The 144,179-nt window shown below is 43.2% G+C and overlaps 4 protein-coding genes across 6 annotated transcripts in view; 2 read left to right on the top strand and 2 right to left on the bottom strand.

Moving 5' to 3' along the window:
• Mtmr10 (myotubularin related protein 10) overlaps nucleotides 1–41,610 on the top strand; it is a 52,446-nt gene extending 10,836 nt beyond the window's left edge. Inside the window, exons 4-17 of one of the 2 annotated variants that reach the window (XM_052161435.1) lie at nucleotides 1,892–1,964; nucleotides 2,547–2,689; nucleotides 11,236–11,326; nucleotides 16,992–17,172; nucleotides 21,682–21,769; nucleotides 21,850–21,938; nucleotides 22,999–23,129; nucleotides 24,499–24,568; nucleotides 25,119–25,189; nucleotides 30,535–30,704; nucleotides 34,955–35,125; nucleotides 37,658–37,744; nucleotides 37,851–38,033; nucleotides 38,606–41,610. In XM_052161435.1, coding sequence (XP_052017395.1) covers nucleotides 1,892–1,964; nucleotides 2,547–2,689; nucleotides 11,236–11,326; nucleotides 16,992–17,172; nucleotides 21,682–21,769; nucleotides 21,850–21,938; nucleotides 22,999–23,129; nucleotides 24,499–24,568; nucleotides 25,119–25,189; nucleotides 30,535–30,704; nucleotides 34,955–35,125; nucleotides 37,658–37,744; nucleotides 37,851–38,033; nucleotides 38,606–39,211 — 2,154 coding nt within the window. In that variant the 3' untranslated portion in view covers nucleotides 39,212–41,610. The remainder of the gene's footprint in view (nucleotides 1–1,891; nucleotides 1,965–2,546; nucleotides 2,690–11,235; nucleotides 11,327–16,991; nucleotides 17,173–21,681; nucleotides 21,770–21,849; nucleotides 21,939–22,998; nucleotides 23,130–24,498; nucleotides 24,569–25,118; nucleotides 25,190–30,534; nucleotides 30,705–34,954; nucleotides 35,126–37,657; nucleotides 37,745–37,850; nucleotides 38,034–38,605) is intronic. The other variant, XM_052161444.1, reaches the window with a different exon arrangement.
• Nucleotides 41,611–47,758: 6,148 nt separating this feature from the next.
• Nucleotides 47,759–77,032, bottom strand: Fan1 (FANCD2 and FANCI associated nuclease 1). Its single transcript, XM_052161423.1, has 14 exons — nucleotides 76,892–77,032; nucleotides 75,249–76,711; nucleotides 74,606–74,746; nucleotides 72,211–72,412; nucleotides 70,006–70,239; nucleotides 69,651–69,782; nucleotides 68,321–68,429; nucleotides 66,715–66,834; nucleotides 58,006–58,170; nucleotides 57,201–57,351; nucleotides 53,598–53,701; nucleotides 52,913–53,107; nucleotides 51,860–51,988; nucleotides 47,759–49,461 (listed from the first exon to the last, which is right to left on the bottom strand). The coding sequence occupies exons 2-14, from the start codon at nucleotides 76,474–76,476 to the stop codon at nucleotides 49,324–49,326; spliced, it is 3,048 nt and encodes a 1,015-aa protein (XP_052017383.1). The 5' UTR covers nucleotides 76,477–76,711; nucleotides 76,892–77,032; the 3' UTR covers nucleotides 47,759–49,323.
• Nucleotides 77,033–80,232: 3,200 nt separating this feature from the next.
• On the bottom strand, nucleotides 80,233–95,674 carry Mphosph10 (M-phase phosphoprotein 10). Its single transcript, XM_052161413.1, has 11 exons — nucleotides 95,508–95,674; nucleotides 93,579–94,272; nucleotides 93,026–93,171; nucleotides 91,600–91,768; nucleotides 89,852–89,993; nucleotides 87,506–87,573; nucleotides 86,163–86,300; nucleotides 84,084–84,194; nucleotides 82,342–82,449; nucleotides 80,812–81,039; nucleotides 80,233–80,459 (listed from the first exon to the last, which is right to left on the bottom strand). The coding sequence occupies exons 1-11, from the start codon at nucleotides 95,594–95,596 to the stop codon at nucleotides 80,310–80,312; spliced, it is 2,043 nt and encodes a 680-aa protein (XP_052017373.1). The 5' UTR covers nucleotides 95,597–95,674; the 3' UTR covers nucleotides 80,233–80,309.
• Nucleotides 95,675–96,134: 460 nt separating this feature from the next.
• Mcee (methylmalonyl-CoA epimerase) lies at nucleotides 96,135–116,317 on the top strand. Of its 2 annotated transcripts, none has more exons than XM_052161399.1 (3): nucleotides 96,135–96,258; nucleotides 102,365–102,540; nucleotides 116,037–116,317. In XM_052161399.1, the coding sequence occupies exons 1-3, from the start codon at nucleotides 96,213–96,215 to the stop codon at nucleotides 116,187–116,189; spliced, it is 375 nt and encodes a 124-aa protein (XP_052017359.1). In that variant the 5' UTR covers nucleotides 96,135–96,212; the 3' UTR covers nucleotides 116,190–116,317. The 2 variants fall into 2 exon arrangements, with proteins under 2 accessions (XP_052017359.1, XP_052017353.1); XM_052161393.1 differs by having other exon boundaries at nucleotides 102,365–102,702.
• The last annotated feature ends 27,862 nt before the right edge of the window (nucleotides 116,318–144,179 follow it).

Genomic DNA, 144,179 nt, shown 5'->3' with positions numbered 1-144,179 from the left:
CCAACTTTGCCTGAAGACTCGAGTGTGTGGGTTTGTGATTGCTGGCTTGCTTTCCTTTGGTGTAACAGTAGAGTTCAGGTGAGGGTCTTTGTACATGCTCTGCTGTTGGGTGCTGCCCACTCTGCAGAATCTCCCTGCATAGTTCATGCTGCCTTTGAACTCCTGCCTCTGCCGCCCAAGGACTTGGTTACCCCTCACAGCAAGCTTAGTAAGATGACTTTACGTCACCTTGCTTTATTTACCCTTGGGGATTACTGGGTATATATCTTTTTCAGTAGGGGAGTTACTTTTTCCTTCATCTTTAGAAATGTATTTAAAAAATATTCTTTTTGACTAACCATGAGAAAAACTTAGTTAATTGGCATATGATATTATAAATGGTGAACATTTTACTGATTTGTTTGCTTGTTTTTTTTAACTAACTGCTCATTTTTCCCAGAAACTTAATTGAAAAATGTTTCTTTAATAACACAAGCATTTATTTGAGTGATCTGTATGTATTTTTTTATTCGACATATTTTTTATTTACATTTCAAATGATTTCCCCTTTTCTAGCCCCCCACTCCCCAAAAGTCCCATAAGCCCCCTTCTCTCCCCCTGTCCTCCCACCCACCTCTTCCCACTTCCCCGTTCTGGTTTTGCCCTATACTGCTTCACTGAGTCTTTCCAGAACAAGGTATCTCATGTGGTCATTCACTAATTTTTCAATATTTTCTGTATATTCATGTATGTGTTAATCTCTTGAATTATATTTAGACCAAACTTAAGGCATTAACAATGCTTGGTATGCAGGGATACTAGCTCATCTGATGTGGATGTGAGTTTTCCCTTTGCTTTTGGCTTCATTGAAAGATCTCTAGCTGCAGACTTCATTCAGTGAGCAGGGGAACCCTATACCTGCAGTAGCTTAGAGCCAGGACCAGTGATCAACCAGTGCTCTACTGACAGCTGTTAAGGTTTCAGTTTGAAAGTGATAGGAAGTATTTGCTAGGAGGTGAGCTGCCACTTTCTCTCTGTCTGCTTCTCACTTTTTACAGGCTCTCATGTACCCCAGGCTAGCCTCACACTCCATGTGTAGTTGAGAATGACGTTGAACTTCTGATTCTTTTGCCCCTGCCTCCTGAATCCTGGGATTACAAATATGTTCCACTTTGCCAGAATATTGTTACTGAGAATCCAACCCAGGACTTCTACCTATATCTCCAGCCCCAAAGCTTTTCCTAAGGTTATTGTACTTGGAAACTGAGGCAGAAGAATCACAGTTTTAAGGTGAACCCAAGCAAGATCCGCTGTCTCAAAACAGACACGTCTTTTTTAAAAAAAAATTAGTGGTCATTATGTTCTCAAAAGTCACTTCCCACACTAACTCTGTATCATAAAACTCTAATATGATTTTACTCCTTAAAATCTGATGACCTAAGAGCCCTCATTCTTTCATTATTTTGTGACAGATTCATCTAAAACTAGGTATGCACTTGTTTGCCTATAAACTAATGATCACATTACATCTCTTAGATATTATAGTAGCATTGTGGTAGACATTTTAATTTCCTTCGTTGGAATAAGAGTGTGGGAGCGAGGTGTGGTAACCTGTGCCTATAATCCTAGTACTCAGGCAGCTGAGTTCTCAGGAGTTAAAAACCATCCTGGGATACCTGGTGAAACCCTATCTCAAAAATCACAGCATGGGTCCTTTACCTCTGCTTCCTGCTGACCTGGGCCATCAGATGCCATTTCCTTTGGATGGCCCTTGCTGCACAGCAAAGGTTTTTGTGCTCCTTGGAAATGGTATACTGAATTTCTTATCACATTAAACAGAAGACATGTTATTACCAATTTAATGCCATTGAGAAAAGAATTCATAGGATTAACATTTTTTTTTTTATTTCAGAAATTCCATTACAGAAACCTTCTTCTTGGAGAACATGATGTTCCTTTGACATGTATTGAACAGATTGTCACAGGTATGTAGTATTCTGCATGTGCTCACTCTAAAAGTTGCACCTGCATGTGATAGCTACACATATAGGATATCTGGGAGCCACTTGAGAGGCTGAGGCAAGAGGGTCACTTGAGTTCCAAAGCTCAAGGCTGGCCTGGAAAGCACAGGGAGATCAATTCATAAAATGGAATGCGCCTCTAAAAGTTGATTGAAATCCAGAAGTATTCCTTAAAGGGCCAAAGTCTCAAATATTTGAGTTGGATTTTTATTTCTGTAGACTTACTTTTGCATTTAGTCCTTTTTAAGTCCGAAGAACTCAACTGAGAAGTCAAGAAATGCTTGTAAAATGGAGATAGGATTTTTTTTTTTTAGTTTATAAATTGTGTTCTATTTTTAATTACAAATTGCATCATTAAGTGTATCAGTGTATCTCCAAAATCAAAGTTAGAGCTGACCTTCCAAAGTTCTAGGAGCCACAGGCAGGACCCCAGCAATGGGGTCTGCTCCAGCAGTGGCGGCTTGGTACTCTCAGCTGCGGAGAGGCTGCTTAGAAATGCTAAAGAGCACTAGGAAAGAACTTTGTTGCTTTTTTCTTCTTCTTCAGTGAATGACCACAAGAGGAAACAGAAAGTCCTAGGTCCCAACCAGAAGCTGAAATTCAATCCAACAGAATTAATTATTTATTGTAAAGACTTCCGAATTGTCAGATTTCGCTTTGATGAGTCGGGTCCTGAAAGTGCCAAGAAGGTAATGTTGTTAAGCTTTGTCAGTTTTGAATTCTATATTTTGCCATTTTTAATCAGTGAAAATTGCCTTTTAAATATAAGTGTTTTTAATTTCATTTATTTATTATATATATATACATACATGCACACATGTGGTTGTCCAAGGGCCAATTACTGTAGGCAGGCTTTATTTCTACTATGTGAGTCCTAAGGAGAGAACTGTAGTCCTGAGGTGTAGCTGGAAGCACCCTTACCTGTGCAAGCCTCTCCTGGCCATGTGTGCATGTCTTAATTGCTTAGGCTTTTTAGGAGAAATTATTATTAGCTATCTCTTTAAGTAAAAAACTGAAGTCAAACATATTGAAGGAACTATTTTCTTGTATAAGTTCATAGATACTTTAAAGTAATCTGGGTATTTTTCAGCTACTAAAATATTAAAGACATATATATGTGTGTGTGTGTGTGTGTGTGTGTGTGTGTGTGTGTGTGTGTATTTATGTATATATGAAGAAATGAGTATATTTTCTCCTTTATGACTACTACTGGCCAGTTCTTTTCTTGGCTAAAAAAAAGTTGGAGATCTACTATTATTGTGATTAGTGAGGCTTTAATTTTAGGATCAGAGAACTTTGTGAATCAAGTAAAAAGTAGATTCTGGCTTTGTACGAATTGGGTAAATGGGTAGTTGTAGGAGGGACCTAGTGATAAGTAGTAGTTTAAAGAAGCCTTATCGAATTCATTTGGAACACAGGGGCAACTCAAAGCCAGATACTTTTTAATTGACCAATTTCCCCCTTGGCTTCTGGGGAATGTCTCATTTACTCGTGGAGTAAAAGTTAAGAGCAGAAACCATTTCTCTGGTTCTTTGTTTTAGCTTTGCCAGTAGAATGAAGCTGGTAGGCCACCTACACCTCTGTTTAGTTTGATGAAGAAGACATATAAAGTTAAGAGAATTCCAGGGAGAAAGTCTGCTCCCCTGTAGCAGGCAGTGTCCTTCCTGATGGGCTAGAACTGAAGCTATCTTACCATGGGTGCATTTGTTTTCCATGTTCAGTAGACTGCAGGAAAATTCCTGTTGTTGCCAGTTAAGGCTGTCAGAAATATCTCAAGGCAGCTGGATGTCTTCACATCCTCTGATGAGGAGGTGGTAGATATGTGGAACGGAAGCATGAGATAGCTATCTAAGACTGTGTGGCTGCTGGTACTGTGACCTGAGTGTCAGCAGGGTTTCTGAGCAAATGTCCTTACCCACAGTTGACATAACCATCTATCATGAACATTCAACTTGGTAACTTTAAGGGCCTTCTCAGTGGTTGGATTCTGCTGTTTGTGATTTTGGCATTTTGCATTCAGTGTGCCTGTTCTTGTGTAGAAAGACTTTAGGACTGATTAAATAGAACACTGCATGTAAAATATTTAGCCAAATCATTTTCTCAAACTTAAATATGTGCTTATAATTTCATTGACCACAGAAGCTAGAAGCAATGAAAACTTCGTTACCAAGATGTGCAGCTTGTTGAGAGTAGGGTTACCACAGACTCATGAGGTCAGGTTAGAGTATTTTACCTTGAAATCCAGAGTTGGCCTAAATTTCTTTCAGGAAGTTTGAAGCTCTCCCACTCTTACTATATTTTTCAGATGACAAATTTAGTGAATGGATGTCATAATTATTTGGGTTGTTCTAGACTACTTGCTGCTTATGTTTTGGTGTGCGTTCTATGAGGAAGTTTTTATTTTTCAGTAGTTACACGCTTCTGGGGTGTCATGGTTAGAGTTCCTATGTGATGAAACACCATATACAAAGCAAGTTGGGAGCAAAGGGTTCACTCGGCTTATACTCCTCATGGTAGTCCATCATTGAAGGAAGTTGGACAGGAGCTCAAGCCGGGTAGGAACCTGGAGGCAGGAGCTAATGCAGAAGCCATGGGAGGGTGCTGCTTACTGGATTGCTCCTCAAGACTTGCTCATTCTGCTTTCTTCTTCTTTTTTTAAAATTAGCTATTTTCTTTATTTACATTTCAAATGGTATCCCTTTCCCTGGTTTCCCCTCTGAAAACGCCCTATCCCCTCCCAGTTCCTCTGCTTACCAACCTGCATACTCCTTCTTCCATCTTGGCATTCCCTACACTCAACCATTGAGCCTTCACAGGACCAAGGACCTCTGCTCCCATTGATGTCTGATAAGGCCCTCCTATATATGTGGCTAGAGCCATGGGTCCTACATAGCCTACATATGTGGCTAGAGCCATGGGTCCCTCTATGTGTAGTCTTTGGTTGGTGGTTTAGTCCCTGGGAGCTCTGGGGGTACTGGTTGGTTCAAATTGTTGTTCCTCCTGTGGGGCTGCAAACTCCTTCAGCTCCTTGGGTCCTTTCTCTAGCTCCTCCATTGGGGACACTGTGCTCAATCTAATGGTTGTCTGTGAGCATCCCCCTCTGTATTTGTCAGACATTGGCAGAGGCTGTCTCAGGAGACAACTATATCAGGCTCTTCCCAGCAAGCATTTGTTGGCATCCACAGTAGTTTCTGGGTTTGGTAACTGTATATGAGATGGATTCCCTAGGTGGGGCAGTCTGTGGATGGCCTTTCCTCCAGTCTCTGCTCCACACTTTGTCTCTATATCTCCTCCCATGGGTATTTTGTACCCCCTTTTAACCCGAAGTATCTACACTTTGTTCTTCCTTCTTCTTGAGCTTCATGTGGTCTGTAGATTGTGTCTTGGGCATTCTGAGCTTCTGGGCTAATATCCACTTATCAGTGAGTGCATACCAGTGAGTGTGTTCTTTTGTGATTGGGTTAACTCACTCAGGATGATATTTTCTAGTTCTATCCATTTGCCTAAGAATTTCATGAATTCATTGTTAGGGTTAGGGTTATTGTTTTTTTTTTTTATTAGATATTTGCTTTATTTACATTTCAAATGTTACCCCCTATCCTCATTATCCATCCAAAAACCTCCTATCCCCTCCCCCCTCCCCTTGTTTACCAACCCCCTCTCCCACTTTCCTGACCTAGCATTCCTCTACACTGGGACTTTGAGCCCTCACAGGACCAATGGCCTCTCCTCTCATAGATGTCTGAAAAGGCCATCCTCTGCTACATATGTAGCTGGAGCCATGGGTCCCTCCCTCCTTTTGTACTCTTTGGTTGGTGGTTGAACATTTCTTTAGGTGCTTCTTGGCCATTTGAGTTTCCTCAGTTGAGAATTCTTTGTTTAGCTCTGTTCCCTATTTTTTTGATAGGGTTATTTGGTTCTCTGGAGTCTAACTTCTTGAGTTCTTTATACATATTGGATATTAGCCCCCCCAACGGATGTAGGACTGGTAAAGATCTTTTCCCATTCTGTTGGTTGCCATTTTGTCCTATTGACAGTGTCATTTGCCTTACAGAAGCTTTTTAATTTTATGAGGTCCCATTTATTGATTCTTGATCTTAGAGCATAAGCCATTGGTGTTCTGTTCAGGAAATTTTTCCCCTGTGCCCATGTGCTTGAGGCTCTTCCCCACTTTCTTTTCTATTAGTTTCAGTGTATCTGGTTTTATGTAAAGGCCCTTGATCTACTTGGACTTGAGCTTTGTACAAGGAAATAAGAATGGATCGATTTGCATTCTTCTGCATGCTGACCACCAGTTGAACCAACACCATTTGTTGAAAATGCTGTCTTATTTCCACTGGATGGATGACCTCCAGTTGAACCAACATCCTTGATCCACTTGGACTTGAGCTTTGTACAAGGAAATAAGAATGGATTGATTGCATCCTTCTACATGCTGATCTCCAGTTGAACCAACACCATTTGTTGAAAATGCTGTCTTTTTTCCACTGGATGGTTTTAGTTCCTTTGTCAAAGATCAAGTGGCCATAGATGAGTGGGTTCATTTCTGGGTATTCAGTTCTATTCCATTTATCTACCTGCCCTTCACTGTACCAATACCATATTTTTATCACAATTGCTCTGTAGTATAGCTTGAGATCAGGGATGGTGATTCTGCCAGAAGTTCTTTTATTGTTGAGAATAGTTTTAGCTATCCTGGGTTTTTTGTTATTCCAGATGAATTTGCAAACTGCTCTTTCTAACTGTATGAAGAATTGAGTTGGAATTTTGATGGGGATAGCATTGAATCTGTAAATTGTTTTCGGCAACATTATGAAGCCATAGTTACTCTGATACCTAAACCACACAAAGACCCAACAAAGAAGGAGAACTTCAGGCCAATTTCTCTTATGAACATCGATGCAAAAATACTAAATAAAATTCTTACCAACCGAATCCAAGAACACATCCAAACAATCACAGCCCACGATCAAGTAGGCTTCATCCCAAGGATGCAGGGATGGTTCAATATATGGAAATCCATCAATGTAATCCACTACATAAACAAACTCAAAGAAAAAAACAGCATGATCATTTCTTTAGATGCTGAGAAAGCATTTGACAAGATCTAATGTCCCTTCATGATAAAAGTCTTGGAAAGATCAGGAAGTCAAGACCCATACCTAAACATAGTAAAAGTGATATATAGCAAACCAGTAGCCAACATCAAACTAAAGAAAAAATTGAAGCAATCCCAGTAGCTGTCCACTCTCTCCCTATCTGTTCAATATAGTACTCAAAGTCCTAGCCAGAGCAATTAGACAACAAAAGGAGATCAAAGGGATATAAATTGGAAAGGAAGAAGTTAAAATATCACTATTTGCAGATGATATGATAGTATACTTAAGTGACCCCAAAAACTCCACCAGAGAACTACAGCTGATAAACAGCTTCAGCAAAGTGGATATAAAATTAACTCAAACAAATCAGTAGCCTTCCTCTACTCAAAGGATAAACAGGCTAAGAAAGAAATTAGGGGAACAACACCCTTCACAATAGTCACAAATAATGTAAAATACCTTGGTGTGACTCTAACCAAGCAAGTGAAAGATCTGTGTGACAAGCCCTTCAGGTCTCTAGAGAAAGAAATCAAAGACCTCAGAAAATGGAAAGATCTCCAGTGCTCATGGATCGGCAGGATCACCTCACTTTCTTATGCAGCACAGACCACCAGCTGGGGTTACCCTACCCACAATGGGCTGGGCCCTCCCCTATCAAACACTAATTAAGAAAATATCCTACAGGCTTTCCTACACGATGATTTTTATGGAAACATTATCTTAATTGAGGCTCTGTCCTCTCAGATGTTAACTTGTGTCAAGTTGACATAAAAGTATCCAACACTGGGCATGTGTGGGGTGGGGATGGGATATAGGTCCTTCATAGTGTGCTAGGCTTTCAAGCTGGGAAAGAAGGGCAGGCTGTAGCTTCTTTGCCTACAGAGTGGGAATCTAGGCAGGACAGGAGTGGATGAGTGTGGAGGGACAGTCACAGCATGAAAAATTACTGTGCCCATGGACAGTCACTTGGTGAGCAAGCACGGGAAGTTCTTGTCAGGTTAGGACATCCATTCCATGTCTGTGGTCACTGAACTGTCCACCCAAACAGTCCAGGCCTTCATATGTCCTTTCTCAAAGCCTAGCTTCTAACAAAAATATTTTACCAGTGTCTTAAAAAGAAAAGTATTACCTGTGGCTGGAAAGATACATTCCTTGTCATTCGTGCAGTGATGAGAGAAATGAAGGGAAGCAGGGAAGCAGGGAATGAAGTTGAAGAATTTTTTCTGGTTTACATGTTTTGAATATAGAGTTTGTATGGGTATCAGAGCTTACTGGGTTTTCTAAATTTATTTTTAGCTGTAGAGTGTTTTTTCTGCATATTTGTCTGTGTACCCCATGTGTTTCTGGTATCTTCAGAGGGCAGAAGAGAGCATTGGATCCCCTGAAACTGGAGTTATAGACAGTTGTGAACTTCCATGTGGGTGCTGGGAATCAAACCTGGATCCTCTGGGAGAGCAGCAAGTGCTTCTCACCACAGAGCACCTGAGTGCATTTCTGAGTTCAGTTTTGAGGACCCATGTGAGGAAAGCCTGTGACTGTCTATGATTTCAGCTCTCGAGGATCTCATGCTGTCTCCTGAACTCTGTGGACATGGCAGGCATACACACATACAATTAAAAACAAAAACACCAAAGGAGAACAAAGTTGGAGAGGCAGCCAGTCATGGTTACATATGCCAGCATTTGGGAGGCTCAGAAGGAAAGTACAGAGTCTAAAGGCAGCGTGAGCTACATAATAAAACTCTTCAAAAACAAAAATCAAAACAAAAGACCAAACCAGTCAGTATTGCCCTGTGTCTGTGTAGGCCAAAGGTCAACCTCAGGAGCTATCTACCTTTTTTTTGAGACTGGCCTAGAATTTGCCAAATAGCAGACTGGGCTGGCTGGCCAGTGAGCCTTGAGTTCTGCCTGTCTTCCTCCCCCACCTCTGGATGACGAGTGGCCTCCATTCTTGCTGTGGTTTGGGAGATCAAACTCTGGGCTTTATGTCCGAGCAGCAAGCATTGTATGAACTAGCCTGCCCCACTGGCCCAGTTTTCCCGAGTCAGTCTCACTCTGTAGCCTTGACTGGAAGTGGTAATGCTGTCCCAGTCTTCAAAATGCTGATGGGATTGCAGGTGTGAGCACACCCTGCTGGATGTCATTTGTCCTGAAACCTGACACTCCTTCTTGGCATTAAGCCATGGGTATAAATATAGGGAACTTTGTTTGCTAATGTGATAGAGCTGGGGCTGATTTTTCCAGCGCTGTGCTTTCAATTGAAGATAAACCAACTGTGGGTTTTTGCCTTTAAAAATTATTAATTAGGGAATATTTATATAATAAGAATAATTTTACATGCAACGAGATCTTATGAAGCCTTTCAAAGTCCCTTACAAGTAGAAGCTAGAAATTGGGGCATAGGTTTTTAAAACATTGTGTTGAGAAAAGTGCAAAACAACGTACATCTGGCTTTCTTCTTTGCAACCTGACTATCCTCTGGATAGGCAAGTGTATATATGTACCTGTGCCAAACAATAACCTATGCATGCTTGTAATCACACTTCTGAACAGTAAATGCAGTTTCCTCTATAAGCTCCCTTTCTTATCAGAAAAGCAGCTGACATAGAAGTCACTGAGCCAAGTTCCAATTTCACAATATTATTTATTGTCTTTAAGTGTGCATGCCATTTGACATACCTGCTTCCTAAGCTAGTGTGCCACTGTGTAATTTTAAAGGAGCCTTAGAAATAGGCTGTGTTGGGTTTTGCTTTGCACACAGGCTCTATGCTCTTGTGCTTCATAAACATACGTCAGACCACTAGTGATCTGTGAATTTCATCTGTGCAACGGTTCTGCCACAGTTAAGATGGACCTTCCCACATCTATTAGCCTATGAGGGCATGTCCAGAGTCTCATCTTCCAGTTAGGGTAGGTTCTGTTGAGGTGATGGCTAAGATAAACAATATACAGGTTGTCGTATGTACGGAATAGGCATTGCGAAGAGGAATATAGGTGGTCTATAAAGTTGTAAGTGGGACCCTTACAGGATGCTCTGTGCTTAGGTACAGAGAGATCAAGGCCATAAATGCTTTAGGGAGCTTTCCTTTAGTTAAAAATCTAATGATAAGTTCTGTCTCCTTGGTTATATGTTTTAACTTTTTATGATAGGAAATGCTATTATCTGGAAGATGATTTAAAATATAGTTTAAGCAACAAGCCGACAGATACTTAATGGTTAATAGAATCTGCATGAACTCATTCCAGACACCACTACTATGAAATGAGGTGATGGTTAACTTTTCTTGCTTGAAAAGTATTTCATTCTTCTTTAGTGCCTAACATCTAAGTCATAACCACCCTAAGAAAGGCCATCTACCCTTATTGCTCTGTTCATGTTTCAGATTTCTTTTCCCTCTTTATTCACTTGGGGATGGTTTCTTTCTCATTCATGGCTTTAAGTGTGGGCACTGTCTTTCATTCTATGCAGTAGTTTTTGAGAATAATAGCGTTTCTGTATACAGAGTTCCTTTGAGGCCAGGCATGCTCAGTTGTTATTGTTAAAACAGCACAGGTGTTTCCATCATTTTAGATGAGGAGACCGAGGCTAAGAAAGCAAACAATTCCCACAAGTCCTAGCAAATGCTTGATAGAGTGATGACTTACACTGCGACTTGTCGGTTTGCTGGCCCACTTTTTTTCCATTTCACTTTCTAAATGTGTGTCTCTGGGCTGCCATATCTTTCATCTCTATCTAAATATAGATACTGCTAATTGTAGACTTTTACAATCCTCTGAAATTGAAACTTGGGGTTCTGTCGTTGAGTGGATATTATGTTTTTGTCATTTTGGAAATGCTTCTTTAGCCTTCAAGTTTTATTTACTGGATAAAGTTATTCCACTTAAAAATTGAACTCAGCAAATCCTGAATACTTAATAGCATACTAATTTAAGTTTAAGCATTGTTGTGGGGACAGGACAATGAATGAGATACTTGGCTTTAGGTAGTTCATTCATATTCTAGGTCAACAGAAAGATATGTAAACAGTATCCGTAGTCACTGCCCCAGGATAACTCTCCCAGTGACCAAGGCCTTGTTGTACATTTCATTTAAGTAAGTGTGTTAAATTCAAATTCTAAATGTAGAATTTTTCCTAGGTATGCCTTGCAATAGCTCATTATTCCCAGCCAACAGACCTCCAGCTTCTCTTTGCATTTGAATATGTTGGGAAAAAATACCACAATTCAGGTAAATATGAAAACACTAAGTATTGTGACTAACTTTACATGTGTCCATTTTATTCGTATGTTTGTTAGTGTTTTAATGAGTGTAGGGTTATTAGCTTTGTAGCTGCTAAGAAATAAACACAGTGCATAAAAGAGCTGTTGTTGGAATTTCTTGAGAAATGACCAGACAGTCATGAGCACCAGTTTGTAGGAGTCAAAGCACCTATTTACCTATAGGCACTCATTTGTATTTTATGCTCAGTATATCTCCAGCTGTTTTTATTCTATAGTTGAATTTTAAAACTGGCAAAAAAACAAAAAATAGTTGAAAACCACAAAATTTCTGGCAAAATATGATTTTCATAAAAAAGCTAAAATGATTAAACCCTTTTAGAGAACTTTGTTAAGATTTCCAAAATTTTGACTTTTTGTTCTGAATAAGACCAATGGAAAGAATATGAGCATTTGTCAAAAACTAGATACATTTAAGGCAATTTGGAGGTAACTAAATGATTTTCTTCACATATCTATATTAGCTATGACATCATCAAGAAAACTTAGATTCGGTCATGTAATTCCATTTTAAATAGTAGGTTCTAGATAATGTAATTCCTAACAGAGACCATGTATCTCCAATTGGTCTCCTGCACAGTGACAGCTGCCTGAAGTATGCATCCCACCACTGTTCAAGGAAGAAAAATTAATGAAAGGCTTTTTTACCCTACCATGGCCTAAGGCAGTGGTTCTCAACCTGTGGGCCACAACCTCTGTGGTAAACTTCTATCTCCAAAAGAAGATATACAGAAGATATACTGTTATATTCATAACAGTAGCTAATTTCAGTTATGAAGTGGCAATGAAAATAGTTTTATGGTTGGGGTCACCACAACCTGAGGAATTGTAGTAATGGGTCATAGTAATTGGAAGGTTGAGAACCACTGGTCTATCTGGGGTTGATAGATTATTAATTGTACTGAACTTTTGCTTTTCTTACCTTATAACATAAGGTAGTCATTTAAATAACTTATGATACAAGTATATTCCAGTTTCACTGTGGTGCTGTTACATTAAAATGTGGTGCTAGTACTTGGGACGTGGATGCTTTAAGTACATCTTCTTTACTTTGAAAGGTACTTATCACACTCTGGAGAGGGTACATGAAATAATGTCTCAGAACAGCTTTCATTTTGTACTTCACAGAAATTGGATACCACAAGTATTTGTGGCTTAAATTTTCTTATCCATATGCACAGTAATTATAATTTAGGCTTGAACAACAGTTATTTTTTGAAGTTGATATTTTTATGTAAATTCACTTCCTATATAAACTCCAAACAAAAATCCTTGACAGTCAGCCACAGAGCAGTGATCACCAAGCTCATTATGACATACCCTTCAAGAGAGCAGCTAGTGTGAAAACTCCCAGTCAGTCTTGAAAGATTGCTTCAGTTTGTGGCACAGCCCATTTCTTCTCACTACTTTTTCTGTCAGGAATGACTTGGTGACTAGGTTATGATTTTTGCAAAAATATGATAGCTTGGGCTGTTGACGTCCAGCCAGGCAGCTGACAACCTGTCACTACATAAGTTACTTTTTGAGTCCTACCTCCTTCATTTCTCGTGGGCATCTCCAGTCTATAAAATTTGAAGTACTTTATGTTTTCTTATAAACTAGTCCCTCTTCTTTTCTTATAACTGATTAAAAATTACTTAAATTATTAAGGAACACTTTTAATAGTACATCCTTTCTAACTTCTCCTTCAGCAAATCCTTCATAAGCATAGTTCTGGCCAAAGTTTGATTCAGTTTCCTCGTAGGGTAACATCCTTTACTATCCTTCCGTGCTGTTACAGAAGCATAGACTGCATCCCTAAGATCAGAAGGAGCCTGAAACTTGCATACACTACAGTCACAGTTCACTAATTTGTGAGTGAAAGATGCTCAGTTATCCTCTCTTGAACCTCTGGATGGCACCTTGACTCACTGACTGGATTAAAGAAGCCCCTTTTTCAGGCAGGTAGGTGACAAAGGTGTTTCCATCAATAGGATCTGAAGTCGGAGAGTGTCCTCTGCAGTTATGTGGAGAAGAGTCTCCTACTCTCTTAGGTAGTGTGAGGTTTTCTCTTGTGTCCGGCATCAGATGAGTAAGAACCATTTCTGAAAGGATCAGTAGCCATCTACACACACACAGTGAGTGTCCTGAGGTACAGGGTACAGGGCAGTGTGCAGCACCACGCACGTCAGAACAGTTGCTGCGCACAAACACTGCAGCAGGTTAGCACACAGGAGAAGACCCAGCCGTCATCAGTCAGATTGTTATTAGGCAGACAGTGTTCTAAAAAGTACAGATTCACCTTTGTTCCAAAGCTGGCAAGAGGTCAGATTCTGGACTAGGAGACTAGAAAACCTCATGAAGTTATGTCAGCAGCTTTCCATTACAACAGACAGCTAAAAATGTACTGCAATCCAAAGCCGCCCATTAAAACACGTACATTTTTAGTGAACTTCATGAAATTTATTGTTTCTAGCAGTAGAATTTTAGTATTTAGTATTTAGAATTTTAAATGTTTATTTGAAAAAAAAAACATAGTGTGCAACTATTTAAAACAGTGTAGGAATTGTCAGTTGCTTGGGAACTAGAGTTCTCAGTGTGACTATAAATGATGTGATCAATCTTGTCTCTTGAATGCTAGCTGTCAAAGCAGCAGAATGGCTGAAGAAGCCTGTAGACACAGAGGCATGTTGGGTCCATCGCAGGCCCTCAGGGTCAGAGCCTGTAGACACAGCCATGTTGGCTAGCTCGTAGGCCCTCTGCTACCAACAGCCTCAGAGGCTCCCTCCTCTCTTCTTTGTGACTTCTAGTTCCCACTGTACCTCATACTGGTAGGCTTTCTTTTCATATACTGTTCATTTTTACTATCTTTCTTGTTATATAAGGGCAGTCTGAGTGCCAGTGGGTCAATTACATACAAGCTGTAAAATAATGTCACCATTCTAGGGCTAGGTTTCTAAAATACCGTAGAAAATGCCAGCATCAAGAATGCCTAGTGCCTAGGTTTGTTTAATCTGTTGAAGAGCTGTGTTGTAAAACATCAGTCAGGTAGCCATCAGGAACTCCAAGTCTCCTAAAATGACTCTGCTGGACCAGCCTGCTGCCGGGACTGCATGGCTAGAGCAGGCCCTTGGGGCGTTTTAGGAAGCACTAGAATTTGCTGTCTGTGCCATCCTATTATTATCACCCACTGCACAATGAACTCTCTCCAGAGTCGCAGAGCCACTGACAGTGTAGTTGCAGCTGCTGGGAATCCTGCAAAATAGCATAGATACAGAGGATCCCAAAGAGCTTTCACTTTATGTTCAAAAAAGTCTGTCTATTCATAAATAGACCTAAAGATCTAATCTCATAAATGGTAGAGCATCCTCAATATGGTTTCAGGAGTTCAGAAAACTAAACAAGGGCTCAGCTGCGGATTTGCTGCTGAAGTTCTCCCCACCCCACCCAGAGGAGTGCACTCTTTATATCTGTGCTTTGGTTTTGTGGTGGCTGTCCTGGTAAGTGGCCAAAGTCTGTGCTATAGTGCTAACAGCAGAGCTGGGGGCAGGAGGTGGGCAGCACCACTTCTGTCCTTGGTTTTAATGTTAATGCTGTTTGCCACAGGTTCTAAATAAACTTGATAACTCTCCTTCAAGATGGAAAAGATGTCTTTTTTAAAAAAAAAAGAAAAAAATGAGCCCTACCAAAAGTTTTTCTGCACTTACTGAGCTATATGGATTTCTCCTTTACAGTTATAAGTTACTTGGTTCCCTGGAACATTGTATCAATTAGTCACCTGGAAAGCCTGTGGGTCAGCCAGCACAGTTTCTAGGTGATATGTTTCATAGAGAAAGTACTGAGGTACAGTGGGATGTGAGGATACAGGCATTGTCATCTTTGTCAGATCATCTTAAAGTCAGACTCACTAAGTCTAAAGTGGAGCCATGGAGCCGGTAGAGTTCAGACTTCTTAGCACAGCCCATAAGACCCTTGGTGCTCTAGACTAGTGGTCCAAGTATTTCTTCTTCTGCACTGTCCTGCAGGGGACTCACCAGCTCTGTGTAGCTATTAAGCACTTGAAATGTCCTTAGTGTACCTGAATGATTAGCATTCGTTTTTATTTCGTTTCCATTTTAGCTTAAGTTTAAATGGACCCTGTGGCCAGTGAATGATTCCATTCTCAGGTAGCACAGCGTTTAGGCCTCGTGTAATCTATAGCTGCTCTTCCCCCGTGTCTGGCTTTCCTGCTCTAACTATGGATTTCCTGAAACTTTACCACTGTCCCAGTCTCTGCTCGGCATGTCCACTCCTCCTCCCCTGGTAGCTCTTGCTGCTTCCCCCAGGATTCTGTTGAGATGCTGTCAAGTCGGGACAGCTTTCTTGGTCATCCTCTCTGCATCCTTATTGCACATAGATAGGTTTTTGTGCTCATAATTTTTGTATCTACCCCTATTGTCTTGCTGCTGCTTTCAGAATAATAGGCGGAAAACTTACCTTTCTGTTCTCAGGACTTAGCTTATCAGAAATCCTTCAGCAATATCTGTCTCGTACCAAGAGTTAATAATTAATTACTGAGAATGAGACAGAGCATGCTCATGTGATAATTAGGCATCTGCATGGCTACAAGAAAGAGAGCTGCAAGCAGTGGTAACCTGCCAGCTGTGCGATAGATCTCTGTGTCCCACAGAAGCCATTTAGACTTGATTCTTCTGAAAAAGGAGCATCATTGAAAGGTTGGGGGGAGACACCGATATCACAGAAGCATTATTTTGTGTCAAAACACCATTGAATTTCATGTAGTACACATCTGTAAGGACTGTCAGCCTAGGAACCCGCCACTTAAACCTGTGGGCCAGGAGGGTTATGCCATCACCCTAAGGCAGAGCAGGCTGGTTGGCACAGCTCCTCTCCCAATGTTTCTTAGGTGCTCCCAGGCTCTAGGTATGCTCCTGTCTTTGGACACATTTTTTCTAAGGTGTGAAGTTTAAAACTCCCTCTTGGCACACCATGTGGGACAGGGCTGTAGCTTTTAGTGATGCAGCTCTGTCAGCTCCTCAAGTTGAATAATTATACAAAGGCAAGAATCATTTAGTGAGAAGATGAGATGATGCTAGAAAAATAAAGTATTTTGAGGACTTGAAACCTGCTGGGTGAATCCATGCACCCCTGCTCCACAGCGGAGAAAGCAAGCAGATGGCAGATTTACCCCTCAGTTTGGAGCAGTGAGATAACTGAGGTTCAGAAATAGTTTCCCTAACTTGGTAGGAATGGGGGAAACTGAAACGTAAGGGCAGGCAGTGGAGACAAATATGTACAGCAGGCATTGTTCATATGGAAGGAAGTACCCAGCAGAAGGATGGGCAGTGTGTGGCACAGCAGTGTTAGCAGCAAGTGGGCTGGGGGGAAAGTCTTCAAAACCAAGTTGAAGACTTTTCAAGACCTGCTCACCTACAAGCAGGCAGGAGATAAAGCCAGTAGAAGAACAGGAAAGTAAAAGGTGTCTGTACAGTAGGAAAGCCCTGGGCAAAGACCAGGTGAATTTTTGATGCAGAGGCCACACATAAGGGCATGTATGTGATAGAGACAGCAAGCAAATTCTGGGTGAGAAGGGAGTAGTTCAAAAATTAAAATTAATAATATTGCCTCTCCCATAGCCAACAAAGTTAATGGAGTATCATCAGGAGGTGGAGGAGTATGGAGTGGAGCGGGCAGTACCGGCAGCCAGAGGACGCCGCTGTTCGAAACTTACTCAGATTGGGACAGAGAGATCAAGAGGACAGGCGCTTCTGGGTGGAGAGTTTGCTCTATCAACGAGGGTTACATGATATCTACTTGGTAAGTCTTATTTTAACACATGCATAACATACACACATACACACACCTAGAAAAGACTTCTTCTATGAAGAATAATCCAACTCTACTTCCATTGATAAATTTGCTAGTTTTGGTTAATACCTGTTTTAAATGGGGTTTAAAAAATTAAAGTTAAGGCTTTTGTAATATAAGTACACCATCCATAATATTTTTTGACCTTATTTTCCTTTATACAAAAGAGTATTGATCTTGAATCCATGCAGGTAAGGAACTCTCAGTCCTTACTGTCTCAATCAAATCAGTGCTGAATATATAGGCATGTACCAAAATCATCTGCTTTTTTCCCTTTTTATAAAGTTGACATAATAGCAGTTCTTTTTTTTATTCGATGTATTCTTTATTTACATATCAAATGATTTCCCCTTTTCTGGGTCCCCACTCCCCACAAGTCCGATAAGCCCTCTTCCCTCCCCCTGTTTCTCCATCAACTCCTTCCCACTTCCCTGTTCTGGTATTCCCCTATCCCCTATACTGTTGCATTGAGTCTTTCCAGAACCAGGGGCCACTCCTCTGTTCTTTTTGGACATCATTTAATATGTGGATTAATTCTTGGGTATTCCAAGTTTCTAGGTTATTATCCACTTATCAGTGAGTACATACCATGACTGATCTTTTGAGACTGGGTTACCTCACTTAGTATGATGTTCTCCAGCTCCATCTATTTGTCTACGAATTTCATGAATTCATTGTTTCTAATGGCTGAATAGTACTCCATGTGTAAATATACCACATGTTTTGTATCCATTCCTCTGTTGAGGGACACCTGGGTTGTTTCCAGCTTCTGGCTACTACAAATAGCTACTACAAATAGGGCTGCTATGAACATAGTGGAGCATGTGTCCTTATTACAGGCTGGGGTCCTCTGGGTATATATGTCCAGGAGTGGTATAACAGGGTCCTCAGGAAGTGCCATGCCCAGTTTTCTGAGGAACCGCCAGACTGATTTCCAAAGTGGTTGCACCGTCTTACAATTCCACCAGCAGTGGAGGAGTGTTCCTCTTTCTACACATCCTCGCCAGCACCTGCTGTCTCCTGAGTTTTTGACCTTAGCCATTCTGACTGGTGTGAGGTGAAATCTCAGGGTTGTTTTGATTTGCATTTCCCTAATGATTAATGATGTTGAACATTTCTTAAGGTGTTTCTCAGCCCTCCGAGGTTCTTCATGTGAAAAATCTTTGTTTAGCTCGGTACCCCACTTTTTAATGGGGTTATTTGGTTCTCTAGGTTCTACCTTCTTGAGTTCTCTATATATATTAGATATTAGCCCTCTGTCAGATTTAGGGTTGGTGAAGATCCTTTCCCAATCTGTTGGTTGACGTTTTGTCCTTTTGACAGTGTCCTTTGCCTTACAGAAACTTTGTAGTTTTATGAGGTCCCATTTGTCAATTCTTGATCTTCGAGCATAAGCTATTGGTGTTCTATTCAGGAACTTTTCCCCTGTGCCCATGTCCTCAAGGGTCTTCCCCAGTTTCTTTTCTATTAATTTCAATGTGTCAGGTTTTATGTGGAGGTCCTTGATCCACTTGGAGTTGAGCTTAGTACAAGGAGATAAGAATGGATCGATTTGCATTCTTCTGCATGCTGACCTCCAATTGAACCAGCACCATTTGTTGAAAAGACTATCTTTTTTCCACTGGATGCTTTCAGCTCCTTTGTCGAAGATCAAGAGATGCTGACAGCAATTCTTTATTAGTGTCAGTAATCTAGTAAATATTTATTTGCAATTTTTTTTACAGCTGTCTTTTAAAGTTGTAAAGAAAAGTTTTACTCTAAATTTGAGTGATGTGTCCCATGGCTTTTTAACCATGTGTCTCTTGCCTTACCTCTATTATAGTTACGTGTTTACAGAGAAAACCAGGTTGATGTTCTATGGAAATCTAATGGATTTCCCACATTCTGGTATTATTGGTTTTATTTCTGTGGTGTTCTTTAACATGCTTGTCTGCATCTTGAGGAGGGATTGGATGAAGCCTCAGTGTTTCTGCAAGAATTCACTAGGTGATGCTCTGTCCCCCGGGCATCCTTTCAGTCTCTAGCTTTCTTGCAGTGTCTCCCCATCTCTGCCTCCCCTTGGTCACCATGTCTCTGTGTACTTTAGTGCTGACTGACTGACAGGTCACACCAGTTGTCTGTCTGTTTAATCTGTCTAGTGTAAAGTTCCATTTATTATATCATGGTTTCAGTGTCCCAAATAGTTTTCATGCAGTGGAGGATGGTTGCATGGGTCTGCTGTCTCATGAATGGTTGCTGCTAGCTACATCCTACGTCTACCCTCTGTCCACTTTCTATCAGACTTTACTCCTTTAGCTTTGAGTATCGTGAACTATAGTTCAAGTTCAGAATAGTGAGCTGGTAGCCTAGAATTCTTTAATAGTGACTAGGAATTTTCATTTTTTTGGTTAACATAACAATACTGGTGAAATTTTGAGAATGATTTAAGACTATTTGAAGTCTTCATTGGCTTATAATCAGCTTTCTTGGGGCCAAAATTGTGCACCATGTCACTGGTCGGAAGCTGTCCAGGGACCTTCTCAGGGTACATGTCTGGGGAGGTGCTTTGGATCATGTCTTCTTTCCTTTGAGTCCTTGAGTCCACTGTTCACTTTTCCAGCATGTGCCATTGTATGTCCTGTGAAGCACGTGGCACAGCATGGCAAGGCCTGCCTATGCCTGCCTGCTGGGCTGTGTGGAGGAAAGAAAGGAGGAACACGTTTTAAAGGCAGTGAGCTTCCTCACCAGTAACTGTGGTCTGGTGAGTGTCTGTGCAAAGAGGGTAGAAGAGGAAGACAAAGCGGACTATGAGCTTCTTTGTAGATTCACGGGCTGTCTTATGCACTATTCTGTTGCTGTGAAGAGCCACCATGACATAGGCAATTCTTACTGTAAGAGAAAGCATTTAATTGGGGGCTGGCTTACAGTTTCAGAGATTTAGTCTGTTATCATCATATTGGGGAGCATCGCAGCATGCAGGAAGGCACCAGACAGTAGCTCAGGGCTGCATCCTGATCTGTGGGCAGAAAGAGCAGCACTGGCCCTAGTGTGGGCTTGGCAACCTCGGAGCCTACCCCCAAGGGACACACTTTCCCCAGCAAAGCCACACCTCCTCATCCCTGTCAAATAATGTCACTCCCTGATGATTAACTTTCACTATGGGCTTATGAGGCCACTCTTGTTCAGACCACTACACAGGGCTTTGGTTTTGTTTGCCTGCTATCTTTTTTTCCCACAGCCTATCAAGATGTGGGTATATATGAGAAGATGCTCCCTAGACAGTGTAGATGTGTTTGATGGTCATTCTAGGAAATACTTCGTTCTGGATTTTTCTCATGGTTAAAATTTAATTTTGTGAGGACTGTGCACATCACGTACACCAAAATGGTCAGGACTATCAGTGCCTCCCTTAGATGGATTCAGTGCCATCTTACTAAGTGGGGTGCACATTAAGTGGAGAAAAATGTGATTCATTCTGGATGAGGGCCATGGAGCACATCACTGTGTCTCAAGTAAAGGACTTTTTCTTCCCGTCAGTTTAAAACAGTCAGTTGTGGTGGGGTGTATGTGTGCATGTGGAGGCCAACAACTCCGCTACCATTCCTCAGACTTTGACACCTTTTTATTTTGAGATGGAGTGTCTTAGTTGCTTAGGCAAGGCTGGCTGGTCAGTGAGCTCCAGGAATCCACCTGCCTCTGCCTCCTCAGCTCTGAGATCATAAGTGAGTGCCACCCATGCCAGCTTTGTACATAGCTTTGGGGATCAAACACAGGTCCTTGAGCTTCAGTGGCAGAAGCATGACTGCCTGACTTGTCTTCCAGCTTCTGAAATTAAGTTTTTAGTTTAAAAATAATGGGTTTCGTACATATGTCATTTTCTTACATATGTGCCATTATATTTTGTTCTGAATCATCCCCAGCCCCTGCCTTCCTCTCCAGTTCCTTCTGTCCTCCTCTTGATGGATTCTTCCCCCTAAGTAATACCCTCTTTGCTTTCATGTTATGTGCCTTTAGTCCTTTTCCCTCTTCCCCACTCCCTTAACACATTTCATTCTCCCCATGGTTCCCTTCCTAGTTTCATGACCTATAAGCAACTTGGGAAGTAAGGCTTTATTTTGCAAATACTTCCATATCACTATTCATCATTGGAGGAAGCCAGGACACTGAACTCAAACTGAGCAGAAACCAGAAGGCAGAAATGGAGGCGGAAGCCATGGAGGAATGTGGCTTGCTGGCTTGCTCCTCATGGTTTGCCCAACCTTTCTTAGAGCACCCAGGGCCACCATTCCAGGGCCGACACTGACCACAGTGGGCTGGCCCTCCCAGGTCAATCATCAGTCTAGAAAATGCCCCACAGGTGTGCCTGCGGGCTAATGTGGTGGAGCATTTTCTTAGTTGAGGTTCACTCTATTGTGACTAGAGTAGAGTGGATTTAGGTGAGCACGGGCCTCACGCCTGACCTGTCTCTTTCCCATCTAGCCTTCCGGAATACTTTGTCGTGCCAAGTTCACTAGCAGACCAAGACCTGAAGATCTTTTCCCATTCTTTTGTTGGAAGAAGAATGCCAGTAAGTGATTCGTGTTGGATGTCATTGATGCTGACGTCCAGTTTCTATCCAGTTAAGTGGGGGTTCTGCTTGTCTCCTAGTTCTGGTGCTGGAGCCACTCTAACGGCAGTGCTCTTGTGCGGATGGCCCTCATCAAAGACGTGCTGCAGCAGAGGAAGATTGACCAGAGGTACTGAGAAGGGTGCTTGTCTGTGTTCTCGGAATCATAAGCTAAAGCAGTAAGCTTCTTCCTAGATGCAAATAGTTGGTATCACCACATATTATATACAACGGTTACAATTTTGAAAATAATGAATATAGTAAAATGATCATTGTTTGATAAAACACTTGTCTTTAACATTGAAAATATAGTGATTTTCATTTAAGAAACTTTAGGATAAATTAAACTTCTTTCAATTTTCTGCATCTCATTTAGGTCTATGAAGTCAGAGTAGCTTAGAGAATGGTTTTAGGGTCTGCGCATACTAGTTTGGCAGTAACCTCCCTGTCCCTAGGAGGAAGCTTCTCTTGGTTGCACTCCTAGCTGTGAGTTTACAGTTGACTGACTCATTGCCAGGGTCCTGAGCTGCGACCCTAGCTCCCTGCTGGGACCGCATCCTCCACAGGTGGTCCAAGTGCCTCTTCCTCCCTTTGGTCTGGGCTCCTTTCTGCAGAATGTCACTGACTGTGGCTTTAGTAAGCAGCACACTGATATTATCTCTAGCTAGCTTGACATCTTCTGTGTGGACACCTTCAAGGCCTTTTAAACTTTACATCTAAAACTGAACTCAAGGGTCTGGCCACCATGTCTCCCAGGCAGATGCCTTCGTCTTCCCCCCTTTGTCCGTCTGTAACCTCTCACGAGTTTGACACTTAGTTTTCCAGAAACGTTATAAACCCACACACTGCCGCCCCAGCTCTGCCGCCATTCTCTCTTTCTGGGTCATGTTTCTTGGGCTCCAGCCACCTGACAATTACCTGGTCTTTTCACTCTCCCGCAGAGCTCTTCCTCCTGCCTCACCTTCTTCATCTCCTCCATGAACACTCTACCTCTCAGTTCTGAGGCACCTTACATCCCATCTGCCTTATGTGTGATACCCGTTTAATTACTGCCTGTCATCCTCACCAGGCCCATAGGCTGACACCATTGTGTGATTATCCCAGGAAGTATACAATACTTCTGAATGTAAATGTATGTCCACTGTTGAAGAAATAGATGAACAGATACTGAAGGATTTTGTCTTTTCTAGGATTTGCAATGCCATAACTAAAAGTCATCCACAGAGAAGTGATGTTTACAAGTCAGATCTGGATAAGACTTTGCCCAATATCCAAGAAATACAAGCAGCATTTGTAAAACTTAAGCAACTATGTGTAAATGGTAATGACATTTTTATTTTTATTTTGTGCCTATATATATGTGTGTATATATTTATACACACACACACACACACACACACACACACACACACACACATATATATATATATATATATATATATATATATATATGCTTAAATATAATGAATGGGAATAAAGAATTATGTTGGAACAATCAGGAAAAGTGGTGCTCCTTAAAAATATAGTAGATACATCTAAGGAAAGACTCAATCCCTAGAAAATGAAGTCTGGTTTTAGAGAGAAAAAAAAGCAAACCTGTTAAATTCCCCCAAATCATGAAAGATATAGACTACCTTAAAGAAGCATTTGCTCAGGGCTGGAAAGATCGTTCAGCAGTTAAGAGCGCTGATTGCTCTTCTGAAGGTCCTGAGTTCAAATCCCAGCAACCACATGGTGGCTCACAACCATCTGTAATGAAATCTAATGCCCTCTTCCTGTGTGTCTGAAGACAACTACAGTGTACTTAGATATAATAAATAAATAAATCTTTAAAAAAGAAGCATTTGCTCAGTAGACAAATATAACTGAGATTCTAGTGTATCTCAGTGCTTCCTTTTAAGATTAGTGGCTCAGCTGAGCATGTATTGTATGTGTAACCTTAGAGTTCTGCCTAGTAGATGGTTCCCAGATGTTACACTTTGCTCTGAGAAGGATGTCTCGTGGCAGCATCTTTGGAGTAGAAGCCCTGTGCCTCCGGGGCATGGGGAGAACTGGCTTTGTGGCAGGTCTTAGAAGATGAGTAGGCATTGTTAGGGTGCGAGGAGATCTTAGCAACGTGTGGCCTTGAGTGGTTATGTACACCCTGGGCAGGGCAGTGGTTGCTCCCAAGGCTACATGCACACTGAGGTGACACTGGCAGCTGTGAAGGTGAAGAGACATGGGGAAGATGGGACCTGGGACGGCAATGCTGCGAAGTGGGATCTAGTTCAGGCATCACTTTCTGTGGTTCCTGGACTCACCAGCACTCAGGGCACAGAGTTAGCTGGAGCTGGACTTACTGGGATTTCCCTGAAAAAGCCAGAGGGTAGAAGACAAGACCCAAGGGAATGATTTCTTCTGCTTCAAGGTGACATCTGTAGGATGTCACCTTGGTGCAGTGGCCCATGACTGTGACCCCAGCATTTGAGAAGATGAACCAAGAAGACTTGAGTCTGAGCTTCATGGAAAGGCACTGTTTAAAAAATAAAAACCAAAACCAAGAATCATAAACATGTCTTCATCAGTGCTTACTGGAGTAAAAGTGTATGCTATTTCCTCAAAGCTAATTGTTTAACATGTGTGGGATATTGCTTAACTCTGATGTTGATTGTGTAAGGCTAAGCTTAACAGCATTGTTATATGTAATGCAGAGCCATTTGAAGAAACTGAAGAGAAATGGTTGTCTTCACTGGAAAGTACTCGGTGGTTAGAATACGTCAGGTTTGTCAACTTTTCCTTTTAACTTTTTATTTTGAAATAACTATCGACTCACATGAAGTAAAAGATAGTAGAGCGAGCCGCATGCCCTTCTCCTAGCATCCCTTAGGGTAACTTCTTATCTAGCTGGAGGGCAGCATCCAGCCCGACAACCAGCGCTGCTGTCGTCTGTAGATTTCACTAGTGTCCACCCTGTCATACTGCAGCCTTCTCCCCAGTCTTCCTGTGGTCCCTGCCCTCTGACAACCACCACTTCATCGTCACCTCTAAAGCCCTGTTTCCTGAACATTATGTAAGTCAGGCTCAATTTTGTAATATATTTATTATTGGTGAATTTCCCTGATATTATTCCCTAAAGAATCATTCCTGTTAATACCAGAGAACTTCACAAAAAAGTTGAAAGTGTGTGTATACAGAGGATGATGAGTTTTGCTTGATTTTAAGTACTTTTAAAATATATTTATGCAGGTGGACAAGATGTCACAGTAGGCAAACACATGTATATATGGCGTGAGTTTGATACCTAACAGTGTTTTTCCTTCTTTCTCTTCAGGGCTTTCCTTAAACACTCCGCAGAACTTGTGTACATTCTGGAAAGCCAGCGTCTCTCTGTAGTCCTGCAAGGTAATTAAAATAATTCCTGAGAATTCCGCAGAAGCCCACTGTGGCTCTTGATTAGTCACATTAACGTAAGTCTTAGCTGTCTCTTCTTTCACATCACTGTCGTACCACCTGGCACACTGCAGATTCTGTGTCCCGTCACACTGGCCCAGAAACTGCTGGCTGGCTAGAAAGGTGGTGGCGCGCGCCTGTAATCCCAGCACTTGGGAGGCAGAGGCAGGTGGATTTCTGAGTTCGAGGCCAGCCTGGTCTACAGAGTGAGTTCTGGGACAGCCAGGGCTACACAGAGAAACCCTGTCTCGAAAAACCAAAAATAAATAAATAAATGAATAAATAAAATTTAAAAAAATTGAAAAATGAGACAAAAAAAAAAAAAAAAAAAAAAAAAGAAAGGTGGACTCTCCCACCTAGTACATCTTTCTTCTTTTCTGGGAGAGTGGGTCCCATTCCTGACCTGCCTGATACTTGATGCTAATTTGGCCAAGGCATCCTTTCTAATCTTGCTATTTCTTATTCACATTAAATTGTGACCCTAAAAAAAAAATTAGAAATTAAGAATTCAAATGAAATAGGCAATGATTTTTCTCCTCTTTACCACTGAGTGCTCTCATCTTCTTGGGAATTAGCCCTGGTTTCTCGGCACATAGGCTTTGGGAGTACTGAGCCTGCTTCAGCAGCACTTAAGTGTGGTTGAAACCATTAGCTAGGGTATGATGAACGGTGAGCGTACTGATAACTTAGTAAATAGAAAACCTAGGTATCTTGTTTGTGACTGTGGTCACACGAATGCAGTATCACCCAGGAGATCTGAGGAAAATCCCGGATGTTGGTTTTTGCATTTCACTTTGGATCCAGCTTCTGTTGTTCATCGCTGCTTATGTACAGCAGGCTAACTGGCCTGCAGGCTTCCGAACCCTGCTGTTTCTGACTCACCTTTCAGTAGGGGAGCACAGGAATTATAGATGCTTGTACTACTACTCTGTCTGGTTTTTATATGGCTCCCAAGTATGAATTCACACTGTTTGGTCTGTACAGCAAGATCCTTGCCCACTGAGCCATCTCCCAGCCCCCACTGATAGAATTTTTCATCATTCCAAAGGTTGTTTTGCTTTGTTCTGAGAGGTGATGGGGACAGTTGAGACAGGTTCTCACTGTATAATCCTGACTGTTTTGAAACTTGCTGGGTAGACTAGGCTGGTCTTGAACTCACAGAGATCTGCCTGTGTCTTAGCATCAAATCAGTAGGCTACTTTCTGTCTCTGTAGATATTCCTTTTCTAGATAGTTTATGTAACTGGAATCACACAGTATGTGGTCTTTTGAATATGGTTTTATTTATCTAACAAGTATTTATAAGATGTTCATTCATGTTACATGTATGAGTGATTTTTAAAAAAATTGATCCCATTGTTTGTAAATCAGTTTATGTATTTACCTGTTGATGGACATTAGGTTGTTTCTATATGAGGACCATTACAGAGTGTGCTACTTGGAGTAATCACACAAATATGTTTTGGATAGTTTTATGCTGTTGAATTAAGTAGCATGTTCCTCTTGTTAAAAAACAGCCAAACTATGTTCTAAAGTGGCTGTGTAATTGCACTTGGGGATCACAGTTTGTGTGCCAAGTAAGGTCCGGCCCCTCATCCTCCATGAGCCAGTAAAGAGTCCAATTAAAAGTGGTAAGTCAGAAAAGAAGGCTTATTCACTGTGACCATATTGGGAAGAGGGCCAGAGATCCAGCAAAAATCCCTCCCAGTCCATCTGACCGAGTTCTGAAGTGAGATAGATCAGTGTAAGGTGTCTGACAAGTTGTTAGAACTCTGACGTCTCTCCATGGGAAACAGGCTCACGCTCTGACTAGCACCTTTTCCTCCCCTGGTACGGGATTCCTGGGGAATTCCCATTTCTTGGGGTCTGATACTCACATCTAGAGACACAAGTGTCTCTTTAGAATATCTTCATCTGCCAGACGGGTTACAGCAGGGCCACATTTTCCTTCTCAGCATGGATGAGGGTGCTGACTCCCGCATCCTTCCCAGCTCTGTTGGCTAGCTTGCCACCACTCAGGCAGGTGAAGTGCAGTTCATTGTGCTTTTCCTTTATATCTCTCTATGGTGTCTCTTCTCCTGGTGAGTCCTAAGACTTCTGTATGTATTCTGATGTATACTCTCCTACATGATCCTGAGCACTGTTCTCCCACAGGATCCAGCCTAGTCATTCTTTTGTCTTTTGAACACTAATTTAAATTTTTTTGAAGTATAATATCTCCATTTTTTAATAGATCATATTTTTCTTTATCATATTTAAGAACTATTTGCCTAAGCCAGGCGATGGTGGTGTATACCTTTAATCCTAGCACTTGGGAGGCAGAGGCAGGTGGATTTCTGAGTTCAAGGCCAGCCTGGTCTACAGAGTGAATTCCAGGACAGCCAGGGCTACACAGAGAAACCCTGTCTCAAAAAAAAAATAAAAATTAAAAAAAAAAAAAAACCAAACCAAACCAAAACAAAACAACAAAAAAGAACTATTTGCCCAACTCAAGGTCACAGACCTAACATTTTATTTTATAGAATGTTTGTAGTTTTAGTTCTTAGAATTTAGTCCTTTGATCCATTTTGAATGAGCGTGTGTGTGTGTGTGTGTGTGTGTGTGTGTATGTGAGTGTGTGAGACAGAGACAGAAAGAAAAGGTAAGAGGTTGAATTATCTCTTTTATGTGAATATTATGTGAATCATTTGTTGAAAATCCTTTTATTTCTCCATTAAATTGCCTTGGTGCTTTTATGAAAATCATTGAGTGTAAATGACAAAAGTTTATTTTTAACTATTTTACTCCCCTGAGCTTATGTCAGTTCTTTATGCTACTACCATATTGTCTTGAGAACTGTGGTTGTTCAGTAAGCTTTAACATTGAGACATTTAACTACACAACGTTGTCTTCAAAACTGTTCCAACTACTCTGGGTTATTTATATTTCCATGTAACTTCTAGTGTTAAAAAAAGGTCCTTCTGGACTGTGTATATGACTATGTCGGTCCACAGATCGGTTTAGAGAGAATGGCATCTCTATGGAGTCTGGCAAACTGTGAAGGGAATGCCTCCTCATTTACTCTGATCTTCCTTCACTGTTAGCAGGGGTTACAGGTTCTACTATACAAGGTTCATATGGAGTGTATGAGATCTCTTGAGTAACTTTAAGGTATTCTTAACAAGTTTCTGTCATTACAGTGTTTTCTTAACTGCATTTTCAGGTTTATTCTATACTATTGTTTTATAGAGAGAGTTCTTTCGCTCTTACTCTTTTATTTTGGTAGTTATTTTCTGGACTCCTTAAACATTTTTTTTTTTGTATATGCGTGGTGTACTGTGTGCATGTTCATGTGTGTAAAGGCCAGAGACCAACATTAGCTGTCACTGTCAATCACTCTGCACCTCCTTTTTCGACAGTGTCTTTCATTGAACCTGGTGCCCGTAGATTTGGTTAGGCTGGTTAGCCAGTGAGCGTCAGGGCTCCGCCTGTCCTGCCTACCCAGCACTGGGCTTACAGGCACTCAGTCAGCGTTTTATGTGGAGCTGTGGATCCAGATTTAAGTCCTCATCCATGCATGGCAGGCACTCTACTCACTGGGCCTCCTCTGGCCCTCAGTCTTGAGCTTTAACATGCAGGGATTACAACTACTGACAAGCACAGGTTTTAAGCTCTTTGATACTTTTGCCTTTTGTTTCTTTTCCTTTGCCTAATTGTTCTGACTCAGCCTCTTGTACAGTGAGTGTGATGTAGAAATATTGATAGTAGACATCTTTGTCTCATTTCTGATTTCAGGGGGAAAGCATTCAGTCTTCTACCATTATGCATAATGTATTAGTTGTAGGAGTTGGGAGAAGCCTCTGATAAGGTTCCCTTTAATTCCTAGTTTGCTAGGGGTTTGGTTTTTGTTTTTTTTAAATTAGGAATAAATATAGAAGTATATCAAATGGTAGTTTGCCTTTAGATAATATTATTAAATTTTATTTTATAATTATACTATGTTATTTTTTGTCAAATGCTAAAGCAATCTTGCCTTCCAGGGAAGAAGTCATGGATTTTCATAGTAATTTATCTTACTAATATTTTACTAATGAGCATTACATCCGTATTTGCAAAGGCTGTGAGTTGATAGTTTTCTCATCATTTTACCTGGTTTTGATGTAAAGGTAATTCTAAATTCATTTAAAAGGACATTAGCTGCATGACGAGATGCGCAACTGTGATACTAGCACTGGGGACACAGATATAGGAGGTTCATTGCCACCCTTGGCATTATTGCAAATTTGAGGCCTGAATAGCTTACACTGACACCTTGTCTCAACAAACAAGAATCTGAGAAGAAAAGGAAAATGGCTGTAAATGGCAGGAAGGAGGTGCTGCTGCCTTTTCAGGCGATGGAGACAGTTCCGCCCCATCATTCACTTCTGAGCCATTGGTGTGTGAAAGATATTGTCTCTGGAGAGGCAGTATGTGGGCTGTCATCTTTTATTTGTTTCTATGTGTAACCATGGCTGTCCTGGAACCACTTTGGAGATCAGGCTGGCTTCAAACTCATAGGAATCCCCCTGCCTCTGCCTCCTGAGAGCTGGGATTAAAGACATGTACTACCAGGGCCCAGTAGAAGATTGTGTTTTATTTAATATCTGTGACAAAACAGGAGCAGAATGTATTCTGGAAACCTGTTCCACCATAAACTATTGAGAATAGAAGATGGGAGCTCTGTTTTGCCCGCTGTCGGAGCCCCTTTCCTCCTACTGGGTGCCTCCCAGCCTTAGTGTGAGGAGAGGTGCCTAGTCCTCTTGCAACTTGATAGGCCATGTTTGGTTGATATCCCTGCGAGGCATGCTCTTTTCTGAAAGGAAAGGAGGAGTGGATGAAGGAAGGAGGGGTGGCCAGGACAGGATGGAGGAAAACTGGTTGGGATACTACCTGATTGAAGAATAAATTTTTAAAAATGTGAGCAATGAACTGCTGTTATGTGCCAGTAGTGACATATGACAGTCCGTGTGCTCCTGAGCCGCACGCTCAGGGCCTCAGTGTGTGATGGCGTCTTCAGTGCAGTGCAGTGGATTAGGAGAAAGATTGTAATTTTGCTTACTGATGACTTGCTATTATACTTCTTTTGGATCATATAGATCTCCAATAAAAATAGAACATGAACTGTAAAAAATAAGCTTATTATATTTGAGAGTTGCTGGAATCCACTAAAATTTTCTTACATAGATTATTTTGAAGGCAATTTAAGTATAGAATGTTGAATTACCTAACTTACAGTCAGGATTTCTCTTGGTCATCATTTTCTTTCCATTTTATTGACAGAGGAGGAAGGCAGAGACTTGAGTTGTCTGGTAGCTTCTCTTGTTCAAGTGATGATGGATCCATACTTTAGGACAATTACTGGATTTCAGAGCCTGATACAGAAGGAGTGGGTCATGGCGGGATATCAGTTCCTAGACAGATGCAACCACTTGAAGAGGTCCGAGAAAGAGGTAACTAGCCCTGTTGCTTTTCCAGCACTTCTTAAAAGTATATTTATTTTGAAGGGTGGGGAGGTGGGGAGGGGGGCGGTGATTAGTGTTATGAAATATAGTGTGGTTTGGGGGTACCTGTTGGTCCCATGCTAAGGTATGCCCCTGAGAAATTACACTATTGGGAGAAGGCAGCGGAGTGAGGAGATAGAGGCAGATAGATGGAAGCAGAGAAGATGGGGCTCAGAGAAGGACAGAAGGGGGAGGGGAGAGAGAAGAGCTGGGAAAAGAGAGATTGGGAGCTGGCTATGGGAAGCCTGCCACCTGGTGTGCCTGGTGGTGGTGGCCTGGTGATGTAAGCCCTGGGAGGAGCTTAGTGGAGTCACTTGTAAGCTAACAATCAGGGCATGCGGGAACATGCCTGTAGAGGTTAGAGGACAACTTTAAGAACTCAGTTCTCTTTCATCATGAGATTTTGGGGTCAAAAATCAGGTCTTCATGTCATGTGGTAAATGCAATTATACTGAGCCATTTCATAGACCCCCCAAACTAGCACCTTTCAAATATGTATGAGATAAATTTTACCATTATGAAAATGACAGTCTTCAGTTTTTCAGAATTGTACACATTGTAGCTTTGTTAAAGGCTAGCTAATGGATTGTAATCCAAATTGATGTATAAGATTACCATGGATACAAAGATGACTCCCTGACCTCTGCATCTTAGGGAACAGAGCCAGAGCAACTTCTGGTGTGATGCAGTTTGTATCTTGATCCCTGCACTTTAAACACACGGGGCAAGTGTTGGCTACCAAGCTGCACTTGCAGCCCAGGTGTCAGAAAGTCAAAACCTAGTTTGTCTGCACCATAGTGAGTATTTCACCTGGAACAGCGAGCACATGGTCAGTGTTCCCACTCAGTCCTAAGGTAAAAGCACAGGAAACAGGGAAAAGCAAAGCACTGTGACCGTCCTCTAGCTCAGTCCATAGTATTGAGCTAATGATAACGAAGTGGATGCCGAGGACTTCAAGAGAACGGTTATAAGAAGGAGTGGAATGGCCGGGTGGTGGCAGTGGCGGCGGCCAACGCCTTTAATCCTACCACTTGGAAGGCAGAGGCAGGTGGATTTCTGAGTTTGAGGCCAACCTGGTCTATAAAGTGAGTTCCAGGACAGCCAAGGCTACACAGAGAAACCCTGTCTCGGTATATGAGTACACTGTAGCTGTCTTTAAACACCAGAAGAGGGCATCAGATTCCATTACAGATGGTTGTGAGCCACCGTGTGGTTGCTGGGAATTGAACTCAGGACATCTGGAAGAGCAATCAGTGCTCTTAACCGCTGAGCCATCTGTTTAAGCCCCTGTCTCAAAAACAAACAAACAAACAAAAACAAAAAAGAAGGAGTGGAATGGAGGAGAGGACTGGACACCAGAGTGTACTGAAGGAGAGGACAGACAAACAGCTGGGGTAACAGCAACACAAAAGACAACACAGGGTGTGAAGGAAGAATTCAAGTGTCTCAAAAAATTAAGTTGAATTTAACTTAAATAAATAATTTATTTATTAGAAAATGGAACAATAAACATTGTTGGAAGCCTCACCAATATCAAGTATCAAGTGAAAACAGGTTATCAGGATGTGAAATTGTAGTAGATAAATTAAAACATTCAAACAGGAAGTTTTTCAAAGTAGAAAGTAGGAATAGAACATACAGTATTTCTAGAATATATTTAAAACAACCAAACAATTTAAAAGCTGGACATGGTGGCACATGACTTTAGTCCCAGCACTCAGAGGCAGAGGCAAATATATCTATGAGTTCAAGGCCAGCCTGGTCTACAGAGTGAGTTCCAGAACAGCCAGGGCTACACAGAGAAACCTTTCAAAGCAGTAAGACAGGTGCTTTGGGGGTAAGGCTCACCTAATGCAAATTTATTTCAAAGGATTGAGCTTCAGAGTACCTGGCTAGCACATAGCAGCCTGGCAGGGTACTCAGTACTAGCACCAAAATACCAAATTTGCAGCTGTGGTCCAAGGGATTGGACCCCTTGAGCTGTGAGTGAACCTGATACTGTCCACGTGGGCATGGTTTTGTAGGCATGCAAAATGCAGCAGTGGGACTGGGCTGTTAGATGGGCTTTGCACCAACTTCCAATAAAACCCTGTAACAGGGTAGGTTTCCTGTGGATACCTAGGCGTGCTGTACCTGAAGCTGTGATGCCTAAGGTGTAGATACTGGAGATGGCAACAAGCTGCAGGCATTGGATGGAACTAACCCAAGAGGGAGGCCGCGGGTGTCAAAGGCCCCGGAGCTGGAGGCTGAGAACATGTGGCCTGTCACAAGGTCCAAGTGACAGGCAGGTTTTCGACCTTGCCTTGGTACAGCTTTTGCTTCTTGTTTTTTGTTGGTTTTCTTTTTTTGTGTTTTGTTGTTGTTGTTCTGCTCCATTCCTGCCTTTTAAGTGGGAATGTTTACTCTATATTAGTCTATGTTGGAGGTAACTTATTCTCTCATTTTATTGGGGCTCACCAATAAAAGTTTACTTTGAGCCTCAGAAGAGATGGAGCTTTAAACTTCCAAATAATGTTAGAGCTGTAAGACCAGGGGACTTAGGTAGCTGTACTCAATGCATTTTGCATTGAGCTGGCCATGACCCTGTGGGGACCGTTGGCAGAATGTTGAGGTTTGAAAGTGAGTGTTTCCCATAGGGTCATGTATTTGCACACTTGGTCCAGCTGCCCTGCTGTTTTGGAAGGATTTGGAACCTGTAGGAACTGGATGCTCACTATAGGAAGTGACTTGCAGTGTTGGACTGTGTGGCTTAACACTTCCTGTCTGTTCCCTGCTCCCTGAGCCGTGTACATATGCGCTGGCAGCTGCCACAGCCGCCACTCCTGCCTGCTGCCATGCTGCCGTCAAGTACGAGACACCTTCACACCGTGAGCCAAAACAAACCTTTCCTTCCATAGACTGCCTCTTGTCAGGCGTTTGAGTTCAGTGATGAGAAGAGCAGCTAACACACCTCCCGAATCTATAGGTCATTGAGTAGAATAAAAACAAACTGTCACAATTAGGCTGTGATACAGATCAAATATGGACATCTACAGGGTATTTATTCTAACAGCTATAGGATACATATTTTTTTTCTTAGTAGCGCATAGAAATTTCTCCAAAATAGATCCTACTTTAGGACATAGGATTCTTAGCAAAATTAGAAGAAGCATCGCTAGAGGGTCAGAGGTCTCAAACAGAGATACTGTCCACGTTCACTGTGGCATCATCTCAACTGAATGGGTAGGAAAACCCAGCATATGCATACAAGACAGTACTGCACCATGAAAAGGAAGGAGTGGTGAGGGAACTGGAAACCATGATGGTAAAGCAAAATAAGCCAGGCCTGGGAAGACAGAGAGCACACATTCCCTTATGTGAGGAGGACTGCTAGGGAACAGGGAGGGGATAGTGTGTAAGAGGGCAGGTGATGACAATCAAGGGACCTCACATGTATGGGAACATCCTTATGCAATCTCCTATTGTATACAGTTACATGCTAAGAGTAACCCAACTAACAAAAATCATCTTTGGAGTATCTCATTTCTTGTAAATCGGCCATAAGAGCTGGGAAATGAGATTTTGAGAGAAACATCTTTCTAACACCCGTTTGTCTTCCTTGGATCCCTGTTAGGCTGCAGGCCAGGCAGCCAGGTTGGGAAGCACCATTGACAAGTGGCCGTGCACCCCAGTGAGCCACGGCAGCTGTTTCCCAGGAGTAAGCCATAGGGCCTGGGGCTGACGCCAGCTGTTCTGTAAACTTGGGGGAGTTCCTGGACGGTGAGCATGCAGACCAACCAGAAGTTACAGAGTCTGGCTGAGCGCTTTGTGTTGTTCTATACAACTGCTCACAGGATGTCTAATCATGCTTGCTTTCTTACTTGTGTACATGCCTGCAGACTCGTTTGTTTGGTATTACCACACTTGCCAAGCACAGCTCCTTTTTTTCAAGTCAATGGTGCTTCCCAACCTGGCTGCCTGGCCTGCAGCCTAACAGGGATCCGAGGAAGACAAACGGGTGTTAGAAAGATGTTTCACACAATTAAATGTGTGTCTTGATGCAGATAGGTTTAATCTGTTTAGGTGGTCCTAGATCGGCAAGTGTTTGAGGCCTAGCTGTGTTCTCGTTAGCCTCTGTACCAGCGATAGATCTGGGAGTCAATATGACAGCCAGAGAGCGAGCGGCACTAAGAGGTCCCTCTGTCTTCTGCACTTGCCAGTCTCCTTTATTCTTGCTCTTCTTGGATACCACGTGGCAGCTGCTAGAGCAGTACCCAGCCGCCTTCGAGTTCTCCGAGACCTACTTAGCGGTGCTGGGCGACAGCACCCGCATCTCGCTGTTCGGCACCTTCCTCTTCAACTCTCCTCATGAGCGGGTGAAGCAGAGCACGGTAAGTGACACCCACGCTGGCTGCAGCTGCTGGCTGCGTGCCTTGTGTGTAGCATACGTGTATGCATGTATTCGGGTGTATGCGCAGCTGTATGTGATGTGAAGCTGTGAAGCTGATTCTGGTGTCTCCCCTAGTCACTTTCCACTCTGTTTTCTTGAGGCAAGTCTTATAAAATCCGGACCATCCAGTTCGGTCTTATCTAGTTAGCCAACTTCCCACGAGAAGGCTTTTCTCTCCATCTTCTGAGTTTGAGGATCATGGTTGCCACCAGATCTGCCCTATGCTTACGTGGCTTCTGGGATCCAAATGTCATGCTTACTGCTTACATAGCTGGTGCCGTGTCTATGGAGCCAGCTCTCCAGTGGCCCCCCCCCCCCAACTTCAAAATATAACTGAAGTACAGTTCATTGCATGTGTGAAATATGTAATTTAAAATTACCTTTCAAAATTTCAGAATACATTAAAGAATCTAGTAACCTTAATTTTATTAGTGACCATTTTATTTTTGTCTATAAATTGTTCATAATAAATGTATTTAAAGAAATCAATTAACCACTTTAAATACACTTGGATTTTTTTTTTTTTTTTTGTGGAGTATCAAATACAGGGCCTTGTACATGCTGCTGACCTACAGCCCTAGCTCAGTATCTCCCCACTGATATCCTTTCTTGTTTCTTGCCATACTGTGGTAATGTCTGGCAGTTACTCAGACAGGCCATCAGCCTTAGCCTCCTGCAGAGCAAGGCTCACAGGGCTGACCCACGTGCCTTCACTTGTACTTTGGGGGTTACTCCTTGCACATCAGAGTTGTTGAAATAAAGGTTGTATTTCAACTGTTTCTTAAGAAGTTGTGGAATAGGAAGTTTAGACACAAAGTTAGACTGAAGTCCTCTGCAAACACTATCACCATGTAGACTCATGGATCTCAGGTCACATGGCAGCCATGGGGGTGGGATTGTGTCTGTAGTGACAGTGCATAGAGCTGGAGGACGAAGACGTGGGGCGAAGAATATGGAGCCATCCTGCAGACCAGCCCCTCCCCACTACTGGTGAGAGCGCTCTTGGTTTGTCTCATGCATGTGAACTCACAGTGGGAAGAGCTCAGAAATGCTGCGGTGGCTATGGGGAGGCGAAAGGTAGCTCCTGTAGGCTCGAGGGAGGCTAAGCAGGAACCATCTGTTCTCTGGCCTTCGGCTTCAGCTTTGAGACCTGGTCTCGGCAGTAGAACCTCAGAGCAATTCCTAATTCTGTCCCTATCTAGGAAATGCTAGCCCTTCTCTCAGAAGTAGGCCTGCATATCCAACCACACATCTGCAAAGTGGGCCCTCACGTGCCTTTGGCCTCACTGTGTACAGTGGCGTTGCCAACTGTGACACATGCACATGTCCAGGTAGGAGAGATGAGGAGCACAGCCAGGCTGCCTTGGCTGGGAACAGGAGCACCCTAGAGAAGGCTGGACCTGAGGTTTGATTAGGCAGAGAACAAGTACTGGGGGTCGGGTGGGGACAGGCCTTGTCTCACAGAGTCCTCAGAAACAGAGGTAGCCAGATGCTCATCATGGCTGCTGTGGGGAACCTGGAACTCAAGAGAAACTCTTGTTTCTGTGTTAGAGAGTTTTTTAGATTGATCAGTTGGAGAAGGAAATTTTGTGAAATTTATTCTGTCTTCCTAGAAAGATTTAACATTTCCTAATGTAACACTGGGACCCAAAGGCTTCTGAGGTATAGAAAACTTACTGTATCCCTAAATTAAATGGGTTCCCAGTTGTGCGCCTGCGTTCTTACCACCTCATGATCTGTGTGCCGTCATTCCTGGGAACTCATTCTTCCAGGCTTTTCCTGCTGCCCTCAGCCTTCCCCACCCTCCGCTTCACAGACTGACTCACAGGTCTGCACACTCATTAAACCTGATTACACTACATTTTTCTCATAACATTTATAATTTGCCGTTTCTCTAATTTCAAACAAGTTCTTGGAGTTTTTGTTAAGACAGGGTTTTACTATGTAGTCCTAGTTGTCTTGGAACTTACTCTGTAGACCAGGCTGGCCTTGAACTCACAGAGATTCACTTGCTTCTATCTCCAGAGTGCTGGGATTCAAGGTGTGTACCACCACTGCCTGGCTTGAATTCTTAGCCTTTTTAAATGAAAAACTTTATAAAAGATTAAAAGGTACTAATAGACAATAAGAGTCAGTCATTATTTTTCTCATCTATTTCTGCCAGGGAGCTATCTTATATGAACTTGATATAACCTGCTGTCACTGTACTCAGAGGAGGGGCCTTATTCTGTGTCACTAGGGTGATTGCTTAAGTTTTTAGAAAGCATGAGCATTGCCTTCCAGAGGAGCCCATGTCTGTCCTCTGCTACAGGAGGACATGCTGTCACGCAGCTATTGGGGTTGTTGCATTTGCTGTGGTGTGAACCCAGGTCACTATGCTTGAAGCCCAAAGTAGGGACACCAGCGACGTCTAAGGTCTGCAGTGCCATTTTAGTGAAGGCATTTCTCTCCCCCTTGCACCTCCCCTGCCCAGGGTGCAAAGCCTCCGTGGTGCACAGCTGGAACGGCTGAGGAGGAGAGTGTGCGTCCCTTACTCACGTGCCCGTCATTCATCTTCAGGGTAGGACTCCGTGAAAGCTGAGTGCTCTAGCAGAGAACTCCCCTGCCGGTGGAGGTGCGAGAAAAAGTGGGTGTGCCTCTTCTCATACATGTGCTTTGCTTTGCAGGAATTTGCTATCAGCAAAAACATTCAGCTGGGTGACGAAAAGGGCTTGAAATTCCCCTCAGTTTGGGACTGGGCCCTTCAGTTCACAGCGAAGGACCGTACTCTTTTCCACAACCCCTTCTACATTGGCAAGAGCACTCCTTGTGTACAGAATGGCTCCAGGAAGTCTTTTAAGCGCACGAAGGTAAACTATAGACAGCAGCAAAACTAGCAGTAGAGACCACTGTTACTGCAGCCCCAGACAGTGCCTTTGGAAGTGTTAGAAGCAGTCACTTCGCCAGTCGTCAGCTAGTGCAGCCTTTAAGGGGCCTTTCCATTTTTAACTGATGTGACAGTATCTTGATATTTTCTTGGTGAGTGAGGATCTTGAAGCCCAGCCAGCACAAGAGTGGACAGGTGGCAGTCCTGAGCTGACTTCTGGCTAGTCTGCCCATTGTCTCTAGAAATCAGCCAGTTTAGAATTCTCCCTTCCCCCAAAGTCTCAGGAGCATGCATTAGACAGACAGACAGACAGAAAGGCAGGCAGGTTGTACCTGCCTTCCACTCCCACTGTCAGTAATAACCTGGGGAGTCGATTGAAAAACTGGTTCCAGGAGGACCAGCACAAGCACCACCATGGGGGGTTGGGGGGAGGACCACGCCCTTCAAGTCTGAACCCTCCCGTCAGCTTTTATCCCACTTGGTCACCATAGTGCCAGGAGTTCTGTTGAAAAGCAAGTGCTCCGTAGAATAATGCCACATCTGTCCTCTGTGCAGAAAAGCTACAGCTCCACTCTGAGAGGAATGCCCTCATGCTTGAAGAATGGAATCATCAGTGAGCAAGAACTGCTGCTGCCTCGGAGAAACTCACTGATCCTGAAGCTGAAGCCAGCCCCGCCTCAGCACGCCGACACAGCACGCCCGCACAGTGGAGCGGAACTGTACTTTAAGGAGTGGTTTTCCAGACCAGCCAACCTACACGGCATTATCCTGCCACGGCTCTCCGGAACACACATAAAGCTGTGGAAACTGTGCTACTTCCGCTGGGTCCCCGAGGCACAGATCAACTTCGGGGGCTCCATCATGGCCTTCCACAAGCTCTCGCTCCTGGCTGATGAGGTGGACATGCTGAGCAGGATGCTGAGGCAGCATCGCAGCGGCCCCTTGGAAGCCTGCTACGCAGAGCTGGACCAGAGCAGGATGTACTTCAGGGCCACAGGGCCCCATGACACTCTGGGGACACCAGAGTTCCTCTCCTCTTCATTTCCATTTTCTCCTGTAGGAAATCTGTGCAGACGAAGCATTTTAGGAACGCCATTAAGCAAATTTTTAAGTGGGGCCAAAATATGGTTATCTACTGAGACACTAGCAAATGAAGACTAAATTAAGGTATTTTCTGGACATATTGAGAGAAGCTGGACATTTCCCTCTCTGAACTGAAATTGCTAACTGAGGCTTTTAAAACTGGCCATTTTGTACGTACGAAATTTGCACTACTATTTAAGTCATGTTTAATCATGCTGCCTTCAGTTATCCTAGGGCAGTGTGACTTTGGGGTTTTGTCCTGTGCCCTTTGGGCCTGGCTCATCTGGGTCATTACAGCACACATTCCCGTTGTTACACTTCTCATCACAACATTGAGGTTCCTCTGCCATGTGAATTTTGCCAATATCTATTTTCCTACTACCTACTAAAGGTTATCTGATAGTCAGATTACAACCCAGAGAAGGTGGATAGGGAAGTTGATAAATTAGTATAATTGCATTTCTAGATCATCTGATAAAACTCCCAAGAGGCCTCAGTTGGCATCCATGTGTTTAGCTAATATTCTTAGCTTGAGTTCTGGGGTTAGATTTTCTTATTTTAGTTTACCTCAGTTAGGACCTAAGATCACTGTGTTTCAAAATCATGGATTTGCTTTAATTCCATACAACTAACTGTTAAAAGATGCACTGTAATTTTAAAGCATTCACTGTAGCTATTTAAACCTAGAAGTGCCTTTGACATTAAGATAAAAGTAACACGGAAGCTAGAATAACAGAGGAATATGATTCTGCTCTTCAAAGCTGGGCTCTTTAGACCCTACTGTATATTGGAAATAGCTTTTTGCCAACAAGCTTACACCAATAGCCAGGAGTCTCCAGAACCACAGTTTTGTCCCTCAGAAAGTCTCCCTGCAATCTCAGAGGCTCTTCAGGTAGCAGATGCACAGCTCCATCTGTGGCGGAGGGTGCCCAGGCCATGGACAGGAGCAAGCCACGCTCTGACCACAGGCTGTGGGGATGCTCTGGCCAACTCAGGAGCATGTCAGCTGTCATGCTGACACAGGCCAACACTTCTCCTTAGAAATGACTGGCAGGGGTCATGAGATGGACACATGCACAGACTAGAGAGGAAGACTTCCTCAGCTGTTGCTATTTTAATACACAAAGCTGCACCCCTCCAGGCTGGGGGCAATGCCACAAGGCTGAGAGTCTGAAGCCTCCATCCCAACTCTGATCAGAACCTGGCTGCTTCACAAAGCCTGGGCCCCTGCACTCCCCAGTGCTCATGTGCAGAGGGCTTCCTCTCCCTGTCAAAAGGTGGACGTGTCCTCATGGACGATGGCGCTGTCTTAAATTGCCACCTTGGATTTTGAAATACTTTATAGTAAAGTGTTGATTTAGTTTGATTCTTTTTCTAAAACAGAATTTCTCAAAATAGTTTGACCTGTGTATGTGCTGTATAGCCATTTCTCCTAAATTGACCTTTTCTAACTGTTTAATAATGTCTCTGCATTTAACAGGGCAGACGTTCTTATGTCTTAAAAAGTTCTTATGGCTAAACCTAGTGTTTCCACTCATCTGTTGCCTATAAAATAAGGGCTCTTGTCAGTTTACACAAATAGCATTATCAGAGTGAGGATGCGCCAGCCCCTGGCCACACAGTTAGCCCTGGCCCCTGACACGCGGCAGGGTGTCACCACTGGAGCCAGACAGTAATTCCCCCATTTTCATGAAGATGCTTTGCTACTTCTATACGTTGTTCTAAATTCATTTTGAGGTTGAGAGTTCATTTCTTTGTAATTTTCATCCCTCACGTTTACTTCAGCTCCCTTCAGAACTTTTTTGTTAACTTACAAGAAGGTCAGGTACTATTAACACTACTTTATGATGGAAATGGCATATTTTTGTATGGTAATCAGTTGTAAATGTTTTTTTATTTTGACTGGGTGGTTGTTACATCATGATTATTGTACTCCAGCTTACTATGCATAGTGTGTGGAACAGCTCCAGAGTCCTAGTGTGGCCTGTGGGACAGCTGCCTGGCACCTCTGCTAACAGAAGTGACCCTGTGGTGACAGAAGAGGTAAGCATGGCTGCGTGCAGCATACCAAAGAGCTCAGTAGCACTGTCTCCGAGGCCACCAGGGCAGAGCCTGGGCCGGCGGTCCCCAGGCGAGAGCTGATGACACTGGGCATTCTAACACTGACTTCAGAGGTGAGGTGTCTTACTGTTGCTTTATGATGGGAACCAATTCTAAAACCAAAAATGCCTTAAGGAAAGGACGCTAATTTGTACTGACAGAAGATGAAAACTGTTCAACACAGTTTTCAACAAGATCCTCTTGCTGTAGCAGTAACCTTCAGCAATTAAAACTTGGTGTTGAGACAAAACTAAAACCTTTGTGCCTAAATACAGCTGCTGAGCTGAAGCAGGACGAGCAGATTGAGTGGATCCTGCTCCACAGAATGGATGTAAAGGGAAGTTTGACTGCTAAATAAAATCTCCATGGAAACCGTTTGTAGTAGTCACCAGTATGAAGCAATAAAAACAGGCTGGTGATGGAGGACTTCAGCTCCCACCTCATTCCGTCATCTCTAGAATACTTTCTAAGTGGGGTGGAGTAACAACTTTCCCATCAGTTCAGAACTGGCTGCAGTTAGTTCTTCCCACTCACTAATTACTAACACAGGCATTCTGTTTCCCCTGGAGACTGGGACCCCACGTTGAGCTGAGCCAGATGTACACTTAAGTCCCCTCACCTCTTTCCAAGTCCTTTCCCTAGCCTGAGAGTCTTCCAGCAGTGTTAGTGAGCAGCCCTAATACACTTACGGTGTATCAAATTAACCTGCTCTAGCCCATGGGGATGTTCCTAAAACAAATGTACAGACGCCTTGGCATTGGTCTTGCCTTGTTAATCTGGCCTCAGGTGCTTATACAATAGAGATATAAGTTAGCGGCATAGTTTTATTTTGCAATGATGTTAATTAACAAGGAATTTTGTGAAGGGCACTGTGGTCAGGGAAGCAGGTAGCCTACCTGCAGATCTTCGCTTCTCCCTCTTCTTCAAATCCAATCCTCCAGTCTCACCCCCAGCCCAGGGACAGACCACCCGCTGTCGACTGTTCTTCCCTCTGCCCCATGTCCACCCGCTCATCTAGACCTTCTCTTCCACCCTTTCCCCTACTCATTCCATTATCCCATCCCAAACAAGTGCCGGCGTTCCTGGGGACCAAGTAGCCTAACTGCAGATCTTTACCTCTCCATTCTCTCCTCCAAATCCAACACCCTTGCCTCATCCCTAACTATGTGCTGACCACCTACTGTGGCCTCTTACTCTTTCCTGCTCCCATCTCCAATGGATCTTCTCAGCCTTCCTCCGCACTCAGCCTGTTATCCTAACCACCAACGCCAGCAGGTAGTCCTGGGATCCTGCCTGCCAAGCCTGTTCAAGAAGCAAGAAGGCCAGTGAAGCAGGTAAGTGAGCTTTAGAGCTTCATTCTCCCTCCTCCTTCAAATCTAGTCCCCTAGTCTCATCCCCAGATCTCTAGCAAACTACCTATTATGGCATCTCCTTAATCTCCGCCCCTGTTTCCAGGGCACTAAGCAAAATTTGGTGGAACACCCTGCTTTCTTCCTTCATGTAAATGCCACCCCGCTCAATCCCATTCCCATAAGTGTCAATCCTCAGTCCCATTAAGTGTCAGCTCCCAATACTTAGAATCATATTTTACCCAGAACCCCCAGTGGCTACACCTGGCAGTATCCCAGAATTCCCTAGTAGGCAGTACATAGTCACCACACCATCCTAAGAGCCATAGAGGGCAACAGAAACCAAGGAACAACATACCTACCCAACAAAGATAAGACCAGATATCAGCAAGTATAATTACGATCATCTCAAACTCAGATACCTACACATCAGCATAAAAACACAATAATAGCCAGGATATGTTTCTACTGGGGCCCAGAACCCCTACCAACAGTTGGCTCTGAGAATCTTAAGACAGCTGAAGAATAAAAAGGCCTTAAAATATCTTTTATGAACATGATAGAGTTCCTTAAAGGGTGTATGAATAAATCTCTTAAAGAAATATACGGAAACACAATTGGAGGGAAATGAGCGAAACCATTCAAGACCTAAATATGGAAAGAGAATCAATTTTAAAAAAAAACCAAGCTGAAGGTGATCTTGAACTAAAAAATTTAGGAATTCAAACAAGAACCTCAGAGGCAAACCTTACCAACAGAAGACAAGAGATGAAATAGAGATCAAAAGCACTGAAAGCCAAAGAAAATGTTAAATCTAAAAACCCTGGTAGAAAACAGCTGGGGATCTGGACTGCTATGGAAAGATCAAATCTGAATAATAGCAACAGAGGAAGAAGGGAAAAAAAAAAACATAGGTCAAAGGTACCAAATCATAGCAGAAAAATTTCCTATCCTAAAGAAGGAGATATCTATTAAGGTACAAGAAGCATACAGAATACCATATAGACTGGACTAGGAAAGAAATTCCCCTCAGCATATTACAAAACACTAAATGTATAGAACAAAGAAAGAATATTAAAAGCTTCAAAGGGAAAGATCAACTAACATATAACTGACCTATTAAAGTAACACCTGACTTCTCAGTGGAGACTCTAAAAGCCAGAAGGGCCTAGACAGATAGATATTCTACAAACTAATAAGAGACCACAGATGCTAGCCAGGACTACTAAATTCAGCAAAACTTCCTATCACAATAGATGGAGAAAATATGACATTATGTGATAAAACCAAACTTAAGCCATGTCTATCTACAAATCCAGCCGTACAAAGGATGCTAGAAGGAAAAATCCAATCTAAAGAAGTTAACTAAACCCAGGAAAACACAAGGAATAAGTAATCCCAGACCAGAAAATCAAAATAGGGTTTTACACAGACATACCATACAGAAACAAAATAATAGTGCTCATTGATCACTCAACATCAATAAAAAGACTTAATAGAAACAAACAAACACAGGTTCCAGCCTTTTGCTGCATCCAACACCTTAATATCAAAGACAGTTTATCACCTCAGGGTAAGAGGATGGGAAAAATATTCCAAGCAAATATACCTCTGAAGCAAAGTGGCATAACCTTTAATACCTGACAAAATAGACGTCGAATTTAATCAGAAAAGATAGGAAGGGATACTTCATAGTCATCAAAGGAAAAAATCCTTCAGTAAGGCATTGTGATCCTTAACATCTGTGTACCAAACACAAGGCACCCCAATTCATAAATTCAATACCAGACTATACTAGCTGGTTTTGTGTGTCAACTTGACACAGGCTGGAGTTATCACAGAGAAAGGAGCTTCAGTTGGGGAAGTGCCTCCATGAGATCCATCTGTGGGGCATTTTCTCAATTAGTGATCAAGAGGAGAGGGCCCCTTGTGGGTGGTACCATCCCTGTGCTGGTATTCTTGGGTTCTATAAGAGAGCAGGCTGAGCAAGCCAGGGGAAGCAAGCCAGTAAGGAACATCCCTCCATGGTTTCTGCATCAGCTCCTGCTTCCTGACCTGCTTGAGGTCCAGTCATGACTTCCTTTGGTGATGAGCAGCACTGTGAATGCATAAACTGAATAAACCCTTTCCTCCCCAAAACATGATGTTTTTTTCAGGAATAGAAACCCTGACTAAAGACACCGACTCTTACCAATAGACAGGTATCCAGACAAAACAAAACAAAACAAAACAAAAAAACAAAACTAAACAGAGTACTGCTGGAGTTGGCTGACACTATAAACCAAATGGACCTAACATATTTTCAGAACATTTCCACCCAAAACACAAGAATACATCTCATACATGAGTCTTACCAGCACTCATGGAACTTTCTCCAAAATTGGCCAAATCTCACCAGATACAAGAAAACTGAAATAACACCCTCCATCCTGTCTGACCACCATAGAAACAGTGCACTACAACGAATCAGTGAGACAAAGAGTTGGTTCTCTGAGAAAAATCACAAGACAGACAATCTCTTACTAACTAAAAGGTCAAGAGAGAATACTCAAATTAACAAAATCAGAAATGAAATGAACAAAATCAGAAATGAAAAGGAGACATGACGTCAGACTCCAAGGAAATCCAGAGAATCATAAGAACAAACTTTAAAGGACTGTCCTCCATCAAATTAGAAACTCCAAAATAAATGAATAATTTTCTTGATAGGTATCACTTACCAAAGTTAAATAAAAAAATGGTTAAACAATTTAGATAGACCTATAGTCCCTAGTAAAATAATGGGAGTCATTAAAAGTCTCCCAACCCCCCAAAAGTTAACACCAATATTCCCCAAATGATTCCCATAATAGAAACAGAAGGAACTCTGGATAATTTTTCTTCAATCAGATTCAGCATAGGTGCCTTTATGTTGAGGTCTTTGATCCACTTAGAGCTGAGTTTTGTTCAGGGTGATAAGTATGGACCCATGTGCATTTTTCTACATACAGCCCAAAAAAATTTGGGAAGAGCCTTGAACTCCTTGGTATAGGAAAAGGCTTTCTGAACAGAACACTGTTAGCACAGTCACTAACGGGCAACAATTAATAAACAGGACTTTATATATTTCATTTCTTATATATATTATTTAACATCATGGTCCTTCAGGATTAATACTGCCTTACTTTTTAAAAATCAGAATAATAATATCCCATTATGTTAATTAAACTATACTAGAAATACTCAATTTGTTCTCACTTTTAAAATTTTCTCTTTTCGCTGAGGCTTCATTACTGTACATTTGCATATTATTGTATCAAAAGTCACAATGCCTAGCTTTGAATTAGAGATTTGCTACTGTTGTGATCACTCTGGAACATTATTTAAATTCTCTTGAGCCTCTCATACTGTAACATGTGGGTAGGAATAGAGCCTTGTCAGGCAGGGATGCATGAAGCCCTGGGAGTAACCCTCAGACATGTGCACACACAAAATAGTGCACCTCCAAATATGTGAACTCCACACTTTAATATGTGTGAAGTACTTAGTACTTAGAGCCATGCCTGCAACTCAGTAGGGGCTATAGAATTATGTGGCATTATTAATTATTAATTATTTGGTAATGCTAAGATAAGAGACATACTAGAACTTATGATGGAGATAATCACATACACATATATGTGTATATATATGTATATGTATATATATATGTATTCAAAAAGATTGCTAAGATTTTTACCATGAGTGGATTTAACATTGATGCTTAATAATCCAGAGAAAATCTTGCATATATCAACATAAGATGAGGAGATGGGTGCTCTACTGCTAAGTAATAACTTCTTTTGAACTCTGCTTTTTAAATAGGCAAAGCAGCAGGTAGGTCTGTTACCATTCATCACTAGACCTTAAAGGAAGGTCCTACATGAGAACCAAGCTCCTACTTTGTTTGGCTGAGGCAGGAGACAGATAGGTCCTCAGAGGGACCTGGATCAGCAGTATGGAGTGTGGTATAGCAGTATCTCAGAATTAAAGCATTTCTGGGGGCATGGGGAGGCTCATAGGACTTAGGAAATTGACAAAATGTCACATATCTGGGAAAGTGAAAACTTAGAGGATTCTCAAAGTCCATTCTGCAGTATTTTAAGATGGGGTAAATGGCAGCTGGCAGAGGAGACTCTGGAGACTCTTGTCAGCCGGCCTGCAAGCTGTGCAGAGTTCTAGTGTTCCAGCGTCAGGAGCTAATGCCAGTGTCAGAGGTGGGCTTTTAGGGGTGGTACTGCTGCGTTTGTGAGTCATCTTTGTTCTATCACTCACATTTCTGTTAGTAACCCCAATAAAAATTCATCGGTTTACCAAAATAAATAAGCAAGCAAACAATAAATATAATGGGACGTCATGAATCTGAGAAGCTTCTGCACGGCAGAGGACAAAGTCATTCAAAGCGGCAGCCTGAGAAAGGGAAAAGATGCCCTACCAACTTCACATCCAGGAGAGGACCAAGAACCAACATATATAAAGAACTCAAAAACTAGGTGTCATGAAAACAGACAACCCAATGGAAAATGAGATACAGATCTAAACATTGGACTCTCAAAAGAGGAAACTCGGACAGCCAAGGGTGCTTCATAAGCTAGCTGGGTGTGGGGGCAACATCCTGAGACCCCAGCACTCGGTAGGTGAAGGGAGAGGCGTTCAAGGCCAGCATGGGCTACACAGAGCCCTGCTCCAAATCTGCCCTGTCAAAATCAAACAAAAACCAGGGACAGACAGCTGGTTGTCATGCTGCCTGAGCCCTCTTGATATTCCTCCTGCAGACCCCTGGATTCAGGTAGCTTCTGACTTTGATGCCTTCTTCTTAGGTCACACCTATTTCAGTAAGTCCTGGGTTAGTTTTCATGCATGGCAGAGACAGACTTTCTGCATGGAGGAAAGATGAAAATCTGAGATAGCTGCACATTTTTATTTAAATCTATTTGCTGTTGAAAACAGTATTTCTGACACTTCAACTGAAATACTCTGGATCCTTCCTCACTGGAAATAATTTGTTTCACCCCCTCCCCCATCAAGATCAGTTTTGGGGGTCAGAGTGCATGACTTAGTATCTTGGCAATTTCCATCAGACCATACAGATTACTGTAATGACCCCCCCCCCCCCCCAGCTAGCACACACATTCAAACAAAGCCCACTGAGTGTTGCTAATGTCTTAAACACATTTTCATTTATTGTGTGTTTAGGAGCATGTGCATACCATGGTCAAGTACAGAGGTCAATTTCAGAGTCTGTCCTCTCCTACTTGGGAACCAGCGCCTGTGTGTCCCTGAGACATCACACCTCTGTGTTTATTAATCCATTTGATCTGCAGGACATGAAGTGGTAAGAGCACTCGTAATGAACTTCATCTTCCTTCTCTCTCTCTCTCTCTCTCTCTCTCTCTCTCTCTCTCTCTCTCTCTCTCCAGTCTCACTTTGTAGCCTGGTCTGACCTTAAACTCAAGATAATCCTCCTGCCTCAGCCTCCCAAGTGCTGGGATTACAGGTGTGAGCCACCATTCCCAGCTACATAATGTGTATTGACTAGCAGAAACATTTTCATTCTCTAAACAAAGCCCCCCCTTCTCCTTCCTCTAGTAACTGTTACCATGTATTGTACTGTAAGTGGTTATTTCCATAGATTCCTCCTCCCCCAAAGCTTCTTTGTGACCACAGGAGACAAAAGTCATATATTGCCTGCCGGTCAGTTTATGAATACATGATGTGACCTGGTAAGCTGCTCCTGGGCCTATGGGCAGCAGAGCACACACAGGTCTCTCTGTCAGTGCTGGGCTGGGCTCAGCAAGGTGAAGTGAGGGGAGAAAGAGCAACCAGCAGATAGCCAATTTCCCTTCCAGGAACGGAATAATCCGGTTTCCTTTGATGAGGTAAACCATCTCACAGTCAGCTGTGAGAGTGAGTGAGGTTCCAGACCAACTTTTGACAACATCAGAATACCTCAGGAGGGCACTGTTTGCTAACATCTTGGCAGACTTTATCATAGATAATTCAAAAGCTAGAAGCATGATACATATGGTGATGCTTCACCTGAAATACCCTGGATCCTTCCTCCCTTTAAATAAAGAATCTGGGTTTGGTTGTTTTTACTTTCCCCCTAAGGAAATCAAAGTTCCTTGGGGTCTGCCCTTCTTGGATAACTAGGAGACAACCCCAAATCAGGGATTGCAATTGCCAGTGCATTTAGTAGAGAAATATTTGTAACTCTTTAAATACATATAAAGTATCAACTAAGTTCATCACGTTCATTTTCCCTCTGGTTTTTTTTTTTTTTCTTTTTAAAGCTTAACAACAGGGAAGCATTCAGCTCCTTCAGCATCCATGAAGACTCCTACATTTCCAATAGTCCACCCACCCACCCACAGTGGGTCCAGTGTCCGCCAGCAGAGGTCAAGTTTTGTGACACATAGAAACTGTACAAGGACGAGTCATTTCGATCTCAGGTGTCAGAACAAATCAAAGTGGAGACAATGCAAACAGCTTTATCCTCTTGACAATCTTGTCCCAGCAGATGTCCAGATGTCCCCAGTGTGACATCTTTTATCAGATTGACGATCTTGTCCCAGTGGATGGACAGATGTCCCCAGTGTGACATCTTTTATCAGATTGACCATCTTGTCTCAGTAGATGGCCAGATGTCCCCCAGTGTGACATTTTTATCCACTTGAGGATCTTGTCACAGTGGATGGCCAGATGTCCCCAGTGTGACATCTTTCAGCCAAGACCTTTGCTCTTAGCACCAACGGCGACCACGTGGCACACCTCTACATCCGCCCCCAGCTTCTGTAGTTCATCCAGCCAGATCATCTGCTTACATGAAAGGCGATCACTGGGGCCTTTAACTTCCACCAGCTGCAAGAGAAGTTTCCAGACTCATCAACATCTTACTGATACAGAAAGAGACCCAATGAGCTACAGTCACACAAACTGCTGCCTATCTAGATGAGCCACTGTACACTAACAGATTTTTACAACAAACAGATATGCAAACTGAGATGTACCTTGGAAAATTATTCTGTGGGAACTATACAGTTCTTGAGTAAACTGGGTAAGTAGCAACTGAAGTGGTTTCAAGGTGCACACTGACTTGCTGTTTCCTACTTTAACCCCTGATTTGTTATGGCTGCATCTGAACCTAAACTTAACATTGCAATGTAGAAAGAAGGATCTGATCCCTGCCAGTCAGCCCCAAGGCTTCATTCCCTCTAGTATTACCACCCCAGGACCGCATTCGCATTTGCTGAGAACACTTCCCTCTGTCTCTCACATGCACTGTTTCTTAGGACTCAAGGCTCTGCTAATCTCGTTTCAGAGATCTTCCTGTGTACTTTCTCATTATTGTAAGACCCAACTGTTCCCTTTTTTGGTGTTTTTTAAGAGCCTAGGGGTGGGGAGTTTCCAGAGGACAACTTGCAGTCTGGGCGATTTAACTCAGGTCGTTAAGCTTGGTGGCAACCCTGTTTACCTGCTGAGCAGGAACCCAGGGCAAGAAGGAACCTGGAGACAGAAACTGATGCAGAGGCCCTGGAGGGGTAAAGCTTACTGGACTGCTCTCATGACTTGCTCAGCCTACTTTCTTAAAGAACCCAGGACCACAAGGGGTCGCAATCATCCTGAAATGCTAGCATGCTGGAAGTGAGGAGGGGGTCCCCAGAGCAAGCTGGCTAGCTAGCTAGACAGGCTAAATTGGTAAGCTCTTGGTTCAGTTAGGAGACCCTGCCTTGACATATATGTTGGAAAGGCATCAAGGAAGAAACCCAGTGTCAAACTTAGCATACATACATACATACATACATACATGTGAGCACCCCTCCCCCAACACGCATATACACACATAAGACCCAATTATATGCTGCTTGGCTTGGAGAAATACTTCAGTCAGTAAAGTGCTTGCCATGCAAGCACAGCAACTTGGTTTTGATCCCCAGAGCCCATTAATAAAGCAACGCCTGGAGGTGCACGCTCGCTGTCCTAGGACTTGGAGTCGGGGAGATGTAGATCTCTAGACTGGGTGAGGGAGCAGGTGACCGATGGGCAGCGAGTGCTCCAAGAGGACTCAGGATGTAGAATAACTCATCTTCTTCTGGGTTCCACAGGGAACCGCTGACTGCAAGTCCCACCTCTAAAGTCCAGCTCACCAGCCAGCGGCAGCTCACCTCTGACCTGGAAGCTTATGAATGAGAGTAAGTGGACCCAGGCAAAGAGGAGGTCATTTCAAGGTCACGGTGTTAGAGTCTGTCTCATAGTAGGAAAAAAAAAGCGCAGGAAACTTGGCGTTCGTGGAGAACGTATGCCCAAACCTACGGGGTTGGTAGAGTGGAATGGGCAAACATTTCAGCTCTAAAGGAGCCAGGAAGTTAGGCAACTTTTGTAGCTAAACATTAAGGGAGAAACAGAAGCCCAGCCAAAGAATATATAAATTCAGTTCTTCACTCAATAACCCTGAAGTTCTATTTGTTTCTATTGCATGAGAAACAAAAATATTCTCAGCAGAGACTGCATCCATGGAACTGAACAGTCAGCTACTTCCCAGCAAAACAGTGATCTTAACCCACACCCCAGAGCAGACAGAAAAGTAGCGAAACAGGTCACAAAGTAAACACAAACGGGAAACACAGAACTTCTAGAACAAAACACAAAAGAACCTCTTTGTGGTTTCAGATCAGATACCTTACACCAAAGGTGTGATCCACTAAAGAACACTGAATTTAATCAAAATTTAAAATTTCTGGTCTTTAAGAGATACTATGATAATAAAAAGACAAATCAGACTAGAATGAAATCTGAGTCAGAAAAAAGAGGAGAGAAGGGAGGGAGGACGAGAGGAGGAGGGTCAGGAATAGGAGAGACAGAGGTAGTAAGAACGCACATGCAGTGTGGTAAAACCATCTGGTCAACGGCCGTAGGCACCGTAGGCACAAGAACAGACCTGGCCCAGCATATGTGTTTCCCATAGACTCCTGTGGTCCTGGGCCCACACACTGTGTAAACCCCCACCTCTCAGTGTGCCTCACAGCTGGTGATTTGTTCTAGACAGAATGCCGCACTGGTAGACTGTCACCTCCATGAAGGTGGCCTGAGACCCCTGTTTTGCTTGCACCCCAGCTCCTCAGAGAAGCTTCTGGGCACCCCAGCCCTCAGCCTAGTGACTATCAACGGATTCAGTCCTTCCAAAAGCCGGAAGAAAATGCCCAGCATGTGAACTGTGACATAGTTGCTGATGAAATCACAAATGGTGTTCTCTACTGACCTTGCAATGGTGGCTCTGAGAATTCCACACTACCAAGTCAGGGAGGCCCCCTCGGCAGTGCCGGAAGTCAGCGGCCAGGCGCCTGCACACACCACTGAGGACAGCACCCCCAAGGCAGGAGACAAGATCCTAAACACCATACAAAAGGAGAGTTATCCACCTTGAGGACAGGGACCCCAAGATGGGCCTGAGTGGCCATCAGAGGACACCAGTACAATTCAACAAACATGGGCTCCAGGAACAGCAGAAGTAGCGCTGCTGCCGGACCAGGCTCCAGCGTGGCTGGGAGAACGGCAGAGGCAGGCTCTGGGAAAGAGCTCTTCGCGTCAGTGACCATCCTCTGCCTGGTGTGGGCAGCCTGTGGCACATCTGATGAAGAGGGAGTGTGACTCAGCACCCGGGAGTCATGGGCCTTACAGAGGCCAGCAGCTGCAGGGCACAGAAGTTACCCTTCCCTTGAAGCTGCAGCCACAAGACAGGCAAAAGGAAGGGAAACCATGGGAATGGCACCAAGCTGGAGCTTTCTGAGTGTCGTCATGTGTCTATCACTAATACACACACACACACACACACACCCACACACACACACACACACGCACGCACACGCACACAGCTATCCATGTTTACACATCCTTACATACACACACATATACATACACACACATACAGGCACATGTACATACACACAGCTATTCATGTTCACACACACACACATACATACATACACATGCACACATACATATATACATACACATATACACACATGCACACACATACACACAGCTATACAAGTTTACACATACTTACATACACACACATATACACATATACTCACACATACACATATACACACACAGCTATTCATGTTCACACATATGTACACACACATACATACATACATATACATACACAGTTATCCATGTTTACACATACTTGCATACACACGCGCACACACACACCCCACACACACACCCATTATACATTCTGATACAACTGCCAGAACACAGGCAGCACTGTGAAGGGATGACTGCCCAGATGGCGGGACAGTATTACCTGCACTTGCTGCAGGGAAGTGAAGCGGTCCCAGCTGACCAGAGAAGCCACTCTGCCTTGCTGGGCCTGCCAAGCTTCTGTCACCCAGGCCCGCAGGCTCTCAGCAGGGGCGCTGTGGATCAGCTGCAGCCTGGCTTCCAGGGCCTGCTCCCTGCTTGAGAAGAAGCTGTCTGTGAGCAAATCCAGTGGGGACGCCTGAGTGGAAGAGAGAGGAAACTTTTCTAACATGCCTGGGGAGGGCACAGTAACAGGGGATGCTGGAGTCAGGTCCATGAGTTCTGGAAGCTAGCCAATTGGTTGACACTTTTTTTTTTTCCTCAGAAGAGATGAGTTAAAATGATCAAATTCGAGTAATCTTATCCTGGGTTTTTAGTGATCGTTTGCTGTGAGTGGAACTGGTTGAGCTGGTGCTAGTGGGACTGTGTGTGAGAGCCCTTGGCTGGATGCTGGAGCTAGGCAGGTGCTCAGCTGAGGGTGCTCGGTCACTAAAGCCAAAATGTAATGTTGAAGGGAAACTAGGCTTGGGGCTAAAATCTACTAGTTCCCGTTTAATTAGTATGACTGAGGGTAGATCCCAAAGACCGCCATGGGCCAGGCTGCTGCTGGCTTGAGACGCTGGTGCAGAGGAAGGCCTGAAGCACGGGCATGCGCAGGAGAGGCCCTGGCGCGATGGTGTTAAGGTTACCTGGTAGGCATTTCTGAAGACATCTGGTATTCCATCCATGAAGATGATATCCCACAGCAGGAGGCCACACAGGGTGCTGAAGGTGGATCCTTCTCCATGAATCCCTGCAGCAACGTCGCACCAGGAGAAAAGCACCCTTTTTATCTGGTTGTTTAAGAATACAGTGATGACCTAATGTAAATCTTTCTCTTTCAGGGGAAGAACTGAGATATGGTTGGTTCTGAAAGACATGCTGCTTTCATGCTGTTTCCAGCTCGCTCTAAACTCTAAATTCTTTGCATATGGAAACTTTATTTAAGGGGAAAGCCTTAAATGGCCATTGGGAAGTCACAGAGCAGTGGTTCTCAATAGTGGGGACAGCCTACGGGGCGGTCTGCTTCAGCAAAGCGGACTTCCTCCTCGGCCTCTGGAGGTTGTGAGTGAGAGGACAAACCAGGCTGTGTGCAAAATTCATAAGCAGGCTTTGGCACAGGCAACCGGCAACCTACAAAAATGGTTCTCCAACAGGGAATGACAAAAGGCCAGGCATTCGGGGCAGCCCCGCAGCCGGGCTTACCCAACTCTCACCGGGCTCCCCCACTCAGCTGATTTGGCCTGATGAGGTTATTTCAGTGTTCCTGATATGCAAGACTTCTAGGGAAACTGAAGTTGTCATCTGTAAAGACCACCTAGTTCTAGTGGCCTCCTCATGCTAAAGACACAATCACTGGAGACATCCTCACTGAAGAGTTGGGTCCTCAGACCGGCCACTGCGAGTCTGCAGCAGGGTCTAGAGAGATGGAGGTCTTGGCAGACGGCAGACCCGTGTCCCCCAGTGTTGCTTTACCAAGCTCCTCTCTCTACGCTGGGTGTCTCTGCACAGCCACAGACACCCCAGCAAAGGAAGACAGCTATGTGGTCCTCTATCTGCCTTCCTGTCATCTCACACTGGCAACAGAGCTGCCGGAGAGCACAGGGGAGAAAGCAACAGGCCGTCAGCATGCTGGTCTTCCTGCCCAGTGGGAGGCGGTGGCTGAGGCCTGTGGCTATGTTCTGTCCTCAACTCCAGAGCTGTGCAGGGCTTTGTTCCCTCCCAGTTCTGGCTCCCGTCCCTCTGGCCTGTTTCCATGGTACAAAAGGACAGAGTGAACAAGGCTTGTTCAGCCTGGCTGAAACAGGCCCTCCAGCTACCGGGAAGCTTCCCATCAGGATGCCAGGCTCTGGCCTGCTGGGAAGGAAGCCAGACCTGACTTGCAGGCCTCTGTCCCTGTGACCACCACTCCATCACTGACATGGAGACTACACTCATTCCTGACTGTTGCTATGCTCTGAATTCTGACAGCAGTCAGTTTTGGAGTAATCCTCCTGCCTTATTCAGAAATAGCTTCCTCTGGAGGGTTTGAAATTTCCTCTCCATAAGTCCCTCCACAATAAAACCCAGCAGCAAGTCACATCAATTTTCCAATATATTAGAATATAATATAAATTTAAAACATCTTATGTGGAGATATTTTATGTTCTGGAGAAAGAATTCCCTGCTGTTTTTCAGGCTCCTGGATAACCTGGAAACATTTTCCTGGGCTGTATTCCTCTGGCCAGGAGCCGGGACAGTTGGCATGTCTCTGTGACATCACCTAGGGCTGGAATTTCCATTCTGCTCCTTGATCTCTAAGCTTTTCAGGCTCGCTGCATCTCGCTGTTTTCACCTGTGTCGGCGGCTGCTCCCTAGAGTACCACCTTCCCTACGAGCTGTGAGCAGATTAATCCGAACACTCAGTAGGAAGAAACCCAATTCTGCAAAATTCTATCTTCACAGCCCAACTAACCGAGACCCCCACCTAATGGCACCATCTGATGATACTCTGGGGGTTTCACATCATCGACCCTAGAGCAGGGGCACAGGGAGCCATCGGCCTGGGCACAAGGACACAGCTTGGCTGTCCCTGGGGCAGACCCGTGAGAGCTGCCCAGCATGCGCTCTGAGAGGACATCACGGGCTGGCTGCTTAGATCCAGGGGGAGAGGCAGGAGGAGGAAGATGCGAGAAGGTGGCCGGGTATGTGGCCGACACATACTCTTCTCCACCTCCTCACGATAGTAGGATCAGCATCGTCCATGACAAGGTAGTCTTTAAAAAGAAAAAGTAAGCCAGGCATGGTGGCACACGCCTTTAATCCCATCACTCAGGAAACAGAGGCAGGTGGATCTGTGCGTGTCTGAGGTCAGCCTGATCTACACAGTGAGTTCCAGGCCAGCCAGGGCTACACAGGGAGGCCCTCCAGGACAACCGGCCTCACTGTGTTCCTTGTCTCTGGTGCCTGACAGAGAGCTTTGGCTCCATCTCCTTCCTCCAGGGTTGACTTATGTTTTCCTACTTACTGCATTTTACAAAGGTGCCTGGGTGGACCTTTGGTTTTTCTAATTATAAGGCATGTGCTCAAGCCTCTGATTTCTGAAGCATTACTTACAGTATACTGAGACAAACTGTGAACAAAGACTAAGACGGGGAGAGAAACCGGTATCGGGAAATATACAAAACCCAAGGAATTGCCAACTGACATTAGAAATTCACTATTTAAAACAGAAAGACTCTTCACCTTTCTGTGCAACACAGCAAGGCTCTCGCACTGACAGGGAGGCCAGAGCCGCTGTCGCTCTGGGTGACTGCACCAAGCAACATTCAGCTCTGCTCAGGAAGACCCAACCACGGCACCGTAGCCTCAGCAGCTCGCTCCTGGGAGGCATCCTGTGGCCAAGGGCCCCTGCAAGAGCCTCCCTCACATAGGCCAGGGAATTGTAAGAGGAGAGCCAGCTCCTCAACCACCTGACGGCCTGGCACAGAAGGCCCAGGACCAACCAAGTCGGGAACGCGGAGGAGTGCTGAGGGTCTGTGTGTTTCACTGAAGCACCCCGGGGCCCTAAAGGCAGCATGGCAGGGGGACAAGTGATACTAGGGGCGCTGTAGCAAAAGGACTCGGGGTCCTAGCCGTGGGGTGGCTGTGCAGCTGTTGTTGAAGCCGGTCACACTTAGGGAATCTCTTGGTTCTGCCTTGATCAGCACGCGACTGCCGTTCCTCACTGGATATTCACGTTCAATGGGCGAGCCAGCAGGCCCTCTGGCATCCCTCCTCTCTACCCTGCGACAGCTGCCAAGACCACGAGGCTCCCAGCTCCCACGCTTGTGTTCTGGGAAGCTGGCTTAACTCTCTTCGAGTTCCCCAAACCTATGGCCTAACCGAGTGCCCGCTGAGACGTTCGTGCCCCTCAGATGCAGCCTCATTGCCAGGCAGCCTTTTACAATATGACTCTGTCGCCACTCTCTCACCCAATGCCAGCCTCTACCCAATGCCAGCCTCTACCCAATGCCAGCCTCTGGTAGCAAAGGCAGTCTCCTTACTGCGATCCCCCTACCACAGAGCACCATCCGCACAGCCACTCAACAGTAATGGCCTAACACCAAGAGGACCCCCTGACAAACAACCCAGTTCTTTTCTGCACACCTCTGGCCAGCTGTGGCTGCTACTGAGGCCAGAGAGGAGAGCATCCCAGTATTCATGAGCCGTCCCGGGACACTGGTCCCCCGTTTGCTGACTGGCTGGGAGGCAGGAAACACTGCTCAGCTTACCTTGGTCAAAGCCACTCTGCCTGTAGTAATCCAGCGCTAGCTCCTCCACAGAGCAGAGGACTGTGGTGGGGTTGGTGGTGTCTCCACCCTCAATGACAAACACAGACTTGCCCATGCCATGCTGCGGGCACAGCCTGCCCGTGATGGTCACCTGGAATAAAAAAAACATCCATCAAAGTTGGGCGTGGTCGAATACCGTCAGTTCTAGCACTCAGGAGGCAGAGGTGGGTGGATTTCCCTGAGTTTGAAGTTAGCCTGTCTATGTAGTAAGTTCCAGGCCAGCTGAGGCTACATAGTGAGACTTTCCCTCAAAAACAGGATTAAAACAAACCCATTTGATTGGCCCCTGGAGACTTGCGTGCAGCATCCTGGAGATATACCTGCCTACTCCTGCAGAGCAGAAGTGAATGGTGTGACCCACACTGGCACCCTCTGAAGGACATGACTGTCCCAGCCTTTGTAGAGCATCCAAGAGGCCCCCCCAGAGAGGCAGGCAAAAGCAGTGGATGGTCATGATCTTACTCAGAAGCTGTCACCCAGCCCTGGTGTGGCCATATGGGGTAGCCCAGACATAGGAGAGAAGAGGGTATTAAAATGAAATGGACACAAGGGTGACACCACTGTCCCAAATGAGATTCAGACCATTCTGAGTCCAAGAGGAAGTTACACATTAAAATGATTCGGGGGCGGGGGAGGCACACAGAAGAATCTAAGTAAATATGTTTAAATCCAGGACACAGCAAAGAGAACTGGATGCGGCTGGTTTAACCGACAACAAACACAAAAGCATCCACTGGACACCTACGTGCTTAACGTCCCCCACCGCAACTTCCGGCAGCTGCCTCAAGAGGTGCTTGTACTTTTTGCAGCTCGGAGACTCACGCAGGCGCACAGCTCGCTGATAGAGAGAAAGTCGGTGTCCTGTCCGCACATGGGGATCCGCCAGGCCTTCCCGGATGCACCGAATTGCCTAGCAATTAACAAGTCACATGTCAAGATCCCCAAAGTCCTGAAGGCAGCAGCTGCCGATTTAGTTTGGCAAGATACCTCAAGACTAATTACTCTATTTTCTGCAAATGGATAATCAGTGCCTGGAGAAACGCAGGCTATTTCCTTAGGCTATCTTCTCCTTAGGTGTCTTTTCCATGGTCTGTCAGTGACCAGCTAACGTTCATGTGGCCAGAGGAGAGCCACCTGGCAGGAGTGAAGACATTTTAGTTTGTTTGATTTGGTTTTGTTTAGTTTTCTGTATAGTCCCAGTTGTCCTGGGACTCGATCTGTAGATCAGGCTGGCCTTGAACTCACAGAGAATCCCCTGCCTATGCCTCCCTAATACTGGGATTAAAGGTGTGTGCCACCACGCCCACTCTAACGAGACACTTGTGAACCTTCCTTTCCTCTCTCAGATTACTGAGGCAGTGGGCCCCAAGAAACTAACATTCCCCACGCCTCATGCTGGAAGAAAAGGCTGAGGCCCTGGGGCTGGCCAGAAAAAGGGCCTGTCTCCCGGAACAAGATTGTACACAGTCCTGACACAACTTGTCAGACCACCTTGCAAGAGAGGCTGGAACTGAGACCAGGCTAGCCCACCATGGGCAGGGCCACACCGTGCCTAGAACTGTGTGGCTCTGTGGCCTTTTGGCCTCTGTCTGCTTTCCTCTGTGTACACATTCGGTTTTATTTTAACAAAGCAATGTGTACACGTTTAACTTAGAAAATTGAGTATCACCTTTGTCCCCAAAGTGGGAAAAAATATAAAATAACAAAACTGCAGTGAGCTGTGGGGCTGGAGAGGTGGCTGCAGAAGGGCACCGGCTGCATTTCCAGACATCCGGGTTCCAATTGCCAGCATCTCCCTAGTAGCACACAACTATCCGTAATTCTAGTTCCGGGAAATCTGACGCCCTCTTCTGGCCTTCTTAGGTCCTGCAATGCATGCGGTACACGGACATAAATGCAGACCAAACAGCCACATGCATAATAACTTTAAGAATCACAATAAGGAAAGTTCACTTCAAATAAAATTATTCAGGTTCTGCTGATCTCTCACATTGAGTAGCTGAACTCCAGCCATCATTAGGAGAGAATTTTACAAGTGTCACCTCAGCGGGCTGGAGAGAAGTTAAGAGCATTTGTTCTTGTAGAGGACCTGGCAAGACTGAGTTCCCAGCACCCACATCCTTATCTCCAGTTCCGGGAGATCCAGTGCCTTCTTCAGACCCCCATGGGCACCAGGCACTCACATGGGGCACATGCATACATGCAGGCAAAACACCCACATATATAAAATAAATTTAAAAAAAGAATTGCTAGTGTCATCGTAAAGTGTATTGTCTAATAAACACCACAATGATATAAGCTGTAAGAGAAACTATGTTGTCAAAACACTTCTAACACACCCAGCACCCCAACCCCACCCTTTGCTGACCTTCTGTATGCTTAGATTTTCCCCTTTTTAATTAAACATTAGGAAATAAACAGATACATGTTGGTAAATAGTGACTGTTCATATTCACACAGAGATACAATATAGTCGCTGAGCCTCATATACAGAAGGAGGGAAAGCTGAAAATTCTATGCTCTGCTACCGGGGGCCAAGCACCCGCTGGCCCCCTGCACCCGCACTGTGGGGTCCCGGGAGCCAAGCACCTGCTGGCCCCCGCAGCAGCACTGTGGGGTCCCAGGAGCCAAGCACCCGCTGGCCCCCCGCAGCAGCACTGTGGGGTCCCGGGAGCCAAGCACCCGCTGGCCCCCCGCAGCAGCACTGTGGGGTCCCCATGGTTTGTGTTGAGACAAGAAAAGATAGAGATGAACTTAGGATAAAAAAGTGGAGATTCTGTTTCCACTGCAATTTGCTCAAGTTGTGCTTCCCTATGTAGGCTGAGAGCTATGGTGTTTGGAGACCTCAAAAGAGAGCAACTGAGCAAAACAGGGGACAACTTTTACTCCTCCTGACTGGAGAAAATTAAGAAGGAAAAACCTTATGGGTTAGACCCATCAGTGTTCAGTGTTCTCTTGTTCATCCTTCTCTCTCCTCCTCTTCACCATCACCCTATCCCCTTCAGACCAGTTGTTTAGCCTTTCCTCATCTCCTACATCATCATCTTCTCTTCCATCTCCAAATCAGTAGCCTACTGCACTGCAAGAGATCTGGCCAAATATCACCTCTGACGACCTTCTCCTTCCCACAGAGAATGGTCATTAAACCCGGTGAGGAAACCCCTAGTTCTTCCAGCTGCGTCTCTCTGTAGGCCAGACCCTGCATTTGACTCGGGTGTTTTGTGAGATCCTTTCTGAGTTCCCACCTGACCTCCCGGATGTTGGAAGTCAGATGGACACTCTCAGATGAAATTCTCTGGAGAGAATTTTGTTGCCAGAGTAAGGGTTCTCATCCAGATAAAAGCCTGCACCTTCAGATTCTGTCTATTCTGCCTGTAGATACTGCAACACCTCGTCACCCTCTTCCCCAGGCAGCGTGGATCGTTGCGGCTGGTTGGCTGAGGAGGCTCTCTAAAGGCCTGGGATTTGCATGATCAGGTCTGACCGCTTCTTTAAGAACAGTTGGTGGAGTCAGGCAGTGGTGGTGCACGCTTTTAATCCCAGCACTTGGGAGGCAGAGGCAGGCGGATTTCTGAGTTCAATGCTAGCCTGGTCTACCGAGTGAGTTCCAGGACAGCCAGGCCTACACAGAGAAACTCTGTCTTGAAAAAAAAAAAACAAAAAACCAAACAAACAAACAAAAAAGAATGGTTGATGGAGTTTGTTCTATTTCTGTTCTCTTGACATTCCTTCACTGCCTTGTTCATTAAGTCCATTTCATTTGATTCAGTATGTTCAAATGTGGTTAGAGCAAGCAGGGCAGGGTCAGAAAGAGAAGAAAAAGTATCTGAAGACAGCTACAGTACACTTACATATAATAAATAAATCTTTAAAAAAAAACCCAGTAGGTTCAATTTTTTTTTTCAAAGATTTATTTTATGTATATGAGTACACTGTAGCTGTCTTCAGACACACCAGAAGAGGGCATCGGATCCCATTATAGATGGCTGTGAGCCACCATGTGGTTCCTGGGAATTGAACTCGGGACCTCTGGAAGAGCAGTCAGTGCCCTTAACTGTTGAAGACACCTCTCCAGCCCTCAAATGTTTCCTGTTGTCCCTTTTCTGAGGTCTCGATGGCCCCCTCCGTGATTGGAGTTGAGCTCTTTTTATTGACTGACCACCAGTGCCACGCCGGTGCTGCTGGGCTGTGGGATTGGAGAGCAGAGAGTTCTGACAGGCAATCACTAGCTGAGGCTGGCTGCATGGCCTTGGCTCTCGGCCCCTCTAAACCTGACCCTCAAGGCGTGACCCTGAGGAAGGATGTGGGAGGTGTGAGGTCACATGACCCTGAGGAAGGATGTGGGAGGCGTGGGGTCACGGGACCGCTGTCTTTGTATCTTTCTCAGTGTGGCTACACCAAGTCCAAAGAATGCTTTTCACTGTTCCTCCTCTCAAGGAAGGACAAAGCCTGGCTTGTCAGTGCTGTCCGCGCCCAGGTTCTGATCTTAACCACTGACGAGAGGATCTCAGCAGCCACCCCCTCACAGAGACCATGGCCTGAGAGACGCTCAAGTCACAGGCTAAGGAGGACTTACTGGAAGCCTTGGCTCCGATGTTCTTAGGACATCAGCTGGGAAGCTGAGAAAGTCACGCACACATGACCTCATTGACAGAGGGGGTGGGAGGGGTCTTCAGAGCAAGTCCCATGGTGACTCTAGATGCAGGCAGGGGCAGAGCTGCACAGGATTCTTTACTCACAGAGGGGAACCTAATGTGAGTATTTTCCACGTTCAGCAGAAATACAAAGGCTACACAGCGAGTCACTGTTCCTTATCTTACTCTACTCAGATGAAGATACTCAGAAAAGTGAAAACTGACTCGTGCTGGCAAGGATGTGGAAATCCAGAGCCCACGTGGCTTACTGGCGGGATATAAAAATGGAGAAAACACTGTAAACATCACTCTGGAAGCTTTCTTTTAAGATTTATTTACATATGTGAGTGCTCTGTCTGCGTATATGTCTGTACATCAGAAGAGGGACTCAGATCCCATTACGGATGGTTGTGAGCTACCATGTGGTTGCTGGGAATTGAACTCGGGACTCTGGAAGAATAAACGGCCAGTGCTCTTAAGTGCTGAGCCAGCTCTCTAGCGTCATTTTGGCAGCTTTTAAAGAGCCGAACATAAAACTGCCACAGGAGGCAGCCGTTTCTCCCATAGGCACATCCCTAAAGAATTAAAAATAGTCACTCAAGGAGTACCGCATACCATGTCCATGGCAGCAATATTCCCAACAGCCAAAGGGCAGAGGCAACCTGAGCATCCACCGACAGGTGACTGGACAAATAACCTCTGGTCTGCACATGCCATACTACATCCATTGTGAAATCACGACATGCTGGAGTAAGGATGGAACTGTGATGCAAACACCAAGTCAAACAAACCAGGAAACTGGGCTATGAGGGTGGCCAGCAGGAGTGTTGGGAAAGGTTAAAAAGAGCCAGCCACTGTCAGCTTCGATCAGCAGGAGGCTGGGGAGACAGCTCTGTGGGTCAAGCACTGGTGCACGAGAGTGAGGAATCCTCAGAACCCATGGAAACCAGGGCACAGCGGCAACAATTCCTTGTAATGCTAGTATTCCTATAGCAAGACTGGAGGGGAAACAGGAGCCGCTCCTGAGCTCAGGGCCAACTAGCCTGGTACCTGCTGCAGTGAAGCAGAGACCCTGTCTCAAACAAGGGGGAAGCTGAGGACCTACCCCAGGTTGTCCCCCTGACCTCCACATGCACACTGTGGCACCTGCACAAGCATGCTCATATACAGGACACACACACACACAGATAGTCACACATAGATACACCAACATACATACACAGATATTCATACACAGATACACAAACATACACACACACACAGATATTCACACATAGTTACATCAACATACATACACAGATATTCATACACAGATACACAAACATACAGATATACACACAAATATGCACAGATATTCATACACAGATACACACACATATATACGCACACAGATAAACATATACAAATGCCCACAGATACACAAACAGATACATACACAGATACACAGATATTCACACAGATATACAAACACACACACAGATACACACAGATATTCACACACAGATACACAAACATATACACACAGATAAACATACACAAATGCCCACAGATACACAAACAGATACACACAGATATGCACACAAATATACAAACACACAGACACAAATACACAGATTTTCACCCAGATACACACAGGTAAACATATTTAGACACATACACAGAGATACACCCACAGATACACATACATACAAATAAATACACACAGATATCCACACACATAAAAATACATATACAGATACACCCACACACATAAAAACATAGATACTCACACACTGACACACACACACACAGAGATTTACCCACAGAGATATACACACATAGATACATAGAAACATAAAAACACACATACAGATACACCCAGACACAGAAAAAACATACAGATAAACATACACATTCACACAGGTACACACACACACACACACACACACACACACACACTGTTAAGGAGACAGAAAGGCTAAGTATAACCCTACTTCTGAAACCATGAGGCATCGGGAAGCCTGTGGCTCACAGAAGGGGAGGTAGGAATGGACAATGACCGCAGACCTTTCCTTTGCACTAATGGCTAGACAGCGTACATCAATATAAGTAACACATACCACAGAATCATATCTAAAGTGGCTCAAATGGTAAACTTTGCACACCTTTTATCCTAACAGAAAAACAAACACTAAAAGAAAAATGAAAGCCTGGCAGGATGGCTCAGTAGGTAAGCAGACTGCAGCCAAGCTGAAAACTTGAATTTAATCCCGGGACCCATAGGGTGGGAGGAGAGAAAGGACTTCCAATGAGTTCATCTCTGACATACACACATGCACACACACAAGCACACACACATGCACACATACATGCACACACACAAGCACACACACATGCACACACACAAGCACACACACATGTACACACATAAGCTCACACACAAGCACACACACATGCACACACATATGCACACACACAAGCACACACACAAGCACACACACATGCACACACACAAGCACACACACAAGCACACACACATGCACACACACAAGCACACACACAAGCACACACACATGCACACACACAAGCACACACACATACACACATATGCACACACACAAGCACACACACATGAACACACGCAAGCACACACATATGGAATATAATTGAAAAATTGAAAAACTTAAAAACAAAACAAAACCCAAACCCAAGGAACTAATGATGGGCGTCATGACTCTAAAGGAGTCACCAAGGGTGAGCAGGACACTGCAGCGCACGCTGTTTCTGAAGAAGAGGCCTGGTGTGGGGAGGGGTGGCCATCGTGTCCTGGTGTGGGGAAGGGTGGCCACTGTGTCCTGGCGTGAGGAAGGGTGACCAGGTTGGCCTGGCGTGGGGAGAGTGGCCAGAGGGCCCCAGTTCCCAGGGGCGTGTCCCTTTACATGTGTCCTACAGACAGACGTAAGACACAGAAGACAGAGGATATGAGGACAGGATAGCAGGAGCTGTGCGGATGGCACTAAGTGTATTGGGAAAAGGTTACAAGGAACTAGAACTTTCTTAGCATTGATGAGTTCAGTGGCCTGTCTGGCCCTACGGCTACAGCAAACGTCCGCAGAACTGTGAAGAAGGGGGACTGAGTAACATCTTTGGCCATAAATACAGTGGAAGAGGAGAGGTAGGACAGACACTGCGCCCTCCTCCCCTGGGTGCCTTGCTATTAAAGCCTCAGCACGCAGCAGGAGGAGAGGCACCACACCACCTCCAGGACAGAAAACAGCCTCCGTTGGCTTTTCACGGGCACCTGAGGTGACAAGGCGCTGGCTTAGTAGAAAGCAGTACAAAATACTACATCATACTTCCACATTCCATGGGCAATTTTTTCCAGCCCTCTATCCCCGATTCACTAAACGAACCACTGGAAAAACAAACCCTCCCTGAGACACAGTTCCTTCTACTCCGTTCAAACATTCAAACACGGGGCTGGAATGGAGACAGTCAGGGAGGGAACCCATAGGCAGTCACACAAAGAGTCACTGTTACCAGCCTGGTGCAGAGGCACTGGCCTCAAAGGCCCCACCCTGCCCAGCCACAGAAGTGACAGAATCTGTCTATTTCAAGTCCCCAAGATCCCTGGTGCCTGCCAGAGAAGGCGGCCTGTTCAGAGGCGGGGCAAAATGCCCCGCAGAAGCACTGAGGATGCTCTCCCAGCACCTGCAGTGAGAAAAGGGAGAGCCTGACTCCCATCAGCCTTTGTAACTAGAAACACTGAGCAACAAGTCTATAAAGCCACTGTCTCCAGCACAGACCAGAGTCGATCGGTGGGGAGGGAGGGGAAGGGAGGGTGGCAGAGAGAGGGGGGTGCTGAGACACAGAGATGGACAGAGACAGACAGAGAGACAGAAACAGAAAGAGTATGAATATGAAAGTGCAGGCAGCTGAGACACACCAGATCCTCTCTCTCTTTGATTCCACTTCCTGGAGCCTACTATCAACCCCTTTCTTCTTCCGGTCAGAGCAGATAGACATCTGCTGCCTTTATTTAATGCCGGTGTTACAATCACCCTTGCTATCTTGGAGTGGGGGATGGGGTTGGAAGAAATCAAAGAATGTTAACCAAAGGAAAAATATCTTCTAATTATATTTGGAAATTTAATTTATTAAGTTTTTATTGGACTATCATATTTGTTATATTAGTAATTCCTAAAGTTTTTATGAAAACTAAATACTTACAGGCTTTTGTTTTATCTGGAGTAACATTTCCATGTATTATACAGAACTACATCATGACTAATAAAAATCATGCTTTTTACTTAGAACTGTAAATTACTATTTTGGTGGTAGCACGAATTCAGAAATTAATGGGAAAGGAGAAGGAAAGGGGGAAGCGGTGCAATTACATTTTAATTAAAGTAAAATAAATGGGTGGGCATGGTGCACACCTTTAACATCAGTGAGGGAGAAGCAGAAACAAGAGGTTTTCTCTGGGAGTTTGAAGCCAGCCTGGGATACACAGTGAGTACCAGGACAGCCAGAGCTACACACTGAAGCTCTGTCCCCACCAATAGACAGACAGACAGACAGACAGACAGACAAGACAATCAGAGCTACACGGTGAAGCTCTGTCCCCATGACAGACAGACAGACGGACAGAGCTACACAGTGAAATGTGCCCCACCAATAAACAAATAAGCTAATTAAAAAACCCATGCTTTCCTAGGCTATGGTAGCTGGGTGGCAGAACGTTTGTTTAAATACGCCTTCAGCTCCATCCCCAGTGCTGAAGTGCTTAGAGCCCGCCATTAAAAACCAAACCAAAGCAGCCTGGGGATGCTGCTCAGTACCTCTTCCAGGCGCTTCAGGTGCTGGTGCAGGTTCAGGGCCAGGCGATCCCACCAGCGGCCTCTGCTGTCAGGACAATAGATTTTCTGAGACAAGAGGTTTTCAAGTTCCTCGACAGCTTCCTATGGCAACAATGGAAAGAGAGGTTGTTAGATGCTGGAAACTTCAGTTCTAATTATAGTCAGCCATCAACCGGGTTGGTGAGGCCCATGTGCAATGGCGGCCAAGGACCAGCCCTGACAGGCAGCAGTTTGAGATGTTCTCCTGAGTGGCCACAGCTGCCTGAGCATCTGTACTTGACCCAGGTCCCTGCCTTGTGATGCTGAGCCCTCAGGGTCTGTGAGCAGGTGCTGTTCTCCAAGTCACCTCTGACAGCCCAGGGCCACCCAGGGCCACCCAGGGCCACCCAGGGCCACGGCTACATACAGGCAGCTAAGCCATGGCTGGCGATGGCATACCCCGACACTCTGGGAAGGCAGCGGGTTCTAGACCCTCTGAGATTTGAGGCGTGCAGTCAGGAAGGACAGGTGGGAAGGAACATGGGAAGGGAGAGAAGTCCTTCAGTCTGGGATCTGGCTGCAAGTCAGACACTGATAAACACAATGAACTGATATCAAAGCAATAAATTTCCCAGAAACTACTCCTGTCTTCTGGGAGTATGTAAAAACAGCAGACCCATGTTCATGTGGCCTGCTTTACCCTGTCCCAGCAGTGTACCCAACACCACCACCTAACAATGTCAAAGGGAATCTTTTTTAAGCTAAGTGAGCCACCTTGAATTAATATACTTAATTTTCAACTTTGCTTTACCTTTAAATCTTGTCAACTATAATACATTCTTTGTGAAAAGGAGCTTTAAAGGCTTCAGCATGACAAATGTGACATCTTGTCTGTGGATTTTTGCTGGGATTCAAGGGAGCCAAGTCAAAGACCCAGCTTGTCATTTTCTCTTTGTAAAACAGCACTGATTAATACAGAAATACCAGCCATAGTAAAAGGGAACTCTGGCAATGGCTTAATCTAAGGATGCTACCAAATTGTTATTTGTGACTATATCTCTAGACAATACATCACAGATGACAAGGGGGTGCGGGCTTTTTACCCACAAGCTCTAGGGTAAGTGCCAAGCCTTACACCAAGCTCCTACCCAGGTAAGCCGAATGGGCTCCTCCCAGGCTCTGTTCATGACCAGCAAGCCTTCCCAGGATGCAGACTCATCAAGTCACAAGTGACCAAGACAAGGGCTGGCCATGGCTTTCTCCTCTGTACCAAAACAGGACGGCAGGGTGTCCATATAGGTATATTATTTTAAAGATTTACTTTATTTGTATAAGTACACTGTAGCTGTCTTCAGATACCCTATAAGAGGGCATTGGATCTCATTCTAGATGGCTGTGAGCCACCATGTTGTTACTGGGATTTGAACTCAGGACCTCTGAAAGGGCAATCAGTACTCTTAACCGCTGAGCCATCTCCCCAGCTTGCAGGGTGCCCATATTAACTACGCTATTTGTGCTCATGCAAGAGCCTTAAGACCAAGAGCCTGAGAGGCTTTCCCTCCGGGGTGTGTCACAGCCCTCAGTGAAGGGTGGAGGGGGGGGTTCTGACCTCGTACATGTGAAGTCTCTCGAGTACTTCAACAGCCCGAGAGGAAATCCTTGTGTAAATCCACCCGACGGTAAAGCAGCGCAGGAAGAGTGGCAGGCCCTCGTGGTGTCTGGAAGGACAATGCAGCCAGAGGTTTAAGAATTGGGCTCATACCAATTATAACACGTGACAAGATGTGGAATTTCTATCCTTGAGATGATATATTTCAATACTCTTGAGTTGTGTGTTCAATTTTCTGCACTATGAAATTAGATCACAGCCAAGTCCCTGTCCCAGGACGCTTGGAGAGGTGAGAGACTACATAATTAGATTTAAAACAGAGGTCAGCATTTAAACATCATCCACAAACCCAGACAACTTTTCAAATTTCCTAAGACCTGCAGCAAACGGTGCGTTTTACCTTCTTCAAAAATTATTTAAAAATCCATTCTACTGTTGACCTTTCTGTATATGTTGCCACAAGCACTTAAAATTAAGTTCATTTTGTAACTTATATAAAATCACACAGAAACTACATGATATTCTAATACACGCCAGCACTGTAACCAAGGTGAAATGTTGGACATTATTCACTTCTGGTTTTGGGCAGTGTCTCAGTTAGGGTTACGACTGCCATGATGAAATAAATACCATGACCAAAAGCAACTTGGGGAGGAAAGCTCTTGTTTGGTTTACATTTTCACATCATCATTTTACCACTGAAAGACGTCAAGACAGGAACTCAAGCAGGGCAGGAACCTGGAGGCAGAAGCTGGTGAAGGGGTCAGGGAGGGGGTGCTGCTTCCTGGCTTGCTCAGCCCGCTTTCTTAAAGATCCCAGGACCACCAGCCCAGAGATGGCTCCACCCACAATGGGCTGGGCCCTCCCCCATCATCACTAATTAAGAAAATGTCCTATAAGCTTGCCAAGAGCCTGATCTCATGGAGGTGTTTCCTCGATTGAGATTCCCTCTTCTCAGATGACCACAGTGTGTCACGTTGACATACAACTAGCCAGTAGAGGGAGCTTGTGTGTATGCCCGTGTTTAAGTGTGTACAGATACATGTGTCCAAGGAGGCCAAAAGCTGACACTGTCTGCCTTCCTCAACCCTTCACCTTGGTTTTTGGTTTTTCTTTTAATATTTTTAATCAACTGACTATTTCATACATATTATACATGTATCTTCCTTCTGCAGAGTCCTCCCACCCTGCCCCGGTACCTTTTTCTATCCCTCCAATTTCCTCTGAGCTCTGAGTTCAAGCTATGGGTCCCACCACCTTCCTGGGAAAGCAAAACAAACAAACCAAAACCCAAAAACCAAAACCAACGACAAACGCCACAAACACTCACCTGAGGGAAGGGTGGCCTTTCAGTTGGTCCCAGTCGCGTTTTGCACTCTGAGAAAGCTCCTTAGCTTCTTCCCAGTTCCCACTGGCCATGGCAGCTGAGATGTCACTCAGCATGTGTGCGGCTGCTGCGTATCTAAAGAGAATGCCATCGGGTCTTAAGTGCAGGAGTGCTTCCCAAACAGCTACCACATCCTGGCCACTGGGCTTCTCCAAGAAGGAGACGACCGTGTTTATGAAAACGCTAGGGACGTAAAAATTACTCCACATTTCCACACTGGCAGGAAGAGAAAACAATAAGACCTCTTCTTAAATTTTAAAATGTGCACAGGTATTACAGGGACTTAGCATGGGCCCACCTGATGAGATCCTCTCTGTCCCTGAAGATCTGGGTCTTCCGGCTGACGGTGTACTGAGGAAACGCCATTCGGCCCAGATTGACCAACAGCACAGTAGACAGCTGACCTTGACCCCCACAAGCAGCTTCTTCGTCTTCCATGGAATCAGTCAACGAGAAGAGAAGCAAGATTCGGGAAAACACAGCCCTAGGGCCTTTACAGACGCGCAGGGACCGGCCAGCCAAGTCTTTAGCTCTAAAATGTGTACAAGGCAGAGTCATCTCTCTAGCTTTTAAGCATTGGATATGAGATTTTACAAATTATTCCCAGTCATTGTTGGAAACATGCAGCATTTGTCACTCCCTGCTGTGACAATGTTACCTAGCCTTAGAGCTCAGAGACTTACTTAGGGACATGGAAAATAAGTAAATTATTCCCTTCAATGGTTCCATGTGTAGTTTTCCTCGGCATTGGTGCTTTCTCTCCCAGCCACAGATTACGTAGAGTTTACCACAGCCATGAATACTCAAAACACCAGGGAAAACTCAGGAAAGAACTTATTGCCTCTGATATTAGCAATTCTCATTCACGGATTTGAAAGGGCCCCTGGTACTGGTCCTCAGCACCACAAACGACACTGAGCCCTTCCTGTGGGGCACTCACTTACCTTCTCATGGTGTCCATTACTGGAATACCAAAATCTACTCAGAGTAGTCTAAGGCCTCAAGCTTCCCATAGGCCTTCTTTTTTTTTTTTTTTTAAGTGTCCATGTATTTCTCTGTGTGTATGCGCACATATGTGTGGGGACATACCCATGCCCATATATGTGTAGAGGTCAGAGAACCCCTGTCAAAGTTAGTTCTCTCCTTCTACCATGTGGGTCCTAGGAATCAAAGTTAGGTTCTTGGAGACAAGCTCTTTTACCTGATGAGGATTTAATATGTTTCTAGGTAAAGGCACTGCCCCCCACTACTAGGGATTGAATCTGGCTGGGGTCTTGCACACCCTAGGCAAGTGCCTGACCACTGGGCTATAGCCCACCCTAAGACTTCATACTTCAGAAGTATGAATCATCCTTCCATACATGATTCATTAAAATGGAGTCATTTATAATATATGAAACATACAAGTATCTCATTTTATCCTCCACTGCTCTGGAATAATAGGTCCCATGTTAATGTAGATATATACTTTGGTGTCTTTATAGATTTTATGGTAGAAGAACTCCACAGGTTTTCATGGCCTTCCCTAAAGTAGCAGCTCAAGTGCTTTTTAAAGATTAGAGAGACCACCAGAGTTCTGGGTAAAAATTTTTTTTTAAAAAAATTATGCCGGTTAAGCCTGGCTCAGGACATTCCAATAAAAAGTTTACTAGATTAAAAGTATGGCGGGCAGCTTGCCCTAAAGTCCATAAGAAGGGGAGTTCCAGCTGTTGGAATGTCCTCTTCTGTGGCACATCTTAGATAATACATTATGAGCATGTACCAAAGGCGCATGTACCTTACTGCGCATATTGAAGTCTACCTGCCTCCTGCCCACGCCAGCATAACTGCAGTCATCTGATCCATGCGTGCCAGCCATTTCACATTATTGCCCTGACATGCCTGCCAGTCACTGACACAGAAAAATAACTTAATTCAGAGCCAGGTCACGCTGATCACATACCCTGTTATGTTTTGAGATTTGTTAATCTGAAGAAATTCCACAAAGCTTGGCGAAGGACCCATCAAATTAAAGGTCAATACGGCTTGAATCAGCACTGACGACAGGGCAGCACATCCTGCACCTGCGGAAGAGCTCACTGAGGGTTTTGTGTGGGTTTTTGTTTTTTCCTTTATAAGCTGACAGAGAAAGAGGTTCATCATCATAGCCTCAGATAATTCTGAGCTATGTCCCCGATCCAATCAGTATTAGGGTGTTTGCTCAATAAACTATCCCTGTCTAACTGAGATCGGTGTTTGTGTGGTTTATGGAGCGACTCGTGGACTCCAACAGTGTACTGATTTTTCTGGCTTCTAGAAATCAGCACAGCCTTACATAAGAATTTTGGAGACACCACCAATAAAGCGCTGAGGACAGGATAGGGAGGGCTTTCCATTGTCAAACCCAATACAACTGCCACAGTCAGCCACAGTCTGAAAAGTTACATAGTCCAGACTATCCAGTCAGAGTGCTTATGGACATAGCAAATGTTTTCACTGATACAGCAAACGTTTTCACACAGACCTTTTTAAAATCACTGCTCTGATTCCGGGCTGAGCCTTGCCCCAAGTGCAGACTGGGCGCTGTCTGGCCAGCTTGAGAAAGGCATCTACCAGCTGCTGCTTCTGCCCACCGGGGCTCACCAGGTAGAAGGTTTTGCCCAGGGCTTTCAGCTCAGGGGCAGAAAGGAGTTCAAGTACATCAGAGAGTTCTTGCAACTCAGATTCTGTAACGGTTAAGAAAGCCAAAGGTAAGTTAAAAGCAGTTTCACAGAACTTGCTATTACCTAGCATTATGTACTTGGGGTAGAAAAAGAATGAGCTAGTTGCAAATGAAATGAAATTTTACTACAGAAAATTGTAATAAGTTTTCCAAAACAAAGCGGGGCTTTGTCAAGTATTCACCAAACTCTTTTGATTAAAGGCTACAGTCAGCAGCAGGGTGGTGGTGGCACAGGCCTTTAATCCCAGCACTCAGGAAGAAGGGGCAGGAGGACTTCTGAGCTGGAGAGCATCCTGGTTTAGAGTCAGTTCCAGCACAGTGAGGGCTACACAAAGATATCATGTCTCAATAAAAACAAACAAACAAACCCTACTACAGACAACAAACTAAGAACAAAGTTTACTGGGCTACATCTTCCGTCTTCCTCATCTGTAGCCTCTCCAGTGTAGCCCACAGAGTAAAGTCCTCAGCTCTCCTCCACTCCGCCCTCGGCCTATCACATGATGCAGACTGGGAAGCCTTACACGGGCTCAGTCCTTCAGCATCCTGCTACAGTGCACCCCGGATACCACACCAGGGTGAGTGCACCGGGCTAAAGCAGACCCAGCCATGTGTCACCTTGGTAAGCCAGGTTGTTGACCAAAGGGAGCCCATCCCCTACCACAATAATTACTCATGCCAGGCAGCAAGAGGTGGTAAAGAAAAACAGGGCTGGGCACTGGAGAGATGGCTCAGCAGTTAAGAGTACTTGCTGTTCTCCCAGAGGACCCAGAATCGGTTCCCAGCAGCACAGTCATCTAATGCCAGCTGCCAGGGACCCGACGCCTCTGGCCTGCTTGGGCACCTGTACTGTCAAGCACATAGTCACATGAAGACAAACACAGTGACACGAAAGTAAAAATGAACTTTTTTTTTCTTTTCTTTTTTTTTAAGGAAAACCAAAACTGTTTGAGGCCCATAAAGCCTAACAGGGAGAGTGGTTGCTTTACCCAGGATAGTCACAGAGATAGAATCAAATGTGATGTGGTTAAATGGTGGGCCCTGTCCTATGGAGAAAAGAAATCAAGTCCAAGGTTCTGCAACAAGAGCGCATCCACCATGACGAAGACCACAGAGGGCTACACCGTGGCTGCAAGAGGCAGAGGGACAGCCACGCAGCATCCACGGAGAACCACAGGGGCTCTGGCTTTGTTCAGGTTTAGAGCAAAGGCCCCAGCAGCAGTCAAAGGGCGTGCCGTCTGTCAAACATGTTAATCTATATGCACGGCATCTTCCAAGTCAGGAACAAGCAAAGATCAGCTTCCACTGAGGAATGAAAAGCACTGCGGGCCACACGAGGCAAGCGGCTGGCAGGCCTCCACCTGTTTACCCAGCATGCTCTGCCTGTATCCCATCCAACCCCACCCTGGCCATCACCCCAATATCTTTACCTTCTGTTCCCACTATAACCTCTTCCTGCTGAAGCCACCTGCAGTTCTCCCTAAGCCCATTTGTATCCCATACTGTACAGGGATAACCCAGGGTATCACAAGAGAAGGCGGGTTCTCTAGTGTTCGTTCACACAGCTCTGACTGAACTCTAATTAAACTCTACGACAATCCATGCAGAGGTGGCTTGTGTGGGCAGGATGGGGACAGATGTTTATTATAAGAACACTGGTTTTATTCTAGTCGGCTTTATTTTGTCAGAGGTGAGGCATTTGAGTAAGATGAATCAAGTGCTCGCTGGAAGGCGGAAGCTCAAGATGAATGTCCTCTTCTGAGGCACATCCCATCTCCGGGTGACTGAACTTGCACCAGGACAGCAATGGCAGTCCACCCTTCCCGGCCCTCTCAGCTATCCCCCAAGCACCTGAGAGTCTTAAACCACATGAAAACCCGCTGTCCTAACTTAACAGCATCTAGATCTTTTGATAAAGCAGTTGTTATTTAGCAGGTACTAACCAGGAGGTACCACACCAACATTCCCATAGTCCACTGAAAGTGAATCTTTTTGTTTTGCCTTTTTTTTCAAGACAGGGTTTCTCTGTGTATTCCTGGCTATCCTGAAACTTACTATAGAGACCAAGCTGGCCTCGAACTCATAGATCCAGCAGCCTCTGCCTTTTGAGTGCTGGGATTAAAGGCGTGTGCCATCCTTTGGCCTGAAAGCCATTCCTTAAATCCCATTTCCTTCTCAGGTCTTCCTTCTAACATACCTGTCTCTAGGAAGCCCGAGTCCCTCAATTCTTCAACCACAGGGGTTAAGTCAGAGGCAATCTCTTCATACTCCAGTTTACTCATCTTAATCCAGGTTAATTTACGTTGAAAGAGTCTCACATACAATTTTTGACCACTAGCTGCAACAAAGGGAAGAAAAAAATATTAACTTTCTTCTAAAAAAGCATAAAGATTCCATTTACTTTTAGATATGAGGCAAATATGTATTATTAGAAATATATACATACACACTGGCCAGCCGGTGGCCCATGCCTTTAAAACACAACACTTAGGCAGAGGCAGAGGGATCTCTGAGTTTGAGGCCTGGTGGCCAGTCTGGTTTACAGAGTGAGTTCCAGGATAGCCAGGACTTCACAGAGAAACACTGTCTAAACAAAGGGGAAAAAAGAAAGAAAAGGGAAAAGAAAAGAAAGCTACTGCCAGAGTAATTGATACTTCACACAGATATCTGTACAGCAGATATCATCAGGCACGAGAACTTGTTTTCAATGGGGGCTATCCTTGACACAGAGCCAGCCCACCATACTCCCACGGTGACTCCTCATGGTCATTGGACTACTGACCCTTCCATTGTGCACAAATCAGATTCAGCAACTCTGAAAGCCAACAGGCTGAAGTTACCTGACAGCCGGTAAAACTTAGTTATAATCCCCTTCTCCTCATCATCGAAGAGCTTCATGTCCTCTTCGTTCTCCAGGATGGCCTGCAGCACCACCAGGAAGCTCCTCAGGTAGTAGGGGTGACTCAGTGGGGGTTGAGCTGTCTCACTGGGAGCACCACAGCTGGAACCCTGCTCCACAGGGCTGCAAGGCCTTTGTCCCTGTAAGACACTGCCAGCTTTCCTAAGAAGCTCTGGGTTGTTACTGCATGTAGACACGTCATGGGTAGTGCCGTTTGACTCTGCCTCCCCCGACACCAGTGTTTTGACCTCAGTGCCAACAGTCGTTTGTACTTCTTCGTGACTGCACGACTCAAGATGCTCAGCAAGGCCTACATCCAGCGTTCCGGCACCTTTTTGCTTTACCAGAGTGTCTCCTGAAGAGGATTTCATGTTACTGAGGAGAGTTAAATCTGAGGAAGCATGCTCCGAGGATGCAGGAGTGAGGGCTGGCTCTCCGCAGGAAGCTTTCTGGCTTTCATCTAGCATCATTTTACTTCTCTTTACCTTCTGTTCTGAGGCATTCTCTTCCTTTAGAGGTGCACAGGAATACATGTTTTCCTTTTGGGAACTGCTCAAAATCTCATCTTTGTCTTCCATGTCTGGACGGTTATCAACCAGGCTGTTGCCAGGTGTGGACGGAGAAGTCTGTGGGCAATCACTGGCCAGGCCCTCATCCTTAGCGAGGGATTTTTTAGCTTTTACATATCTTCTGGACAGTTTCGAAGACAGACTTCCCAAAGGCATAGTTTCCACATTTTGATTTGGAAGCTCATTTTGATTTTTGCACACCAAGGCATCTTTAAAGTAGGGACTGGTCTGCTGTTGTATGCCCAGTTTTGAACCACATTGGACAGGGACTAAACTTCTCTTTGGTGGTGATAATTTCTGAGGTGTCACGTCTTCTAAAGGAATACTGGGTAAATCTGACGTAGGCACAACTGGTCTCATTAATCCAGCCTGAGCAGGCTCAACTTGAACCACATCACGGTTGTTAGCACAAGACTCATCAAGGTGCCGGATAAGATCATACCTGGGAACCATTTTATGACAAATTGAACATGCAAGTTTAGCAGGTGGTGCACTGTTAAAATATGAAGTAATCGAATGAGATTGGCTGTTTGTAGTTTTGCTGGTAGATAAGCTTCTCCGGGGTCTTTTCTGATCAGGTGACTTCCTTTGTGCTGCCATGATTATTGGAAAAAGTGGGCGACCCAAGAAGAAAATCAGGTAATCTCAGTTGAAGGACTGAGATGTTTTACTTTCATTCACTTGGCTTGAATTAATAAAAAGGTCTCTGCTACCTCCTCATCAGTTAATACTGCGGCCACCTCGGGTGAAGGACCTTAAAGGTTTACTTTTACTCTCGCTGTGAACTAATGCAAAGTGAAATAACATCTGATGTCGTTATTCGTCCAACTTCTTCCTACAAAATAAAATACATGAGTTAAAAATATTCTTATGCATTAACGGGGTCGGGCGACAACTGAAATGTAAAATGGCAACTTCTGGAATGAGAAACCTGAACTGGATACAGATCGGGCCGGTCCTGCAGCTTCCCGCAGGCTCTGTGTCCCTCGCTTCGCAAGGACCAAGCTGCACTTACTTTCAGGACCTTTCGAAGAACCGTTCGTCTTAAAAAGAGGACGCTGACTCGCTCAGACTCTCCTGAACTCACTGCAGCGGAACCGGCTCAAGGCTCTCGAAGGCGGGCTGCGGCTCGAGCAGCATCGACCAGCCAGGGCACCGCGCTACAGGCATCCCCAGCCGATCCCCGAGTCTCCGCCCCAAGGCTCGGCTAGTGGAGACCAGAGTGATCGAGCAGAGAGGATCAAAAGAGGGTGTAGACTGTGCAAGCTGTGACATGAGTGTACTACTATACTACCTCAAGTGTTTTACAAGTAGTACGCTAGGGTAGCACAACATTAACCGTTGTGGTGGTAATTCCTTTTTTGTTTTTATTTTGAGTCAAGGTCTCTGTAGACCTACAGACTTACTCAGTAGACCAGGATCGCCACTAACTCACAGAGATCATCCTGCCTGTGCCTCCAGAGTGCTGGGACTAAAGTCATGCATCACCTCACCCAGCATTCCTAACACAACTAAAAATTCATGAAAAGAGATATGGCTATAGTATGCTAATCATAATAAATATGATTAATTTGACTTGACAAGAAAAAAGGACCAAAGAAAGAGAAATAAAGAGAAAATAAATAGAAAAACCAAATAAATTAGGTCAATAATGACATTAAATGGCCACTGATTAACATACTTTAAAGATAAAACTAATCAGATTAGACTTAAAATGTAGTTTGTGCATATACAAGAGCCTGATATAGCAAATTGTTAAAATTTCCACAAAAATACAAACTCTTAGGACTATGTAATAGTCAAATCTTGCTAAAACTAACACCTTAAAGTGTAGGGAGATGAGAGGATTACTAAAAAGTATTTATTCAGAGGAAAAGGATAAATCCTATTTTGAATACAATTTAGGAAAGTTTCTGGATTTGGTGATACACACCTTTTAATGCCAGCACTCTTGAGGCAGAAGTAGGTGGATCTGAGTTGGAGGCAAGCACGGTCTACACAGGCTACCTGTGGCTGCATAGTGACTGTCTCAGAGACAAACACCAACTTGGGGAAATTTTTTAATGTCCTATTAGTGGTGCGACAGTCAGAGAATGGCCCCCAAACTCATGTATTAAAATGTAATGGCCAGCAGAGAAATGGCTCAGCAGGTAAAGCCTGATAACCTGAATTTGAGCTCCAGGATCCATATGGTAGGAGAGACTGGACTGCTAAAGTTGTCCTCTATCTCCAGACTTGTGCTGAAACATGAGGACAGAGCCCTTCAGAGAATGGATACAATTAGCACTGTTATAAAAAGGGATGGGGATAGGGACTAGAGATGGCTCAGAGGTTAAGAGGACTTGGTGCCCTGGCAGAAGACCTGGGTTTAGTCCAAGCAACTAGACCAGTTGGCTCACAGCTGCCTGCAACTCCAGGTCTAGGGGGCCAGTGCACATACACGGCATACAGGGGGCAGGTGTTCACACATACACGGCCAGGCTAGGACAGAGCCCTGCCCTTCTACCTAACCTAGCAAAAATGAAGCAACAAAATGCCATTTTGTTCCTGATATCCCCCTAACCAGACACCACATTCTCTGAGGCGTTAACTATAAATTATCCAAACTTAGTTCATTGTAGCAACATGAGTAGACTCACAGAACCAGGGTTTAATCTAATCCCACATGCCTGATAAACTTGTTCTAGCTGCTTACAGCCATGTTCAGCACTAATAAAGAACTCTTAAATAGGATCTTCACCGTTGGGTTTAGCCTCTGCAGATAAAACACTCACAAGAGCCTTTCCAGTCGCTTTCAGTTTTAGTCTCATTTTTTACCCATCTGGAATAAGGCTGGTTAATTTCCCATCAAGTCATGACGTTATCAACCAAAGACACTTCATAATGGATTTAGTGGGACTAAACCCATTTAGTGTGGAGGGGGGGAAGTCTGAGGAATGAATATCTGGTGGTCACAGGGGACTCTGAAGACTGCCAGTCTGCATTCGAAGCTGTTTTGTTGCCTTTGCATTCCCTTGACCATATCTGTCCTCTCTGGATCTGACTATGAACTGCAGTGTCTCCCTTTGTTCAGGCATTAAGATTTTCCAAGGGGGAAATGTTGGTGTATCTATTATATCATTAGTTTTTTGATTCTCTACCTCCCTTCCATCTCTTATTACATCTTCATCCCTTCCACCTAACACTAGGTAGGAAAGAATGTTGTAGGGGAAAGGAGGCATAGACCTCTATAGGCTACTTTGTGTTGCTTAGGGTCGTTGGATTCCTTGGGGCAAGCCCATCCATCCTTCCTCGTCAGAATAGCCAGCAGTCCAGCAATAGCAAAGGCAACACAGCAGCAGGGGCAGCAGCAGTTCCCACAGGCCCTCTCCAGAGTCCCAGAAGTAAAATATCTGCAACTGGTAAAACCCCTCCACCCACAACAAGACACTATTTCACTGCTGTGTACAAACTGAAGCAGCCCCATCTCTCTCCCACACCTGGGATTAAAACAAAAACATATTCATATAACATGACTGGATTTTTAAAGAAACCTAACTCTCACTACAACAAATGGTATATGCCACATACATGAAAGTGCTGTTTTGTGAAACAAGACACAGAAGTGGGAGAAAATCACTATGTACACATAGCCGGTGATGAGCAAAGCGGCAGGCTCTGGGGGCTTCTCATTGCAGGAAACATGGTGAGAGAGTGAAATCAGCTCACACAGCACCGATGCAGGAAGACAGTGTGGAAGCTCAGGTCTGTTTCTCACCCGCGGAAACCCACACAGGCTTTCTATCTGGTTTTTGTTCTTTTAGGGTCTAGTGTGATCCAAGCTGGTGTCTAACTCACTGTGGAGCTAAGGAAAATTCTGGATTTCTCATCTTACAGCCTCCATCTTCGGAGTGGCTGGATTATGGGTATGTGCCACCCCTGGTCCTAGAGAGGCATTCCAATTCAGTGTGCCACAGCACTGTGAGGTCTCAGAGATCCCATCAAGCAAATGTGGGTTATTTTGTTAACACAAGGCAGGATCATCTGGGAAACAAAGAAACTCAACTAAGAAAATGCCTCTTAAAGACTCCTGTAGGGTAGTCTGTGGGACATTTCCTGGACCAATGATTGACAAAGGGAGAGCCTGCCCACTGGGGGGTACAACCCCTTAGGAAGAAGTGCTGTGTTGTATGTGTAAGATGGGAAAGTCAGAGAGAACAAGCCTGTAAACCCTTTCTCCATGGTCTTTGATTCAGTTCCTGCCTCCAAGTTCCTGTCTTGAATTCCCTCTGTGAGGACTGTAAGCTGTAAGATGAAAAAAGCCCTTTCCTGCACAAGTGGCTTTGGTGATGGCCTTTATTAAAACAAGAAGCAATCTAAGACAGGGCTCAGGAATTTTATTATAAAACACAGTGACAGAAACTTAAGAGATTTATACATTAAATTTAAATATATTACAGCTTTAATTTATGAACAGAAATGTCCTGTTTTTTCTTCTTTATCTTTCCAGTCTGTTTTGCATCATTAATCTGCATTTTTACTTGATCTTGCAATTTAGAAAAGAATGCCTGAGATGATTTCAAGGGCTTATCTTTTCGTTCGTCCTGCAGTTAAAACAAAACAGAGATGTTACAAAATGTGCTTAGGTGAGAAAACCCAAAGTCTAACGGTACATTATGATTACAACAATGAATATACGCATAAACATGAAAAGCCACGGCAAGAACTCAGAGCTACCTTAACAAATATTTCCCAGTATTACAACACCCTTGTATCTTAAGGGGGAAGGAGATAAGAAAACTTGCTGCCATACCTACTTTGTAAAGGTCATAGAAAGGCTATAGGTGCTGAGGCCACCCTTGAGTAGTGTGTCTTGAGAGCTCAGAGGCAGCTCTGACACCCTAGTTGAGAACAGCCTAATGCTTCCGCACTCTCCGCTGGCCTCTCCTTACTCACCTTTAGCAAGGCCACTCTGCCTGTTTTGGTCAACTGTTTGAGCTTCTCAGAAGCTGCTGCTCTGCTGGACTTAGACGGATCTGGGTTGTTCTTTTCAAGCAATTTTCTCCGCTTCTCCTTCTCCTTTATTTTCAAACGCTTCTGATATTTCTTTTTCCTTCGTTCTCGTTTCTTGTCTGTAGCTGTTTTCTCAGCAGCTGCTTTTAGATCTCCAGCTTTATTTTTCTCCTATTAAACAAACAAATAAACAAACCCTAAGCCACTACCACACTAATTGCTATTCTTGACTGTCAATATGACTGCACCTGAAATGAACTGTCTGCTGAGGGATGAAAATTAGCACACAATGGCCAGTGGCTGTGGCTGTGAGATTGCAGAGGGAGTCTTGATGGCTCCAAGCTCTAGTAACTCTTAAAGACTACTTTATGTTCTTTGCCAGAACTAAGTAATCAATCAGCCCCAAATGAACTCACAAAGGAGACAGAGCTACGCTCTCAAGTTCCCAGTACTGGTCAGCAGGTGCTCTCCAACGTGGGCCACAGGACACTTGTGACTCAGCCTTGGCTCTAAGCTGTGAATGACAAGCCTTGGGGTTGGATTAGGGTGTCCCCGATATCAAGGGAGAGAGGAAGCAGGGAATCCTATCTCCAGTGAAGACTGACTTCCTCATTTCTCCTGAGCTGTCAGCTCACCGTACTGGGTTATTGGCATAAGATGGCAGAAGTTCTGACACAAGTGGTCATGTAACAACGCATGTGAGACAGAGAGACCCTGATGCTACTCCAGAGTAGATATGGGCCTAGCAGAAGCCACTGTTTCTGTAAGGGAAGAATTTCCATGTTTTGGAGTCAGAGGATGCCAGCACCTGCTTATCCAATGTGTTCCACTGTCCAAATTGGTCTGCTGATTCTAGGTTACAACCCTGCCCTAGGCTTACACTTCAGTTATTATTATTATGGCAAAACCAGCATGGGGTGAGCTAGTACTAAAGTATTACTGGATTCCCACAAGGCTGAAGCAGGCACTTTAAAACATTTATAATAACCTCTCTGTCTGCAACTTTGACTGAAGCCTGAATATACAGATTGATTTTTAGGTATTCTATAATCATTTGGCTCACTATGTAGGCATCTATAGTCAGAGATCAATCTCAAGCCCTGTGGATACTCCAAGTGACTACATGCTCAAGTCTTGTATATAAAATGAATCATTTATATCACCAACATTCACGCTTCCATACACTTCAAATTGTGTATGGATTACATGAAGTCCTAGGAGAAGGCTACATACAAAGAACTGTTGTAAAGTCTGCACACGGATCAATTCAGATTCAGCTTTACTGCATATTTTCAAAATGCAGTTGGCTGAATCCATCAATATACAACTCAGTTATAGGAGTATGGGGGGAATATACCTAGAAATTACTGAGATCTAAACCTCAAGGGAAGTCGCATTAAGTAAATGCAGATCTGGCTACAATGCAGATCTTACTTGCAGGAGTCACTAAACATCCCCATACTGGCTCTTTACCTTGATTTCCTCTGGGGCCAGGAGGGCTGCATCACTGACACTCACTGGGGCCACTTCCTCCATGGTTATGGCTGGCAGATTCGATACAACTTTAATCTCAGGTACAGGCTAGAAAAGAGATAAGGCATTTAGTTGGGAGAAGGAAACAGCAAGCATTGGCCACCAACTTTTTATACAGTTGATGCCTCTGTATACATGTCAGGGTTGTTGGCTTGGTGTTTTGGGAGAGGGACCCCTGACAGTGGGAATGTCCGAAAAATAAAAGTGGGAAAAAAATAAATAAAACAAGCCATTACCATCCTGACTGGAATGACAATGACAATGGGCAACATCAAAGCCACTCCAATAGCATTTACACTACATTGCCACATAACTCAGCCTCGTCCAAATACCACTCCATGTCACCTATGTGGACATTCACAAGAAATCCCGTCCACTTAATAAAACTTGGTGATTTGCTATCATGTTGCCTTTTGTTGTGAAAAATATCTAAACTCTCTGGTGAAATATATGAAAAAAAACTTATTAAAAAAATACAAACTATTCAAGCTACTAGAAACCTCTTTTTATATATTACCATGTAGTGATATAAAAGTATAAAAACTAAAATAAGGTATATGAGGGAATGCTAATATGCTCCGTCCTGTGCGAGGCCATATGGGTACTGCACAGCTGCTGTCTTTTCACGATACAGTGTCCAAGCCAGGCACAGAAGACAATGTTCCTGGGAAATGTCATAAGAGCAAAGCCACATGGGAAACAGGACAGGAGCCCAGACTCTAAGCAAGAAGAAAACGTGGACTGTGAAAAACAATCCCTTCTAAGCAGGCCACTGTGCAGCTATTACGAGAAATACTGTGCTCCCCACAGTCAAAAACAGAGGAAATCTCAAAATACAATACAACATGGCAACTGGTGAACTGTTCATACATGCAGAGACAGCATGTAAAATACAGACACACATATGAAAGGGAAATATTAAAAGACCTGTAACAGCCATGTGCACTCCTAGAGCATAAAGTGTGAAACAAACAATCCTTTAAACCAAGGCAAAGCAGAGGCTGCGGAATGGTCAGGGGACCAGGGCCTTGCCATAAGTGCGATGACCTGAATTTAAATCACCACTTGTAAAAGATGGGCGTATATATGTGCACAAGCCTGTTAAGTCCAGCGCTGGCGAAGCAGAGACAGGCAGAACCAGGGAGCTCACTGACAAGTCAGTCTATCTGAATTCAATGGAGAAATAGGGAGGAGAGAAACAGAGGGAGACCCTTGATGTTTCCCTCTGGCCTCTGCATGCCTGCATCTAGACTAGATCATGACGGTCAAAAGAACAGATAGCAAAGGGCACCATGTGAGCCAGCAACAGGAGTTGTGGCTTCAGTGTGTATCTGCGAAACGGAAACGTTAAAACCCTGAGTGTTGTGGGCAGCGAAAGTGAGGTGAGCAGAGGACCTCCTATGACTTGCAGCTGGCACCAGTCAATGTGAGGGACAGATACCATCACACAATCAAGCACAACAGAGTCAGGCGAGGAGGACTCATGGAGGCTCAGGGGCGGGCTGGACACCAGGCTGCAGCAGGGTGCAAGGCAAAGTTCACCCAGGGACCGAGAGACCTCCCTCCTGACAGTGACTTGCAGGTGCGTGTCCTGACACCAACTGAAAAGCGAAGCCCTGCAGAGCGCAGAGCTGCTCAGTTTCCACTGCTGCTTGTTCGTACCTCACTGCAAACTCACATACCGGTTTGGGGATGAAGTGAAAGTTTGACAGGGCATCCAATTTTAGGAAGAGAGAATCCATCATCTTCTGAATTTCTACATGCTCTGGATTTTCTTCTTCTTCAGTTTTTTGCTAAATGAGCAAGGTCAACATCAGATGAAGTAGCTTAACAATGTACCACAGGAAAAAAAAAACACTACAGGCAATGGAGGTTCTCGGAAGCACAGCGTTAACTACCCAGCAACACTCCAGCCCATCCTGGGGGCTGGCACACACCTTTCATCTCAGCACTCTAGAGGCAGAGGCAGACAGATCTCTGTGAGTTTGGGGTCACACAGCGCTACACAGTGAGACCTTGTCTCAGAAATAAAAAAACAAAAACAAATCCCATTCAGGGATAATAGTGCTACCAGTAATTCCCAACACTCAGGAGACAGGCAGGAGTACAAGTTCAAGACCAGCCTGGGTTGTACAGCATTACCTTGTTTTTAAAAGGTAGGAGAGGAGAAGAATGTCCCCACAGTAAAATTATAGGTAGGCACCATGATGGTGCCAGTGCCTGCCAAAGACCACAAGGGGCCAACATTTTAGTACCCATTACCCCTGACATTTAGAACAGTTTAATTCCTTTTCCAACAAGAGTTAAGCTAATGAGAGCAGGATCACTAAGTTTTAGGGAGATTAACAAATGTTGGTGAGGATGAAGAAATTAGATCCCTGGGAATTATTGGCAGCAAAGCAAAATATAGCCACAGTGGCAGCAAGCTTGGCCATTCACAGAAGGTCAAAGAGAGTTAGCATTTCCCTCTAGGTATCTCCTTGGGTCTCTGGACCCAAGGAAACTAAAGCAGATAAACACACACACACACCCACCCACACACACACACACACACACACACACACCATACACACAAAAGTAGGATTTGCTATATACAGAAGGTGGAACATTCCACATGTTCAACTGAAAAAAATGAATGAAGAAATTGTGGCACATATGTAAATAGAATTCTACCCAGTAATAAAATAGAAATGAAGTGCTGATATATGCTGCCCAACATAAAGACATAATGCTAAACGAAAGTCACAAATTATGTGACTTCATTTATGCAAAATGCCCAAAACAGGCAAATCCACAGAACTAGGGTGTAACCTAGCAGCGAGCAGGAGGAATAGGGAGCAGTGGATTAGTGAGCAAGGATTTAGGCAGCTACGAACAGGCAGCACGCACTTAAAACTACAGTGAGTGCTTCTGAATTATTCATTTACTTATGTTTGGTTTTTCAAGACAGTCTCTTTACATAGCACAGAATCATCGCAAAACACGATATCTGTGTTATCAGTCTCTAAGTCCTAGGAGTGTACATCACGCCTGACAAACTGTCTATGGAAAACAAAATGTTTAATTTTATATGATATGTGGATGTACTTTGTTAAAGATTTACTCAGATTAATCACATTGATATGGAAATAACAGCCATTTAATTGTAAAGAGTCTGGTTGTTTTATTTATATTTGCTCTTCCCCTAGCATTAAATATGTACTGTGAAAGGTAAGAAGGTCTTTGTTTGTTTTTGTTTGTCATAGTTAAGACATAGTAGAGGAGCAGAAGGTAGGGGAGGATGCCCACAGGAGTAAGAAGAGGCTGGATCTGCCTGTGGCTCAGGTCAGATAACATATCTCATTAGCACTAATCTCAATAAATCCAGGTAAAGAAATAAGTCTTCCCCACGATATGATGTTGTCCTGCTATTTAACTAGAAATTATTTTTAGAATTTTAAACACAAAACAATCAAGAAGAGCCTAAAGGTCAATGTCATTTCATAAAAATATAAAATACATCAATTATTTCAAATATCAAGGAAATATGATTTTAGAATTACAACACCCTATAACTGCTGGAAAGTCAATAGTTGATTATATAAACTAGCAATGATTTTATAGAGCAAGCCCCAACTCGCTCACACGCAGGGGAACATTATGAACCCTCTATTCCTACCAAGTGCTGTGAAACAGGTATCTGAGAGCTGGGTTAGAGCAGGACTGACTGAAGATCTGGTTCCTCTTTGATAGTCACAACCTTGCGTTGGAGGTCACCTTACCTGGTTGAGTTTGATGTATTCCTGTTCATAAATCTCAGCAAGACTTAGCTTACTCTTCTCGTGGTCTAATGTTAAACGCTTTTTATATTCATACGCATCCTCTTTAGGCTTTTCTTTTCGTTCTACATCATCCCAAGCCTGAAATGCAAATAAGTTAATAGAACAAAACATTTATTTCTATGCTCAGTATGAATTATAGCAAAGAATTTTATTTTTAACCTCAAAACTGATTATCTGGGTCTGGTGGAACAGCTCAGGTGGTAGAACACTTGTCTTGCCTGCTTGGGTTCAGTCCCTAGCTCCACAAAAACAGGGCATGGCAGTCCATGCCAGCAATACCTGAAAGGTTGAAGCAGAAGGATCAGAAGTTCAAGGTCAGTCTCAGGCTATTTAGTGAGTTCCAGGCCATCCAGGAGTACATGAAACCCCCTCTCAATAATAAAAACAATAACAGTAGCAATAATAATGATAATACTAATGATTGCTAGATGTACTGGCCCATGCCTTTAATGCTAGTGCTTGAGAGGCAGAAGTAGGTAGACCTTTGACTTCTAAGCAAGCCCAGTCTACACAGTATTCCAGGCCAGCCAGTGAGACCCCATCTCAAAAAAAAGTGACCTTTTTTCAAGTCACAAATAATAAAGCATAATGAAAAGTAAAGAGGACATTAACTTAAATATTCCTTCTGCTTTTGTTTTAAATCAGTTTTTCTCTTGTCACCAACTTTAATTTCCTTGTCACCATTTGCTAGGAATTAAGCCTGAGCTTCATACGGTTCTACCAGAGCCACACCACCAGTCCTTAGATTTCTTTCAGAGCCTTTTACTACGTGGTTAAATAAACCTCGTTTTTGTACTTCACTCCAAATTTCAAGATGCTCTCACATGGTACTGTCTAGTTCTTGTTCCTCCATTTTAGACACATTAAGGAAGCACCTCTTACTATACTTGTCATAGAATGCCTATTTTTATTCTAAGCTTACAAAACAGACTGAGTCACAAAAATCCTTTGCTAGGTCATTAACATCTGAAAAGCTGAACCCTTAATTTACTACAGCAGATACTGTGTCTAGACTGAAGAAGGGTCTTGGATGTGACCACCGCAGGCCTGATGACCTAGTATCCACCCACTCAGTAAGATTCAGAACAGATGATACTGGCCACCCTTCCTACCAGGCACATTACTTTCTTGGATATGAGTAAAGAGAGCACCCTACATACAGTGAAGGCAAACGTATCCATGTCCAGTCTCAAGACTTGGTCAACAGGATCAAATAAAAATTTAAAAAAGCATCATTTCTAAAAATTTCAGTGAAAGCTAAAATTCACTCTGTTCTTACTGACCTGATCTCGTATCCTCTGTTTAATGATATCTTCTAGATGGAGGGTGGTTTCCTCTGTGATTACAGGGGCTAAAAGAAACATGTTAGTTAGAAAAAGTACAGATCAGACCAAGAATTCACAAATCCTTGGAACCCAGAACATAAGCAGCACCTGTGAACTTACTAAAGAAACAAATTCTCAGGCCAACCCCACACCTTCTAAATCAGACAGTGATCTGCTTACAGTGTTCTGTTTGTAAGCCAGCACCCTGCACAGTCCATTAAATTGTTCACAGTTGAACAGTAAACCCTGGCTATGTCATCAAGTTCTTTCTTGTAGCCACTAAGTTCAAAGTTGGGAGTGGTGGTGCACACATTTGACCCAGCACTGCAGAGTCAGGTGCAGGCAGATCTCTTGAGTTCAAGGCCAGCCTGGTTCAGAGAAACCCTATTTTGAAGGAAAAAGAAAGAGAAAAAAGAAAAAGAAAAATTCTGTGTGTGTGTGTGTCTAGGTTGGCCTCAAACTAGCCAAGTAACCTGAGGATGACTTTGTACTTCTGTAGAACTCTGACACTTTTGCCTCAATCTCTCAAGTAGGAGGCTAGTTTCTGTGGAACTTGAGTTCACATCCAGGAATTCAAGCATTCCACCAACTGAACTCTATCTGTAGGCCCATCTGGGATGTAACAATCCTTCTGATGCTCCTCCAAGTTTAAGAATCATAAAACTAGGACACTGTCAAAAGGACAAAACGTCAACCAACAGACTGGGAAAGGATCTTCACCAACCCTAAATCTGACAGAGGGCTAATATCTAATATATACAAAGAACTCAAGAAAGTAGAACCCAGAGAACCAAATAACCCCATTAAAAAGTGGGGTACGGAGCTAAACAAAGAATTTTCACATGAAGAACTTTGGAGAGCTGAGAAACACCTTAAGAAATGTTCAACATCGTTAATCATTAGGGAAATGCAAATCAAAACAACCCTGAGATTTCACCTCACACCAGTCAGAATGGCTAAGGTCAAAAACTCAGGAGACAGCAGGTGTTGATGAGGATGTGGAGAAAGAGGAACACTCCTCCACTGCTGGTGGGGCTGTAAGATGGTACAACCACTTTGGAAATCAGTCTGGTGGTTCCTCAGAAAACTGGGCATGTCACTTCTTGAGGACCCTGTTATACCACTACTGGGCATATATCCAGAGGATTCTTCAGCATGCAATAAGGACACATGCACCACTATGTTCATAGCAGCCCTATTTGTAGTAGCCAGAAGCTGGAAAGAACCTAGGTGTCCTTCAACGGAGGAATGGATACAAAAAATGTGGTATATCTACACAATGGAGTACTATTCAGCCATTAGAAACAATAAATTCATGAAATTCTTAGACAAATGGATGGAGCTGGAGAACATCATACTAAGTGAGGTAACCCAGTCTCAAAAGATCAATCATGGTATGCACTCACTGATAAGTGGATATTAGCCTAGAAACTTTGAATACCCAGGACATAATCCACAAATTAAATGATGTCCAAAAAGAATGGAGGAGTGGCCCCTGGTTCTGGAAAGACTCAGTGCAAGAGTATAGGGGAATTCCAGAACAGGGAAGTGGGAACGGGTGGATGGAAGAATAGGGGGACGGAAGAGGGCTTATGGGACTTGCAGGGAGTGGGGACCCAGAAAAGGGGAAATCATTTGCAATGTAAATAAAAAAAAAAAAGAATCATAAAACTTAAATGGATACAGTAAGTGATAACCCCTTCCACCCCAATGCCCTAGTCACTCTCCTGAGCAGTTAAGTGCCATGATGCTGCCACTTCCGTTCTGTGTGAGCGCATGTGCACACATGCGTCTGCTTCACAGAGGCCAGAGGTCAACACTGTGTACCTTGCTGGAACGCCTTCCACCTTATCTTTTAAGACCGTCTCTAACTAAACCTATGACACAAATTCTACCAAACTAGCTGGTCAGCAATCTCCAGCCTCCCTCCACCACTGCCTCCTCAGCCCGAGCATTATAGGAGCTTCTGAGGGAGGAGGACGGGAATCCCGATTAGGTCCACATGTTTGCAGAACAAGTCATTTACCACTGGGACACCTCCCAGCTCTAACAACTAATGAAGAGCATACACAATCACAAGACGCTCAGGAGACCAAAGGGCAACACTGCAAACTGTTACCAACTGGGAATTCAGTTAAATGGCACAGATATCCATTGTACTATTTTTTCAACTTTTCTGCATGTCTGCAAGTTTTTAAAAGAAGCAGGGGAAAAAAATGAACAGCACCCAATTCTTTCTGAAAGGAACTACAGAAAAGCACAGAAGTAGGCCCGCTGTGGACGCTCAGCAGACCCCATACCCACCCATCCTGACAGCATGGTCGAAGTGTAGGGTCTCTTCCAGCAGGCTGTTCTCTGGCCGCTTCTGTGCTGTCACTTCCCCTTGAAGCTGCCAAGGCTTTTTATCCAATAACTCTTTTTCCAAAGATGCAATTTTTTCATTCATCTAGGAAACAAGATAGGAGTTAGTTTGAAATGCATTGTTTACTAATGTACTAACCTCCCTGGAAGCATCACGGTCTATTTGGGGAGTCTGTTCTACTCGAATGATCTAAATCTTCACAAGCCACTGGTACGCTGAATTATTACAACTTTCTAAAGTAATTTTTTGTCTGGAATATTAGCTTTGATGGAGACTGGCTCTTGACTCCATACTCATTTTTCTCATCTCTACCCCAAAACAGACATTTGGAAAGACATTAGCAGATACAATGCAATTTTATTTTACAGAATCTTCCTGTTTGTCTACTTGTCCTTCTGCTCATCTGTCAGGTCTGAAGTGGTTGTTATTCTACAAATAACAAAGTATTCACTTTCACCTTTTCTTTTGCTTCTTTGCTGAAAAGTCCAGAATAGAAGTTAGGTGGCAGTGGGACTGTCAACAGTGGACACTTTGTCCCACTGTTAAGGTAGTGTTTCTAGAATCTGGCCAATAACCATGATGGCGGCTTTTGACCTGATGAATTTGTAGTTCACTGAATACAAAAAGGAATAAAATTTGATCAGATCTCCAGACATATCTGCAGCTGATCATGTTTTACTCAAATGATCTAAATCTCTAAAACAAGAATTATGCTTGATTCCCTAACTCTGAATTAAAAGAATGAGGCCCATCTGACTGTGGCAACACTCACACCAAATTATTTTGGATTCTTCCTTCAGTACTTAAGAATGAGGCTCAAGATAAGTATGTGGATAGTTACGTGACGAGTCAGATTTAGTTAGTCCATTTATAAATTCTGCTTGACTCTTTACATGTGGCTATCAACTAAACATTAACTATTTATTCCTCAAAGGTCTGTATATTTCTCTGTGAAACCAAATATTCTTTGGGATGCGGAGAGGAGTGAGGTGGGAAGACACTAAGGTAGCAACACATTATAAAGTTATTTCCTTTAGACTTTCTAGCTCTTTAGGGACAAGGTGACAATCCTGGACTTACTTCAAATTGCTTTTGAAAATAATTCTTTAGGTAATTGTAATATTTCAGTTTCTACTTGTTCTAACTTCTGTGTAATGTAACTTTAAGATAAATTAATGATAGAACCAAAGGACAAAGGGCCAAACTAAAGTTATTACAATTAGTTGACTCAATAAAGAGACATCCTCCTAGAGCAGCTCACACAGTTAAGAGGTCACAGGATAGCTAAGCAGAAGTATACCACAGACAGGAAAACAAGTACAGAGAAAGAGAGACCTTACAAAGCAGGCTCCAAATGAAGGCTACTGGCTAGGAAATGGAGGACCTACCTTATACAGACTACAGGATGCTTTCTATGAGGTATCTGTACAGAGCATATAGCGCACCATTATTACTGTTTCCATTTTATCAAAGTCAGCTGTGGTTTGCCACTCTCTATGTAGCCCAAACTGGCCCTGAACTTCACATAATCCTCCTGTCTCAGCCTTCCAAAAGCTGGACTTACAGGAATACACCATAATACCTAGCTCAGTAAACTGAATCTTTAGGGAGCAAGGTCTTTGCTTTTAAAAGAATAGGTTAGCTGTTTGAATTTCTACCATGCTAATTATACAATATTCGTAATAACTACCTTCTCCTGTCTTTTTTCGAAAGAAGATTTAACTTCATCTGACTCTTGCTTCGCAGCTAAGGAACTTGTATCTTCTGACTCGTCATCTGGCAAAGCAAATGTCACTCTTTTCATGCCTTCTTTATGTTGATCACTATTCTCATCTTCTTCCAAGTCGTTATCTTCATCCCTATAATAAAGATGGGTCAAGGAAAAATACTACCACTGGAAACACAAAGATAAATATCCCAATTATAAAGTACTTTTAAATACCTAATGTCATTCAATAGTCAAATTTCAGGGTTACTAAGTCTCTATGGAACAAAAGACATCTTTTTTTAATTATTATTTTGCATACATTACACGTATGGGCATATGTGTAGCCCACAATGTAGAGGTCAGAAAACAATTTCAGGGAGTTTAGAGGATCAAATCTTCTGATCCTTTAGGTCACAATGCTCACATGGCAAGTCCTTTTATCTACTGAGCCCTCTCACTGGCCCAAAAGGAAGAGCTTGCTTTTTTTCTTTTTTGTGGTTTTAGTTTTCTTTGAAACAGGGTCTCTCTTTGTAGCCCTCGCCATCTTCAAACTCTCCTGGAAAACTAAGCTGGACTAAAACTCACAGAGATGCACCACTGTCTTCCAAGTGCTATGACTAAAGCTGTACATTATGATTAAAGGTGACATCATTATTCCTGGCTAAGAAAGATATTCTTTAGGTGAAATGCTTGCTATGTGGAAACAGGAAAAAAAAAGCACTAACACACCAAATACACAACATGTTTACTTAAAAAAGTAACACTGGGAGCTGGAGAGATTGCTAAGAACACTGGATATCCTACAAGAGGATCAATTTCCAGAAGACACACAGTGCCTCACAACTGTCTGGTGGCTCTGTATCTCCAGCCCCAGGGGATCTGACGCCCTATTCTGGCCTTTGCAGGCACCAAACACACATGTGGTGTGCAGACATACATGTAAACAAAACACTTAATACACATAAATTTTAAATACTTTAAAAAAATAATGTTTTATTGGCACAAAACCCAATGCAAGCTCCTTCTTTATAATAGAAAATATTAGCTGGGCAGTGGTGACACATATCTTTAATCTCAGCACTCAGGAGGTAGTGGCTCTGTGTGTTTGGGGCCAGTCTGCTCTACAGAATGAGTTCCAGAACATCCAGGGCTATACAAGAAACCTTGTCTCAAAAAACTAATAAATAAATAAAATAAAAGGCTGCTACTGGTGGTGCAAATTTTATTCTTTAAATGGTCTCCAATGTTCCTTGAAATTCAGAGTAATTTTCTAGCTGTCTGATAGCAGAGAACCCTCCACTACATTTGGAATTTAACTTGTTATGTATTTGACAACGCTGAGAAATACTTTACAGCTCTGATTGGATCACTCCTGCTTACAAACTAAAGAAGGATCTGAAATGCTCACGTTTCAGAGATGCTTTCCTCTGCTTCCTCAGGGAACCCCTCCTCTTCGTCTGAGCCCAGATCGTCATCAACACCAGTTATGTCTTCGTCACTTTCAACTGGATCGAAGAAGTCCTTGTATGTCAGATTTCTGCTACTTTTAGCTGACTAAAATAAAGAATAGTTTTGAAAAGTTTAAAGATACAAAAAATACATATAAATACTCATTGCCTAAGTATATTATACACACATACAATTTTCTGACATTACGACTAACCCACCAAAAATAATTAGGGAAATTGGCAACTAGTTAACCACCATAAAACCATAAAGACAACTTAAGCCCAAGCTGGTTTTGAAGAGACATAATCTTCCTGACTCAACCTCCCACTCCTGAGGCTTACTATATACTCCTGCACCACTGGCTCAGTTCTTAATTTTAATTAATGTCTTCATGTTTGTTTGTTTTTCCCAACTTCACTTGGGCTCAAATGAGTTTTGAGGCACATTAAATTTCTCCTTAGGAAAACATGACCTGTACTTTAAAGAAACAGGTTCTTTTCCTAAAACCTTACCTTAATCTTCTGCCGCCCAAACAGCCCTCCCTCGTTTTCATCTGAATCAATGTCTTCAAAAAGGTCAATGTCGTCCTCATCCTCCTCTTCACCATCTGGTCTTTTTTCCTCTTCTTTTTCTACTTTTTCTAAAAAACTCTCCATTTCAGACAGTTTGAAGAATTTATCATCTACTATAGACTTTTCTCTTGTTTTTCTCAATCCAGGTGGCTTGATTTGCATCTTGGTCTGCTTCTCCAATTTGCTGATATCAAAGTCCAGGTCAGAATCATCATCGCTGAAAACAGGACTTTTCCTTGGATCAGGTTTCTTTGAGCTTTTAGCGATGTCACTCCCTTTAGGAGCATCTCCACCTTCGTCTGACAATTTTTCTTCCTCCTCCATGTCTGTCTCAAGGTTCTCCTGGTTGTCAGCCTCCACGTCTGAGGCAGCCTCTTCACCCTCCTCATCCTCACATTCTGGGAGAAGGCTGATATCTTCATCTTCAATTGTCTCACTAACTGCATTCTGGAAGAACTGTAAGACTGGTTCGTTTTGCAATTCTAGTTGTTGCCAAATCTGTTCATCATCAAAACTGTTTATCTGAAGTTTCTGTAAAGGACTTCCAGTGATTCGGCCATTCTCTAATATTTTATTAAAATCGTATAAAACTTTTGTTAAAGAAGTGAAGTTTGATGCTAGTCCATTTTGAATTCTATTGGGAAAGGAGATTAAATGAGATAAATAATACACAGTAACATGAAGCATTCTTAAATAAAAGAAAAAATAAAAACCATAATTGATTTGTGAATTAAAATGTAAGTAAAAAAATCAATTTTAAGTACAGATTCTAGTTCCCAACAGTATCTGGCTGATGAGCCAGATCATAAGTATCTGCCTTTGCTGTATGTAACTGAAGAATGGATCACTACTCATTTACTTGCCTGGAGATACCCAGGAAATCAGCCTTAAATCCTCAAACCTACGTTATACATACTCTTCACTTAGTCATTAGGCCAGTGATTCTCATCTGGCTGTAAGTTTGAGAAAAATTCTCAAAGGATAAGATAGCTAAATGGGATCTACAGATTGAGGCCTACAGATATCTAGTATAGGCCTAACAGAGTATCTAGTACAGATGTGGAAACACATATTCTGGTTATGAGGAACAGATCAAAAGAGATGAGTTCAGACAACGTGAAGAACAGAAAGACCAAGACGACTGTGATGTGATTGAGGAGGCAGAGCGTGTGGCTGAGGTTATAGAAGCTGCTACAAGAGCAGATAAGCCAGGAGGGTAAAGGAGCCCCAAGAACATGAAAGAATCAGAAACACCGCTACTCCCACTGTTAGGAGTTCCACAAAAATCCCAAGCTAAACAACGACAACATAGATGCCGAGGACCAACACAGGCTCCCTGCGAGCCAGTAAGGTCTCTGTGGGCCCCTCCACGAGCCCTGCTTAGTTGGTTCTGTGGGCCGTGTTCTTTTGGTGTTCTGGATCCCTATGGCTCCTACAATCATTCCTCCCCGAGCCCCCTCTTCCGCGGGCTTCTCCGAGCTTCCTCCACTGTTTGGCTGTGGGTCTCTGCAAATTCAGTCGTGAAAATGCGTTGAAAAGCAATAAGTACGTACTTTCAATAAAGCTTAATGACAGGTAAGCTGTGTATATTTTGCGGACACAAATTCAGAAAAGTGTATTCCGCTCGCTATGAGCCTCTCGGGACGCGAATTAACTGGTCGTTTTAGTTCAATAGCAACCAACGAGGAAATCTACACTGAACCGCTTTGACTGTTAAAATGTTGACAAGCCAACGGAGCAAAAACTGTCTAAAGCTGGGGCCAAGCAACCTGCACTTCCCTTCCTGGCTTTCAGAAGTGGCCGGATGCCGGTCCGCCTAGCACCGGTGCGATGTGGGCTGCTCTCTCCCAGACCTGAATCTACACTTACGTGAGGAAACACTCGGGTCGGTTGGTGGCTTTCCTGACTTCCCTCAGACACCGTTCCAGGGTCTGTCGACGAAACACGCGAGGCGCCATAGCTACACTCTACGGCGCCACGCGAGGGCTGAGAGCCTACCGGAAGCTGTACGGAAGCCGTACGGCAAACACATGCCTTATGCAACCTGGCTCAGAGCCTAAGGTTCCGTGGCACACAGGTTCCGGTCCACAGCAAACGCTTCTATTGGGCATGCGTAGGGGTGGGGCAGACCACCGAAAATTGCTATTGGTCGACTCAAGCGTCTTGGCTCTTCTTCCAAATGTTTTGTATTTCTAAGAGAACCGCAGTGGTGTCGCGTGATCGCTTTCTGATTTTGCATTCGATACACTAAGTATTTTAATGTAACATAAAAGTAGGTCGCCTCACGCCGCATCCGCCATTGTCCCGTTTTTCCCGACCCCTGTAGCCGTCAGTCACGCTCCTTGTCTTGTGACCCCGCCCCAGGCATCACGCCCCGCCCCTTACTCTCTCCTCACTCTTCAGCGGTCTAGCTCCCTAAAGGCTATTGGAGCATCCTGGACTCGCGCCCCGCCTCTGTCCCGTTTTCCACGCCCACTTCAGCTTTGACACGCTCGGGGCCTCAGTCCCCGCCCCCTGCTCACTCTCCTAGTTGGCTCTGGGCTAGATCGCTGTGCAACCTTGTAGCTTCGGGAAATGAGGCGTGTAGTGAAGGCCGCTGCGTTGGCTGCGGGCGCTACAGGTGAATACCGGGCACCATCAGGGGCGCCGGGTGCGGGGCACGCTGGACGGGAGGCCGCGGGTGGCCAAGGTCTGGGTCTGAAGTGTTGGGCTCCCTGAGCTGTGCTCCCTTAGCGCGGGAGTTCCTTATTGGCCTTCTCTGTGCTCGAGGGTTGCCCTTGGCAAACTTGGACCAGACAGACAGGTAATCTGCCTAGAACTTGCAGTAAAGCTGGAGGGGACTTGAGTTATTATTATATGCTTGGTCTAACAGATAGGAGAAAAGAGCAAAGTGGCTAGTCCTGAAAGTCTGAGTCCAAGCCTGTTTTACACACGTACCACACTAATTTTTTTTTTTCATTTGACATGATCAGGAAAGGAACAAGCAGGATTTGTAAGTTCCTTGAGTTCTTTCGACTGCCATCTCTTTTATCGATAAGCAGAATCTGGGTGACAAATGCCCAACTTTTCTGCCTGTCTCACTTTCTCTTCCATTTTCTTCTCTTTCTTTGTGGTGGCAGTTACTACCCTGAGTCTGAGATTTTCTACCTGCAAGAAAATAGAAGGCAGTTTTGTTCCAGAGTTACTCCGCTACATTTGTGACAAAATCCTTTAGCTAAGCATTCTTAAAAGGTGTTCAGGAGAATAAACTGGAATGCCTGGAAAGTTCTGTCTGCTCATCTATGGAAACTAGCTATCTTTCAAAGTCTACTCTCAGACTGAATTTGGTTTTTGTGGATGCATCTGACCTTTCTAGCCAATCACAAAATTCCCTTTCTGCCCTAACAAGTCCCCAAGGCAGAGTCTTGAACCACAAACAAAAACAAAAACAAAAAACCAAAGCCTTCCTACGACTATGTGTATGTATGTTTGTAAGAGAAAGAATATAGCAGCAAAAGCCAGAGCACAAAAGTAAAAATGATTTTCTGATTAACAGTTACTGCTGAAGTTTTGCACATACTCCCTGTTGTATATGTCTGATCAAATATAATCCTTCTTAGCTCACTCATCATATGGGTTTTGTTTTGTTTTTGTAAATATCTACTAAAGCAAAATCACTCATTTTCTCTTAGCAAACTCTCTCTCAGAAATTAAGCATTGCTCGTCAGACATACTAATGATATTAAAAGTTGAGAATCTGGGCTGAGACTGTAGCTGAGATGCTCCAGTGCCTTCCTGATGTGCATAAAGCCTGGCTTCAGTCTTCATTCCGACATAATCCAGCATGGTGGTGCATACCTGTAATCTCAGCACTTGGGAAATAGACATGGGATCAGAAGTTCAGTTCATCCTCAGGTACCCCCCCCCACCCCGAGTGTGAGGGCAACCTCAGATTCATGAAACTATCTCAAAGTAAAATAAAATCTTTTTTTTTTCACATGAGAAAAAAAAAGGGTTGCAAAAGACTCTGGGCATAATTTCATGGAGCAGTACTTGACAAACATATGCAAGGCCATAGGTTCGATACCCAGCTTGGAAGAAAAAAGGAGTGAGTAGAAAACAGTAGTTTCTCGACATCAGCTCTAGTGTCTGACAAACCTGGGCTCACGGCTCTGCTTTGCCACTGAAAGCGATGTTGAGGAAAAGAACCTAATCTTGATAGGCCTAATTCCATTTCTGAAAATGGAGGCCATGACGTCCAACCTACAGAGTCTCGGTAAAGATTAAATAACGCAGGTATTCAGTGTCCCCATATCATTATCTCTATTTTATGGCCGTGCAGACTAAAAGGCAAAGCCATGCTACCTTACTGTACCCTCCCACTTCAGCATTTGTGCTTTCAAAACGTAGTTCCAAACTACATTTTACATTTTAGGGTTGTGACTTCCCAAGAGTCTAAATACAAATATCTTTGAAAAGTTACCTTGAGGCTGGGGGATGGCCCAGTCAGTAAAGTGCCTACAAGTGTGATGACCTGAGTGCTGTTGTTCCCCAGCACACGTGTAAAAAGAGTTAGAGATGATTGCACACGTCAGTGCACTGTGGCATTGGGGAAGGAGCACAGGCAGACCTTTAGAGCTCACTTAACCAGACGATCGGTCACCATGGGGTTCATTTAGAGAGTTGTCTCAAAAGCAAACATAAGAGGATAATGTAGAGGATACCTAATTTCATCATCTAGCCTTTGTGAACATGTACACACACACACACACACACACACACACACACACACACTTGGCTTGGTGTGGTAATCCATAATATATACATATATCAGAGCATCACATCATAAATTTTCAGTGTATATGATTCATACTCATCAATCATACCTCAATAAAACTGTAGGAGGAATCATATTATTTTAAACTTTTTATTTCCAGTTGCTTGGCCCACAAGAGTTTATCTACAGACTCTCACTGCAGAATTATACATCTTCTTCCTTTAGATAAAGTTCATATAACTATTAAAAATGTACAACATTTATTAGATTCATCATGCTGTAAATGTTTTAGATAACCCAAATGGAAACCCCTACGTATTAAACAGTCTTTCTCTGTCTCAGTTATATTTCTACTGCTATGAAGACACCTCAACCAAGGCAATTTATAGAAGAAAGAATGTATTGGGGCCTTTAGTTCCAGAGAGTGAGTCCATGACCATCATGATATGGAAGTAACAGCGGCAGACAGGAAGGCAGGCATGGTGCTGAAACAGTAGCTTAGAGCTTACATCCTTCTAGCAAGTGGGGAGCAGAGAAAGAGACACCAAGAAACCTCAAAGCCCACTCCTACTGACATAACTCCAAGAAGACCACGCCTCCTAACCATTCCCACACAGTTCCACCAACTGGGGAGCAAGCATTCAAATGTATGGGCACAAGGGAACCACTCTCGTTCTGACCACTGCAATCCCCAAGCTCTCTTCCTTCCAACCTTTAGTAATCCTGTTCTGCCTGGCTCTGTGCTGTGAACATAAGATCATGCACAGGATGATCTTATGTCCAGCTCTTATCTTTTAGCATGATGTTTTAGAGGTTCTTCCTTGTTAGAGAGTCAGTGAGGTTGAATGATAGACCATGATTTGTCTGTGGGAATATGACTTCTGCGAACATTAGAGTCCATTCTGTTTGAATTTTGTTTTGCAGGTCTGTTTGTTTGTTTTGAGTACTCCAGAGTAGATATTGGGTGCTGTTGACAATTCTGTGTTTAATATTTGATTTGAGGAATTGCTGAACCATTGCATGACAGCCACACCGTTTTACCTTTTGTTCAACATTGTACAAGGTTTTCAATTTCTTTTTTTCCCCCATGGCTTTCTTGTTGGGTGTGAATTGAATTTCACTCTGTATTCCACTTGCCTTCCCTGACAATCACCTACTGAGTGTCTGATGTGCCTGTGGACTAATTTTGTTTTCTAGCCCGTCCGCCTATCTATCTATCTATCTATCTATCTATCTATCTATCTATCTATCTATCTATCTGAGGCAAGGTCTTGCTATGTAGGTCTGACAAGCCTGGAACTGCTGGCTGTGAACTCCTGAGTGTTGGGACTGAAGGTGTGCTCCCCCATGCTATTCCTGTCCCTTAATTTTTTTTTTCTCCCGAGACAGGGTTTCTCTGTGTAGCCCTTGCTGTCCTAGAACTCACTCTGCAGACCTGGCTGGCCTTGAACTCAGAAATCCGCCTTTCTCTGCCTCCCAAGTGCTGGGATTAAAGGCATACACCACCACTGCCTGGCAGTCCCTTCATTTTTAAGTAAACTCTGTCACTGAGTTTTCATTGGTATCATAGTAACCTTTTACACCATTCCTAAAATATATATTTTAAGGATCAAAGAAAGCCAATAAAAAGAGATTATTTTTTTCTCAAACCAGTTTTCTCATTTCTAGAGAATCCAGTCACCACTTATTTCTAGAGAGAAGACAGTGTCAAAGGCTTAACAACTATGATATAAAGATACTGTTGTCTTTCTCCCATATTAAAGGAAATTTGTTTCTGTAAAATCAAAAGAATGAGCTGTTCTGTTGAACCAAATGATAGATAAGAAACTACAGAGAAAGCTCCCATAACTGCTGCTTGGGCTTCCTTTGGTGTGCCAGAGATTGTGTTGTCCTTAGAGCAGAATGTATGTGTTATTAAAGTTTGCTTTCACTTGACCATCCTATCATTTGCTCCTTTGACATTTCTTTTTTCTCCTATTAGCAGCAGGACATCAGAGATGGGGCCTGGACTCATATTTTTTTGACCTTTCCCTATAATTTCTTACTACACACATTATCTTGAAAGCTTATTGACATTATCCATCGATATTGTTTTAAAATTACTATATTGAACCCATTGCAAACTATCACCTTCAGGAGAAATGCATAGAAGGGAAGGGGAAGGAGTTTAACTAAAGATGTTGCTACCATATGTGCATTGTCCTCCTCTGCTGAGTTTAGGATGTAGGGAAGCAGAGTAACAGGGGGATACACCCCCCCCACACACACACACTCAATTATCTTCTTCAGTGGCTGAATGTCTTAATTAGTTCTCAATGGCTGTGACAAACATCACAACCCAATGTAACTTGAGGACAAAATGGCTTATTTTATCTTACCCTTCAGGTTAAAAGTCCATCACTGAGGAAACTCAAGGCAGGAGCCCAAGGCAGGAACTAAAGAGGAGACCATGGAGAAGTGCTTCTTCTTACACCCAGGAGCACTAGCTGAGGAATGGCAAAACCCACAATAGGCTGGACTCGCCCACGTCAGTTGCTAATTAAGAAGATGTACTGCAGGTTTCCCCAAAAGCCCATCTGGTGGGAGCATTATCTCAATTAAGGTTTCCACTTCGCAATTGACTCTACCGTATGTCAGGTTGTCCTAAAATCTATCCAGCACACCAAAGAGAGCTGCTTCACAGCCCAAAGTAGTTCTGCTTCTATTCTGTCAAAATTATATAAAGAGATAATGTAAAATTCCAGGTTCAGAGAAATCCCAACATGTTACATACACCTTGATTTTGTTTTCCACCAAAAAGTTAGATTTTTTTTTTTAGCTATATTAAATAAAATATACACCAAAAGTATGGCATAGGTGTGCCTTTGTGAATTCATTCCATGGTGTGAAACAAATAAAAAAAAATATGTGCACAGATTGGGAAGAACTTACCTGTTCTTCTCATAGAGTGTATGTTGTTCACTATCACATGCAGATTTATGTAACATGCAAGCATTGCTGAGTATTCCTAATAGACAGTTGCCACTAAATGTTAGACTAAATGTAAATTACTATGAAAAGTGCTGCTCTTTGTTTACAGTGAAAGTGAAGCTTAGAATTGGTTCTTTAAATGTGTTTTATTACTTTTAATTATGTGTTTGTGTGTGGATTCCTGTACTTCAGTACACAGGTGCCCTTGAAGGTCATAAGCATCAGATCCTCCTGGAGCTGAAGTTACAGGTAGTTATTAGCTGCTCTACACGGGTGCTGGGAACTGAACTCAAGTTCTCTAAAAAAGCAGTGAGTGCTCCTCTTTTTTTTTTTAACATTTGTTTTTAAAGATTATTTATTTATTTATTTCATGTATGTGGGTATATTGTCGCACCATTACAGATGGTTGTGAGTCACCATGTGGGGCTGGGAATTGAACTCAGGACCTCTGGAAGAGCAGTCAGTGCTCTTAACCACTGTGCCATCTCTCCAGCCCCACAGTGAGTGCTCTTTAATCTCGGAATTATCTCTCTAGCCCGGAGTGAGATTGTAATTCTAGACAAATAGCTCCCTCTGCCCCCTACTACAGCTTAAACCTAAAGCCTCATGCTTAATAGGTAACCACTCTACCACTCAGTCCCCTGAATATCCTCAGTCCTCTATTTTCAATGGAGATGGTCTCACTAATCCGCCCATGCTGGCCTTAAACTCACTCTGCAGCTTATTCTGACTTTGGACTTCCACCCCTCCTGCCAATGCCTCCAGAGTAGCAGGGATTATAAATCTCTGCCCCCAAACCTGGGTGGCACACAGCTTTTTAATTCTTGGCAGAGAACAGTGAGTAGTTTTCACACAGGTTTTTCCAGTTAACATCAAATAATTAAAAAGCATAGGTAACATAAAGAATGAGTTTTACAGCTCTTTGTTTAGTTTTTAAAATTGAATTTAGAAGGACATTAATTCTCAAAAGAGAGATATCAGTTGCTGTTTGATTTTCCAGGGCTTTTCTCCAGTGTCCAAACTCCAGTTGCAGCAGGGAGAAGTTTTTCCACATCACAGTCGTACCATCAAGCATCCAATCCTGTATGGAATCTGGGTCGGCTCAATCACGTGGCCGTAGCAGTGCCCGATTTGGAAAAGGCCTCGTCATTTTACAGGGATGTTCTAGGGGCCCAGGTGAGTGAGGCGGTCCCTCTTCCAGAACATGGAGTATCTGTGGTTTTTGTCAACCTGGGGAATACCAAGATGGAACTGCTTCATCCACTGGGGAGTGATAGTCCAATCGCAGGCTTTCTGCAGAAGAACAAGGCTGGAGGAATGCACCACGTCTGCATCGAGGTAGCCTGCCATCTTAATGTCTGCTGTTTGTACTCCCACTCACACATGCTCTTTGTGCTGTTGAAGAGTCCATGTGCCCAGAATCTTTTATTGCATTTTAAAAGGAACAGGATTATTCCCTCTCTCTCCCTCTCCCTGTCCCTCTCCCTCTTCTCTCTCTCTCTCTCTCTCTCTCTCTCTCACACACACACACACACACACACACACATTCTCTTTCCTTTTATGAAACTATAACAATAATACTGGTAAATTTTGAGGACATCTAGATCCAATAGACTTAAAACAGGCCACCAATGTGGTTGTATGGACTAAATGTGGCCTCTCTTGTAATAGGAATGCAAGTGCTTTTCATTGTCACTATGAGGCAATTAGGCACATGAAAAAAGTTTATCAAATAAGAATTTCATCAACTTGCCAAGGTTTTCGTTGCGTGCCAAGGATTGAACTGAGGGTCTCATGTAGGATAAGTATGTGCTAGACACTGGGCTACATCCCAGCCAAAGTACTCTTATAATTCTGTTCTAGCCTTAAAAAACCTAATGACTTACTGCTTATTATAAAACAAACTGATTTTTAATTACTGATTTTTCTTTTAAATGACCCCACTCCCAATACCATGCCATGCCTGTGGAAGGCAGAGGACGGCTTTCAGGAGTCAGTGCTCTATCCATTGTGTGTGTTCTGGTCATGAGGACTGGTGGCCAGCATGTTCGCTCACTGTACCATCTCTCCAGGCCTGGAATTTTAATATCTCCTAAGGTGCATTTTGCTCCCAGCACCTGAGAAAACACAAAGAAATGTTTGACAAGAACATTCTCATTAGACAACATTTGTCTGCAAATGGTTATGTTTGGATAACTGACTGTTATCTGCTGTTGTGTACCACCAATGCCAATTGGACTTTAGTTTAAATTAATTCAATAGGACAATTCATTGGTTAGGCATAATCAGAAAATTAACAGAAAAGCCTCAGTACTAATGCAGAAGACAGCAGAGTTGACTAGAATGAAGTCAAGGATATATTCATACATGAGTGTCTACGTTCTGCCAAGTACCTGGAATTCAGCAAAAAATATGGCATGTCCCCAGTGAATAGGAGGAACTTGAACAGTCAAGAGGACTGCACTACGGTATGGGGATTAAGATGTGTGTCTTCTCAGCAGTACAAGTGAGGTAGATGCTGATTGCTCAGGTTAAGGAGCTGGAGTGTATCGTGGGGCATTGGCTATAATGACTGTGAAGGAAATTTCCCAAGAGATGGAGGCAAGAGCTGCCAAAGCAGAGGCTCTAGACCGAGAGCCATCCTAACAGCCAGCAAACACGTGACAAAGCCTCATTGCCTCCATTGTATGATCAGACCTTGTAATTTGAGGGTGGGGAAGCCATCTGACATAGGACGAGGGACTACACAGGCCTGATGCCTACTGTTCCTTTCATTCTTGGGAGGTTACTTTGGCTGCATGTTTTGCCAGTGGTTGGTGGAAGCCCCCAGGATGAAAAGCTGGACCATCTGCCTTTGAGTCTGCTCTCCTTTCTCCTCCTCTGTGTGGTCTACGCTCCACATCAAGAGAGCACACGCCTTCAAAGGAGGCCAGCTGTGAGTCAGAAGTTCAGCTGAGTAGAGAAAAGTGGGAGTCCAGTAAAGTAGCAGCAGATTCAAAAGTGGGGATCAGAAGAGGGAAATAGAAATGATATGAGCGTAAAATGAAGGTAGGTGACGGGTGACAGCGTGGAAAGTGCTCAGTCGCTACAAGTGCTACAGTGGGACATTCGTCACTTGACCTGAAGTTGCCACACACAGAAGGGGCTTAATTAGGTGGATTTTATTTTCCGGTCCTGAACTCATAATGAACTCATGGTTTATCAGGTCGCCTCAAGCATTGCTGTTTAGCAGCCAACAGGAAGGGATATCGGAGAGAGAATAAAGGCAAGCGCCTGTGAGATCACTTAGGCATTTAACTGTCACTTCAACTCCTTCTGGCCTGAACTTAATCAGATGGTACGCTTGGCCACAAGAGAGGCCATAAGTAGTCTGTGTCTAGGCAGCGCCGTATACTGCTGAAGTAAAGGTTTCTAGAATTAAAGGGAAGAAAGACAGAGCATCCATCTGGGCCAGACTTGGCTATCAATCTCTGCAACACTTGGAAATCTTATTTATTTTTTAGGATTTAATTTATGTGTCTAAGTGTTTTGTCTGCATGTATGTTTGTGCACCACAGGCATGCAGTGCCTGTGGAGGCCAGAAAGGGGCGTAAGATCCCTTGTAACTGGGGCTACTGATAGTTGTAAGTCACCATGTGAGTGCTGAGAACTGATCTCCAGGCCTCTGGAAGGACAGCAAGTGTCTTAACCACTGAGCCATCTCTCTCCAGCCCCACCTCGGCAGTCCTAAAAAAGAGGTATTGCAAAGAGAGCCTACCCTTCTTCCCGAATAGACAGATACTGCAAGATGAAGACCCTGGAGGCTTGTTATTTATGTCTCTCAGAGCTGTGGCATTCTCAGAGACTGGTGTCACAAGGTGGAGGGGGCTTGGTCCCTCGGAGAATGCCAAGCAAAAGTTCTTGCCCTTCCTTGAACAGAAAACATATTTGTGCGTGTAAATATTGAGATTTCACTCAGTGTATTACAGAATTAAAGCCAGTCTTTTCTGGTTCAAGGACTTTGGCCTTGTCTTCTAAAGTATAAAAAAATGTGATAAAGTCAGTTCAAAGAAAGCCTCCTCTGTGGTCAGCAATCCAGTTCCCATAGCTGCGTAATGGAGTGGAATTGGCAGTACTTGGTTTGCTCAGGAGCATACGCCAGGGAGCTGGCACCCTTCCCCACAGTTCCTGCTCCAAGTGTCTCCTGATGTCTCACATGACTGGCAGTGAGAGCTCTCTTACAGCTTGGGCCCAGCTGGACATTTATAATAGGAGGGCCTCCAGGAGACCTCTTTGGCTTGGCAAGCTAAGCATGGTCCAGAGGATAGCTGGATTTCATTCTTTTGAGTATATATGTGTGTATCCCCAGAGATGCCTGTGTGGTCCTCATGGAGCCTTCTGCCATTGCCTTTCCCCACTTTTCTTTATTGGATATTTTTTTAATTTACATTTCAGATGTTATCGCCTTTCCCGGTTTCCCCTCTGGAACCCCCCTATCCCATCCCACCTCCTCCTGTTTCAATGAGGGTGCTCATCCACCTGCCCACCCACTCCCTCCTCCCCTCCCTGCAGTCCCCTACACTGGGGCATGGAGCCTTCCCAGGACCAAGGGCCTCTCTTCCCATTGATGTCCGACAAGGCCATCCTCTGCTAAATATGGCAATAGGTAGGTTTAAAGCAGGTCTTTCTTTCTTTCTTTCTTTCTTTCTTTCTTTCTTTCTTTCTTTCTTTCTTTCTTTCTTTCTTCCTTTCTTTCTTTGTTTCTTTCTTTCTTTCTTTCTTTCTTTCTTTCTTTCTTTCTTTCTTTCTTTCTTTCTTTCTTTCTTTCTTTCTTTCAGAGCAAGCCCTAGATCCTGACTTTTATTTTTTTCAAAGTATGTATAAGTGTTTTGCCTGTATGTGTACATATATCTGATACCTAAAGAGGGCAGAAGAGGCCATAGAGGCCATAGAGGCCATAGAGGACACTGGATCCCCTAGGACTTTAATTATGGGAGATTGGGACCTGCCACGTGGGCGCAGGAAATGGAGCTTCTGCAAGAGTAGCCAAATGCTCTTAACTGCTTAGTCATCTTGCTAGCTCCTGGATCCTGACTCTTAATGCTAAGAGCCATGTTTTCAAAGAGCTACAACTGTGAATGTATTCTGAGGAAAAGGATAATGTGAAATTTTTCAAAGCTCTAAACGGATTTGAATTTCAAATTACCAGAAAAGAGGAAGTCGGGACCAGCAGTATTTGCATACGCCAAGAAGCAGCAACATAGATGTCTAGCCCTCTAAACACAAGATTCAAGAGTGTTGAAACTTGACAAGGTAGAAGATTCATAAGCACCACATCACAAAATGTTTTTCCTCAGCTCTCTCTAGCATTTTGGTCATATACACCTTAAGATATGTATGTCTTTTTTGTTACATGAGTTTTCTAGGGAGACAGGAAAAAGTCTGTCTGAGTTCAAGAGTATCAACAACCCGAAGAATAACTCACCCGACTCCACTTTGAGAGTAGAGTGTCTTTAATTGGGGTTCACTTACCAGGTGGTGGGTGGCTAAGGAGAACTGCATCTAATTGCCAGCACCCTGTCTGCCAAACCCCTTTTCTGTGGCTCTAGTTCTGCCGCAGAACTGATGCTGTAGATTTAGAGCACCACCTAGTACTGAAGCAGTAGACGTGTCTGTGGCTTAGATAACAGGGCACAAGCAAACACAGAGCCAGCAAAGTTACACTTATGTGCAGTCTGTTCTTGCTCTTACTGGGGATGCTGTTGGCCTCAGAAAACATTGCGCCGTGGAAGATGCCTTTGTTTTTCTATAGTCTGGAACATGCACAGCTTAATGCAGCTGGCTGCAAAGTGCAGTCACTTTGGGTGGGAGTTGGAGAACTACACTTCTGTAGGTGTTCCTAGTTCTCCAGCGGACTATGTCTTTTGGCATTTCTTTCATAATACCATCCTTTCTTTTGTCATCATAAGCCCACTCATTGGAGAATTGGCTTTCTTCTGTCTGGTATCAGATATGTCCTTTCTCACTGGGACCTCATTTGCGACCTCTGATTGTATCGTATTTGATGTGGACACACTTTATGGCTCTGGAAGTGTGTGGAATCAGCATCTGTTGATTGTAACATGCCCAGTTTCCGGTACCATGTGACACAGCTTGAACAGATGAGTTGAGAGGTCCACACAGGATTGGTGCATAAAGCACATTAGCCTTTGCAGTTTGAGGGAGAGTAGTGAGAGACTCTGTGTGTGTGTGTGTGTGTGTGTGTGTGTGCACGTGCATGCATTTGGGGAGGGTTTTGGCTAACATGGAGGTTCAGGGCTAGTCATATGTAGAGTACATCTTTGCAGGAGGACATGGGGATTAGCATAGAGAATGAGGTCGAGTGGTATGAGACGTGTGACCTTATGTGAGTTGGTGTGGTATGGAGTACCTGAGTGTGTGTTAGCCATAGGGATAGATTCATTGGGCACATATTGGGAAGAAACAAACCAGATAAGGAGAGTCTTTACACTGGGACTCTTGGGTGCCTGTTGTTGGGACCTAGGCGAGATGAGGAGGCTGTGGTTTAAGGTATAATTGTGTATTACCAGAGAGAGGCTTCAGTGCAGGGGCCATGTGCACCATGAGCTGAGGTGCAGGGAGGAGCGCAGCTACACGCATGCTGAAGCAGTCTGGTCCGGAGATTGCTGGGGGCGGGGGCGGAGAGTGGTGGCCTCTAGGGGGTTGGTTAACCAGGTGAGTGGCAGTAATGGGAACCAGTGTTTATTCAGGAAGAATATTAGGTTTGATTTAAAGGTTATCGATGTGGAAAAGTATATAAGGAAACTAATATTAACATATTATATATATAATATATAATACATATTATATATTATATATATTATATATATATATAATATTAACATATTATATATACATGCGGCAGTAGTTACACTTTTGATGCTAGCCTGGTCACATAATAGGTGTGCTCTTTTCCTGTTGTTGTTTTTGTGTTTCATGGGCCATTTTCATTGAGACATATATGCCTTATGAAAGTTATGTGACTTTCCCGAGGAATGTTCTTCAACCAAGAAGGGAGAAAATCTACTTTCAAAACATCTAGGGACCTAGAAAGAGAGCTTGACACACAAGCTCGCAGGCATGAACTTGACCCCAGCTCCTTGTAAAGCCAGTGTGGTGACACTTGTCTTCAATTCCAATACTGAGAAGGCAGAGACAGAGGTGTCCCTGGGACACCCACCCAGCTAGCCTAGCCTTATCCGTGAACTCCGGGTTCCATGAGAATCTCTGTCTCAAAAACAGGTAGAGAGTGATTGAAGAAGACATTGACCTCTGACCTGCACACAGCCACACAAATAATAATGTCGGTCACATCATGGTGAAATAGCCTTTTAAACGTCTATTTTTTTTTAATTTTTTTATTTTTTTTGGCAATAACCTTCCTTAGGAAATCCTCTGCAATAGGATTGTGCCACTGTCTCCTAGATGTGGAGATTTCATGGAACAGAAACATTTACAGAGAATGATGCAGAGCAGACAAACAGGTGGACAGTTCGGTGAGGGTTCACTTCATACTAACATTATTTTATCAGTGTAGTTTACTACAATGAAAGATGAAAGGGCAGTATGTCATCATCCCATCCCCGCCCCCCAAGAGCATAACCCCATCAACCTACCGTTGGAACCCACCTCCTAAAGGTTCCACTGCCTCTCACTAGAGCTATGTGCTGGAGATCAGGCATCTCAGGGATACTTAAGAGTAAAACTGTAGCACCTGTTGTTAAAAATAGGTTTAAGGGGTGTTTCTCTGTCAACTGGTGGAGCCAGCATTTGGGAAATGCTGTTCATAGCCTCTACCAGGCTTTACAGCAAATAAGGAAGCTCAGGTAGTGAGTGCCATCCGAAGCAGTCCTAGGTATACACAGGAACACCCTGCAGACACAACGTTTAAAGGATTTACTACTCTAGGGGCCTTCGGAGGCCAGACGGGGACACTGGATCTCACAGAGCTGGATTTACAGGCAGTGCTGAGCCACCTAGCGTGGGTTCTGGGAGCCGACCTCTGGTAACATCGCTTGGGTGTTCTAGAAAAGCAGTTTGCACTTCAACTGCTGCGCGCTCAGTCCTGCTCTAGTCAGAATAATGCTATGTTTATGCAGTTCACTTAGATCCAGCCTTTAGGGTAGGATTGAATCATACATATTTAATCTAGACTTCTCACGTAGCTTTAATATATTTAAATCAGGTTGAAGATTGCATTAATTCATTATTGAGAGCAATTAGCAACATTATATTTTCATGTAAAACAAAGTCTCTTTGTTAAGTCAACCAAATTACCATGAACTATTAAAAGTGGCATATTGTTGCTCATTCATAAAATTTTGCTTGTTTGTCAAACTGAGACTTATGTACCTTAAGGGTACAAGGAAAAACTTGCCAACCAGCCAAGAAAATATCACTGCCATTTTAATTTATTTTAGATTTATTTGTTTATTTTATTTTGTGAGGTTTGCTGGCATGTTGTATGTGCACAGCTTGCTTGCCTGGTACCACAGAGGTCAGAAGAGGGCATTAGATTCCTGTGGAACTGGAGTAACAGGTGGCTGTGAATGACCACTTGGGTGCTGGGTACTGAAACCAGGTCCTGTGCTAGAACAAGTGCTCTAACCACTGAGCATTCTCTCCAGTCCCTCACTGTCATTTTTAAATGTGATCACTGAGCACTTAAGGTGATAAAAACTTACCTGAATATTCCGAATCCTAATTATGATAATCCAAACATTTTAAAGTGCCGATAACTGCCATTCTTAACTCAGCATAAAATGGGAAAATCCACCTCACGTAGACTGGCTCACATAGATGACAGACTCAGTTGCTGGTAAGAAGTTAAAGTGGAAGTCGGACAGCCCAGGTTTTCAGCAACGACACTCAGGACTCCAGGGAGATATCAGACAGATCTGCACATGTTTTCAGGGTAGCAAAGACACTTTTAAAAATGCATTACTATCGACCATGCTGCTTTTATTACTTAGGGGACTAGAACTCATTTCCCACAGTAAGTTTGTTTTGTTTACATTTCTTATATAGCTGTTATAAATACTTTCAATTAGAAAATAAAAAGGTTTATTTCATTCTTTTGTTGGGGTCCAGGAGTCACCCCACAAACCACAGGGACACAGATCTCAGTCAGATAGGGATGGTTTATTGAACACACACCTAAAGACTGATCGACTAGGGCAACAGCACAAAGCTGTGCTCTGGGCATTTCTTGGGGCCAGCTTATAAGGGCTAAAACCACAGAAGCCACAAGGAGCTCATTCATACGCAGGTGCTGCCCTGGTGCTTCACTCCGACTCAAGACATTTTACACATGACAATTCATATTGACCTTTAATTTGGTAGGTCCTATGTGAAGCTTATTGTTGTGGAATTTCTTAAGATTAACAAACCTCAGAACACACGGAACATAGCAGAGTATGTGATCACCATGACCCTGTGTGGGTTAAAAGGTGGCCTGAGTGCACTTGGGGCTTAGGAGTTTCGACACCGGGTAGATGTCTGGGCAGGCGTCAGGCTATGTGAAGCCACGGGACCCCACACCTGGGGTAAGGGAGCACAGTCTGAGGTCCCCTGGGACTGCCAGGAGCCAGCTCATGGGTCCCCAGGCCTGCACTTAGGTCAGGGACGGCAGGTTCTCACTCTTGGGCACCACAGATGCTGTTGGATGCCTCAGAAGAGCTGAGAACAGAGTGGGGGTCCTTGGGCTGGATCTAGCCCGGGGCCAAGGGGGAAACAAGGGGGTGTTGAGGGGAGAGCTTCATCTGGGTCCTTCAGGACAAGTGAGTCCTTGGCTTGTTCTGCAGGCAGCTTGGCTTGGTGGAGACCACGGCTGGGATGCTGAGAGGCCTTCTGCGGGAGATTAGACTAGGTTCTTTATACAAAGGCCTGCTCCATTGCTCCCCATGGCAGATCCTGATGAGAAGAGGCAGTCTGTGGTTTTAAAGCACTTATTGTCGTGGTAGAGAGGTGTGATGAGTGAAACCGTACCCCACTTTCTCAGGGTGGGCCTGAGGTTAAATACCTTTTACAGGGAGGAGTGTCTAGGAAGGAGAGCTTAATTGGCTAAACCCTTAAAATGGAGATCTGTCTTGAGGCTATGTGATCTGTGGCCACATCCTCTACCTGTGGAGGGGCCTGGGGCGTGGCCCTTATGTGACTGATGGCCACAGACCTATGGAGTGGAGAGCTTCCGCTTTGTGTCAGGAACCTGGTATCTAGAAGCGTAGCAAAACGTCTACCATTCCTTACAAGAGACTCTGCAGGGTCACCTGCAGGGTCACCAGGGTTTTTAAACATAGCTCAACCAGAAAACAGGCTGCCTTTCATGGTCCCACAACCTTGCTCTGAATTAAATTATTTTTCTGTGTCAATGACTGGCAGGTATATTATAGCAACAATATGAAATGTCTGGCAGGCATGGAACAAAATGGCTACATCTATGCTAGGGGACAGGCCTTAACACTTTTGTAATTGTCAAACAAAAATTCATAGTATTCTTTAAAAATTGTATTTTTGGAGCTAGAGCAGTGGTTCTCAACCTGTTGTAACCCCTACAGGGGTGTTGAAAGGCCATTCATGGGGTTGCTGAAGACTATCAGAAAGCACAGGTATGTACATCACAATCCATAAAAGTAGTAAAACTACAGTTATGAAATAGCAACCAAAATAATGTTATAGTTGGGGGTCACCCACAAAATAAGAAACTCTATTAAAGGGTTGCAACAGTAAGAAGGTTGAGAACCACTGATCTAAAGAGATGCTTGCTTCTCTTACAGAAGACTTGAGTTTGGCTGCCAAAACCATTCTCCTGTACCTCCAGCTCCGGAAGACCTGATGCCTCCAGCCTCCCAGGCACCTGAACTCACATGCACATACTATATTCAGACACATAATTTAAAACAAATTAATATTAAAAAGAATTGAAAACTTCACAGCAACACTAGTAGAAGGATGGATATACTGCAAGATCTTTAAAATGAAAATGAGTCAATGAAAGGATTAGAAATAGATGCTGGTTTAATATTAAGAATTTTTAAAAGTAACTTGTTATATTTTAGCAGAGTTTGCTAGTGTGCTGGCTATGATTTTGTCAACTAGTGTCACTGGAGAGAAAGACACCTCAACTGAGGAAACGCCTCCCTAAGATCAACCTGAAGACAGGTTCTAAGAAGAACCCCTTGGGGGTTATTTCTTAGTTAATTATTGATGTGTGAGGACCTGGCCCATTGTGAGTGGAGCCACTTCTAGGCAGGTGGTCACAAGGTGTATAAGAAAATGACCCAGACCCTCGAGAATAAGAGTCCCAAAGAGTGGGTGAGGTGTTAAGGATGATAAATAAATAAGAAGACAGAAGCAAAGCTGGGGTGAGGAAGTCTTGTAGAAATGGCCAAGGTCAGCAGGAACCTGAATCAGTCACCGAACTATTATTCTCTGTGCCCTCAAGAAAGACTTGTTGGATTGGTCTCCACAGGAAAGCAAGCCAGGAGGAGCAAGCCAGTAAGCAGTGCTCCTGCCCTGAGTTCCCTCAGTGATAGAGCGTGATCTATAAGTCGTATGATGAAATAAACCTTTTCCTCCTCAAGTAGTTTTTGGTCCTGATATTTTGTCTCAGCAAAACAAAACTAATTAAAGCATTTAGTTTAGGATTATATCCTAGATTATGACCAATTAAATAATACACTAGGATACAATATCTAAACAGTAGATTATTTGTGCTTGGGTAGAATGTTCTATAGATTTCTGCCAGAGTTTGAATAGAAGTTATCAAAAGGCATTAAATGTACAGTATAAAATTTCAACATAGGAGGTAGGAAAATGATGAGCCCCTAAATTCTTACCACTCAGATATAACAGTTCTTAAGATCTTGTCACATCTTATTTCTTTGTTAAACCATCTTAAAGTAATTTTCATCATGTCATTTTGTCCTTACCTATCAAACAGGCCCTCATTAGATGTCAGTATGCCAGTCAGAATTGAAAGTAGGTCTCTGAAATGAGCATCTATACACAGTCTATAAGTCAAACTAGAAAAGTGAGTTATAGATGTCATTTTACAGTTGACTTCCTCTAACCAGTATTTAACATGATCCAGTCATTACAAATGTGATTGATTTTTTCACATTATTTGTGTTAAAGAACTTCCTTATTTTAGTATGATCTGTCTGTTAGACTTAATGAACCAAGGCTCAGCCACTATTAGTAAAGTCTGGATTTTGTTCAGACTTTAAAACTTTTATCTAGTGTCTTTTTGCTTTTGTTTATGGTTTTTTTTTTCCAAAACAGAGTTTCTCTGTGTAGCCTTGGCTGTCCTGGAACACCCTCTAAAGACCAGACTGACCTCGAACTCACAGAGATCCATCAGCCTCTGCCTCCAGAGTACTAGGATTAAAGGTGTGTACCACCATGCCCTGCTCCAGTGTACTTTTTGTTTTTGTTGTTCCAGAATCTCAGATTTAGCTGTCATGTCCCCTTGGACTCCTCTCGCCCATGACAGTTTCTCATACTTTGCTGGTGTTGGCGGTGGCCTTGACACATACGAAAGCTTTCTAATTGCTTTTAAAGTGTCTGCCATGGAGACTTGCCTGGTGTTTTTCTCCTGGTTGAACTGAGATTGTTGATTTGGAAAGATGAATGTCATTCTCATTGCCTTATATCAATAAATATGACACAGTAAACAAGACACTGTTAATGTCATTGCTGACATTAGCCCTGCCCATCTACCTGAGAAGCCAGTCCATTTTACACTGTAAATGGTAAACCATTCCTTTTCCCCCACCATACTCTCTCTTTGGAAAGCAGCCATCATACAGTCCTACTTAATAAGTGGAAAGTTGCATCAGCCTGAACTTAGGGCTATAGCTTCAGCTCCCGGGAACTGTTTAGATCTATGTGGATTGACATATCACACCATTTTTTAAAAATACTTTCTATTATCTGAGGTGGGAGAGGTGGTTTGGCAATAAAGAGTGCTTGTTGCTCTTCTGGGGAACTCTGGTTCTATTCCACATCTCAGTTTACAACTGTTTCTGGTGTGCTTGTTGCTGTTGGAGTGTTATTGGTTCCAAGCTGACTAATAAATATTGCCTAATGTCTTAGTTAGGGTTTTACTGCTGTGAACAGACACCATAACCAAAGCAACTCTTATAAGGACAACGTTTAATTGGGTCTGACCTACAGGTTCAAAAATTCAGCCCATTATCATCAAAGTGGGAGCATGGCAGCATCCAGGCCGGCATGGTGCAGGAGTTGCTGAAAGTTCTAATCTTCATCTGAAAGCTGCTAGAAGACTGGCTCCCACATGGTTAGGAGGAGGGTCTCATTGTCGATCCCCACAATGACATATACTTCCTCCAACAAGACCACACCTACTCCAGTGAGGCTACAGCTCCTAATAGTGCCTCTCCCTAGGCCAAGCATATTCAAACCACCATACTGAATATAACCCTGTAGAATATAACCCTGTAGAATATACGAGTTGCCTCTCAAAATCTCATAACTCTCCCTGGCACCTGTGGCCTGATCCAGTCTCACGTGGAGCTCCCTCCCTCCCCATCATTTGTCTGATTCTCTTTTCCTACACTGCAAATAAACATGAGACACATTAAAGAGACTCAGCAGAGAAGTATATAAGTGTGGGGTCTTGTAATGGAGAGCAGCATTTTGATAGCAGCTTTGTAGGTTTTTATTTATAGTTTTAATCACAAAGGTCATAACCAGGTAGGAGTCCGGTGGGAGGTGGGGTGCCATCAGAAAAGCATATTTGCTGAGTACCTACTGTTCAAACTGCTAAAAATCTATTAGTCACCTCATTTTAATCTCTAGTCAATTCACATAGTAGATGTTTGTGCTAGTAGATTTCCTTCACTGTAAGAACTAGCAGAGACAATGAACGTGTAAAGACAAAAGGTTTATTTTGGCTCATTGACTTGGAAGTCTCAATCTATAATTTTTTGTTCTCCTTGCTTGGGATAAGACAGCACACCATGGCAAGGAGCAAAAATCACCAGGAAGGAGGACCAAACTGTGGCTCTACTGTCTCCTTTAAAGATGTAGCTCAGTGACCTGAGACCTCTCTCTAAGCACTGCTTACTAAAGGTTCAGAATCTTCCCACAGTGCCAATATGGGAGCAAGTGTTTACTAATGAACCTTTGGGGGACTTAAGATCCACACTTAACATCCTCCTTTTTTTTCATCATAGATGAGAAACCCAACTCCCTCAGAAAAACTTTGTACAATTTTAAAAGAAATCCATAAAGTATAATATATGCAATGTAGGTTACAAAAAGAAACATCCACCAATATAAAATGTCTTTGGTGTTGTAATTTTCATAATTTTTCCACTGAAAAACTTAGGCTTATTTTTGTTTTTATTATTTTTGTTTGGTTTTTGTCTTTTATTTTTATTGATTGTTTGATTGATTGATTGATTTGGTGTTGAGGATGGAACTCAGGGCTAACTCCATGCACTCTGGGCAGTGCTCCATGACTAAGCTACCCTACCCGAAGCTCATGTGATGGTTTAAGAATAGTCCTGTCCACAGGCAGAGGAAACGGATGGCACAAGCTCAAGCCATACGGCGGTATTTAGTATTTTATGATCTCAGATGCACCCATGTTTTTCTCCTTTTCCCAGGTGGACAACATAAATGCAGCTGTGATGGATCTGAAGAAAAAGAAGATCCGTAGTCTGAGTGATGAGGCCAAAATAGGAGCACATGGGAAACCTGTGATTTTCCTCCATCCCAAAGACTGTGGTGGGGTCCTTGTAGAACTGGAGCAAGCATGATTTATAATTGTGAGAAACTTAATTAATTGACCGGAGCAACCCTTATCAATATTATCAGATGTATTATGCTACGACGCCCCCTACTTTAAAACTTTAATTGCAGAAAGATTAAAATATATTCACATGTATATACTACATGTATTTGTTATTTGGATTTGGATGAAATCTTAATTACCAAATACTTGACTTTGTTAAAATCATATTCATAAGCACTTCATATAACCTCTCCACTCAGGCAGATCTCCCACATTCTTCTAGTCCAGTGAGTCTCCCTGTTCTTCTCCATTCACACCTTCGCCCCAACCTACCAGATCCAGCCCAGGTTCCATTTTGAGTTTCTCAGCTTAGTCAGGCCTTCTCTGCCTGCCCTGCAACTGATCTCTAGGCTTCTCATTCCTACCTAACTTCTAACTCAAAGGCCCCGCCCACACCACGTCCAACCTTTGTACCCAGCCATATCTATCTACACACCCCTAGCTTGGATGAGGAGGAACATCCCATACATTACCCCAGTCCCCTTGGTCCACCTTGTTACACTCAACCCACTTCCAATAACTATGAACCCCCCCCATACCCTCTCATCTGCCCCATCCTGCTGTCCATATCAGATATACAAGTAACCAAAGAAACCCACATGTCCAAACCCCATCGCAGAAATACCAATAATATGAAAGATCCACCAATATCTTCTCTTCATAACCAGCCAGACCTGTAGAAATGTGTGGCAATGAGAATTTCCTAGATACACAACTTAAAAGAACAAAAATCTTTAACAAACTTTATCAAATAATCTAAGGAGTTTAAAGAAGATATAACATTAAAGAGAAAGAACTTAAGGAGAATAAAAACCTGAGTGATACTCAAGAAAACACAAACACACAGCTGATGGGCACAGCAGCAACAATCCAGGACTTGACAATGGAATTCAATAAGGAAACAGATTCACTGACCGGACTCAAGCTGAAAGGAAGATGGAATTGAAAAACCCAATAATTTTAACTAAGAAGCCCAAAGAAAAGCCATACATGTAGAATGAATCAAGCAGAAGATAGAATATCAGGACTTGAAAATAAAGTAGAGGATTAAGCCCAAATTATCAAGGAGTATGCATACTTCACAAAAACCAACCAAACAAAAGCAAAGCAGGCAAGGAGAACACAGGAAACGGGACACTGTGAAAAGCCAAACCTTTGAATTATAGGCATAGATAAGAGAGAATAATCCCAAGTCAATGGCTTCAATCAGATCTTCACCAAGATCATAGAAGAAAACGTCCCCAAGTCAAGGAAAGATGCTCATACAGACACCAGAAGCACCCAGTCACCAAATACACAAGACAAAAAAGAAGATCCCCACAACACATTGTATTTAAGTATTACATTTATATAACATGAAAAGTGTATTGAAAGCTTTGAGAGAAGAAAAGCCACATCTAAAGAAAAACTCACCAGAATAACAGCTGATTTCTCAGTGGAAACTCAGTAAGTCAAAAGAGCCTGGAGCAATGCATCCCAAGTCCGAAAAAACTATGACTACCAACTTAGAGTAATATACCCAGCAAAACTGTCTGCCATAATTAAAGGATAAATAAACTGTTTCCACAATATAAACAGCTTTTTAAAAGATATATCTAATACACTAACCCTACAGAAAATATAGGAAACCGTATTTCAGGATTAATAGAGGAATGAGTATAGCAGAGAGACTGTGGAAAGAAATATGAAACAATTATTAAAACACAAAAAAGCACTGAGAACACAACATGAAAAAAATCAATATAAATGACCACAATTAACAATAATCATTTAAAATATCAGTAACCTCAATTCTCCAAAACAAAACAAAAAACAAAACCACAGACTGATTGGATAGATCAAAAAACAAAATCCATCTATATATTGTCTATATAAAAAGTCCACCTTTTAGTTTTAAAGATAAGCACCACCTTAGAATAAAAGGATAGAAAAGAGTTCTCCAATTAAATGACACCAGGAAGCAAAAAGACATTGTTACTTAAAATATGACAAAAAAGACTTCAAACTAAAACTGATCAGAAGAGATTGAGGCACTTTATTCTAATAAAGGGAACAGTTAACCAAGAAGACATGTATGCACCAATCTCAGGGGTGCCCAATAACATTTTTCGAAGTACTACTGGATTTAAGGACACAAATTCACATCAATCCATTAATAGTAGGTGATTTCAGTATGCCACTTTCTCCAGTAGACAAGTGATCTGGGTAAAAATAAACATCAGAATTAATTGACACCACATATCAAATGCACTTCACAGATATGTACAGGATGTCCCACCCAAACATCAAAGAATGCACACTCTACTCAGTAGCATACAGAAACTTTTCTGAGAAAGACCACATCCTGGAACACAAAGCAAATCCTTACAAATTCAAAGAGATTAAAATCACTCCTTGGATCCTATCTCATCACAATGTAATACAACTTAAAACTGACAGTCAACAAACCCCTAGTAAATATACAAAGTCATGAAATATACAAACTCATTACTGAATGAGAAATGAGAAAAATCAGGAAATAAAAGATTTCCTGGAGTTACATGAAAATGAAAACATGCCGAAACTTCTGAGACATGTTGAAAGCAGTCCCAGGAAGGAAATTTATAACTCCAAGTGAGTACACTTAAAAAATTAGAAAGATCACAAATAATGACTTAATAATATAACTCAAGCAGTTGGAGAAACAAGAATAAACCAAATCCAAACTGAGTTACTGGCAAGAAATAATAAAACTCAGCATAGAAATCAGTGAAATAGTCACAGACCACCCCAGTCCAGTATGGGGTCCCTGGGATGAGTGTCCTCGAAGTCCAGGTGGGTAAGGATTCGGCAGTGACAAACAGAAACAAACACAGAGGCAGTTTGAATCTGAGTGTATTTTTGCAGCTCTCAAGCAGGGGATTTTATACATTAAAAACCAAGCATAACAACTCTTAGAAACTGTAACCAGTGAAACAATCACTAATACCAACAAAAAAATCATTTGGCAAAGTAAAATATAAAAACCATCTGAGCATTATAACTCTGAAACTACATGTTCAGTGACTCACAAACAGAAAAGGTAACATCACTATTAATAATATAAATCATCAAAATATAACAATTCTAAAAGTATGTATTCAATAGAGCAGTCATCCAAGGCTAGTGGCTTATTCCCAAGAACAGGTTAATAAATCTTTATGGTCAGTGCTCTTAATTGCTGAGCTAACTTTCCAGCTCCATATGATTAATTATTATTTAACATCTAATGCGTTTTTTTAAAAAACCTTCAACACATAAATTTAAACTATTTTAATTCTTTCTAATTAAGGCTTTCTTTACCATACACCAAAACCCATCTCTGATGACATGTAGCCATATGAAATTTTATTGTTGGGAAAGATTTTATCCATCATAATAATTTTGTAAATGATTTGAAAGGTAAAGTGTTGGTTTCCCTGGAGACAAGGTCATGTTAGTGACCCATCTCTATGGATGGTTTCATACCCATTATTTTTTGCTTAAGACATGATCTAGGACACCAGGAACCTGTAACTAAGAAAAAGGAATGAAGAAGAACAAAACAGAAAAATTGCCATGAGAACTACGGCTCAATATGTTTGCTCTGGCCGAGAGTTCCAGGAGACCTTCTTTTGAAGTCTAAATGCCTCAGTCTGTGGAACTTGTCACACAGATTTACTGGGGTCGGTGTGGCAAAATAGAAACAAAACAATACAAAATGTATCAATGAATCTGTTGAGCTAATGTTTGAGAAGACAAAAAGACTGACAGACTCTTAGCCTGACTAACCAAGAGAAAGAGATGGTCCAAGTTAACAGAATCAGAAATGAACAAGGAAACATTATAAACACTAAGGGAAATCTGAATATTATAGGAAAATATTTTAAAACCTGGAATAATTTAAACTGGAAATTGAAAAGAAATTAATGACTCTCTAGATTCAGTCAAACAATCAAAATTAAATCAGAATTCAACAGCCTGAACAGAGCCATAACAAATGAGGAGACTGAGGAAGTAATAATAATAAAAAACACCTTCCATCTAAAATAATGTCCAGGACCAAATGGATTCACAACAGAAATCTATCAGACTTTCAAAGAAGATCTACAACCATTCTGTGAGAGAGAGAGAGAGAGAGAGAGAGAGAGAGAGAGAGAGAGAGAGAGAGAGAGAGAGAGAGGAGGGCAATTTCTATAAAGTCGGAGGGGGTAATTTCTACAAAGCTAGTATCAACTCTAATACCCAAGCCAGGTAAAGGCACAACAAAAGCTATAGGCCAATATCCCTGATGAATATAGATTCAAAAATGCTCAACAAAACACTTGCAAAGAGAATACATAAAAATATTTCACACTGTGATGAAGTAGGCTTTAGCTTTGAAATGTAAAGATGGTTTAACATATACAAGATAATACACTTAGTAGATCACATAAATGGACTTAAAAGCATTATCATCTCCATAAATGCAGAAAAAGTGTTTGACAAAATCAAACAGATCTTCATGATAATTGCTCTAGAATATGAAGGGCTAAAGAGAACATAACCTGGACATGATGAAAGTTATATACAAGAAAAACACAGCCAACACCATCCTAAATAGAAAAAGATCAAAGTAATCCCATCAAAGTCAGGAATAAGCCAGGGATGACCACTCTCCCCACTCCTTTTCAATATTGTGCTCTAAGGACAACCTAGAGCAGTAAGGCAAGAAAGGGAAATTCAACGACTATAAGTAAGAAAATAAACTATTCCTATTTGCAGATACCATGATCCTATACATTAATGATCCTCAAAATGCTACCAGAAAAAAAAACTAGAAATGCTAACCAAATTCAGTAATGTGGCAGGACGGAGAATCAACTTGCACAAATCAATAGCTTTTCTATACATCAACCAAAAAATGTACAGAGAATGGGGTCATGGTCACACTCCTATTAACAGTGGCCTCAAAGAAAAAACATCTATAAACAAACCTAATGAAGGACACGAAGGACATCCAGAATGAAAACCTCTGAAGAATGGTAGAGAAAGACACTAGAAAATGTAAGACATCCTATGCTCATGGACTGGTAGATAAAATATTATGAAAATGATCATTTTACCAAAAGTTATTTACAGATTCAATGAAATCTGAATCAAAATCCCTATCTCATTCATTACAGAAAAAAAAAAAAAAACTATCCTAAAATTCACTACAATGGAACTACAAAAGATCCACGAGGGACAAAACAGTCCTGATCAAAAAGGAACAATGCTGGAGGGATTACCATGTCAGATCTTAAGATATATTACAGAGCCATAGTAATATACAATAAAAACAATGTGAGAGTGACACAAAATCATCATGTAGACCAACAGAATAAAACCATAGGCCCAAGATGAATACACACAACATCGGCCACTTAATACTTAACAAAGACACCAAAAATATAACCTGAAAAAAAATCATCTTCAACAAATGGCCCCACCTAACACTACCCTGAGACACTTACTTCAAATATATGATACATTAATGAGTTAACAGTGAAAGATCGGAAGAATAACTGTCCTGCAAGGGCAGGTTCAAGGATGACTGGAGTGCCAATGTTCTTGCAGGGTGAGCAGACGTCAGAACCAACAAAATGCCAGGAAGAGAAAGATACATCACGTAACGGCATTGAATGCTCCAAGCACAAGATGACAATACTAAAATTCCAAATGAAATGCAGAACTCAAAATTGACACAATAAAAAGATCAACGTAGTTTCAGTTTATAATATCAATGATCCTTTCTAACAACATATAAAAACCCTAAAAAAATGTGAGCAACCCTATAGAGAACTGAACTGTACCTCCTACGGATGCTGGATGTGCTTTCCTTTGACGGCACGAGGGAGCGTCATCAAATATATATAGATTTAGCAGAAGCCTGGGGACTGTGTCCCAGTCCCAGCTGAGTCAGAGTGTGTCAGCAGCAGACAACAGCGATGCTCCAGTAGTTTACACATCAAGACGGAGCAAGTCTCATGGGGACATGAAGGTAAATGCAACAATTATTTTATAAAATTCATAAGTTAATGTATAAATTTCTACTTTTATGAGTAGAATTTAGTAATAATATACCCAAGACAGTGTACATGCATGCTTTGTAGCGACCCAGCACCCATCACTTTTTATGATTTTGTTAGATAGCTGTCTTTATCCCTACCCACGTATCTGAAGCCTCAGGAAGTCCTCCCTGTTAAATTTTAATTCCATCATTCTTGCCAGTGGTAGAATTAAGACCAGATCATCTATATCTTGACAAAGTGGCAGGGTGGGGGGGAGGGGGAGGGGGAGGCTCCCTAGAAGAAGACAACAAATGTAAGAAGGGTACAGGTGGAAGAAGTTAAATTCTCATATCAGAGGTGAACAGGGAGACCGAGATCTATGGTTGCTACTAGCAACCACCCATGAAAAAATTAGAGTAATTATCCTTGTTGGCAGGGTAAATGTGAAAAAGCTGACATTTAAAAATGTGTTTAGTATTGAATAGAAAATTAATTTAGTTATATTTGTGAGATGTTTAAAATTAAGAAAAAATTCTAGTAACATTATTTCTTAAAATGCTAATTATCCAATGCATTTACATAATTTTAAAAAGCTTGATTAGGATTTTTTGAACATTAAAAATAAAATGAGCAAAATAATCACGCCTTAATAAGTACCTTAGCCGTATCTATGTTTGCTTATTCTTATATTTCTCTTAAACATTCAATGTAGGTATTGGGGTTCAGGAATCACCACATGAACCTTAGGAACACCAATCTCAGTTAAGCAAGAATAGTTTATTGAGTGTGTATCCCAAGACTGAATGTTCAGGACCACAAAAAGGACTTGGAAGCCTCATTGTGTCATCCGTCTGTCCTGACAGCAGGCTTCTTATAGGAAAACCTAGGTTCAAACACTGTAAAGGCAAGAGGGTGAACACTACAACAGTTTGGCTAATGAGACAAAGCATTATCTTTAAGCTGGGTCCTGAGGTAAGAGGTAGGTGCACAGGTGGTAAACCAGGGAATTCCAGTACATTGTGGCAACAGAGCATCAGTAACCATAACTTCTGCTTATTAGTAGCCTTCCTTAATGTCAGCTATAGATAATTACTTCTGGGAAGCAGTCTAAGAACCTGAACTTAATTTCACCTTATGAGCAAAATGGAGACTGAATACAAAATGGCTACAGTTACGGTAAATGGAGCAGGTCTCAACAACAGGAAAATAACTTTAAAAATAAAATTTTAGTTTTTAATGTCGGTTTATAGTTAATATGTTGAAAATTGTTGATATCTAAATAATTGACTCTTTCTACAGATATACCATATACTTCTTTTCAAATAGACCCTACATTCTGGGGCAGTTTGGGCTTAGAGCAAAATTCAGCAGAGAGGAAAGTTTCAGCCTCTACTCTGCTCGGCAGGATACTCTCACCACTGCCGGCCTCTTTCCAAAGAGGAGTGTTTTGTTCTTTACAACTAAACCTGCGCTGCTACAGAGGTCATCAGCAGGTTCTGTGAGGTGTATCTTATATGGTTTGGATGTACATATGTATGATAACATGAACCTCTCACTAAGTTATACAGAAAGGCTCATGTCTGAAACTCCTCTGCACTGTGTCTGTCCAGCTCCTGCCTTAACCTGCTAGCCACTGAGTGTTTTAAATCTCCATACCTCTTCCTTCCCTCCTTTCCTCCCTCCCTCCTTTTTTTTTTTTTTTTAAACTTTTTTACTTCAGACAGGATCTGACACTAAATCCCAGGTTGGCCTAGAATTCACTCTGTAGCCCAGGGTGCTTAAGAAAACGACAGCCACACATACTTGATCTGGGTATGGTCTTCTTACAAGAGAGGTCGCCTGTGTTATCTTCTTTAAGATGCATCTTTTAACTTCCTTGACTTCATTTCTCTTCCCGTCTCCTGTTTGTGACATCACTCACGTCTGCCCTAAGATTTACTTGTTTGTTCGATTGTTTTCTGGTTTTTCACACAGAAAATGAACACCGTTCTCCTTCGGGGCCTCCTTTGCTGTGGCTTTCTCTGTTCAATGAGCTTTTCTTTGTCCAGATCCTAAGATGCACAAACTGTTTTAGAGATTTTTGTACCCCACCCCTCAGTTATCCAGCCAATGCCATAAATTTCAACCTAATTGCAGCATTTTTATTAGTTCTGAGTATTTTTAGATTTGTCATTTCTTCACCCATCTGTGATAGTTAGAAATGCCATGCTTAATCGCTAAGCATTTTGGTGCTGACTCATTCATTATTTCTGTCACTGGTTCCTAGCTTGCATTGATCTGAGAGCATCAGCTATGAGTCCCCTTTCTTTAAACTTGCCCAGTGCTGTGTCCTGGTACAGAGCATGCTCTGGTGACAATGCCATGTAAGTTGTGGGAGAATGTGGACTCTGCTGTTGAATGAAGGGTAATAGATGTCAGTTAGCTCCAGCCGATGGATGCTGTTGAGTTTAACTGTGTTTGATGATTTTCAGCCTGTGGAGTTGAACTCTTTATCATAGTATATTTGTCTTTTTGGCCTCACTTTTTAAAAAAATCAGATTTCTTCTCATATATTGATCCTCTGCTATTAGCCACACACACCACAGAGATTGTGCATTTTTAGAGAATGTTATTTTACATTCTAAATAGTCCTCTTTATCTCTGAGAATTTCCCTCGCTTTACAGTCTATGCTTCCTGAAGTTAATTCTGCTGTTCAGGGTTCTTATGGCTGGTGGACACCAGCATGTCTGTCTTCTCTGTAATTCTCCTTGTACTCTGAAAGTGTCTTCACATTTAAAACAGGTTTCTTATAGACAACATGTACTTGAGTTGTTTTTTTCCTTCTGAGTCTGTTAATTGTGTATCTGAATGATTATCAGCATGGTTAGAAAATACACTGTCTACCTTACAGGCTACTGTTTTCTATCTGTTGCTGTTTTTCCCATTACCTTTCTCTTTTATAATTGTTATACATTTTGTGATTTTAGTTAGACATTTTTAGTTCCATTTTCTTAGTTTATCCTTTCTTAGGTATCAATAATATGTTTTGCAATCTTCTTAGCAATGGTCTTACCATTTGTAATAACATTGGCAACTTACCTAACTCCACTTTCTTTCTCTGTACTTTTCAGCCTTATTGGGGCATGGCTGATGAAATTAGGTTATTCAAGGTGTGCACCATGATGTTTGGGCATATGTATATATGGTGAAATGAGTGCTGCATATAGTTTGAACACTTAATATTTACTTTCTTTGAAATTTTATGATTTTGTTCATACAATACATTTTGATCATATTCTTTTCCCTTCCCACCACTCCTCTCAGATCCATCCCTCCTTCCTATTATCCACCCACTTCTGCCTTTCACAGTCTCCATTGATACATCAGGTGTTATTCCAACGGGCTCGCCTTGATATGCGACCTGGCTTATTTTCTTTGCAGGTTTTAATATCCTTTCTTTGTTCTGTACATTTAGTGTTCTGATGATTATGTGTCATGGATAATGTCTTTTCTGTTCCAGCTTATTGGTGTTCTGCATACTTCTTATGCCTCGATGAGCATTTGTTTCTTTAGATTGGGGAAATTTTTTTCTATGGATTTGTTTAAGAAATATTTTCTGTGCTTCTGACTTAGGTTTCTTTTCCTTCCTCTATTCCTAGTATTTATAGGCTTGGTCTTTTTGCTGGTGTCACAGACTTCCTGGTTGTTTTGTGACTGGATATACATATATATGTATAAATATATGTGTGGGGGGTGGGGAGTGTATAAGCACACACAAATGAAAATTGCATACATTTTTGCTTTGACTGGACTATTTCTTCTACCTTGTCTTCAGTATTGAGATTCACTCTTCCATGTCTCATAGTCTGTTGGTGAGGGTGACTTCTCAGGTTTTTGTTTGATATCCTAAGTTTCTTATTTCCACTTTTATTTCAAGTTAGGTTTTCTTTAGTGACCCTACACCTTTGTTAGGTTTTACTTTCAGGTCTTGAATAGTTTTCATTATTTTATTCAATGGTTTGTTCTTTTTTCACAGACTTTGCTAAGGGGTTTATTCACATCCTCTTGGAGGCCCTTAAGCACAGTCATAATGGCCATTTTGAAGCCGTTGCCTTGTGCTTCAGCTAAATTGCTTTGCTCAGCGTCCATTGCAACAGGGTTCCTGGATGCTGGAGGCCGCATGTTGTCTTAGCTGTTCACGTTTATGTTTGTGGATTTTCCATTTGTTCAACGTTTTGATTCTTAAGGCATACTGGTGGCACCAAGCCCTTCACTTCATAACAAAAACTAAAGTCTGCAGTTTTCAACCACTAGATTTTAAGTCATTTTAAAACCACTAGATTATTCATTTCTGAAATATTTGTTTTGAACCACCTTTAAAGGCTGTTTTGAGCATTCAGAGTGAAGTTTTGGTGGTTAAAACACTGAATGCTTTTTCATAGGAACTTGGGTTGATTCCTGGTACCCATACGGTGGCTCGCAACCATCTGTAACTCCAGCTTCTGAAGATTCAATGCCCTCTTCTGGAGTCTGCAGTATTGAGAAATGCCTGTGGTACACAGATACACACACACACACACACACACACACACACACAATCAAAACACCCATATACACAGAACAGTAAAATAAGATAAAATATGCCAAAAAAGGATTATTTTGAAATAGGGCTTCTCATTTGGCCTCATTTGGCCTGAAGTGTTTTTTAGTGAGGTTCAGGTGGGCCTCAAAGATTAAGCCAGCCCAAATTTCATCAGCCCCCACCCCTTATATAGATGCTATTAGCTGTAGACAATTTCTGGGGGAAGAGAACCATTATTCTTTGAGTGTGTGGCTAGTGGTAGTCTACCCATGCCCCGATAGATGTCCTACACCAATCCTTGTATGGGCAGTACTGATTGAACTTACTGGGTTATAAAATAAAAAGGCATGAAGAGTCTGTGAGGAGGATATGTTGGGGAGATATTGGGAAGGTTGAGGGAGAAAGTGGGGGAAGGGTAGATGTAGTCTCATTTTATTGTATTCTGAAGAATAAAAACATAATAAAATATCCTTACAGTTGCCTCAGCTACCACAGAGTTACCATACCATTGAGTTACAGTTTCTATGAGCCAACTGACATTCTTTTTCATGCTCTCTGATTGTGTGCCTGTGTGTGTGCATGCATGTGTGTCTGCACACTAGTGCCAAAGGGTGTGTCTGGGGAAGTCTACCATGCGGGGCCCACAGACTTTTTGGAAAAAGCCTTTACCTACTGAGCCATTTGACCTACACAAATTCCTTATGTTTACAGCTGACCTGAGTTGAGGCTTTTGTAACTGAGAACTGAAAAGATTCTAATTACATAAACACGAAGCAAGCAAACCCCAATAGGAAAGAGCTAGCACCCATACTGATTAAGTCAAAAGTTTTGCAACAAGAGCAAGAGCTTGGAAATATTGCTTCATGTAGTTTCTGCAAATGGGCTCTAAATTATGTACTATCTTTTGAAACTTGATTCTAAATGCTTGATTAGCAGTGATTGTGGTTGGTGCTACAGGAGTACTTCAGGGTGTCAGTGCAGTGAAAATGTGCTATTGGTGCTTACTTATTTAAGGCAGAGACAAGTAGGTCATTTACTTCAACACAGTCTGTACAATCTAGCCTTGCCTGGTGGTGAAACTTGAAAAGAAATTTCTAGAAGCTCTCAGAACTTCTAGAATTTGTGTGTCCCATATTTCATCTCAGCGACGGATATGGAACATACTCAAACATCTTCCCTTTGAATGTCTCTCTGGAACTAATGGTATAGTACCAGAACATACCAGGAAAAAGCATTTGTTAAAGGCACCGGGGATTCTGGATCCACCGGAAAGAAAATGAGAATGTCACACTCTGGGACCTGGGTTACACCCCTTGAGAGAAGAAATGCCGGAGGGGAGGCCGGGCTCCTCCATTAGGGGATCCCTGGAGAGAAGCACGGGAGTCGGATACACAGCTCAGAGGCTATGTGCTAAGCACTTTGGCTACCTCACCTCTACCCCTCGCCCACGAGGCTCGGAGAGTGTCTGTTCTGCAGTGCCACAGAGACAGGTAAGGCAATCCTTCTAGAAAACCGGCAGCAAACTATGATTTGGAACAACAGCCTCCAAATTACATAAAACCACCAGAAAAAGGCTGTCCATATGTTTCATCAGGTAGAGGCCCTTCTGCTCCTGGCTGGTGACCTGACTTCCATCTGGATCCCACAAGGTGGCAGGAGAGAACCAGAGAGAGCTGTCCTCTGACCTTGGTGCACACAGTGGCTGGCATGCAACTTATTAAGCACATATTCAAACAATTGTAAAGACTATGCTTTTTGGAATGCTATAAACACTGTCTTTTTAAGCAAAAGTGAATTTGTCTTTTTTACACTTACCAACATAATTTTAACAGGGTGGAAACTGCTAGATTGTAGAGGTGCCTTAAGCTAGTCCTTCCCACAAAGGTTCTTGTATTGAGGATTAATTAGTTGTTAGTATAGTGGAAGACCCATGGGTGATTCTGGTGCTCTCTCAGAAAGAATGGAAGCACCCAAAGGAGCTGTGATCCCTTCCCTCCACTCCAGGAGTCTGGCAGCTAATGGAGACCTCGGTGAAGTCTGTGTCATACTGTTTGAACTCATAGTGTCAAAGCTCAGAGCTAAGCAAACCTTACTACAGATAGCCTGCTTTAGGTTAATATCAACTATCAACTTTAGGTTGTAACAACTGAAGGAACCCATGCAGTGCGGGGTGCTCCCATCTGGACCCCCCAACTAGACACAGAGTCAGGATGACTGAATCTGGATCGGGCAGAAATGAATCGAGTCAGCAAATGGCTTTGCAGGAGTGATTTTTTTTTTGTTTTTTGTTTTTGTTTTTGTTTTTTTTTTTTTTGAGACAGGGTTTCTCTGTATAGCCCTGGCTGTCCTAGAACTCACTCTGTAGATCAGGCTGGCCTCAAACTCAGAGATCCGCCTGCCTCTGCCTCCCAAGTGCTGGGATTAAAGGCATGTGCCACCTCTGCCTGGCAAGGAGTGGTTTTTTTTCTATATTCTTTGTTTACATTCCAAATGATTTCTCCTTTCCCAGTTCCACCCTCCCCATATGTCCCATAAGCCTTCTTCTCTCCACCCATTCTCCAATCACCTCCCTCCTTTTTCTCTGTACCCTTGATACTCCCCTACAATGCTAGATCAAGCCTTTCCAGGATCAGGGCCCTCTCCTTACTTCTATCCTCGACCTTAAAAACTCCATGAACAACCTTCATGGAGGACTAGAAGTTTGCTCTTGTGCCTATGACTTTGGCTGTGGTTTATTGTGAGAAGCCTTTACTATATTGAAGCACTGTCCTTCCTTTTCCCTTCAGGCTTTGTATTACAAAAGGTGCTGGATATTGTCCAAAAACCTTTTCTGCATTTATTGATGTGATCATGTGACTTCTGTCCTTGAGTCAATCCATGTGATGGATTATATTTATTGATTTGCCTGTGTTGAACCAGCCCTACACCTCTGAAATGAAGCCAATTTGATCTTAGAAATGATGTTTTGGATTAGTTCTTGAATTTGGTTTGTAAGTATTTATTGAGAGCTTTCATGTCTGTTCATCGGAAAGATTGGCCTATAATTTTTCTTTTGTTGTTGTTGTTGTGAAACCCAAACAGGAACAAAAACTCTACACCTTCCAAATTAATGGGAGACCAAAATGGGAAATGTATATCTTGCAAGTTAAGAGTTCCATTTGCTGTTAAGAATAACTTCCTGTTTGTCGATGTTTCTTTGAGCCATCTGTAACTGATGTGTTAATCACATGTGAGAGGGAGGTTTATGGGCAGGAAATACATTAGGATATATTCTTGTACCTGATTGGATGTAGGTGGGATGTACGTCAAGTTATATGTTTGTGCCTGGTTGGACCTGATGGGAAATACGGTGGCCTCATTGTTTTGACTTTTTTTTATTCGATATATTTTTTTATTTACATTTCAAATGATTTCCCCAAATGTGACTTGTGGATAGTCTCTAGGAACCCAGAGATGGACCTGGCCAGAGTCCGTCCCTCTGACCAGTATTTAATTAAAACTTGCTTCAAAGTTGGCTTTAAATTGTGGTAGTTGTCTTATTCTCCACCAGTGGATTAACAGTGTTGTTTTCTGGCTTTGGTATCATGCTGTAAAGCCCTCCCTGAAAGCTGCAGTGAGTCCATTTGGAGCTGGACTTTTTTAAAGTCAGGAGATTTTTAGTTACTATTCAATCTCCTCATCCCATATAGATCTGTTTAAGTTATTTCTCTCACCTTGGTTTAACTTTAGGAGGCTATTTGTATCCACATAGCCATTTCTTTTAAAATTTCTACTTTGCTGGAATATACATTTTAATATTTTTATATTTATTCACTTGTGAGTGTGTGTGTGAGAGAGAGACAGACAGACAGAGACAGAGACACAGAGAGACACACAAGCATGTATGTGTCTGACCAGTGTGGGGGCCAGAGGAAAATCTGCAGAGGCTGTTTCTCTCCTACCATGTGGATTCTGGGTCATGAAAGGTTTTAGGGCAGCAAATGCCTCTACTCCCTTTCACCTATAGCTTTATAATTTTTGGTTCTCCTTCCTTTTGTGGTGTGTGTGTGTTAGCTTGGCTAAGGGTTTGTCTATCTGGTGTATCTTTTCAAAGGTCCAACTCTTTGTTTTATTGATTCTTTGTACTATCTCTTGTATTTTTGTTTGTTTGATTTGAGTTCATTAATTTATTCCCTGATTTTAAACATTTCATTGTATCTGCTGTTTTGGGGTTTGTCTTGTACTTGTTTTCTGAAACCTAAGGTGCATTACTAAATTATTTATTTGTGAACTCTCTGTTTTGATTTTTTAAGATTTTATTTTTATTTTAAATTACGTGTGTGTGTGTGTGTGTGTGTGTGTGTGTGTGTGTAATGAGTGTAGGTGCCCACAAAGACCAGAAGAGAGTGTTGAGTGTTGAATCTCCTGGACCTGGAGTTCTAGGCAGCTGTGAACCATCCCATAAGGGTCCTGGGAATGAAACTTGGTTCCTCTCAACACTTGCTCTTAGCCACTGAATCATCTCTTCATCCCTCCAGGCCCCACTCTTCTCTTCTCTTTCTTTCTTTCTTTCTTTCTTTCTTTCTTTCTTTCTTTCTTTCTTTCTTTCTTTCTTTCTTTCTTTCTTTCTTCTTTCTTTTTAGAATAGGCCCTTGAAATCATAAACTTTTTTTTTTATTAGGGATGTTTTTATTGATTCTTATAGGTTTGGATTATATTTGTTTTTCCCTTGAAAACAATTTATTTTTTTGTTTGTTTGAGACATGGTTGCACTATATAGCCTTGGCTTGGCTGGGACTCCTATATAGGCTAGCCTTGAACTCAAAGAGATCCACCTGCCTCCGCTTTCCAGGTGCTTAGTAGGATTAATGGTGTGTTATTTGTCGTAAGTTTGCATAGTGCCTGTGGGTTCTACTGTACTTCATTTCTAGCTTTATTCTGTCGTGGTCAGATTGAATGCAAGTAGTTATTTCAGTTTTTCTGTATTTGTTGGGACTTGCTTTGTGTCCTAAGACACAATTAGTTTTAGAAACTGTTCGGTGTGCTGCTGAGAAGAATGTATGTTCTGTGGCGTTTGAACAAAGTGTTCCATAGAAGTCTGTTAAGTCCATTTGATCCATTTAAAACCAACATTTCTCTGTTTTTGTCAGGTTGTTCTGTCTGTTGGTGAGAGTGCATTATTAATGTCACACACTGCTTTTTTGCTGGGTTATCCTGTGGCTTTATATTTTACAGCATAGCTTTATGAAATTGAGCGAACTGAGTTTGATGTGGATATGTTTAGAACTGTGATTCACTCTTCCTGGGTCTTCCCTTTAATTGGTATGAAGTGACCTTTCTCTCTCCTTCCTAGTATCAGCTTGACATCTATGTTGTCAGGTAATAGAACCGTGGCACCTGCTTCTTTCCCAGATCCGTTTGCTTGGATTGCCCTTTTCCATCCTTTCTTCCCAAGGTGTTATTTGTCTTTGAAGGCAAGGTATGTTTCTTGAAGGCAGGTAATGGATGGATCCTGACTTAAAATTCACTTTCCTAGTCTGTCTTTTGATTGGAGGAACTGAGACCATTAATATTCAGAGATATCATGGGAAGGTATATAGTAATTCCTACCAATTTTCTGATTTTGTGGTGTTCAGCCTTTTCCCTAATCCTCTTTTGTTTTATAATTTTGGCACCTTTTATTTCCTCCATGTACCCTCTTAAATGTGATTTTATTCTCTTTGATCTGAAATTTTCCTGCCAATTTTCCATGGAGAACCAGCTTAGTGGTCATTCGCTCCTTTAGCCTTTTATCATGGAATATTTTTATTTTTCCATCAGTTGTGATAGCTTTGCTGGGTATTGTATCTTGGGTTCACCATTGTGGTCTGGACCTGAAATACATCTTTCATTACCTATATGGCTTTTAAGGTTTGCATTGAGAGAACCAACTGTTATCCCAATGGGATTGCCTTTATGTGCGAGTTAATGTTTTTCTAAGGAAGCTCTCAAAAAACTTTCTTTGTTCAGGATACATAATATAACATTATGTGCGATTTTTTGATCCTGCCTATTTGATATTCTATATGTATCTCTTTTCCTAGATTCAGGAATTTTCTGCTATGATTGTATTGAAAATATTTTCTATACTTTTGCATGGAGTTCTCTTTCCATGCCCATGATTCATGGATTGGTCTTTTGTTCCAGATTCTGCATTCCTGTGTGTCCTTGAGCATATCATCCCTGACTAAATGTTCCAGTTTCTCCACCTTATCTTCAAGCTCCAGCATTCTTTCCCATGATGCCCTGATTGGTGGGACTTCCTATGACCTTTTTAAATTTGAGTTACTGAAAATTTCATGTTCAGTTTAATTTCACTCTGGGTTTTACAGTATCCCTATCTCTTTATAGAGCTCCATCTTTATACCCTGCATTGACTTCTCTATCTCATCCCTCTGTCTTCTTTTTAGATCCATCCAGGTACTCTTTCATGCCCTCTTTCACGTTTTTGATTGCAGTTTTCCACTCATCTTCTGAATTCTTTGTCTGGAATTTCATCTAAGTCACTTTCATTGGGAGTGTTTACTCTGACTTTGGTAGATCTTAGAGGGGACATGCTGTCTTTGTTTTCCATGATGTCTTGCATTAGGATTTGTGTGTCAGGAGTTAGACCACTGTATGAATTTTTAAAATTATTTAGATTACCTTTCTTCTTTCACTTCATAGTATTTGTGATGTTCTGTAGGAAATATGTGACAGTAGGATTGGGGTGTTATTTTCCTCTGTAAGTCCAGAATCTGAGGACTCTGTTCTGCCACCTAACTTTCTCTGTTACAACAGTCACTCGCAGGGGATAAATCCACTTTGAAATAGAATAATAGCCAACTATACAACAATGCCCTGCAAAGTGCCAATCCTTTTATGGAGGAGAGGAAACTGATAGCATTATACACACTAATGTGTTGGTTATTATGGGTATAAGTGGAAAGAAAAAGAAAATAGAAGAAATAGACACAGTGAGACTAGTGATTAGTATTGGGATGACAGAGTAGAGGAAGTGTGGATAGGAGGCAGAACTGTAAGATAAAAAATGGGGGTGAGGGAATTCAAGCTAAAGGTGAGGAAGAAGCAGAGAGACCCAGAGACATAGAGAATCACAGACAGAGACACATAGAGAGAGGCTAGCAGACAATGCAGAACATCTTTGGGAGGCTGAAACACAGGGGCCCTGAGAACCTAGTCAGACTGTTTTTTTTTCTTTTCTTTTTGAAGAAAAAAATGAAAGGAAAACATTAAGGAAAAAAGTGGAGAAAGGAACTGCAAAATTATAAGAACAGAGTAGGTCCAATTTGGTCTTAGGTATTGAATTCAGATGGGTCAGATGGAGAGAGAAATCTGAGCGGGCCTGACTGTGGCCGTGTCTGGAGTCCAGCAGCCTCTGTCGAGAGTTGGCTTTTGAATCATAGAGTTCTATTGTCCAGTCACTGGCAATGCTTCATGGTGGAGGCTCAGATGTGGACACATCTCTGCAAATTCCTTCTGGGAGCTGGGTGTCAAAGCTGGCCCCACCCTGTGCAGCTGTCACTAGTGTCCTGCCTGCTTATGTTGCCAGTGTGAAAGTTCCGTGTGACTTAGGTTCCCACCATGGCTTTCTCCATTCTCGACATGACTTGTTTGCCAGCATTTCAGAGTTTACTCCTGTCTCATTTTGAAATGAAATCTTAAGGATTCTTTGGAAATTCAGTTGGATCGTGTTTTGCTGGGGGCAAACACATGAAGGAACTTTTAGTGAAGTAGACACAGATGAAAGGCTAGGGAAGACTGTAAAGGAATGTTTGACTGAAGCAGACAGAGGAGAGAGGATGTTCTGCTAAAACAAATACAAGAAAGGACGCATGATGAAGGATTCTTTGCTAACGACACACATGTATTGGTCTGACTTACATTGTGTAGCTGAGCTGCATTTGTCAGGACACCATAGAGAGAAACACATCAAAAACTTGCTGGTGTGCTGCAGACTCGTGCTGATTGGCAGAATGATGTCAGCTGAGACAGGTGCACATGCGGAGGCAACGCCCGTGGAAGACACGTGATTTTTGGAGGGAGGATAAAAAGGACTCAACCAGACGGTGACAGAGGCTGAATTCCGCTTGCTTATAAAACTAACTGTGCAATGCTTGTGGGTCTCAAGTCTTCAATGACCTTTGCTTCCCTGAGAGAGGCACAGCCAGGAACTTTTCCTGGCATTTCTCCTGGTCCTTCCACTGACTTGTGCAGAGGTGGGGGCCTGGCTGTTTGTGCTAGGTTGTGTCACCGCTGTTGCTAACCTGATTCTACCGAACCGGACTGCTGGTATGTCCGTGAAGTGTTTGCAAGCAGATCGAGCTGCCACTGCCTGCTAACCTGGGACCTGAACTGCCCATTTCTAGACAACACAGATGTGAGTTTTTCCAAAGAACCTTTCTAACCAGGTCCACCCTCCCACCCCTCACCCCCTCCCGGCATCCTCTCTTTGCCACTTCCTGCGATGGGTGGTGGGCTATAAGGGAGGTTTAAGCATTTAAGAACCATCATTAAAAATAGGTTTTGAAAAAGTTACACACTTGGTCTGAGGTTCTCCAGAGCATGGTTTACTAAATGTCCCCAGCTGCCTTAGATGTCATTTAGTATGCTTCATCAGTGGCCAGTGCCAGGCACCCAGAGCTAGCAGGGAGGAACTTTTTGGCTTCTCGATGCTCTATTGCTGCTGCTGACCTGAGCAAGAGAGTTTCTCCAGCTCTTTGGGGTGTCCATTATTTTTCTGATAATATATTTTTTTAGCTCCCCCTAGATTATTCCCTGGAATCAGTGTCATCCACCATCTTGGATTCTATTTTTACACTCGTGTGCATGCATGCTGATGTGTAGTTACACATGCGTGCATGCTTCTGTGGAGGTCAGAGGTTAACCTCAGTGTTGGTCTTCAAAAGATGCCCACTTTGTTTTACTGGGACAAGGCTCCTCATTGGAAGCTGGCGTTTGCTGATTCCATAAATCGGATTGGCCAGAGACCCCCAGTGACCCACCTGCCTGCCTTCCCAGTGCTGAGATTACCAGTGCAGTCTACACACCCAGCCTTTTGCATAGATGGATTCCAGGGATGCAACTCAGGTCCTCACTCTTAGGATGCAAATGATTTACCACTAGGGCTGTGCCCCAGCTCCTTGTTTCAACTTTTGTATAAAAGTTTTACCTGCTGTTCTGGCAGAGCTGTCTAATGCATTGCAAAGTGACAGCAGACTGGAGACTTTATTGAGGGCCAAACTCTAAGAGAGTTTCTCTTGTTAAGTGAAAAGCTCCAGTCAGGCTGAAGTGGAATGGGGAGACACTTTACCACAGTCAGCCCCTTTATTCTCTGTCTTTTAAGCAGGTATTGCACCTACAGTTTATCTGTCCCTGGGTCAGCAGGGACTTCTGATGCCTTATTGTGGCCTGGCTTGTTTTCCCATCCTGTGGTTGTTTGTTTGTTTTTAAGTGATGTTCAGGACATTTGTGCTTTAATAATATAATATTAATTATTAAATATTAATTTTATATTTATTAATATAAATTTTATATTAATTAATAATATTATGACAATAGTACTGGCTTTTCTAACCACACAGATTTCAACATCAGGACAGAACTACAACATTCATTTTAAAACAGCTTCACAAGTATGAGTTTATAATAAATAGTGTGTATAATCTCATAAGTGTTTTTTTTTCTTCTGGAAAAGTGTTGTTTTCTTCTTCAGATAGATGATTTTTTAAAAAGTATTTCTCTTCTATTTCCGTGTCTTGTCTTTTAATCCTCTTAACAATGTCTATTATGGAGCATAGTTTCTCTCTTCTCTTCTCTTCTCTTCTCTTCTCTTCTCTTCTCTTCTCTTCTCTTCTCTTCTCTTCTCTTCTCTTCTCCTCTCTCTCTCTCTCTCTCTCTCTCTCTCTCTCTCTCTCTCTCTCTTTTGGTTTTTTGAGATAGGATTTCTCTGTGTAGCCCTGGCTGTCCTGGAACTCACTCTGTAGACCAGGCTGGCCTCGAACTCAGAAATCCACCTGCCTCTGCCTCCCAAGTGCTGGGATTACAGGCGTGTGCTATCACTGCCCGCTGAGTTTCTCATTTTAAAAAATGTTTTATTGAGTCTTAGTGAGTTTCACATCATGCACCCTGGGCCTGTTCATCTTCCTGCCTCCTTGGACCCACCCTGAGCCCTTGCAACCTACCCCCAAAATAAAACACACACACACACACACACACACACACACACACACACACACACACACACGAAGCATAGGAAACATTTCCTCATGGAAACTGTAGTGTGTCACAGTGTGCTCAACAGTACATCTCTCTGTCCACACATCTTCACTTGTCATGTTCACTGCAGTAAGTCACTGGTCTGGTTCGAGGTCTCTGGCTTCTGTGACAACATCGATATTTGATCCTCACTGGGCCTCCTCCCGGTTATTCTGTTGGCCTGTGTCATGGAGATCCGGCAGCTTTGGATCACCAGGGCCAGCCCTTTCATGTACCCCAACAGTTCACAGATGATATAGACTTCAGAGTGGGCCAACTCATAGCCCTGGATCTGAGCCTGGGTGGTAGCTGAGCTGGTTAGCCCATCGGCTCTCCCTTATCCACACATCCAGAGTGGGCTCTCCAGAACTGCTCCAGCTAGGTCACCCAATGCTGCCTCTGGCAGAAGGGTAGGTCAGCTCCCCTGTTCTCTTGCCCTCAAGGCTGGCTCACCAGCACCTGTATCTCCAGATCTAGCTCCATCGTGCTGCCCACTCAAGGTTTGGGTACACAATCTCAAATGCTGCAGGCTTCAAGGGGCTGAAGCAGATTTCCAGCTCTCACAACCTTGAGGCGGGGTCCCCTGAGTCTTTCCCATCAGGGTCAGCTGTGCTTTGCTGTCCAGGTGAGGAGCAGGGCATGGCTTTCCCAAGTGCTGCAGCCTTTGAGGGGCAGGACCAGTTCCCCCACTCTCATGATGTCAGGGCCAGCTTTCCTGACTGCCAGAGGTGACAAGGGGGCAAGGAGGATGAGGAAGACATCACCTCCACACCTCTGCCACCCCACAGTAGGTGAAAGGCGCGGTCAGCTCTCCTACACTTAAGCTTTCGGGGGTGGCTCACCTGTGCCCTGGCCACCCGGGACAGCTCCATAGTGCTGTACAGGGCCTGCTCTCTCAAATGCTGCCACCATTGAGAGGTGGGATGGGGATCTCCAGTGAGGGGCAAGGCAAGTTCTGCTCAGCCCCTGGACATCCATGTGGACCCAGGCAGCTTCCCAGACCAGGAGTGTCCCCATGGTCCCCATATGAACCTCAGACATCTACACCGACCCTGGCTACTGCATAGCCATGGACCTAGACATGGACCCCAGTGGTGGGTCAGCAGGGACTTTACCATGGCCTTGGGTGACAGGACTGGTTCCTCACAGCAGACTATTCTTCCCGTCCCTACCATCTCCGGTGCCATCTCTCTTCATAATACTCCAACTGCCTTGCTTCTCTTTCCCATCCATCCACCACATGCTTCCACATTGTAGTGGCTCCCACTGCGGTGGGCCGCGTGGCTGGCCGGCCTCTGGGTGACCTCCTCTGCCCATGTAGCATGGCATGGCGGCAATCGGGCCTCTAAGTATCTATAGCCCACCCGGATGGCATGGCGGCGGCGGGCAGGTCTGTGAATGTCTTCCCCCACCCGCACCCGTGTGATGTGGCAGCAGGTGGGTGTCTGGGCGTCTTCTGCTGCAGGCAGGTCTCTGGGCTCTTCCGCCTCCAGCACTGCACTGTGTGGCAGCAGGTGGGGCTCGGTGTGTCTCCAAGTTTCTCATTTTTCTGAAGATTGTTTATTGCCTATTTCGCCTATGACTCATGCATTAATATATTGCCAGAAACCTTCCCTGAGCCCAAGGTCATAGTTTCATCTTAGGAATCTAGAACTTTTATGAGTTTAGACTTTACGTTTAGATGTATGGTCTATTTGAGTTAATTGGCTTGTACTGTTGCAGGGTGTTTGATCACTCCGTGAACCCTGAGATGGTGTACTGGAAACCCTGTCTCTAGTTGTGGTGTGACTCAGCTCTAGTAGCCACCTTTCATCCGAGAGCTTTCTGTTTATTAAATAAAGTCAACCACAGGTCAAGACTTTATTTAATAACCAGCAAGCCACCAATTGTCAGGGGTTGAACATGGGGGGAAAACATAGAGAGTGGGAGGAAGTCAGAAGGCTAGAGAGATGCACAGGAAGTAGAAAGGAGGGGGCATTCAGTTTGAAGGGTTTTAAGACAGTGCGGAGAAGGAGAAGGAAGGAGAAGGAACATTTCCCCCTGTGATGCCGGTTGAGGAGGATCAGCTAGGTGGTTTCTCTGCCTGTCTGAGCTAGAAGGCTTTCACGGCAGCGTCTGACTTCTGAGTCTTCATTTGGTAGTATCGAACGATTGAGGTTTCATTTTAAAAACAATGTACAGTGCATAATATAGCTTAAAGTCTATTTTTTGTGTATAGATATACCTTTATTCAAGTAATCTATTTTTTCAAATTTGTAAAAAAAAAAATCAATTACCTATTAGGAGAAGTATAGACTTGTGGGTCCTGGGAACTTGTTTAGCTGAAGTAGAAAGCTCCAGATTGAGAGTGGAAAACCCCGTCTCAGAAATAAGGTGAAGATAGCAGGCCTTTATTTATGCTCTTATGGGTACAGGCAATACACACACACACACACACACACACACACACACATACACACACACACACACACACACACACACAGAGACAGACAGACAGAAAGACAGAGAGACAGAGACACATGCACACAGTGAGAGAGAGACACAGACAGACAGACAGGCAGGCAGACAGGCAGGCACATCAGCCCATTGCTTGTAGATGTGTGGTTCCATTTGGGGGCTGTATTCATGTTTGTTGGTCTTCTTGTTTCTCTGTCTGTCTGTCTGTCTGTCCGTCCTTGTGGCCTGCCTAATTTTTGTCACCTTTGGGATGTCTTTCTAAAACATACTTTTTTTAAACTTTCCCTTTATTGTTGTTGCTGTTGTTGTTATTATTTATTTATTTTGTGGGTCTCACTATGTAGCCTTGGTTGGCTTAGAACTCACGTATAAACCATGCGGCCTTGAGCTCACAAAGATCTGCTTGCCTCTGCCTCCTAAATGCTAGTAGAAGGCATACGCCATCATCCCTGACAAAATACCACTTGACATAAGGCACTATAAAGTACCTGGCCTTGTGTGTCAGAGCTCTGTTGTCTACTGTAGTCCCTGCTCATGTAAGGTAGATCTTGCTGTGTCTGTATCCTGGGAGGCGACAGCACCCTGCTCAAAGCTGACCCTGCTTACTGCTCTTGAGGCGGCGTGACCTGGGAGAATGGAGCCGATGAACGAGGCAGACTGGAGTCTCATGCAACAGCCAGCTTCATTCAGAGCAACAGATAATTTATACGTTGAAGGTTAGGAGAGTCACACAAGTAAAGTGTCCAGTCACAAGGGCAAGCCACAGGTGGCAAAGACATGCTTTTGCACAGAGTTGCATAAAGAAATAACAATACCCAGTGTGATGAATAATCTGAAGTAAGCTCACCTGAGCCACCTGGGAGGAGCGTGAAGGCATGTGACCCAAGAACCGTTCTGTAGTGGCTATTCCTGGTTGTCAACTTGACTATATCTGGAATGAACTACAGTCTAGAATTGGAAGGCTCACCTATGATCCTAATTTGGAGGCTCAGAGATATAAGTGTCTGACCTGGATCTTGGCATGGAGACCTTGAAGCATAGAGGCTAAGACAAGGAGATCTCCGAGTTCAAGATCATTTGGGATTAAAGGCATGGATGCACACACCTTTAATCTGGGCCACACCATCTGCTGGAGACAACTTGCCAATAATCTGGGCCACACCGTCTGTTGGAGACCTACAGCCTTTAATCTGGGCTACACCCTCTGCTGGAGATATATAAGGACATTGGAAGAAGGAAGATTTTTCTCTCACTCTTCCTTGCCTGCTTGCTTCGTGGGACTGAGAAACTGCTAGATCCTTGGACTTCCATCCACAGCTGCTGCTGATCATTGTTGGGGAGTTGGACTATAGACTGTAAGTCATTGACAAATTCCCTAACTATATAAAGACTATCCATATGGTCTGTGACTCTAGAGAACCCAAACTAATACACGTTCCAAGGTTTTGAAGGAACTTAGATCACAAGACTCTTGCCTTAGTCTGTTAGAGTTACAAGCACTCAGAATTCTGACACAACTCCATTCCTGGACCGTGCTCCCACAGATTCAAACTCTGCTTTGCTTTAATACTATGAAATGAACCAGTACACCTTACTAATTAGCTGATTACTTAAAGAAAAAAGTGTCTTTAAGCACTCTGTTTCTTTTTTTTTTTTTTGTCTTTTTTTTTATTCGATATAATTTATTTACATTTCAAATGATTTCCCCTTTTCTAGCCCCCCCCCACTCCCCGAAAGTCCCGTAAGCCCCCTTCTCTTCCCCTGTCCTCCCTCCCACCCCTTCCCAGTTCCCCGTTCTGGTTTTGCCAAATACTGTTTCACTGAGTCTTTCCAGAACCAGGGACCACTCCTGCTTTCTTCTTGTATCTCATTTGATGTGTGGATTATGTTTTGGGTATTCCAGTTTTCTAGGTTAATAACCACTTATTAGTGAGTGCATACCATGATTCACCTTTTGACTCTGGGTTACCTCACTTAGTATGATGTTCTCTAGCTCCATCCATTTGCCTAAGAATTTCATGAATTCATTGTTTCTAATGGCTGAATAGTACTCCATTGTGTAGATATACCACATTTTTTGCATCCACTCTTCTGTTGAGGGATACCTGGGTTCTTTCCAGCATCTGGCAATTATAAATAGGGCTGCTATGAACATAGTCGAGCATGTATCTTTATTACATGGTGGGGAATCCTCTGGGTATATGCCCAGGAGTGGTATAGCAGGATCTTCTGGAAGTGAGGTGCCCAGTTTTCGGAGGAACCGCCAGACTGCTTTCCAGAGTGGTTGTACCAATTTGCAACCCCACCAGCAGTGGAGGAGTGTTCCTCTTTCTCTGCACCCTCTCCAACACCTGCTGTCTCCTGAATTTTTAATCTTAGCCATTCTGACTGGTGTAAGATGAAATCTTAGGGTTGTTTTGATTTGCATTTCCCTAATGACTAATGAAGTTGAGCATTTTTTAAGATGCTTCTCCGCCATCCGAAGTTCTTCAGGTGAGAATTCTTTGTTTAACTCTGTACCCCATTTTTTAATAGGGTTGTTCGGTTGTCTGGAGTCTAACTTCTTGAGTTCTTTATATATATTGGATATTAGCCCTCTATCTGATGTAGGATTGGTGAAGATCTTTTCCCAATTTGTTGGTTGCCGATCTGTCCTCTTGATGGTGTCCTTTGCCTTACAGAAACTCTGTAACCTTATGAGGTCCCATTTGTCAATTCTTGCTCTTAGAGCATACGCTATTGGTGTTCTGTTCAGAAACTTTCTCCCTGTACCGATGTCCTCAAGGGTCTTCCCCAGTTTCTTTTCTATTAGCTTCAGAGTGTCTGGCTTTATGTGGAGGTCCTTGATCCATTTGGATTTGAGCTTAGTACAAGGAGACAAGGATGGATCAATTCGCATTCTTCTGCATGCTGACCTCCAGTTGAACCAGCACCATTTGTTGAAAAGGCTATCTTTTTTCCATTGGATGTTTTCAGCCTCTTTGTCGAGGATCAAGTGGCCATAGGTGTGTGGGTTCATTTCTGGATCTTCAATCCTGTTCCATTGATCCTCCTGCCTGTCACTGTACCAATACCATGCAGTTTTTAACACTATTGCTCTGTAGTATTGCTTGAGGTCAGGGATACTGATTCCCCCAGATTTTCTTTTGTTGCTGAGAATAGTTTTAGCTATCCTGGGTTTTTTGTTGTTCCAGATGAATTTGATAATTGCTCTTTCTAACTCTGTGAAGAAATGAGTTGGGATTTTGATGGGTATTGCATTGAATCTGTATAGTGCTTTAGGCAAAATGGCCATTTTAACTATATTGATTCTACCGATCCATGAACATGGGAGGTTTTCCCATTTTTTGAGGTCTTCTTCCATTTCCTTCTTCAGAGTCTTGAAGTTCTTGTCATACAGATCTTTCGCATGTTTGGTAAGAGTCACCCCAAGATACTTTATACTGTTTGTGGCTATTGTGAAGGGGGTCATTTCCCTAATTTCTTTCTCAGCCTGCTTATCCTTTGAGTATAGGAAGGCCACTGATTTGCTTGAGTTGATTTTGTAACCTGCCACTTTGCTGAAGTTGTTTATCAGCTGTAGGAGCTCTCTAGTGGAGTTCTTTGGGTCACTTAGGTAGACGATCATGTCGTCTGCAAATAATGATAGTTTGACTTCCTCCTTTCCAATTTGTATCCCTTTGACCTCCTTATGTTGTCGAATTGCCCGAGCTAGTACCTCAAGTACAATATTGAAAAGATAAGGAGAAAGGGGGCAGCCTTGTCTGGTCCCTGATTTCAGTGGGATTGCTTCAAGTTTCTCTCCGTTTAGTTTGATGCTGGCTACCGGTTTGCTGTATATTGCTTTTACTATGTTTAGGTATGGGCCTTGAATTCCTGTTCTCTCCAAGACTTTAAGCATGAAAGGATGCTGAATTTTGTCAAATGCTTTTTCAGCATCCAATGAAATGACCATGTGGTTTTGTTCTTTGAGTTTGTTTATGTAGTGGATTGTATTGATGGATTTCCGTATATTGAACCAACCCTGCATTCCTGGGATAAAGCCTACTTGATCATGGTGGATGATCGTTTTGATGTGTTCTTGGATTCGGTTGGCAAGAATTTTATTGAGTATTTTTGCATCGATGTTCATAAGGGAAATTGGTCTGAAGTTCTCTTTCTTTGTTGGATCTTTGTGTGGCTTTGGTATCAGCGTAATTGTGGCTTCGTAGAAGGAATTGGGTAGTGTTCCTTCTGTTTCTATTTTGTGGAATAGTTTGAAGAGTATTGGTGTTAACTCTTCTTTGAAGGTCTGGTAGAATTCTGCACTGAAGCCATCTGGTCCTGAAGCACTCTGTTTCTGAAGTATAAGAGTCACTTTATCCACACTCTGCTGCAGCGTGAAAACAGTAAATAGAAAATTTCAGAAATAAATAACTTCTGAGTCTGAAATTGTGTCTGGCCTGAGCACTGGTATTGTCCCTCGCTCGGGCTGGGATGTGGCTTTTCCCAGCCCAGCCACACTACCTGTGTACCGCTTGCCAGTCAAGTCAGTGCTCAGGGTTTTCTATTGAGCCCCCACCATGAAAGGTGACCTTTTCTGTCTGTCTGTCTTTTCCTGGACACCCATTTACTCCCTCCTTCCCCCACTCT

Source organism: Apodemus sylvaticus, chromosome 1, assembly GCF_947179515.1.
Source record: "Apodemus sylvaticus chromosome 1, mApoSyl1.1, whole genome shotgun sequence".
Lineage (NCBI taxonomy): Eukaryota > Metazoa > Chordata > Mammalia > Rodentia > Muridae > Apodemus > Apodemus sylvaticus.
Note: the sequence above shows the minus strand (reverse complement) of the source record. Positions and strands in the feature narration are given on the sequence as shown.

Excerpts from the sequence above, each read along its gene's own strand:
- Mphosph10 (XM_052161413.1), bottom strand. The coding sequence starts at position 95,596 with ATGGCGCCTCGCGTGTTTCGTCGACAGACCCTGGAACGGTGTCTGAGG. Across the intron at positions 91,769-93,025 it reads GAGGAAAGCATCTCTGAAAC|GGATGAAGATAACGACTTGG; the intron begins GTGAGCATTTCA and ends TCTTTATTATAG. Across the intron at positions 82,450-84,083 it reads TTCACTTCATCCCCAAACCG|CCTGTACCTGAGATTAAAGT; the intron begins GTATGTGAGTTT and ends TCTCTTTTCTAG.
- Mcee (XM_052161393.1), top strand. The coding sequence starts at position 96,213 with ATGAGGCGTGTAGTGAAGGCCGCTGCGTTGGCTGCGGGCGCTACAG. Across the intron at positions 96,259-102,364 it reads GTTGGCTGCGGGCGCTACAG|GGCTTTTCTCCAGTGTCCAA; the intron begins GTGAATACCGGG and ends TTGATTTTCCAG. Across the intron at positions 102,703-116,036 it reads TGCACCACGTCTGCATCGAG|GTGGACAACATAAATGCAGC; the intron begins GTAGCCTGCCAT and ends TCCTTTTCCCAG.
- Fan1 (XM_052161423.1), bottom strand. The coding sequence starts at position 76,476 with ATGGCAGCACAAAGGAAGTCACCTGATCAGAAAAGACCCCGGAGAAGC. Across the intron at positions 70,240-72,210 it reads AGAGCAGTGATTTTAAAAAG|AGCTAAAGACTTGGCTGGCC; the intron begins GTCTGTGTGAAA and ends TACACATTTTAG. Across the intron at positions 58,171-66,714 it reads ACCTGAAGCGCCTGGAAGAG|GCAATTCGGTGCATCCGGGA; the intron begins GTACTGAGCAGC and ends GTTAATTGCTAG.